At 34.1% G+C, this 144,179-nt stretch overlaps 2 pseudogenes; one reads left to right on the top strand and one right to left on the bottom strand.

Moving 5' to 3' along the window:
• Positions 1-10,212: 10,212 nt before the first annotated feature.
• On the top strand, positions 10,213-26,104 carry LOC100732750 (cytospin-B-like; annotated as a pseudogene).
• Positions 26,105-37,012: 10,908 nt separating this feature from the next.
• Positions 37,013-101,181, bottom strand: LOC100733034 (ATP synthase mitochondrial F1 complex assembly factor 1-like; annotated as a pseudogene).
• Positions 101,182-144,179: the final 42,998 nt, after the last annotated feature.

The following is a 144,179-nucleotide window of genomic DNA, read 5'->3' as shown; positions in this document are numbered from 1 at the left end:
TCAATCCCCTTACTTCCTTCCTTATTTATAAAAGTTTTTTTGAAATTTATAAATTCAAAAATTTCTTTAAAAAGCATTAAACTCAGGTTAATCTCTATTTTCCTTTGGGTCAGTGCACTTTAGTGATAAGATAGTATCATACAGGGAAACTGTAGACTCTGACTTTCTATTTCCATGTAACTCATATGAGAAGGCAGTACAAAATAATTCTCCAGAAAGAGAAAATAAAAGATCAAAACGGGTTATTATGCTACTAAAAATTACATAAAATATTCACTGCATGATCCATCAACAATAATAACAAAAATGATCAATAAAGTAGTTGCTTCTGAAAATACATAGAAGAATCCTAGACTTTAACTTTGGTTTACCTTCCTACACCTGTTCATTTTATCTGTTTCTTCTCTGTTCTGTTTTGAGGATTTTGACAGAGGTACTTAGTGTATTTATGATCATCAGCGCATAACATTCTCAGAGCAGATACTAACCAATATATTGCTAGCGCATGATTGACACTTACGGGGTGGGGTGGTACTAGGGATTGAGTCCTGCACTTTGCGCATGATAGACAAACACTGACTAACTATATCTCTTAACCTTATTTAATTTTAATTTACATTAAGTAATGTTTCAGATGTTATAAATATAGGCTTATAAAACAGAAAGAAGTGAAAAGATTAAATATTCATATATATATACATACTAGATAATTATACTACCTTTTTCTTTTAATTCATAGAAAAAAAACAGTTTTGCTTTCACTGATCATTTTTTCATGCCTTAATCATATAATCTGAGTGACTACTTTGAAGGTGAGTATACACAATCTATTGATCAGTAATCTACCATGGTTTCAAATTTTGTATCATCATTTTTGTTCTTTTTTAATTTTAAAATAAAAAAGGAAATGGGGAAAATTGTTCTAGTTGTGCAGAATAATGGCATACATTTTCCAGCTCAAGAATTCACAATTTGAAACAAATTGGTTATCAACACTTGCCAGTACTGAATTCAACAAGCTAACATCATAAGCAGAGCAGCCCAGGGCAGTCTACTCCTGTTTACAAGGGTCTTTGGATATTTTTGTTGAAACAACTATTTTTACAGCCTTATTGTTGCAAAAAAAAAAAAAAAAAAAAAAAAAAAAAACAATGAGATGAAGTGACAGTCACTGAGATCAAGGAAGTGACAGCACACTTTTCTCCTCTCTTAAACTGCATGAGACAGAAAGACTTTATAGTGTGCCAGTTCATCTTGTTTTAAAATTCTGAGATGTATTATGTTAATTTTGAGTAAATCTTTACTTGAAAGAAGTAGATGTGCACTAGGGGAGGGAAAGCATTTGTGTTTCCACTTGAAACCACGAAGCATCAGGAGGACAAGTTTAATGGCATTGAACACACAGCATATGGTAGGAATCTATGACTACTATTTTTAAAAAAGTAAACCAAAGGTGAGGAAGACCCAGGTTTATGATCTCAACCGTTTTTCAGAGAGCAGTCCTCTTCTTCCTACCAATTTTTGTAGGCAAAAATATACAAGGGGAACAAAACACTGGTAACCACATTTTGAGTAACAGACGGAAAAGAGCATCTTCCATTTGTGCTTTCTCTTTTGGGTGTATTTGGTGAAATAATTTACCTAGCTAAAGAGAGTGCACATTCCTTTACTGGTCATGTAAGTAAAAATGTTCTTAATATCCATTCATTACTTGCTCCAATGGCAGCACTGTCATCATTATATCTCTGTACCTGGTAAAGAATATTTAACTTTTATTCATGTTCAACTAATGTTATTGTGTTTTCAGCTACTGGAAACATTGCACTGTATTTTATTATCAGATTAAGCACCAGCTGGTCATCACCAGCTGCAACATCTCTCAGTGAGTGAATGGTAGGATGCATGAGTTCAGCTTTGTCCATTGCCATGGTCTGCTCTCTCTCAAGCCCTAATTTTCTGTTACTGATATCTAATGTGAAAGAAAATGTCCTTCAAATTTACCTTAAAGGGAAGCTTTATGATATATTTGCAATGTTTTCTGTATTCAAAGGAAATCAGTGTGGACATTCCTCAAAAAAACTAAGATTAAAGGTCTTTTTAATGCAGCTATTCCCCTTCTGGGTATTTCTCCAGAAGAATTAAAAACACCACACTGCAGTGACATATGTACACCCATGTTTATAGCAGTACAATTTGTAACAACTAAATCCTGGAGACAACCCAAATGCCCATCAACTGAGGAATGGATAAAAAGATGTGGTATATGACTCAGCTATAAAAAGAGATAATCTTGAGGCTTTTATAGATAAATGGATGCCACTTGAGACCATAATGGTAGTGAAATAAATCAGACTCATGTGTAAACATTGTAGTGTCTCCCTAGTGTTAGAAACTGAAACAGTAAATAATATACAAAATATACAATAGATATTGTGAAAGGGAAAGAAACTGCTCAGTAGGAAAGAACAACTGGGATGGGGAAAGGAGAAAAAATCAAAGGGAAACATATATTCATGTAAGATAGTTAAGATAATGATACTACTAATTTTTACTAATTCATTGAAAAGAAATCTTTGTGCTTATACTGTTTGATCATGCCTGTATCTTGTAATCTGAGAAACAACTTTGAAGATAGCAATATATTAACAATTGTTAATCTCCTATTATCTTGCTTTGAAATTATAATTTTTTTTTAGTTTAAAATATAAAAAAGCTCTCGTAAAAGCAAACAATCAAAAAGTTGCTAACCATTACATTAATCCTCAAACTCAAACGTCATGTCTCTGAGTTGTCAGTCTCAGTTTGCAGGATATGGTAAGAAAAGTGTGAAAAATCATTACAGGCAACTGAATGTGCTTTAAAGGAAGTTATATTCTATAACAAAAGGAGCATAAATTGAAATTGATTTGATTAGAAGAACTTAATACCCGCAGACTAATGATAGTATTTCTTTAGGGACTTTGCTGCACTACAGTTTTGCTTCACTAAATCGAAAAACACTATCAAAATGGTAGTAAATTCTGAAATGTGTTACTGAGAAAACTCAAAAAGCCATGTAGAGGCCAGGAGCTCATGTATATCAACAGAAACAAATTAGACACAAAGTTGAAAAATCAGCTTTCTCTACAGGAAACTTTGAAAGCACATCAACAGTTCATCATTTTTCAATACTCTATTTTAATGACTCAGAAGATGACTCCACTGATGTTTAGCTGCTGAAGGAGGTAAATTTAATGATGCTAAATATTTCAGAGTTCAAGAATATTTGGACTGTGGACTACTCTGCAATAATTGGAATTTACTCCAAATGAGTTTTTAGATGCCTATTTTCTAAATGAGTGCTTAAAACAGCCTGGTAAATATTCCCACTGGAATGCTTTTAGAAACTGGTCAAATGACCAGTCATATATTACTGCCTGAGAAGATCAGTGGTAATGATCCCTAAGTGGAAAGCTTGTAAATGTGTATAAGGTGGGGTAGGAAGTGTATGCATATATGTGCAAATATTAAACTAAATTCAATGATTAAGTCAAGAAGAAGGTATTATCCTACTTGCAATTTTCTGGTATTAATGGATACAAATGTCAAAATCACTGACTGAACAAAGGAGAAGGAGTAGGCGAGTTTCTGTCCCAGAGATAGATTCCTGTAAGCCAGATATCAGAGGAAATATGAATGTGTAAAGGTTACTGTGCATGAGATGAAGGCTAAAATTAGTAGACCTCATCAAAACAGGAGAATATGGAATTATGCATTTAGATAATGACGTGACAGTAAAAATAAGTCTTGAGTCAAAACATAAGGAATATATGCCATTATTTTAGATGAAGAAATGAAAAATTAAGTTTTTACCTCCTTAAACACAAAAATCTCAGTTATTTTCAATTTTTTGTAGACTAGTTTTTGCAAGGTCTTTTGCTAGAAATTCATTGTTAACTGTGATTTAATATACTTTCTTGCATAAAAATGCATGCAAGACATCATTCTCACCTCTCTTGTTTTATGTATGCCTCCTAATTTCACTTATCTATAAATTTACAATTCTATTAATATGTTAACTGTGATAGCTGTATTTTTTACTGCTATATAAAAGCCGTTTTGTTGCACCTTATCCTGGAACTTTTTAAGAATTTTTTTGTGATTCCTCATTGGTACATTTAAACATTTCATAAAAATTTCTATTTTCCTGCTATGTACAGATTATCAAAAGTTGTAGATTTCACCTATACCCACAAAGCAATGTTTTAGGGCCAGTTTATGCCTCCTATTCCATTTGATAGTAAAGTTCCAGAAAAATAGTTCTGAAAAATAGTCCCCCCATTATCTTAAACTCTAGTTCAACTGTCCTCATTCCTTGGCTGCTTATCAATCTATTTTAGAATAAGGATAATTGTGGCCCAAGACAACAATATCTCTCCAGAGAAAATCCCAACACCAACTTATGAAATGCACTATACCCAACAGCTCCAAACAAAGCAATGAGTTCAGAATACAATAATGCAATGTAGTTTCATTCTAATTCCTTTTTAGGTTAGACCACAGATCAAAGAAAGCAGTATCTCTGTCTTTCCAGCTATTCCCAACATCCTCCATTACTTTTTGCAATTTCTTCTTCAGTTTTAAATGGAGTCACTATTGGTATTTTCTTCACTGACTCCTTCCTTTATCTTCTCTCCTGAGCATAATTTTAAAATAATAGTTAAGAGCACATGCAGCTGTATAAATATGCAAAAGACATGTTCATATAGTTTTATATTTAAAATTATTGATAGAAAAAATTGCAAAAATTTCTTTCTCAAACTAATAGCAAGGAATTTTGAAATGTGGTTTTCACTAAAAGTTAAATTTTAATTTAATTTTAAAATCATTCATTTTCAGCCCATAAATTCATAAGTTTCATCAGTAACAATGAGTGATACTTCTTTTTAAGTTTTATTTCTAAAGTGTAACTTTGATATTTGTAATTTTGGAAACTTTCTGATGTGACCCAGTTTACCAAGTAATATATGAGACTTGCTATGGTGCTAGAGGTCATACACTGCACAAGCGGACAATTCTAAAGTGTTGGGGAAGAATGAAGGAAAAAAATCCCAACATATTTGTACATGAATTGTAAACTATGTTCTGAGTACAGATTAGATATAAAATGTCATATTTTAGTTAGGTACAAATAGAGTCTCTGTTGAATTATTTAGTTGATAGCAAGTGATTCAATGTGAAACAAATTCTTTGGTTACCTTAAGCCCTCAATCAAAAAATGCCATACAATTACACTTAAGTTCTGATGGAGAAAATACCCAGCAATGATCACGTTAGACTTTATTCAACAATGTTTGCTTCACACTAAACAAGACCGGCGTTTGAAAAATGATTGTTGCTTTTTTTTTTTTTTAGAACTCTTATCAACATTTTGGGCACAAAAGACTGAGAGTTATTTAAAGCAGTTTTTAGCTAGCGTTATGTGGCGAAAAAGTAGTATGAAGTGTAGAAATATTTCATGTTATGTACAGATGAATACTATTTTTTCATTAAAACATACAAAATAATTCTTCATCATCTATATAGACAGCAAGGGGAAGAAATTCATATTACCTCAGTAGTTGTGTCTAGGCTTTAATCTCTATGTATCTAACTAAACTCTATCAACCGTTTATTTTCATGATCATACATATTGATAATTCAGATTTTGCTGAATTTTGTAAGTCATCAAGTAAGGTGGGTAACACAAAATTGTTAGATAAGAAGTTCAATGTGCAAGTAGTCTAAGACACAGGAAAATTTGTATGAGATTTTCATAATGCAAAGCACTATATAGTAGAAAAACCAGCCTATTGTTAGTAAAGAAAGCCTATATTTGAAAACTCTTGGTAACAAGACTCAGGTTGGCATGGGAACTGTGAAAATGTTAAGGAACACAAAAAACACAAAAAAACTAAGGTGTATTTCAAAGGAACGTAACAGAAATATAGCTCAGGAGATAGTGAAGCTTAGAAAGAACAAAAACAAATATGATAAGCTCATGGAAAAAACCGAAGGATTTACAAAGGAGAATCTTGAAATACCACAATGCAAACTACACATGTAAATGAAAAGAATGATCAAGGCACTTCCAAAAACTAAATTACTTTAATATATTTTTAGGGGTTTAGGATGAGTCAGATATCTTATGCTTATGAAGCATTACAAGATTAAGAAGAACTAGAGAACTTACATGTTTTATTTAATAGCTGGTTTGATACTACAAAGAATGTCTGATTCAAGAAATCCTTGAGCACTTAGAGGGTGGCAATAATAAAAATACAGAAGGATTTTTTTTTAAATCAGTGGAATAAGCACTAAAGGTTTGACTGGAAACATTTTAATAAGTCTTAATGTAACAGCTATCATAAGTGAGAAAGGTTTATGAACACTATTACAAAACCATAGAGGCCATGAATGTGTGGAATTAGAGCTGTGTGAAAAGTCCTAGTGAACATATGTGTAAATAAATGGTAACTAAGTAGTACAAAGAAGTTGGGTGTTGAGATGAAAACAGTAACTTCTGCTTCAAATCATTGTCAATAGAGGGATGACTTCGGGATTTTTTTTTTTTTTTTTTTTTTTTTTGTGAACAAATAGATGGTTTAGTGGGATTCAGATTGACCCATTTAGTATTTCTTCTGAAAAATCCCTAGGCAGAGTGTGAGGACTCGATCAAGGAAATAGTGGCTTGATCCTCAAGATTCTATTTGTATGTGCAAAAAAAGTGTTATATCTAGAGAAAAAATGAATAACATTTATACCCTGAGAATGAGAGATACAAGGTAAAAGAGAGTAACATGACATTGTGCAGATTCTAACATCAAAGTAGATTTTACTCAGCTCCACCACTCAAAAGAGGGCTTATTGCTACCAGTAATTCCATGGAAGAAGGCAGGTTTATAGTGTAGCAACAGTGTAATATAGATGAGACAGAGTAGAATGATGAATAAGAAAATAAAAACAAATGCCATTGTCCAGGATGCAGAGGCCAGCTTTAACTCAAACAGGCTCTTTTGCAATAGGAGTATGGTACTGATGCATGCTTATCCTGGGACTGAAAATACTTAAAACGAAAGCTTTGAAGGAAATTAAACATTTTTTGCAGCAGGAGACCAGGTGGAGTTATTTGAATATTCTAATTAGTATGGTGTTTCTCTGCATTTCAGTTGTTTTATTCAGTATTTATTCACTTTATATATTGAAAATACATTACCTTATTACAAGACATTCTATGAAATATGTCACTTGGTGATGCTATGGCTTGCATCACTGAATGCTTTTCTTTAGTGTATTCATTTCTTTCCTCAATATTGACTTATATTGGCATTTCAAATTGTATTTCTCTTGACTTTGTAATTCTAGGTACATTCTGGCCATTTAGTTTCAAAAACATTATATTAAAAAGCAACTCATATACATAAAGTGGTGATGTTTAGGGTTTTTTGGTAAGGTTCTGCATCTTCTGCCTAAATAAGGAGAAATGTTAATGATTTCTTTCATCCACCAATGGTTCCAATCACTTGTGTAAAGGGCAAGAATAAAGAGTATAGATTTTTAGTCTTTTTTCTTGCTTTTTAAAAGATTTTATTTAAAGAAAGACTAAGAAAAACAGAAAATAGGTATAAATAATACATGTGCTCAGAGAGAAAAATAAACAGTCAGAATTCACTAGTTGATGTTTACATATTGTTGTTTTATAAATAGTTGTTCAAGGTACAAGAGTGGAATATGTAAAGTGGGAATTCAAACAGTGAGACTGCAAACAGTTATGTTCAATTGTCCAACAAAAACTTAGTAACATGGTTGTCAATCCTATACACTTAAACATAAATGCAGTTATCCATATTCTCATTTATTTTTAAATTAAACAAACTAAAGCAGGTTAAATGATTCTGAACAAAGAACAATACCACTGCTGGGATTTACATCATGACACTCTGTGATCAGCACTGGGTACTGTAGTGCCTTTTTAAAAATTTTCAATTTAAAGAAAGACTAAACAAAACAGAAAATGAGTAGAAATAATACATACTTTCAAAGAAAAAAATAAACAGTAAGAAATCACTAGTTGATGATTACAGATTGTCTTCTTACAAGTAGTTATTCAAGATACTAAAATGGAGCATATAGAGTGGGGATTCAAACAGTGAGATTGCAACCAGTTCTGCTCAACTATCCAACAAAAGCTTAGAAATATGGTTATCAATCCTATGCACTTAAACATGCATGCAGTTATCCAAATCTAAAATTATGTTGAGATTAAAGAAACCAAGAAGGCTAATATCACTATGAACAAAGAATAATACTATTGCTGGATTTCACATTATGGTACTCCAGGATCAGCACTGGGTATTTTAGTGTCTCTTTTTCTCAAAGTATCTGTTCATTTTATCATGTGTCATAAAATCAGTTCTCATAAACTGTTTATAGATTCTACACATGCATGAGTCTTAACACATATTTCTATCCTTTCTATATTAGAAGGAGAAACAAAACATAGCAAGGTAAAACAAAACATATTCCTATAAACACATGAAATGAAATAAATATATAAGACTGTTGTACAAAGAGTTCTACCATGGTTCCTGATTTGTCTCTTGTTATCTCCAATAGAATTAGCTATATCATCAGACATAGTATAATTGAATATATCAGTACCTAACAGTATTAGTAAAAACACAACTTTGTATATAGATAGTATAAAACTTCAAAACTAGCAGTTATCAAATCAGAATGTGTGTTGTAGATTCTTGTCATCTTCAGTGTAGTTGCCGATACTCTCAGACTTGATACTATCAATCATATCTTTTTTATTTTTGAATAAAACCTTCTCTGCCTCACTTCTGTTATGCTCTTGTTTGCCATCAGTTGTTTGCCTAATCTTCTTCATTCTGTTTTCTGCTCCATTCATTGAGGCCTCTCTGCCACTGTTCCTGGAATCCCAGTACTTTTCTCTCTCTGTAGAATATCCTGCAATATTCTCTGTAGCCTTGGATTGGTGGTTGCAAATTTCCCAAGTTCCTCTTTGTCTTGAAACCTTCTTGTTTCTCCATTAATTTCTAGAGACAGTTTATCTGGGTACATCAATCTGGGCTGGAGGTTATTTTCTTTTGGGGCTTGGAATATTTTGCTCCAGGCTCTTCTTGACTTTGACTTGATGGTTTGCATCAAAAAGTCTGCCATTATTCTGGTGGGCATTCCTCTATAGGTTATCTGTTTCTTGTCTCTACTAGCTTTTAATATTTTGTTCTTATATTGAATTTCTGGGATCTTGATTATTATATGCTTGGGTGTAGCTCTGTTGTGGTTGTAGCTGGCTGGAGTTCTTTATGCCTCAAATATCAGAATATCATTTCCTTTTCCTATGTTTGGGAAGTTTTCCTTAATTATTTCTGTGAATATCCTTTGTAGTTCCTTTGTTTTTATCCCTGCTTCTTCATTCACATTCTTTAATCTCAAGTTATAGATCCTTTTGACATCTTCTAGCCTTTTATTATTACTGCTTATTTCCTTGTTATTTTTAAAAAGTTTTCCCTTTCATACTTCCACATTGCAAAATTGTCCTCCAGTTTGGATAATCTATCCTTAGTTTCTTTCAAGATGATTTGCCATCTTTCCATAAAGTTTTTAATTTCCTGGTGATCTCTTTGAATCTGCTTCATATATTCTATATTTTTTTATATTCTTCATCAAATGGTTCTCTCCTTTGTTTGAGTTCCTCCCTTCTTCCATCTGTATCTGCTTGAGGGGTGCTTAGTATTTCTTTAATTAATTTCTTATATCTTGCTTTAGTTAGCTAAATATTTGAATTTTGAACTAGTCTATGAGGTCCCGAATACATTTCTTTATTTCCACTGGCACTGTGTCTGATATTGCATGTTTGCTGTTCCTGTTCTCCTTTGTATTTACCTGTCCTTGGTCAATGTTCTCAGGGTTATGACCTGGGGACTTTTTGTTGTTGTTCCTCTTCCCATCTTTTTTGCTTCTTCAAGGAGGCCCCAGTTTCTTTCTTTGTTGGTTACAATTCTTCTGAAACACGCTGGCTTTATGAGCCTTCCCACTGCAGTGTGCTAGTGAGTTGCAGATAGGTACCACATATACAGGCTTCTCCCCTCCGAATCAGTCAAGCACTATGGCCTGCACTGTATTACTTTGCATCACCCTCCCCCTCTAGGTGGCAGCAGCTGGACCATGGCTGTGGTGATGGTGACAGGGGTGGACTTTGAACCACCTCTTTTCTGGTTCGGGGTGGCCATGGCATGGGCAGGGGTGGGGGGCAGCGGGTGGGTGTCCAGTCCCTCCCAGGCCCATGGCTACAAGTCTCATGGGTGGTCCTGAGGTGCTGCAGGCAGTGGCTGGAGTGAGGTAGCCTGGGGATCAAGTTGCTGTGATGTGCACTGCATTTCTTTGCAACACCTGCCCTCAAGGTCAATCAAGCTTCTGTGGCCTGCACTCTCAGTCAAACTTCTGAGATTTCACTGGGTTAGAGTGGTTAATGTGCCCCACAACTGTAGGGACTTGATTTCAAATAACCTTCTTGGGCCTCAGCCAGGTCATGTGACTCAGGCCTAGCTCACTCCACCAATCCCATTCAGGAAGGGAGCAATTTACTGAAGTTGCTTCGGCCCCTTATACTTTCCAGGTCTGCCCGATCCCAGAATGCTGTCTGCTAGAGCCCCCCCTATTTGTGGAATGGCTCCACTCCTGACACTACACAGGTCAGTGTAGGCACCCCACCAACTCAGTTCTTCCTTTGGCTTGGTGGCCCCAAATTCAATGTCGAAGCAGCAGGACCTCAGACAACTTGGCAAGTCACAGCGGGACCTTGGCAAGCTGCAGCGGGACCTCAGCATCGGGACCTCGGCATCAGGACCTCAGATGGTCAGCAAGACACCTTAATTTCTTCTTGGGACAAAAGAATTCATCTCCCTCTGTTTGGGGTTCCCCATTCTGTATTATGTTGAATTCTAAGTTGACTATCTTACAAAACCTCTGTAACCAATTGTTATCTATCTGCCATCTTGCTCCTCCTCCCTTTCATGCTTTTTGTATCTATGGTATGTGTTTACACATCTGTAATAACAAGTTTTGGCATCATGCTTCTGAAATAGTTTCTTTGGTGCAAGGCTAGAGAAGGTAAAATCCAACAATAAAACCGTGTCCACAGATGAGCTGTGGGGCTAGGGTGGAATAACTCAAGGAAAGAAGACAGCACAGATGATGCATTCAGCAACACTTCTGAGCAGGGCCTCACAAAGGAAAGTAGGTTGCTCCCTTTGGAGGATGAAGTGAGTCTACAAGCTTGGGTGCAGTAGTGACTTTCAGTGGCGAGGGGAAAAAGAAACAGTGTTCCAAAAGGGTGACTATAAAGATACCAAAATAGTGGCACATCTGTCACTGCAATAAAAATGTATCAACATTCCTGTCTTCTCATTTTTCTTCCCCAACACACTGCAAAATAGGAAGTAAGAGTTTAACAGGAAATTTAACTGTCCAAATGTGTATAAATCACAAACAAATGTTATTCATCTCTCTCTCTCTCTCTCTTTTGCTCTGTGTGTGTGTCATATGTGTGCATGTCACAAGCTACACACATACAGACACAAATATAGGAAATGTGATTTTCTAAGAAAATATTTTCTGTGTTTAACATGTTCATGTTGGTAAGTGATGATACCATAAATATGAATCATAAATATGAAACATAAAGAAGAAAATGTCTCTTACAGACAAAGAGAAAAGATGATTATAACGGTAACTGCACCACCCATCAGGGATGGATATATTTGAAAAGAAACATAGTATTATGAAAGAGAAAGATGAAAAATTCTGAGAATAGAGCTTGCAAATTAATGACAATTATAAACATTCAAACTAAGTCAAATTCCTTAAAACTATCTTTTATTCTATTACTTCTATTGGAAAAGACAAGACAGAAATAATAGGTAATAAATAATGGCAAATATGAGCCCTGAATTAAAGGAGACACAGCTTATATTCCTCAAGATATTTTAAAAGAAAAATCCCCTAAAATAATAGTAATAAGTACAAGGTTGGAAAAAACTGAATAATACAGCTTAGCTAGAGATAGAATCATGAGTAGAGGCCAAGGATTTGTTATGGACATCAATTTTCCACATCATTTTTCAGTAGCATGAGATTCATAATTCAATGCAACAAAAACTTATTAAGCACTTTTATGAACTCATTACCATATTAATTACTATGAAGAATTATATGAAAAAGACAAGATTTAAATCAGCTAGAAAGAGAAATAAATAAAATAGAGTTTAAGCAAACCGTGAGCATAAACAATGTTTTTATGGTTGATCAGAGAAGATTTTACAGCTGCATACATTGTCTCCACTGACATGAGGAGTAATCTCAACCCACTTCTCTCTTACCTTACTTTATTCCATCTATTCTTGCAATAAGAAACCTCTGAAATAAAGTATCCAAAACTCTAAAAAGCAAAAGATGAAACTGACAATAAGGTGTCACATCTTGAAAAAGTAGGACATATTAGGCCATACAAAAGTTATTTTCCAAGAACTGTACTGGTAAGGAGTGAGCAATGGTATCTTAAAAATACACAGTATTTACCAAATGCACAATTACATTACACATTAACATTTTTAATTAAAAAATGATGTAGTCACCTCAAGATGTTTACTTTAAAAAAAAAGCCAAACAAAAAAGGCAGAAATAATACAGAATCTCAAAAAAAAGAAAACAGTAAGAAATTACTTTGATAAATTACATATTGATATCTTAGAAGTAATTGTTCAAGTTATAAAATCAAAACTTAAAAAGGGGACAGAGAATCAAATAATGGCAGTACAAACTATTCTGCTTGATAAGTTAACAGAAACAAAGTATGATCCCAAGTTTTTCACCGATCCAACACAAATAATTCCTAAATCTGGAGGAATTGCTAAGTACATACGGCTGTAGGAGGGTTATTTTCTCCCTTACCAAAAAAATATATTAGAAGTGGAGTGTAGGGGCAAACACCTGTCATCCTGGTACATGAGAGGCTGAGTCAAGAGGATTGCTGCAAGTTGGAAACTATCCTTGGCTACATAGTGAGCTCAAGGCCAGAATGAACCGCATATCAAAAATTTATATCAAAAATGCATTAGAGATTTTCATTTAGATTTAAATTTAGAAATTGAAAACCAAGTTACAAAGAGAATTTCCATGTTCATTACAACATTATTCAGATTAGCCAGAATATACATACAATACAGATATGATATCTTTTACTAAATAAATACATGAACATAAATGCCATTATATATGTAACACATTATTTTGTCTTTAGAAATGGAAGACTCCTGTGTTCGTGACAGCATCAGAGAAGCTAGAAGACATTATACCTGGTGATGCAACTGAATCAGAGAAAGAGAACTACTTCAGAGTCTTTCATTTAGATTTCAGTTAGACATTTAGATTAAACAATTAAGTTTACTTTCTAGGTCAAGATATTTCTGAGTTCACTAATAAAGCCCCTATAGTTGTCCATAAAAAAGTTTATTCCTCCAAATTTTATGAGAGCATAGAAACTTGTTTGCGTATTTTTATTTCTGACAGATAAATTTTACTTTTCAAACACAGTTTACTGAGTTATTTTTAATATATAACCATCATGTATATTTAAGGTGAAAGTCATTAACATATATTAGCCACTATACACACAAACACACACACATATATAAATATATACAAGATATCACCATTGTATAAATATTTATGTTCATGTTTGTGTATGTATGATAAAATTTAACTATACTCTTAGAAATCTCCAAGTATGCAATACAACATTTTAACTATGGTTGCTGTATAAAATGATAGATCTTCAGAGCGTGTTCATCTTGCATAACTGAAATATTGAAATCTGCCCAACATTACCTTTACCCCTTCTCCTCTCAGCTCCTGAAAATGCTCATTATTTTATTTATTATTTTGACTGTTTTTTATTCCACATATTAACAAGACTCTGAAGTATTTCCTTTTCTCTGATTCAGTTGTGTCACTAGGTATAATGTTTTCTAGCTTCTCTGATGCTGTCATGAACACAGGATTCCTCCGTTTCTAAAGACAAAATAATGTGTTACATATATAATGGCATTTATGTTTACATATTTATCTATTAAAAGATACTTGTATTGTATGTATATTCTGGCTAAACTGAATAATGTTGTAATTAACATGGAAATTCTCTTTGTAACTTGGTTTTCAATTTCTTTATCTAGGCACATAAATTTGCAATGACTGAATCATGTGACAGTTCTAGGCTTAATATTATTTGATGAAACTCCCTGTTGTTCTCACAATATCTGCACCAATTTATATCCTTATAATACATGTACAAGAGCTGTTATTTCCCTGTATCCTTTTCAACACATATACTTGTCTTTTGTTAGTGGTTATTCTAACAAGTACAAAGTTGTATCACATGGTTTTTCTACATATTTTAATAACTAGAAATTTTAAGGAATTTGTCATATTCTCATTGGACATGTAGATTAATATTCTGAGAAATATTAGTTATACTTTAATCAATTAATTTTAATTTTTGGTATTAAATTGCATAGTTGTTCTTTAGTATTCATATGTAATTTGCAAATAAAATTCTCTAACTTTGTAGATACACTTTGCAGTTTATTTATTGTATTCTTAGATATGATGAAGTTTTTAGCTTGAAATAATCCTCCTTGGAAAATTTATTGCACTGTGTTCCCACATCAAGAAAACTGAACGAAAACAAATAAATAACCTTATGCTACACCTCAAACAACTAGAAAAAGAAGAGGAAGTCAAGCCCAACGTCAAAAGAAGAGAGGAAATTGTAAAAATCAGAGCAGAAATCAACACAATAGAGACTAAGAAAACAATCCAAAGAATTAACGAATCAAAAAATTTGGTTCTTTCAAAGAATAAATTAAATCGATAAGCACCTTGCCAACCTCATTTAAAAAAAGGGAAGAAAAAACTCACATTCATGCAATAGGAAACAAAAAAAGTGAAATCATTACAGACCCTATAGAAATACAGAAGATCAGCAACACCTATTTCGAAAGCCTCTACTCTCAAAGGATTGATAACACTGAAAAAACAGACAGATTCTTAGAAACATATGAAATACCAAAGTTAGATCAAGAGGATGTAAACCTGCTGAATAACCCAATCTTTATCAATGAAATTGAAAATGTAATTAAGTCCTTACCTACAAAAAGCAGCCCAGGCCCAGATGGATTCACTGCAGAATCCTACAAGAAATACAAAGAAGACCTAACGCCGACAATCCTCAAACTATTCAATGAAATTGAAAGGGAAGTACTCCTTCCTAAGTCGTTCCTGGAGGCAAATATTACCCTAGTACCAAAACCTGAGAAAGACACAACTAAAAAAGAGAACTATAGACCAATCTCCTTAATGAACACAGATGCAAAAATCCTCAATAAAATATCGGCAAATAGGATGCAGCAAATCATCAAGACGATTATACACCAAGACCAAGTGGGATTCATCCCAGGCATGCAGGGATGGCTCAATGTATGTAAATCAATAAATGTAATCCACCATATCAATAAAACCAAAAGTAAGAATCACATGATCATCTCTGTAGATGCAGAAAAAGCCTTCAATAAGGTCAAACATTCATTCATGATAAGAACTTTACAGAAAATTGAAATAGATGGTCTTTACCTCAATATAATAAAGGCCATCTACGACTAACCAAAAGCCAGTATCATACTAAATGACCAGAAATTGAAAGCCTTTACTGTAAAATCAGGCACAAGAAAAGGTTGTTTTTATCACCACTCCTATTTAATATAGTACTGGAAATACTAGCCAGAGCAATTAGACAAGAGAGGGAAATAAAATGGGTAAAGATAAGAAAAGAAGCAGTTAAATTATTATTGTTTGCAGATGACATGATACTCTACATAGAAGACCCCTGAACTCCATTGAAAGACTCTTAGATATAATAAATAAATTCAGTAATGTAGCTGGATACAAAATCAATACTCAGAAATCAATAGCATTCCTATACACTAACAAGGAAATCACAGAGAGAGAAATAAGAGAATCCACACACTTCACACTAGCAAGCAAAAAAGAAAATGAAATATTTAGGAATTACTCTTATGAAAGAAGTGACAGACCTATACAGGCAAAATTATAATACACTGAAATAAGAAATTGAAGATGACATCAGAAAATGGAAAGACATCCCTTGCTCATGGATAGGAAGAAAAAACATTGTGAAAATGGCCATTTTCCCAAAACTGTTATACAGATTCAGTGCAATCCCAACAAAAATACCATCAGCATACCTTATATATCTAAAGAAATCCCTCCTAAAATTCATCTGGAACCAGAAGAGACCTAGAATAGCAAAGGCAATTCTAAGCAGAAAGGGCAAGGCAGGAGGCATTACAATCCCTGACTTGAAGTTATACTACACAGCAACAGTAGTAAAATCAACATGGTACTGGAATCAAAACACAGCCAAAGATCAATGGTATAGATAAGATACAACCACAACTAAAAACACACTCAACCACCTTATCTTTGATAAAGGAGCCAAGCAGTTTCACTGGAAGAATGACAGACAGTCTCTTTAATAAATTGTGTTGGAAAAACTGGCTCTCCATTTGCCAAAAACTAAAGCTAGACCCATGCCTATCAACATGTACTAAATTAAAATCTAGATGGATCAAATATCTGAATATTAAAACAGAAACACTAAATCTATTGGGAGACAATTTGGGTAGAAACCTTGAAGACATAGGGGTAGGTAGAGAATTCATGAACAGAACTCAAACTGTACGGGAAATACTTCTCAGAAACAATAATTGGGACCACCTCTTATTAAAATGTTTCTGCATGTCAAAAAAAATCTCCAGCATAGTGAAAAGAAAACCCCAAAATAGGGAAAAATCTTAGTGAACTCCCCCCCTGACAAGGGACTCTTGTCTAAAACATATAAAGAATTAAAAAAAAAAAAAAAACCTCAGACCCCCAAAATTCAAAGATCCAGTCTAAAAGTGGGCATCTGAGATAATACACACTTCTCAGATGAAATACGAATGGCAAATAAATACATGAAAGAATGTTCATCATCATTGGTCATTAGGGAAATGCAAATTAAAACCACACTGAGATTCTATTTCACTCCTGAAAGAATGGCCAGGATCAAGAAAACCAACAACAACAAATGCTGGAGTGTCTTTGGGGAAAAAGGAACTCTCCTGCACTGTTTCTGGGAGTGTAGAGTGGTACACCTTTGTGGAGGTCAGTCTGGAGATTTCTCACAACCTGGGATTGGAAGTCCCATTTGTTCCAGCTATTTCACTTCTAGACATATTCCCAGAAGAACTGAAAGCATCATATCACAATGATATATGCGCACCTATGTTTATAGCAGCACAATTTTTAATTGCCAGATCTTGGAAACAATCCAAGTGTCCATTAACTGAGGAATGGATAAAAAAGTTGTGGCATTTCTATACAATGGAGTACTACTCAGCTATAAAGAAGGATCACATTGAGATATTTATCAATAAATGGGCGTAGCTTGAAACCATACTCATAAGTGAAGTAAATCAAACTCGCATGTGTGAATACTGAATAGTTTCCCTAGTGTAGAAAATGACTCAAATATATAAAAGTATGTGGTAATCATGATTCCCCATTATGTGGCCTTGAAGCCTTATAAAGTTTTCACTTACTAATTTGAATGGCTTCATTATGGGCTGCTTGATATTATTGCCTGTGATGAAATGAACAGCTCTTTTGAAGAAAACAAGACATCATAATAGCTAGTGCTGATTATATACTGTCTTGTTTTGAAGCCCCACCAAACTATGACTCTTTTGTCTCCATTGGTTTTATCATGTTCTATCTTGCTGGATATTATTATATGTGATAGTATAAACAAAAATGGTTATAGGCAAAGAGATAATATAAAAACCATTGTTCGTTTTGTGTTAGCTGGTTCTAAATACCCTACAATGCTTTCATCCACTTGAATGGTTTTACATTGTCTTGATATAGTTGATGCTATAGTATACGAAGTTATATTCAAATATTTCAAGGAAAAGGACACTATGGTAACTACTATTAAGTTGGGTTATTTGGTGGTGAAGCACTAGGTTGCTGAAACTGTCATGCTTTGACCTGTATTGTTATGTTGTTATGTCCTCTTTATCTCAATCTCTCCCTTATTCATTGAAAAATTATTTAGTTATTTTTTATTACTTTTTTAATTAAGGGAAACATGCAAAAAATTATCAGGATATATTATAGTAACTTTTTTGATTTCCTATTAAGTTGATTTAAGTCCTATAACACTCTCACTGTCTTGTTTTGACTGATTAGATTCTGTTCCTTTCTGTATGATAGTATCAAGGTTGAGGATATAGGCAACTACTTTGAAGGCAATAAGATTCACTATGGTGCCCACTCTGGTTTGACTATTATCCTCTTTTGACATCATATAATGTTTACCATATTTAGGTTTTATTGGTCTTGTTCTCTACTGTTTTGTTCAATTTATAGGATCTAATGAGATAGACAGTTTTTCTTAAGGTAGCAAGAGGCATTAAGGTCACCATTGTTTATAAACTTGTACTCTCTCTATCCTTGGTTTTGACTGACAGCTTTTATTTGTCATATTTGATTTTATTCTCTTCCAAAGGAAAAAAAAGTAATGAGAACTATGGGAGTAATAAATCCCAAAATGTGTAAATTTTGTTGTAATAAAAAGAAGAAAAAAAGTGCTCTAAAGGATAAAACTGCAAGTGTGTTTAGGTGTGTTAAATAGATGATCGTATTAATATTTTTGATTGGATCATTGAACACAACTCTTTGAAGTCTCACTGTTTGAATGTCCACTTTGTAGGCTTTGATCCTGTGAGTTGAACAACTATCTCTAAGATGATAATGTGTAATCTATTAACTGGTGATTTCTTTCTTTCTTTCTTTCTTTCTTTCTTTCTTTCTTTCTTTCTTTCTTCCTTTTTTTTGTAGTTCTGTATTACTTGTACCCTTACACTGTTTTGTTTTGTTTCTTTTTCTCTTTTTACTTTTAAATAAAATTTTTAAAATGAAATAATTCTCCTTATTTTGCTTGTGTTGTTTATAATTTATTACCATATACAAAAGGTATTATGAAAGCAAATGTCAACAAGGGTTTCCCTATGTTTCCTTTTAGGAAATTTTTAGTTTCATATTTTATGTTTTTAATTGATTTTATATTTATAGTGTGAGACAGAGGCACACTTTCAAAAAAACCCATTGTTTTTTACTTGCAAATATTTATATTTCTTAAAACTACTTCTCAAAAAGACAATCTTCTGCCTACTTTCTGCTCTTAGTCCCCTTTCAAAAGTTGATTGTACAACTGTGTGTTTATTTTGGTGTCTCTATTCTGGTCTACGAATCTAATGTTTTTACACCAGAATAGTTTTTTTCACCACTCATTTGCTTTTATTTTGGTCTTTTTCCTTTTTATCGGTACCGGGGATTGAACTCACGACTGCCTGCTTGCAAGGCAGGTGCTTATGCCGCTGAGTTAAATCCCCAGCCCCCACTGATTTTTATTTTGAAAACAGGGCCTTTATTGCTTCCAGTTTTCTCCTCCTTCATCACCAACCTTGGCTGCTGGGGGTATTTTCTGGTTCTATGTAATTTTACGGTTTTCTTACATTTATTTGAAAACTACGATTGAGTTATGGATAGGAATGGTACCGAATATGCAGATTGCATTGGATAATACAGACATTTTAACAATACTTAAATGAGGTCTATTATTCTTCCTAATATGTAATGAAGTTGTTTGTTAGTATTTTATAGAGGATTTTGGCATGTGTGTGTGTGTGTGTGTGTGTGTGTGTGTGTCAATGATTATCATTCAGTATTTTGTTGTTTGTTTGTTTTTGTCTGTGTAGCTTTGGAATGAAAATGGTGTTGCAAAAATAAAGTGAATTTAGATGTATCATTTCTTGCTATTAGTTTCACAATCAATGCTTGTTAGAATTCACCAGTGGAGCTATCTGCTCCTGTACTTTCCTTGTTGTGGTATTGCTGATATTAAGTCCATCTTGTTCTGTTGTATTATTCTATTCAGACTTTATATTTAAATTTAGTAGGTTTTATAATTGTAAGAGTTTATTTGGTTCTGGTTTTACCAATGTGAACTAATATAACTAATCATGACACTGTTTCATGTAGTTTTATTTATGTGTATTCATCTCAACTAGGCATTAGTTTTAAGTGTTGGCTAGAAAGAGTTATTTTAGTTACTAAAATCAACAATCACACATTAAAATCAACTTCAACAAGAATTTATTATTTAATGCGTGTATAGTCTTTAGCTTCATTGATTAAAAATATCTATTCATTCCAAAGAAGAAAAAACTAATTTCCAAGTATAAACCTCAAAATGCAGAGATCATTTGAGAAAGGACATAAAAATTGACTCTTGGGGAGAAAGTGTAACTCAAAGAAAGGAAGAATTTATATGTGCATTAGTGCTATGGTGTTACCAGGATCTGCTGGAAAAAATGTTCTGACATTTTCCCTGTAATGATTAGTTTGTCATCTTCCTAGAAGTAGGATGGAATTTCCTAAACTGCACATATATTCTACCTGCTTAAGGATCTATAGTTTAAGTTAGAATTAAAACTGCTGTTACATAACATAGACCCAATTATATTTTAATTTTCCACTTCTAAGCTAAAAAAAGATGTCACCGCTAATTGCTTTTTAAATTTATGTGTAAAATATAGGAAGGGCTCAAAAAGAAATGTCAGTATTTAGTTTTCAATGTAAATCAAATAATTTGTAATCATATATACCATATTCATGATCATGCATGCCTATCTCATGTTATTTTTAAATTAATGATCTATGAAATAAATTGCTATTTTTTGGAAGAAATTAATGTCATATTCTTCTCAAAAGTTAAGAGGAAACACATTGTATTTGTTAGATTTCTCTAGAATAGCAGAATTGATAGAATACATACTATTTTCTATAGTTAGGCCAACAGACTCAGAGTTGGAAGTGTTCACAATAACTGTAGATGTGCTGGAAAACACAGAATGCTTTAGCCGTGCAGTCCAAGAAGCTGGAAGTCATGAAGGAGAAGGAATAAAGGACACAGCACCAGTTCGAGACCAAAGACCTGGAAACTTCCCAGAAAATCACTGGTATGATATTGTGTGCTAAAGTTGAAGAACCTGGAGTTGAATGTCCACATGGGGGGATAGCCTGTTTAATTAATTTTTATCCTTCTAGTTAGGAGAGAAATCAGCTATGGTGTTATTTAATATCAGTTGAATATAGTTAATTATGGCTCGGTGGAGAAAGGAGTTCATAAATACCTCTTAATTTTAGTTGTTAAACAGGAGATCAGTGACAATACAGTATAATATAGGCAGTAAGCTTAACACAGAACATCACTGGTGGTTTATAGCAAAAGGAATTTATAAATACCTCTTAATTTTAGTTGTTAAGCAGGAGATCAGTAGCAATACAGTATAATATAGACAGTAAGCTCAATGCAGAACACCACTGGTGGCTCACAGCAAAAGGAATCCACAAATACCTCCCAATTTTTGTTAAACAGGAGATCTGAGACAACACAGTACAACATTAGGCAGTGAGCCCAACACAGAACATCACAGTCGGTCCACAGCAAAAGAAATTCACAAACACCTCCCAACCCTAGCTACCAAACAGGAGATTACTGAAGGCTTTAATTGATAAACAGGACTGGTAAAATTACCAGGTGGCCACTGTCCCATTTATCAGCCAATGTCTTGTCTACTGCTGGCTTATTTAACCTTGATTAAATGATTTGAGAATGTAAAAAAAAAAAAAAAAATAAATAAAAAAAAAAATAAAAAAATAAAAATAGCATCTCTGAGCAGCCACTGAGCTGCTGTTTCTGTGTTTGTGTTCCTGCACCCGGTGGAGCAAGCCCAGCGTGGGGGCAGAGGCAGGTGAGCGCCAGGATGTAGCATGCAGGGCAGGCTGGGACTGCCCCCAGAAATGCACACAAGGCAGAAGTAGTGTCTGTGGGCAGGGGTGGCGGCGCCTGGGGGGGTGGGGCTGGGACGTGGAGTTGGGACGCAGTGTGAAGCTGGGACTGCTCCTGGAGGCACGGCCAGTATCTGGACTGACTCGGAGCTGAGCTGCCACATGAAGCTGGAACTTCTTTTGGGCGGACAGATTAGGACGCAGCATTAGAGCCGACCCCCATGGACCTGGAGCAGCACATGAGAGCCAAGATATTGCTTAGAGTTGGGGTGCAGCGTGAAAGCTTAAAGCAGCTTAAAGCTTAAAGCAGCCCCGCATGTATCTCTCAACACTGTTTGGACTCACCTCTCTTGCTGGTGGAGAATGGGTTGGCACACAGCAGGGGGTGGAGGGAGGGGAGCAGAGAGGAAAGGAGATGCTGAGAAAGCTTTGAAAGGCTGCCAGGAAAGATGCTATTATCTCTTTAAGTGTGGGGAGGAGGAGGGATCCTGGAAGAGCAGGAAAGGATGCACATTCCCAAAACAAAGGCTTAAAGATAGAGAGTTTTGTAAACTTGTCCTCAGTGTGATAAGCTATAAATAGGTATGGTTTTTTGAGGTGGCAGGAAGTGGTCCCCAAGATAAAATCTGGTGTGCGGTCTAGCCCATGGAATTATAGCCAGATGAGGCAACGGACTGTGGTCTACTAAATTTAAAGTCATCACCTTTTACTCTAGACCGATTGGTATTTTATGGTTCCAAAAGCTCATAATAATTGGTCGTCACCAATATACTAGTGGATTTCTCCTGAGTTTAGTAACAACTTTGCCCATGAGAACTTAAAAAGCTCTGAAGGACATGAGAGTCTCTCAGTGTGGACGCAGGTAGGCCCAGAAAGACTCTGCCTTGGGCTATCTAAGGATCTGAGAGTGTCATGGAACTCACAGAAAGGGGAAGAAAACCTGCCTGGGGCCTGGACCAGTGGCAATCTCTGGGGGTTGCTCACCTGTGGTAAATTGGGTCGCTGTTGTTTGCAAACTGGCAGCAACAAGTTTACAGCTCCCGAGCATAGAAGTGAAGAATCAATTGAAGATGCAGTCCAGTCCTGGTCCTGAACAGCAGGGGACTCAAAGTGGGAAATCCCCAGGAATCTCTGGTTTGCCGTTCCCGGTCAGGGAACCATATGATAGAACTGTGGGGCTCTGGTGGCAGCTGAAAAGATAAGAAGTATGAAATATAAATCACCTTTATTCTGAGAATGCAGGGAGAGACACCTCCAGTCCCTGGGGTGTAGCATCTCCCTCCAGGGTCAGTGATCTCTCTGTGGAACATGTGGAGTGGAGGCATGCAAGTAGCCTAGGTTTGGGTGGAACCTAAGGGCATTAGTGACCCACAGGTAACCCACTGGTATTCTTTTGGCACCATAGGTAAATTCCTAGGGGTGGGGGAGATGGAGCTCTTTGGTTCCGCCTGAGGCTTTACTGGCTACAGTGTCCTGTCTGGGCCAAAACTTTTTAATAACTTATATATAAAGGAAAGAAATCACAGTTTGGATGATCCATCCATAGTCCCATTTATAGCTACTGCAGCAAAATAATAATAATAATAATAATAATAATAATAATAATAATAATAATTTCTCCACTCATCGGAAGTTTTAAAGAATAACTAGCCACGAATGTGTCATATAACAAAACTATATGAGAGGATTTAATGAAGTTAGTATTTTATACATTTGATCTCTGTTTTGGGGAAATCAGTGAAAATATACTTCCTACCACAGGCAGCCTATGGTTGTCTACATTTCAACCTATCACATGGAGAATATTAACGTTTATGTCAACACGAAATAAGATAAAATTTTTAAAGGGAAAGTTAAAGACTTTACAATCTTACATGAGGGGTGAGGGGATGGGACGAGGGTGGTACCCACAGATTGAGGCATCCCAAGACTTTCCTCTGACTGAAATGACCCTGATTTCAGCTACTGCCCACCAGTGTAGATACAGGTGTTGCATGGTAGACACCTGATCTGATGCCAGCAGCCACTGGCTACGGTAGTTGACCAAGCATGAGCAGTCACTAGGGATAGCCAGAGCTTTCCAGGCCAATGGTTGATCAAATCCAAGGCACAGGTATTCTGACTCCTTGGGAACTGTCAGAACTGTCTCAAGGGAGTGGTCTGTGTCACAAGGTCCCACTAGTCCAAGAAATTTGGACTCCAGTTCAACTTCTTCCTGCATTCACACCTCTACCAAATACCTAAGAATCCCTTCTGCAAAACTCAAGAAAGAGAATGAAAAGGAAGAGAAGGCTATGCTCAAGTCTCAAGCTTGGGAACTTCTGGCAGAAGCCAGTGCCAAAAATATCATCAGACCTCAAAGTGAACTAAGAAATACAAAGAAGGAAGAAACTGTGGGATAGACACTGATGCTTCAGATCTCAGTACAGATAAAGCATCAGCTCTGCCAGGGGATACAGAACCTTTGATAATAGCCCTTGAGAAGAACAAAGCCTTTCTGAAAGAGCTTACTAACCTAGAAGACAACAAGGGTTTGAAGGAAAAGCTAATTTACCCTGAGCAGTCACCAAATTCAAAAACAGCAGCAAGTTACACTGGTGACAACAGCTGCCCCACATCCATAATTCAAGAGTCAAGCTTTGGAAACCCAGATAGAAATGAATTGCAAAGTAAAATTGATGGGTATAAGAAAAACATACATGGAAATACATTCCAGGTTAGACATTGGGTCTTCCATCAGTGATGTTTCAAAGCTTCTTTGTCACCAGAACCTCAGATTTGGAGAACATTACCATAAATATCCCATTTTACCCCCTGTACTTCACTATCAACCTTTTAAAGAATTTTTTGACCACTGGGAATTCTCTGAAAAATACAAGAAAGCTGTCCTTAGCTCCCCTTACAGAGAAGATACAGGAGATGAAAGGGAATCACCATAGTACTGCAAAGGAGCTGCACATCACTGTACAACGCTATAGGAACTTAGAGCTCAGAAAAAGAAGCTAGGAGAGGAGTACACTACTTTAGAGATGTCATTGCACCATCATTGAGAGAAGGCAGTGCAGCCAAGTCAAGAAAAGGAAAAAGAGATATACTCTTATTAAGAGTGAGTAAAGAATGATAAGCCCAGCACCTGAGAAAATTCTCCAGCTAGAGCAGAAGTACACAAATATTTTTGAGAAGAACCACTTTGAAAGACAGAAGCTGCTTAACATTCAATAGCAGTCACTCTGTAGCTTATGGAAGGCTGAGAAAGAAAACCAAGGAGATTTGCACATGATCAAGCACCTGAAAGAAGAAAATGAAAAATTGAATGATTTCTAGAACTGGAACAGTGTAACAATATTGTGATGACCAAAACTTTGGGAGAATGTGGAGTTACCCCAGAAGGCTTAAGGATAGAGAATTGCTCCTTGAAGGCTTATCTTGAAGATAAGAAGCAGAAAGCCATGCATAGCAGTAATACCATGGGCCAGTCAGTAGAGAACTGTGAACTTTAGAAAATATTGAAAGTAACTGGAACTGAGAAAAATCAGCTGGAACTGTCTTGCACCGAGTTCAGGCAAGAATTGCTAAAAGCAAATGATAACATTAAAAGTGTTTCAAGCCTGGTAGCTAAGACAGAAAAAAGATTATTTTTATGTGAAGGAGATTTGTGGCCATCAAGCACATCTGCTGGGGAAAACCAGCATGAAACTCCAAGAGACAGCATCAGAGAGTGATGCAGAGATAAAAACATGAAAAAATCATATTCGAATCGACAGATCCAGTAGGACAGCACTGGGTTGTCAAGTTACACCACAATCGGTACATTAGTGAGCTAGAGACCAATGTGATCAAGCTGCAAGAAGAGGAGTCAGAACTGGAAAGCCAGCCAGGGACCCTGATTTAGCAGATGAAGAAAGACTGGAGGCAGTTCCAGGCAGAGCTTCAGACTTCGTTGATGGTGGCCAATGGCATCAAATGTGAGGCCCAACTAGAGCTATGCACTCTGAAGAGGAGGCTTCTGGAGAAGGAAGAAGAAGAAAAAGAGGAGGAAGGAGACGAGGAGGAGGAGGAAGAGGATAAGAAGGAGATGGAGAGCGACAGATTGCAGAAGGAACTAGGGAAATGCAGGTCCATGGTAGCTGCATAGTCCCTGTCAGCTAACAGAGCTTTTGGTGGGAGAAACATAGCCCAGATCTTGCTATGATTGGAAACTACAGACATTTCTATAAGGAAGAAGTCTGTAGAGGACAACTTACTATTTTACATAAAAGAGCCCTGTTGCCTCCTGTACCATTTACTGTTCCAAATAGCAGGCCATCTTAATGAAGTCTCTACTTTGTTATTCATTTTCAGAATCAACCCCTGCATGATCAAAGATGAACCACCTGCCATTTTGTTCTTGTTTTATCCTTAAGAAGATTCAACAATCTCTGTTTTTGAATAACAAATGAATTTCTGGAATGATAAAATATAAGTCATGTGAAAAAATAGCTCAGATCTTCTTAAAGAACAGTGGCTTAGCACGTTTTCAGTGGTGGTGCATGAAGAAGTTATGCTTTTCTCTGTTTATTTTCCTATTGCTGTTTTGAATATAGGATCTGATAATGTTGGAAATGACACTACTTAAGGCAAAACGAGGTTTCCTCTGCATAACACCTTTTCCTGAATAATGTAGAAAGTTCTTTTCCTTAAACTGAGTCTTGATTGAGCCTACCCAAGCTAAGATCTCACTTTGTTACCTCATTTGCAAACTGCCACTAAGCTTTGTTTTGGATCCTAGAATCTTTGTTGGGCTAAAAATGAGTAACACTTTGTTTGAGAATTAAAAAAAAAATGTAGTTAGCCACGTAAGTATGCAATATGACATTGCTAAATGAAACCGAGCTGAAAACTAACAAAGGGCAACTTACCACAAATCCTCATGAATAAAATTTACCTGGTATTTAAAGATTTTGATGCACAAGGGTACAATTCCAGGTGATACAAAATTCATGTCTTTACAATATGGGTATACATATGTTTGTAAAGATTCATATCCAATTCAGTAGTCTCTATCAGTGAAAAAACTACATTTCTCATATGAAGATCATTTTACTATATATATATACATATACATATATAGTGTGTGTGTGTGTGTATATATACATATAGTGTGGGAGTGTTAGCCACCTAATAAAAAGGAAAATTGGAATTAAGAAATTAAGAATGCTCTTGAAACTCAGCAAGACATCAAATTGGAGCACACAGACTCTCCATAAATATTTAGCTTGGCATGAGAAAGAAGAGGCATTGATACCTTCTTTATAAAGATTATTAGATTTTCACTCTAATTATCATTATTTTCTAGGAGATCCTTGTATTGGGTTGAAAATTCTTAGAATAACTTAAAATGCAATTGCTTTGTGTTTTCCAACCTAGACAATAAGAAAAATGCAGCCTCAATATAAAATGCATAGCTGTGTTAACCCTCATATTTTGTTCTGAATTTGCTTTGGGTATTTTTAAATACATTTTATATGTAAACATTTATGAAGTGGTAAAAATATATTATTATCCTAAAAATCTAATGTGAGATATTTTAATTGAATCATTTGGACAAACTACTGGCAATTTAGACAAATAGCATGGATAGACAGATGGACTTGATGTTGTCTTATTTATTCCACATTTCTCATTTATACTATAATAACAAATTTAACTTTAAGGAATACATAGCTAAAAATAACTGATTTTTCCCCCAAATTTAGATCATTTCATCCCAGGTAGGCATCAGCTACATACTTTTGAGATGATGCACTGCTAGAAGGGTAAGCAAGGACTTAATGTAACTCCAATCTCTCAGGGTAAACTCTAAAGTTTCTCAACAAGTTAAACTGCTTTGTTGGGGCCATCCAGGCATAACCAATGGGATAAACTAACTCACATAATATATATCAGACCGAAGAGTGACTTTTCCTCTAACTTCCCCAAACAAGTCTCTATAAACTTCCCAAGAAAAAGAAGAATACTCATTTTTATAACTTGTGTTTAGATGTCACCCCTAAAGCCTCATGCACGTTTATGTATTTTTTTGAGGTAGCTAAATCTAGAGTTTGTGACTGATTCGTAATTTAATGCTGGGATTAAGGGTACTGGGATTAAGGGTAATTGATTGCTGGATCAGTTCACTGATGGATTAGTACTACCCTAATCCCAGCACTCTGAGTAAGATAAAAGGAGTGGAAAGAAGTTTGCCCCCCCCCCCACTTTGCTGCTTTTGCTCTCTTTCATGGCCCTAGCCAACATGAAAGATTGCTTCTCTCATATGTGCCAACATGCCTTGGATCCAGCAGATTATGGACTGAAACCTCTACAACTGTAAGCTAAATAAGCCTTTCCTACTTTAATTTTGAGTGTCAGGTGTTTTGTCACAGCAACAAGAAAAAAGTAACTAAGACATTCATATAGACTTTTTATCATGTCAAGGAAAGACACTTGTCATTAACTGACCACATAGTACAGTTGCTCCAGCAATTCTAGGACAGTGAGAATTGATGCAGATGAATGCTGAAATTGACCAAGACAAACTATGTACTTTCTTCTCAAACCTATGAATAACTAAAAATCCCTTTTGTATTTCTATTTTGAACTAGGTTTTCATTGCATGAAATATCTTAATCTACTATACAGTTGCAGTTGGATTCTGTGATATAATATTATCTCTGTGATTAATAATGACTCAGTCATTCATTTAAGCAAATGAAAAATTTAAATGATTTAAATATTGAGTATAGCAGGCTGTATGTATCTCACATCATGGTGTATTTGATCTCTTCCTAGAGGAAACTCAAGTGTAAACAGCAAGGATATACTTGCTACTACTTATATTTAGATGTAGTTTTCAAAAGTTATCACCCAGGAAAAAAATTTGATTGAGTTAAAAAGTGATTTGAATTTCCCTATCAAAATCACTATACAATCTATCTCATCTCCCCTGTCCTTACCAGATAGAATATCCCTATCTTGTCTTTGCACATTGCCAAATAAATTATTCACAGAACTTCAATTTATGTCTGAATTCTTTCAGGAGACTTTTCTTTCAATGCATCTCTTCCTTTCTTGATCTACTCCTCATAATATTTTCATTTTAAAAGCTATATGGTTATGATTGTGAGTTGCTACAACACACCATTTTTCATTAGGCCATTGTATCTGTATCCATTTTCATCTTTTCCATAATACTAAATGCAGTATTTTTTTTTCATGTAATAATTTTCCACACAACACAAAAGATGTGTGGGCTCTAGATAACTAGAGGTTCATGATTTAAGTTCACAAGAATGATTACTTTATTGTCAATTACACATCAACTCTGTAAGTATAGCTTTGTGTCCAAAATAGCTTTATGAAAAATGTATTCTTTTTTTAGAAAATAAGATTATCACATATAAATATGTCATCAAGTCATGTTGTCATATATCTTATAAGTAATTTACCAATAATTTAAAGGATACAGTTAATATTGAAGCATCAACGAGTCAGGAGGGTTCTGGAGCTGCTAAGGTGGGTCCTTGCTTTCTCTGGCATCCCACAAAAGGTCTCTGTCTGAAATGTGGATACATTACTGCTTACCAGAGAGCTGATCACAGTCACCAAATATCTTCATTCCACATTCAGAGTTTTATTTAATATGGGAAACAAACATAACATCAGAGATTACCCCATATATTTACAGTAAGCAATGACAAACTTTCTAATTATCCTGTCAAATATAGCTTTCATAAATACGAACTTTTATGCACAAAGTCTGTCTTTATCATGTTTGAAATGAGGTTTAATCAGTTTGCCTTAATTTTTTTCATCTGAGACATTCCCACAGCACATAAGTAAGAGAGAACATAGATTACAAGCCTATTAATAACCGTTTCTCACACAAAAATACATTTTCTTCTCTAGAACAATGTATTTTAACTTATTTCCTAAAGTTTTTTAAAAAACTGGACTTTGTGGAAGTATGTGTAATAGCTGCTGAAATGTTGAGTGTGTTTTTATGATACTGTTAATTGAGTTTTAGTATCAGTGAAATATAGATGATTCATTTATTCTAAATATGTCAGAAATCTAGTCTTCAAGATAGCATAGGTTGAGGTTTTTGATATTTTGGAATATAGAGACTATTTAGATTTATGCATAATTGATAGTTATGCATAGGGTTTATTATTTCCCATTTAATTTACCCTGATAAATCATTTTTTCAAAATTTAAGAAAATAGGAGTTTTGTTAAAGTAACATGGTATATAATGTATTTTTCAAGTCACGTTACTGTTACTGCACATATTGTTACTGCACACCCTAAATCCGTAGGATCTCCAAACAGCTTCAATACTCAATATATCATTGCTAAATACCACATCTGATGTCTGTGACTAGGCAGAAATCAAAAGGATTAAGAAAAAACTCAATAAATGAGTTTATTCAACATCTCCTCTTATTCCAATATTATTTAAACTTGACTTCTGACCTATGATTGAACATATTTTTATTTTCAGATTTTTTCTTTTGATTTCACAACTTTTCTATTTTATCTCTCTAACACATGAAAATTTGACTTTCACAAAATATAAGTAAGAGGAGTTATAGCTGACATTTAAAAATATTTTAAAGTTGGTAGAACAATGTGAACTGAAAGCAGTAGAAATGAGGCTTTGAAAAATCAAGATTAAAGGGTGTTGTATCACTATGAAATCCCAGAAAAGGGATATATAGTAAAGGGGTATACAGTAAAGAGGGATGGAGTTTGTTCAAGAAAAATTTATCAAGGAAATTTTATTCCCAGTCAATGCACGTATTTCAGGCTTTCGGTTGTGAAGTAAAGTACAAATGATAGAATTGGTTAAAAAATTAAAGTGAACCCAACAAACTACCGTACTAAAGTGAAACCAATAAGGTATATTTTACACAAATGATATAAAGGTTTTGATTAAATATCAACTTTCTGCTATCACTGTACAAAAGAGTCTTGGATGATGGAGAAAACATTGATGGTGGGATACTGAGTTCCTAGGTTAAAGCATCAAGTGACTTCACGGTACATGAATCCGACAAAAACCTGATAAATAAAAATTCTAATAATATTTGTGAGAGAATGTAATTACATTTCATAGTGATCAAAAAGTAAGTGAAGTTGTATTTATAATTAAATGATCTCCATTTAAATAGAAAAAAAATGGTACTTTTCCCTACAAAGTTGACCATCTTGATAGGATGAATAGAAATGTTTAAAGGATTGTGATGTGCTCAAATATGTTTATTAATATTTGAAACACTGCAATTATCAAGAAGAAAACATTTTTTTCTCCAAAAGGCTAAATAGAACTAAATGTTGAAATATGCAAGTAATTAGATTTCTTTCAAAGAAAAAATTTAAGCAATTATAGGTGCCCTAAACAGAAATGAGGTATTTCAAGCAGAATTCTTTTGTATTTTTGCGATATCTCAAAACAAAAAATCAAAACAAATTTTGTTTATTGTTGTCAACTTTTAGATCATCAAATAATGTGTCCAAGAGTGTAGCCTCTGCAACTGATGACTGCACACAATCCACATCTCAAAATTCGAAGGTCCATGACCCCTTTAGTCATATGCATTCAGGGAGTTTTGTTCCATGCAAATTATGATGTCTTCAAAGTAATTATTATTTTTCCACTTTTTTTACTATTAAAAATCAATTTGTGTCAAGTTTCAATGGTTTGTGCAATCAGATGTGTATTTTTAAAGCAGATTTATTTATTTATTTATCTATTTATTTTAAATTTAGTTTATTTTTTGTACTGGGAATTGAACTCAGCCCCCCCCCCCCAACACACACACTTGCTACACAGATGCTGTGCCACTGAGCTAAATATTTGACCACAAAACAGATTCATTTACTATAGGTGTGGTAAAATAGTCAATGAAATTAAAGATGTAAATTACAATTTTTTAATCAAAGTACTTCCATAACTTTATTCCTGAATATCAAAATATTATTTTTTCAAATGATATCACAGTTTTATTTTTCATATTTATTTTAAAAGAAGGGTAAAACTAAACATAACAAAACAGAAGAAAGCAGATTAGAAGCAAAACAAAGTAAGTTACACAGATTTCAAAACAAGACAACAGGAGATTTACAGTGGCTACCATAATGTCTGTTGTTTTCTTCTAAATGATTGTCTAAATCTTCACACACAATGACTTTATTGAAAACAAGATAGTATAAAGCTAATCAGAGTGGAGTAATGTATTTCTTCATCTGAGAACTATGTATTAACCTCAGATGCCCATTTTTGAATTGGGTCTTTGAATTTTGGGGGTCTAATGTTTTTTAATTCTTTATATGTTCTAGACAGAAGCCATTTGTCTCAGGGACAGTTGACTAATATTTTTTCAAAATTCATTGGTTCCCTTTTTACTCTGTTGTATATCCTAATCTAATCCATTGATCTTCATATCTGCTTTTATTCCAGTACCATGTTGATTTTACAACAATAGCTTTGTAGTACTTCAAGTCAGGAGTTGCAATGCCTTCTGTCTTGCCTTTGTTGCTCAGAATTGCCTTTGCTAATCTAGATCTCTTCGGGTTCCAGATGAATTTTAAGAATGATCTTTCTAGATCTGTGAGCTATGTTAGTGATATTTTGATTGGAATGGCATTAAATATCTATAACAGTTTTGGGACAATGGCAATTTTCACAATATTTGTTCTTCCTATCCATAAATAGAGAATGTCTTTCCATCTTCTGAGATCCTATTCAATTTATCTTTTCAGATATTATAATTTTCCCTGAATAGATATTTTACTTCTTTCATTACATTTATTCTTAAGTATTTCATTTTTTTGGATGCTATTGTGAAGAGTGTGGCTTCCCTTTTTTCTCGCTCAGTGAGTTGGTTCTTTGTGTATAGGAAATATATTGATTTTTGAGTGTTCACTTTGTATCCAGCTACATTTCTGGATTTCTTTGTTATACCTAGCAATCTTTCAATGAGTTTTAGTGGTCTTCTATGTAGAGTATCATGTCATCTGAAAATAACAATTATTTAACTTTTATATTCCTATCTTTCTCCTTTTAGTTCTCTCTCTTGTCTATTTGATCTGGCTATTATTCATAGCACTATTTTGAATAGGAGTGGTGGATAATGGACATCCTTGTCTTGTTCCTGATTTTAGAGTAAAGGCTTTCTGTTTTTGGCCATTTAATATGATGCTGGCTGTTGATTTGTCATAGATGGCTTTTATCATTTTGAGGTAAAGACTATCTATTCCAATTTTCTGTAAGCTTCATACCATGAACAATTGTTGGACTTTAACAAAAGCTTTTTATGCATCAATAGAAATGATCATGTGATTTTTATTTTTGGTTCTATTGATATGGTATGTTTATTGATTTATGTATGTTAAACCATCCCTGCATTCCTGGGATGAATTCCACTTTATCATGGTGTACAATCTTGATGATTTGTTGCATTCTGTTTGCCAATATCGTATTGAGAATTTTTGCATCTATGTTCATTAGGGAGATTGGCCTGTAGTTCTCTCTTTTTTTTTTTTTTTTTTTTTTTGTTGGATCTTTCTCTTGTTTTGGTATTAGAGCAATGTTTGCTTCCATGAATGAGTTAGGGAGAATTGCTTCCCTTTCAATTTCATTGAAGAGTATGAGGAGTGTTGGCATTAAATCTTCTATGAAGTTCTTGTAAAGTTCTGTCATGAGTCCATCTGGACCTGGGCTTTTCTTTGTTGATAAGGTTTTAATTACATTTTCAATTTCATGAATTGAAATTGTGTTACTCAGCAATTTTACATCTCCTTGACCCAGCTTTGGTAATTCATATGTTTCCAGGAATATATCCATTTCTTCTGTGTTATCAAGCCTATGAGAGGAGAGGTTTTCAAAATATGTATTGATGATCTTCTGTATTTCCACAGGTTCTGTATTGGTTTCATCCTTTTCATTCCTTATTGCATGAGATTGAGGTTTTTTTCTCCCTTTTAAAAATAAGGTTGGCTAGAGGCCTGTCGATTTTATTTAGTCTTTCAAGGAACAAACTCTCCTATTTATTGATGCTTTGTTTTGTTTTCTTATCTCTATTATTTTGATTTCTGTTCTGCTCTTTACAACTTCTTCCCTTTTTTTGGTTTGGTCTTGACTTGCTCTGTGTTTTCTACATGTTTGAGGTGTAGCATCAGGTTGTTTATTTGTGTTTATTCTGTTTTCCTTATTTGGGAATTCACCACAATGAATTTTCCTCTGAGGACTGTTTTCATTGCTTCCCACAGGTTCTATTCAGTTTTTTTTTTATATTTTCATTTTCTTGTAGATATTGTTTAATTTCTTCTTTAATTTCCTCTGTGACCTAATGATTGCTCAGGATTGTATTATTCAATTTCCATGTGTTTGTGGGGTTTTTTGCACTTTCTTCTGTCATTAATTTCTAGTTTCAAGGCAATATGATCTGATAAAATGCATGGGATAATTTCAATTCTTTTGACTTTACTTAAGGATGTTCTGTGGGCTAGTATATGGGTTATTTTAGAGAAAGTCCTGTGTGATGCTGAAAAGAATATATATTCTGATATTTCTGGGTGAAACACTCTGTATATGATCACCCATTCCATTTGTTCACAAGTGTGATTCAGTTTTATTATTATATTTCTGATTTTCTGTCTAGTTGATCTTTCTCTTTGTGTCAATAGAGTATTAAGTTCTCCTGTTACAATTATGTTATTTCTTATTTGATTTTTAAATTTCTGTTCATATTTGTTTTGCATAGCTGAGTGCTCCTAAATTTGGTGCATAGATATTTAAGATTATTTCTTCCTCTTGAATTTTGCCCCTAACTAATATGTAGTGACCTTTTTTATCTCTTTTGATTATTCTTGGTTTAAAGTTCACATTGTCTGTAAATAGAATAGCTACCCCTACTTTTTATGGCTTTCAGTTCCATGGAGTATTGTTTTCCATCCTTTGACTTTCAGTCTATGAGTTTCTTTTTGGGTTAGGTTAGTTTCTTGCATATGGCTTATAGTTAGATGTTGTTTCTTCATCCATTTTGCCAGTCTGTTTCTTTTGATTGGGGAATTAAGGCCATTTACATTAATGGTTATAACTGAACTATATCAATTTATTTTGACATGTTGTTTTTCTGTCTTTGATTCTTTATCTTTCTACTCTGTGTAATTGTTTGCCTTGCTTAGTGGTTTTTTCCTATGTGTATCTAGAATGACTTTCAGTACTCTTCGCAGGGTGCTTTGGTGGTCATGAAGTTTTTCAGCTGTTCTTTGTCATAAAACTATTTTATTTCTCCATCGGTTTTGAAGGACAGTTTTTCACGGTACATCAGTCTGGAATGGATGTCATTTTCCTTTAAGATCTTCATTCCATGTTTTCTTTACTTCATTGCTTTTTATTGAGAAGTCTGCTGTAATTCTGATAGGCTTTCCTTTATAGGTGATCTGTCTCTTTTCTCTAATAGCTTTTAATATTTTGTTCCTATGTTGAATGTTTGGCATATTGATTATTATGTCTGAATGTAGATTTATTTTGGTTATTGCTGCTTGGAATTCTATATATTTTCTTAATCTGTATGTTGGTTTCTATTCTCATGTTTGGGAAATTTTCAACTATTATTTCAGTAAATAGCCTCTTGATATCATTTGTGTTGTCTCCTTCTTTTTCATTTATTCCCATCAATCTTACATTGTTTTTTTTGCATCATCTTGCAGTTGTTGAATTGTTATTTGCTGATTCCTTGTTATTTTTAAAAGATCTTCTCTTTCCCTTTCACTAGCTGAAATTTTGTCTTTGAGATCTGAAAGTCTGTCTTCACTTTCACTGAGATGTTTTTTTTTTCCAGCTTTCAATAGAATTTTTGATTTTCTGCATAGTGCTTTGAATGTTTCATGCATTCTGTTTGTTTCATATATTGTTCATTCAAGGATTCCATATTTTTGCCTTGTTCCTCTAATTTTTAAACTATATGTTCTTTAGATGTGTTCAGCATTTCATTCATTACCTTTATCATTTCTTGCTTTACCTGAGAGATTATTTCTGATAGGAGTTCTTTTATAGCTTTGCCAAGTTTTTTTTTTTTTGTTGTTGTTTGTTTGTTTGTTTTTTAACTTCAATACTATCATGTCAGGTTCCAAGTGTATGACTTATGCTTTGATATATGTACATGTCCTAGGCTTGCTTGGGGTGGGCTGGAGGTTTGAGATTGCATTTTGCTCTTTCAATTTGTCATTTTCCTATAATTCCTTAGGGAAGCCAAATGCAAAATTCTCTGATATATGACTACATATATCCCTAGTGCAGGGTGTTTCCCCTGTTGAGTCAAGTTCCTTAGACAGAAGTTACCAGGTGGCTCCATCCACTTGAGGTCACTGGACTGTGCCTTACTAGTCGTGGAACGAAGTGCATATGCTTCCACATGGGCTTGAGAGCACTGCGCATACTTTTGGCTTGTGAGACTGAAGGTGTACAGCTGGGGTCAGCTGGGGAGTTGCTAGGTGTGGCACAGATAGGCCCAGAGTGATCTCCTTCTGCGTCCTCCAGTAATGTAGAAAGCAGGGCCAGAAGTATCAGTCTTGGAATGAAGCACCAAAGCTGCCATGGACTGCAGAGTGTTGCAGGCAGAATGAGGGCCAAAGTTTTATTAAAGGTAGGAAAAGATACAGATTCTGCAGAGCAAGTTTGGACCACTTGGAAATAGGAAAAATGTCCACACCTTATAACAAGAGGGTGGGCCACCACGCAAGAGAGAATAGTGACCCCAAACAGCAAACATTAAAGCTCATATCCAGGATCACTCCTTGCCATATGCACACTGGACAACTCATTAGAGATTGCTCACTGTAAATACTGGGGTCCCAGAGTTCTACAATATCCAGGGCTGAGGTGACCATGTGAAGAGCAAATCTTTATGGTGCTAAGACTCATCCTGGTTCTAGGTATGTTTCAGTTCTGCTGCAGATCCACTGTGCTCCACTTCAGCAATGGCAGACATATATTTGAGTTAAATTGGTCTGAACTTAAACTTGCCCTTTAACCCGCAGGTGTCTTTACCATCAGAGAAGAGCTGAACTTGATTGATGATGCACTGTATTTCAGCAATATTCAGAAATGTGGAATCCACTTCTGCTGTCATCAGTACTATGCCTTGTTCTTCCTTAAATTCAGGGTAGTGACACAAAATCAACTAGCAGGTTGTAGGGTCCCCTTAGGTCTGAATAGTTATACAAGCAATGACATGGAGTTCACTATCTGCCCATTGTCCAATAAAAACTCATAACCTTCCCTTTGTGGCAGTACTCCCAGAAATGTTGGAGAGGACTGAGCCAAGTGCCAGACCAAATCAAAGTTTTCTGTATGAATGGAATGCATAGACTGAATCTTTGCTGCAAAACCTGCAAATCTATTTTAGTTCTTCTCAGTTCTGGCTTGTACCATCTCAGTGTTAAAGACAGAACCAAGTGTCCTGTCTTTAGTGAATTCTTTGCTCAGTGGCCATTTCTCCAAGGCATCTGTTTTCTGCTCCACACTTTTTATGAACTCAACTTGCCTACAGTGCCTACTTCACAAAGTCCCTGGTTTACTCCAGGAAGGGCTCCAAGGCCATAGTCTCAGATCTACACACTCACTGCATCTGATCCAGGAGCTGCCTTGTAGGTGTTGGCTTGGAGCTTGGCTCCAGCCACTGCAGTCGGCACCCTCAGAGACTTGACCTGAGCCTCAACGTGCAGGCACAACCCCCCCCCCCCCCAGTCCCCACTGTGCTATGCATCCTCTGGGCTTCTCTAGAGGCACCACCACCTGCAACCACCATTGCAGCCCACTCCTTAATTATAAAAATATATAAATAGGACTGAGAATGTAGTTGATCTCTCTCCTTTTATTTAGCTTTCTGTAGTTTAGGTTTCATTTAAACACAATCAATTTCAGTGCAAAATTTTTAAGTGGAAACTTCTCAAAATAACAATTCCTAAGCACTGACTCCTTAGCTATTGTGATGTGATAGGGATGTGATGCGATGAAATCTTGCACTACCATGCTATGTCCCAAATATCTTTTTAGTATGAGCTGCCTACCCATTAGTCACCCAGTAAACTATTATGAGATTGACAGCTTTGATATAGCCTAGCCTGGGTACAATCCTTGTTTTCCTTTATAACTGCCCCAAGGCCCAACAGTACAGCTGCTAGCAATTCAGATACACCAAAGAGAAGCTTTAAAGTGCTTCCTTTCAGTTAAAGGATGAAAGCTCTCAATTTAAGGAAAGAAAAAAGATCATATGTGAGATATCCAAGATCCACTATAAAAATGCATCCTCATGAAATTTCAAAAAAAGAACTTTTTCTCTCCCTTCCCTCTCTCATCTCTAGTGCTTTTTAATAAATGGAGACGAGAACAAGAATTGGAGGGCATAAGAAGTGATGGAAGAAAGGAACAGAAAAAAGGAACTAGGATATATTAAGTACAGGTAGAAACTTCTCACGATTAATGAAATCATTATGTACTGCAAACGCATATTAATAAAAATTAAAGAGAAATGTTTGCTACTTTGCTTATCATATTTCAAGCTCCAAAAATCATAGTCACCATGTGTAATAAATTCTTCATTAAAATGGAAAAAAGATTACATTTTAGAAGACATGTGCACAAACTATTTTGGTTGGTGGAAGTGGGTGATACTAGAAAGCACTGAATCTGTACACAGGCTTCAGGAAGTGACACCAAGTCCTTCACCATAAATAAAGTTAAACAAATTCCTGAATTGTTTGAAACATATATAAGTCAGTGGAAATAATCTGAAGAAGCACTGCCACATTTCTGGCCTGGTTAGTAAACATAATTGAGGAGAAAGAATTACATCAAAAGCAGATCTTTAGCTGTGATGAAACTGGGATGCTATGGTTGGAGTTGCCAAATCGAGCCTACATTTATAAAAGTGCAAAAGAAACATGATAACGTAAAACATAGAAACATTTTCTAATTGCAGTGTTCTTTTGAAATGTTTCAGTAAGGAGACTTTCAAAGACTGATGATCCCTAATCATCTATATCATTGTGTCTCTACGACCTGGGATCATCTTAAATGTTTCAGCAATTTGACTAAGAAACCTTGTAAATATCCTGTGAGTATATCACTCTATATATTTTAAGAGAAGGATATTTTGGGAGGGAGAGAGACAAAATAAAAGACCATATGGTTGTATTTGTTTGATGGCTAATTTGTTATAAAAATCAAATTAACACTAACTTGCTAATAAAAGTAGGTTCTGTTGACTTCCTAAACTACCCAGATATAATATTTAATGTTTCTTAAGCATGTTTGGGGTCTAGAAATATTAATACAATAAAGATTTCAAGTTAAATTTATAATATAAAATGTGGGGAAAATATAATAAAGTTACCTAATTTAACAAAATTATACACTCAAAAATTTAAAGGAGCTTTTATTTTATTTTTAAAAATTTATTTAAAGAAAAAAACAAAATGGTAAAAGGGTACAAGTAACACAGAATTTCAAAAAAAAACAGTAAGAAATCACTAGTTATGAGATTACATATTGTCATCTTAGAAATAGTTGTTCAAGTTACAAAATTAAAGCATACAAAATGGACATTCAAACAGTGAGACTGCAAACAGTTGTGTTCAGTGATCCAACAAAAACTTAGTAATATGGTCATCTATCTTACACACCTAGACACACTCACAGTTGTATCCTTGAGAACACTTTCTTTTCCTCTCTTTTTACAACAACATTTACACATTTTGGGTTTTATTACTCCCAAAGTTCTTGCTACTCTTTTTTTTTTTTTTTTTGGAAGAAAATAAAACCAAATGTGAAAAAACAAAGTAGTAAGTCAAAACAAAGGATGGACATAGTACATGATGTAAAAACTGAATACAAGGTAATCAACAATGGTTACCATAATGCCTCTTGCCACCTTAAAAAGAATTGCTTATATCACCAGGTATAATAAAATTGAACAAAACAGTACAGAACAAAGCCAACAAAGCATAAACATTGGAGACATTACAGGACTTCTAAAGAAGATAATAGTCAAACCAGAATGGGCATCCTAGTGAATCTTATTGCCTTCAAAGAAGTTGATTATACCCTCAAGCTTGATACTATCAAACAGAACAGAATAGAGTAAAATCAGTCAAAAGAAGATGGTGAGAGCAATACAGGGCTTCAAATCGAGTTAATAGGAAATCGAAAAATTATTTTAATATATCCTGTTAATTTTTAAAATTTTTCCCTTAATTAAAAATTAATAAATAAATATTTTAAAAAAGAGGAGATTGAGGTAAAAGAGGACATAACAACGTAACAATACAGGTCAGAACAGAACAATTTAAGCAACATAGTGTTTCACCACAAGATAAACCGACTTAATAATAGTTACCATAGTGTCTCTTTCCTTGAAATATTTGAGTATAACTTGGTATACTGCAGCATCAAACATATCAAGACAACGTGAAATCATTCAAGAGGATGAAAATATTACAGGGTATTTAGAACCAGCTAACAGAAAATGAACAATGGTTTCGATATTATCTCTTTGCCTATGAAAATTTTGTTTATACTATCACATATAATAAAATCCAATAAGATAAAACATGATAAAAGAAAAGGGGACAGAAGAACAATAGTTTGGTGGGGCTTCAAAACAAAATATTAAGAACTAGCTATTATGATGTCTTGTTTTCTTTAAAATAGCTGATCATATCATAATAGAAAATAATATTAAACAGCCCAGAATAAAACCGTTCCAATTAATGAGTGAAAACTTTATAAGGCTTCAAAGCCATATAATGGGGAACCACGATTACCACATAATTTTATGTAGTTGTATCATTTCTTACACTAGGGAAACTATTTAGTATTCATACAAGTGAGTTTGATTTATTTCACTTATGAGTATGGTCTCAGGTTGTGCTGATTTATTTTTAAATATCTCAATGTGATCCTTCTTTATAGCTGAGTAGTACTCCATTGTATAAAAATACCACAACTCTTTTTATCCATTCCTCAGTTGATGGACACTTGGGTTGTTTCCAAGACCTGGTGATTACAAATTGTGTTGCTATAAACATAGGTGCGCATATATCACTGTGGTATGATGCTTTCAGTTCTTCTGGGAATATGCCTAGAAGTGGAATAGCTGGAATGAATGGGACTTCCAATCCCAGGTTTTTGAGAAATCTCCAGACTGAGCTCCACAATGGTTGCACCAGTCTACACTCCCACCAACAGTGCAGGAGAGTTCCTTTTTCCCCACAGCCTCCCCAGTATTTGTTGTTGGTGTTTTTCTTGATCTTAGCCATTCTTTTAGGAGTGAGATGGAATCTCAGTGTGGTTTTAATTTGCATTTCTCTAATGACCAATGATCATGAACATTTTTTCGTATATTTATTTGCCATTTGTATTTCTTCATCTGAGAAGTGTGTATTCATCTCAGATGCCCATTTTTGGATTGGATCTTTCAATTTTGGAGGTCTGAGTTTTTTTAATTCTTCATATGTTTTAGACAGAAGTTCTTTGTCTGAGGTAGGGTTCACTAAGATTTTGCCCAGTTTGGAGGTTTTCTTTTCACTATGCTAGAGATTTCTTTTGACATGCAGAATCTTTTTTAATAACAGGTGATCCCAGTTATTGATTCTGGGAAGTATAGCCTGTGCAGCTTGAGTCCTATTCATGAATTCTCTACCTACCCCTATATCTTCAAGGCTTTTACCCAATTTGTCTTCTAAAAATTTAGTATTTCTGCTTTAATATTCAGATTTTTGAACCACTTAGATTTTAATTTAGGACATGGTGATAAACATGTGTCTAGCTTTAGTTTTCGGCATATGGACAGCCAGTTTTTCCAACACCTGTTATTAAAGAGACTCTCATTCTTCCAGTGAACCTGTTTGGCCCCTTTATCAAAGAAAAGGTGGTTGAGTGTGTTTCTAGTTGTGGTTGCATCTTCTAATCCATTCTGTTAATCTTTGGCTTTGTTTTGATTCCAGTACCATCCAGTATGGTTGCTTTGTAGTATAACTTCAAGTCAGGGATTGTGATGCCTCCTGCCTTGCCTTTGTTGCGTAGACCTGTCTTTGCTCTTCTAGGTCTCCTATCACTCCAGATGAATTTTAGGAGTGATTTCTTGAGATCTATGAGGTATGTTGATGTTATTTTTATTGGGATTGCATTGAATCTGTATAACAGTTTTGAAAGAATGGCCATTTTCACAATATTGATTCTTCCTATCCGTGAGCAAATGATGTCTTTCCACTTTTTGAGATTGTCTTCAATTTCTTTTTTCAGTGTATTATAATCTTCCCTGTATAGGTCTTTCACTTCTTTTGTGAGGGTAATTCCTAAATATATCACTTTTTTGGTTGCTAATGTGAAGGGTGTGGCTTCTCTTATTTTTCTGTCAGTAATTTTTAGTTAGTAATCTGTCAGTAATTGTTAGTGTATAGGAATGCTATTGATTTTTGAGTATTTATCTTGTATCCAACTACATCACTGAATTTATTTATTATATCTAAGAGTCTTTCAATGGAGTTTTGGGGGTCATCTATGTAGAGTATCATGTCATCTGCAAACAATGATAATTTAAATTCTTTGTTTCTTATCTTTAGCCCTTTTATTTCTCTCTTGTCTAGTTGCTCTGGCTAATATTTCCAGTACTATATTAAATAAGAGTTGTGATAAGGGACATCCTTGTCTTGTGCCTGATTTTAAAGTAAAGGTCTTCAATTTTGGGCCACTTAGTATGATACTGGCTGTTGGTTTGTTGTAGATGGCCTTTATTATATTGAGGTAAAGAACATCTATTCTAATTTTCTGTAAAGTTCTCATCATAAGTGAATGTTGACCTTAACAAAAGCTTTTTCTGCATCTATAGAAAGGACCATGTGATTCTTACATTTGGATTTATTGATATGGTGGATCACATTTATTGATTTATATATGTTGAACCACTCCTACATGTCTGGGATGAATCCCACTTGATCATGGTGTATAATCTTCTTGATGATTTGCTGCCTTGTATTTCCCAATATTTTATTGAGGATATTTGCATCTGTTTTCATTAGGGAGATTGGTCTATAGTTCTCTTTTTAGTTGGGTGTTTCTCAGATTTTAGTACTAGGGTAATAATTGCTTCCAGGAATGACTTAGAAAGGATTGCTTCCCTTTCAATTTCATTGAAGAGTTTGAGGAGTGTTAGCAATAGGTCTCCTTTGTATTTCTTGTAGAATTCTGTAGTGAATCCATCTTGGTCTGGGCTCTTCTTTGTAGGTAAGTAATTAATGAAAATTTCAATTTCATTAATATAAATTGGGTTATTTAGCAATTTTACATCTTCTTGACCTAGCTTTGGTACTTCATATGTTTCCAGGAATCCGTCTATTTCTTCTGTATTATCAAACTTTTGAGAGTAGAGGTTTTCAAAATAGGAGCTGATGATTTTCTATATTTCTATAGAGTGTAGTGATTTTTCCATTTTATTTCTTATTGCATGAATTTGAGATTTTTCATGCCTTTTAAAATAAGGTTGGCTAGGGGCTTATCAATTTTATTTATTCTTTCAAAGAACTAACTCTTTGATTCATTGATTCTTTGGATTGTTTTCTTAGTCTGTATTGCATTGATGTCTGCTCTGATTTTAATATTTTTCCTCTCTTCTTTTGACTTTGGGCCTGACTTACTCTTTCTTTTTCTAGATATTTGAGGTTATTTATTTGTATTCATTCTGTTTTCCTGATGTGAGAACTCAGCACAATAAATTTTCCTCTGAGGACAGTTTTCATTGCATTCCACAGATTCCAGCAAGTTGTATTTGCATTTTCGTTTTTTTTTTTTTTTTTTTTTTTTTTTTTTGTAGGTATCGTTGAATTTCTTCTTATTTTCCCCTGTGTCCCACTGATTACTTTAGAGTGTGTTATTCAGTTTCCTTGTGTTTGTGGGATTTTTGCAGTATCTTTTATCATTATTTTCTGATTTCATAGCGCTATGATCCAATAGCATGCAAGGGATAATCTCAACTCTTTTGTATTTATTTCAATATATTCTGTGAGCTAATATATGGCCTCTTTTAGATAATGATGCATGTACTGCTGAGAAGAATGTGTACTCTGACATTGCTGGATGGAACACTCTGTATACATCTATCAAGTCCATTTGTTTACAGGTGTGATTCAGTTGTTATTTCTTTGCTTATTTTCTGTCTGGTTGATCTGTCCCTCAGTGTCAATGGTGTGTTAAGATCTCCTGTTATAATTGTGTTACTGGTAATTTGGTTTTTCATTTTGTTAATACTTGCTTTATATAACTGTGTGATCTGGAATTTAGTGCATATGTATTTAAGATAGTTATCTCTTCCTCTTGAAGTTTTCCCCTAACAAGTATGTAGTGACTTTCTTTATATCTTCTGATCATTACTGTTTTAAAGTTCACATTGTCTGCAAACAGAACGGCTACTCCTGCTTTTTTTTTTTTATTCCTGGTTCATGAAGTATTGTTTCCCATCCTTTGACTTTCAGTCTGTGAGTATCCTTTTGGGTAAGATGGGTTTCTTGTAGACAGCATGTGTTTGGATTTGTTTTTTGATCCATTCTGCCAGTGTGTTTCTTTTAATTGGTGTATTGAGACCATTTACATTAATGGTTATAACTGTTATATGTTAGTTTATTATTGATGTTATCTTTCTGCTGTTGCATCTTTATCTTTCTGTTCTGTTTAATTGTCTGCTTTGCTTAGTGGTTCTTTCATAAGTGTATCTAAACTGTCTTTCAATATTCTTTGCAGGATTGCCTTGGTGATCATGAAGTTCTTTAGCTGTTCTTTGTCATGGAGCTATCTTATTTCTCCCTTGATTTTGAAGGAAAATTTTTCAGGGTACAGCAGTCTAGGTTGGAAATCATTTTCCTTTAGGATCTGAAATACTTCACTCCATGCTCTTCTTGACTTTATTGTTTGTGCTGAGAAGTCTGCTGTGATTCTGACAGGTTTTCCTTTATTTGCGATCTGTCTTTTCTCTCTGACAGTTTTAATATTCTACTCTTATGTTGGATTTCTGGGATGGTGATTATTATATGTCTGGATGTAGTTTTATTTTGGTTATGACTATTTGGATTTCTGTATGCTTCACTGATCCTGAGGTCAGTTTCCAATCTCATGTTTGAAACTTTCAGCTATTACTTCTCTAAATATCATCTTGAAATCCTTTATGTCATCCCCTTCTTTTTCATTTTTCCCTATCAACCTTATGTTTTTTTTTTTGCATCATCTTGCAGTTGTTCAATTTTTATTTCCTGATTTCTTGTTATTTTTAAGAGATCTTTCCTTTCCTGTTCACTAGCTGCAGTCTTGTCTTCAAGGTTTGAAATTCTATCTTCACTTTCATTGAGGCAGTTTTTACAGCTTTCAATGGAATTTGCAATTTCCTGTATATCTCTGTGCATCTGCTTTATGTATTCTGTTTGTTTCTTGTATTGTTCATCCAGGAATTCTTTGTTTTGTTTAGTTCCTCTAAATTTTTAACTGTGTCTTCTTTAGATATGTTCAGCATCACCTTCATTTCTTTTATTATTTCTTCTTTTACCTGACAGTTAATTTCTAGTTTGAATTTCTTTAAACCTTCCTGGAGTTGCTTCTTTATTTCAGTTGCTATTATGTCTGATATTTCAGATGTATGGCATATATTTTCTTCTATGTTAAGCACTACTAAGGTTTCTTTGGAAGGGCTGGAGGTTCGAGATTTTAATTTGGTCTTTCCTTTTGTCATTTTCCTATATTTCTGTGTTTCAAGAGTTATTTCAAGGCTTCTGCAGGGTCTGTTGGAAATCCTCTTCTATACTCTCAGCTCCTGGGACTCTGGCCACCCAGCTCCCCGGACTGAGAGAGGGTCACTCGGGGTGGGGCAGGCCAGCCCAAGGCCAGCTCCTGGAATGATGACACCTCTTGCCCAGAACTCCAGAGTCCTCCAAGCACAGCCGGGAACAGGGAGGCCATTGCAGGCCCAGCTAGGACCCCCATGCTGGTCCACTGCAGCCAGAAGCTGCAAAATTCCCTGTCCAGAACTGATTGAGGGTCCCAAACTAGCTGGACTCTGGGGGAAGGTATGAGGAGCACTTACACCAGGTCTCTTAGGCTCTGAAACTGATGATACCTGCTTGCCTGCTCAGAACTCGGGAGTCTGCCAAGCACAGCTGGAAGCAGGGAGGCTGCCTCAGGCCTGCTCAGGAACCACTGCGCTGGTCCAGTACACTGGGAAGCCACAAAGTTCACTGTGTGGGGCTGAGCGAGGGTCCCAAACTAGTTGGACTCATAATGGAGCTTTTAAAAAGTAAAATAAATAACTTTAAGCTTTTATTTATTCAATATGCTATACATTAAAATAGTAGTCCTCTACCTTTTTAGTAGTCTTATAGAAATGCAGGTATATATGCAAATACACATGTTTACATAATTTATAATTTTATATCTCCTTTATATTTGAAATCAATTTAATGTCCTTTACATTATAAAATATAATAATGTATAGATATTTAGGAATCTTCATGTTATCAGTTCACAGTATTTCTCTGGACTACTAATGAATTTATATTTATAGAATGATTCATATTTTTCTTTTAAACTTTTGATAAACCCGAACAATACACAGATACTAGTGTGTGTTTAAGAAATACATAAATCAATTAATTGCTATCAGTTAATCACAGATGTGCCTAAATGTAGATTTTTCCAAGCTCCATTAACTTGATCTGACCCAGGAATTATTTTCAGATAATATTATGACTTTCCCCACATATTTTAAAAGTAAAGAAATACAACCAGTTTAAACCAGACAGTAAGTGCTCATGATCACTCTGAATTCAGAATCCTTTTGTTGGAATATCCCGCACCTGCCTGGATCCCTCAGTCTCATTACTGTGAGGTCTTTGGAGGATTTCATCACGTTATAACGCTAACGTCCCACTTCTCTGGATGGCCTGTGTTTGGCACATCTGTGTGCATGTGAAACATTATGGGGAGGGAGGCCAAATGAAAATTGTCATAATGCACCTGTCCATTAGTGAGTTTTCACACCCGGCAGAAACTTTCTGGCACCATCTGGTTATAATCTTATGCTCTGAAGCATGAGAATTGATGGACCTTTTAATTTTTATCTCAGCTAGTGTAATTGCAGATGCTATTCTTATTCAAAATGGACTGCGTTTTGCCCACAGCCAAAAGCATCCAGCCCCCATTGACTTTAATGTGAGACAAGTGTAAGAAACTGAAAAAAGAATTCAGCCTGATACTTCTAATTGCTTTATGAATCTTAATAAGCCTGTGTGACTTAATGATATTCCATTGTGGAGAGTTTCACAGGTTATTTGTTCATTTGCCATAGGAAATTTTTTCTTGAACCCTTTCAGAAAGAGCTGTGTTGTCATTACAAAGTAGATTATTTGCTTTCTGTAGCCAAAAAGCATGGCATTGAATCATGTATGCTATGCAAACAAAGCGAAAATGAAAAGACCGAAAATACTAGCACCAACAATCCAGCACACACAGAAAGTGCATGCCCCCAAAGGACGAAGTCTCCAGATGATTTATGCAGTGCCTTTTTACACAAAGACAAGTACAATTTGTACAGAATATAAAGAATCATAGCTAATTAGACTGGCTTTATTTGGGTTTGTGCTAAATCCAATGCTTTATAGAACCATCAGTGCTGAGATGGAAAAAGAGAATCAATTTGTAAACTATACAGAGAAATCAAGTACAGAAAACTAAGAGAGGGAAACAGAAGCCATATCCCCAATATTAAATAAATAGCACAAGGTAAAAATAAAGCAAGCATTGTTAAGGGGAGGGGAGAACAGACAATTTGCTTTACATATTAAAGATAACTCATCTCTTTGCAGTTATACTTTAAATTTTGGTAACTGTACATTAGGCCTGTGATCCTGCCTATTTTATGAAACAAAAATAAAGGGCCTTTTCCAGGTGTGGGACCATATCCCCTTTATATCAATGGGTAACTGATATTGGGACTAAAAGGATTGCATGGTAATAACATTCAGTCATGATGTGAGAGAATACAGGCTAAGGACACCTGATCTTGTGCATTTCCTCTGGGCAGTGGAAATATGATTGCCCAAATGTGAGCTAATGTTAAACTGTTTGCACACACACGCAAGGACTTACACCTAAGTGACCTATTGCCACAGTAACAGCAGGCAGACTTACTAGGTCTTGTGATTAGAATGTATCACTTTTCTCCTTTGTGAGTAATCAACATTTGTGTACCAGTATAGTTTCTAGGCAAAAGACTTTTTTTTTCTTTTTTTGTTCTATGCTATAACTAATTAGTCAGAGACTTCTGTTAAACAGCATGCTACTGTTGGTCTGTGTTTTAATTCTAAAAACACTATTTTTGTGCCATACCTGATTGAAACTCTTTAAAGGCTGTATATCAGGCAGAAAGAAAAAAGAAGAAAGGGGACTGAAAAATAAGTTCTTGTACTCCATTATATTAAAGAGTCACAAGGAATAACTTTATATTATTTGACTTGTTGGATGTCTATATTAACCTGAACTGCGCATTTTCAATTACATTTTATTTCTCACAACTCACAAATGGTCTTAATATATGTTAACTTACTATACAAGAGGATATTTAAAGGTTTTTACTGGTCCTGTAAATTTGATGAACACAGCTTATATAGGTCTAATCATCATAATTTGGTCAGTTTAAACTGTAAAGTGTAGTTAATTCTTAAAGTCAAACTTTGAAGTATCTAAAAACAAAACAAGTTTTCTTACAAAAGTGATAATAAGCTTGACACTTAAAATCAATGCATTAAACACTGTATGCATTTTACACATATAATATGCACACATACTGTTTGCTATATAATACCTTGATTTTAATATATGAAAGAAATATTTCTTAAATAACTTGCCCAGTAATAAGAATCTTTCAAAACTAGAACTGCAAATTACCACCCAAAATTTCTGCAAATTTGATGATAGATGAGTTCACCTTTTTGTTATGGCAGCTTCAAAAGCTTTTTACATATGCCAAAGTTTGCCAAAAGAGAGCTAATATAAAATACCACATATATGCAATTTAAATATGCCAACTTACACCAATAAAACTGGAACTCTTTAGTAAAAAAAATGCCTATGGGTAAAATAGAACTTAATTATACCCCGTAATTTCTATTTTAAGATCTTATACAATTATTTTTGTGATTGTCCTAAATTACAGATTAATTCATGTGTAATAAATATCTTTGGTATTCTTTGCTTTCTTACAAGGAGCAAAATATATCATTACATTTATCTAGATATTCTTATTTCTTACATAATATGAAATACATTCATTGGCATAATTTTTAGATATCACATCAAAGAATAACAAATGTTTCCTCACTAAAACTCTTATAAATACTGTTATTTTATTTTTAGCTATTTTACTATTTCATTGCCATCATAAAAGCAGTAAAAGTGTGTATTACATTAATTGATTATTTATTGAGTGAGATAGCAGTTAGGTCAGAGTTAAGAAATTAAGATTTTTAAAATATAATAAGGTGGTCTGGAATGAATACTAACCATTTCAGTAGATCACCCTTTCTAAAGCTGCAAAACTTCTACTTTCATAGTCAATACTGATACTACATTCATTTTTCTGTTTAGATCCACAAACAACTTTACACAAAAGCCTTAAGGTTGGGCACTAAATCATTGTCTATGACACATGCATTTCTAGCATGGAATATTAACATTATTCTTATGCTTATATAGTTTATAACTATATCTACCTCTATTGAAAAACAGAGAGCTTATTCTACTTTTTAAAAAAATGTATTCTTCAAAGAAGCAGAGAAGGCTGTCCTCATAAAAATTTGCATTTTACTTTCCAGTAAATTTGAGGCAAACAAAGTTTTTCAATTGAATCTCAAGTCTGTAAGGTTGAAGAGTTTGTGAGAACTATGAAGAAGAGAGTAAACACATTATTTGTTTTTATGTAAATCATTTAAAAAAAAATTCTGCATTACCCACACAGAGAACTTCTAGATGGCAGCTGAGAGGTGAGAATTTTTTGACCTGACTTTGTATTGGAAATTAAACACTAATGAGATTCTATCCTGCATTATTAGTGTATATGCATGGGGGATGGGAACTCGATACTGCTCCAGTGGTATCTTTTGAGCCAGTAGCTTATTGAAGCAGTATGACTTCCATTTGCCTCCAGCTATTTAATAAAAAGGTAAAGCTAATCTCTTCTTTATCTCCCAGCTTGCACTGTTATTTGCCAACTTTATAATAAACTATGATTTATCTCAGGAGGTTATGAAATTGGTGTGAAGAGAATACTGTATTTCAGGCTTAACTTTGATTATTAGTCATTGAACTTGCTTCCTGGAATCACTTTTGGATTTACTTCAAAACAATGCCATATCACACCTTGCCTAAGGTTTTAAAGTTATAGCTTTCAAACAGTGCTGTATCATACCTTCACTATAGTTTTAAAGTTAAGGAAACTTATTTTCATCAACAATCAGCATCGTAGTGTTCACCTTCTCTCCAATTTTTTGCATTTGACTTTTAAAAATTACCTAGCCTCAAATATTTGTCTGACTGTGTATCCTCTTCAAGGACACTGCTCCTAGGAACATGTTATAGGAACATGTTATAGCATCATTGCCTCTTTCTGCTGCGTTGTAACCTCATTCTATCTCAAGTAAGGGGGCATCCTTAGGAGAGTGGTATTTGATGGTGTTTCAATTCTTTTTGGAAAGAAGAAAGTTATCTCACACATAACCTACAGTTTCTCCCAAGGAAAGAAAGAACCCTTTGAAATATGTTCATTTGAGACCATTCGAATACGTACAGAAAAATCATATATGTGTTAGCATTATCTTAAAGTATGAATAAAGAAATTCATGCCGATTGCCTATTGCAGCCTACTACATGCTCATTAAATGTGCATTAATTCTGTCTTCCAATCACCCAGCAAATCCACAAATATTTATTGATATGATTATTATTTTTTTACTGTCTGACATTCTGATTATATCTGCACTCCTACTGTCAATCTGGGTCTCCTCCTCTCTTTTCACATTATCGCCTTACAAATTAGCACCTTTGTTCTTTCTGTCTTTCTGATAGGGACTCATAATCTTCCCCAGAACTTTACTGGTAGTCACAGCTCAGCAGTTATTAAAAGTATAATATATATATATATATATATATATATATATATATATTGATTATTTGCAATTTCAATTGGGTTTCAAAGTATGTCACTTATTTTCCCTATAGAGTTTGAATCTCTTTCTACAGATTTAGCAACATCTACATAAAACCTTTTTAAATGACAATCTCATTGTTGGAACTTAGCACAATGTTCCCTATGTAAGAGTAGATGTGATATCTCAGAAGTAAATGAATAAAATAAGGGATCTAGTTAATTACTCTAAAGGTTTTTCTACTTTGACAACATCCACTTTCATCTCTCTTCAATGTAGATGGCATAAAAATTTATCTTCATGTACTTTACTTTTATTATTGGTTTTATACTGGAAAACTTCCCAGAAAACCCAAAGAATAGTGTGGTAATTCACTGAAACATAACAAAAGAGATGCATTTATTGTCATAATGTAATTACTTATCACTTATTGATAGGATGAGCCTGAACCTAAAATGATGGTTTTCCTTTTTGTAAAGGGAAAATATTTATTTTCAATAAATACAATGTTTCTGATAGGGTTTTCAATGTGAGGAAAGAGAAAATATATAAAGAAACAGTAGCCTTATTCCAAGGATGTAGAGAAGAGTCCAAGACCAAAGATTGCTGAGCCTCTTCTGACTGGGACATGGGGTACAAGGTACATATTTAACCTCTGACCGGGGGTTGCACTTAGAGTGGGCACTGGTCACGCAAGCAGCTGATTGGGAATTTCTTCACACCACTGCTAAAGGAAAAGGAAGTTGTCATAGGGGAAGGAGGAAGTGACTTCAAGGTAAATAGCACTTGGTTCTGCCTCCCACTGCCATAGTATGAAATCCTTTCATTGGCAAAATCCTTTCATTCGTATCTTTTTATTGTTAGGAAATGGGCAAAGTCTCTCTCTCCTGCATAAAACTTAGAGCTACTGCCAATACACCGAAGACAGAGTTTATGATGCTGGTTTGTCTAGATGTCCCTGCAAAGCCTTGTGCAATTACAGGCATGTTACTTACCCACTGGCCTAGTGACAAACACCTGTAATCCTAGCTCTCTGGGAATCAGAGGCAGGAGGATTACAAATCTGAGCCCAACATAGGCAATTTAGCAATTTAGGAAGACACCATATTGGGGTTTAGGAAGGCTAACAGGATGATGGTTGATGACCATTAGAAGCAGGTGCCAGGTGTTCTAGCCAGGACAACTTCTTCACTGGGGAAGGCCCGCATGATAGACGAACACAGAGAGAGAAGGTGCTATGAGGAGGCAGGCCACTATCATATTTAAGGACTCAAGTAAGGTAGAAAGAAAGGTGCCTTTGATTTAAATATGTCATTGCATCGAAACCCCAGTGAGGTAAAATCATTACTACAGTAAGGTAGAATTCTAAAAAATAAGTGTGGATTTAGGAGCGGTGAAGTAATGACAGGTATTTTTTTATCATAAGGGGTAAAAATTAAAAGTGTAGATAAGTAGGATTTGTCTCTGGTGAGCTGGAAAGAATAAGAAGGGTGGGGATGGCCATGGCTGCATCACTATAAGGGAGATAAGAGCTTAGGCCTTCAGGGTTCTCACGTTTGACTAAACAGCTGAGTGTAGAGAGAACTAAGAAAGTTGTCACATAGAACAACAGTAGACAATCTTATGCATGATGTGGGAGTCTTTAGGAAAGACTGTTTTGAGCCCCACTGTAAAAAAGATAATTAATAGAATGTAAGGAATTAGGAACCAAATTGGATAACAAAACATAACTTAGCCTGAGAGTTGTGGCTGTGAGGTCTTGGTAAGACAGAGATGGGTGGGCAATAGAAGATGGGATGACACTCAGGATGGTTAGATTTAGGGTTGGGAGGGCATCGTTTAGCTTGAGTGATGTGAAACCAGGATGGCAGTCCAGCAACTTTGACCACTGTCAGGGTTACCAAGAAGACTAGGAAAGGGCTGCTCCAGTTGGTTGTAGTCCTGTGGATCTAGAATATTTGAGATACATTAGATTTCCTGGGGATATGGAGGATCTGGTTGGGTCCCTTCAGAGGCCTGGGGAAGGCAGAGATCTGAATGTTGTTGTAACAAGTGTTGGAGGAAGGAGAGGACTTGGATGTAGTCAGCAAGAGAAGAGAGACTTTGGGAAGCAGGAAGATTGTGGAGTAAGAATGGCCTACAGTACATAAGTTCAAAAGGACTTAAAAATGTAGGAGCCTGGGGAATGCCCTGAGCTTGGCTAAGGCTAGGAGCAGAAGTTGAGGCCAAGGTTCATGTAGTTCTAAAATGATTTTTGTAAGGTGCATTTTTATGAGGCCATTTGCCTTTTCTACTTTTCCTGAGGATTGTGGATGATACAGAATGTGTAGGTGCCATGTGATGTGAATGCTTGAGGATACTTTGGAGTGATGTGAGAAATAAAGGTTTAGGTGGAGCCCTTAGGAGAGCCTTTTTCAGTTTATGAAAGGAGGCATGTACGGGCATAGTAGGGTCTCCGGTTTCTGATAAGAGCCTTTAGAGGGGCTTCACTAGAACTGCAAAGTTAGAAATCCAGAAAGGAAAGAAATTAGCTAAACCTAGGAAAGACGTAACCTGTTGTTTAGTTTTGGGCACCTGGAGATCTCAAAGAATTGCCTTATCATCTGTAGTGATGGAAGGAGTGGTGGGGTGAGAGACAGACCTAGATATCTCACTTTTGGGAAGCTATTTCGGTTTTAGCAGGAGAGACTCCGTACTCATGACTGGCAAGAAAATTAAAGAGACTATCTTAATGCTGAATGGCTAATGCATGGGATGGAGAACATAAGAGAAAGTCATCTATGTATTGAAGGAGAGTGCTAGGTTTGAGATCAAGTTCTGCAAGGTCAGCAACAAGAGCTTGTCTAAAGAAGTAAGGACTACCCCTGAACCCTTGGGGGGAGCACTGTCCATGTAAGTTGCTGAGACCTGAGTGTTTCTGGATCACTTCATGTAAATGAAAAGAAATCCTGACAATCAGGGTGTAACGGGATGGTAAAAAAGGCATCTTTAGGATCTAAAACTATAAGATGAGTGGTGGAGGGAGGAATATGAAAGAGCATGGTAAAAGGGTTTGGCACCACTGAATGGATTGGGGTAACAGCACTACTGATTACCCTAAGTTCCTGCACTAGGTGATAAAACCCAACAGGCTTGAGTACCAGGAGAATAGGAGTATTATGGGGTGAATGTGTAGGTTTAATAAAACTATTGTCTAAAAGGTGCTTGATCAGGAGTTTAAGCCCTTGTAAATGTTTGGGAGCTATGGTATATTGGGGAATACAAGAAAATATGAATGATCCCTGAGGCAAATTAAAATAAGAATGGCATGGTAGTGGGTGGGTGGGATTGGAAGTATCTCAAACTATGGGATTGTCCAGAGAAGAAGGAAGGGGAGGGAATGACTTTGTGCTGCACTGTGAGGATGTTTGGAGGACTAGAGCTGTGGGGAGGGAGAAAGTAAAGGAGAAGTTAAGCTTTTAAAGGAGAGCTCTACCTAAAAGGGGTGTGGGACATGCTGGAATTACTAGGAAACCATGGATAAAGAAAAGAGTCTGGAACCTGCATGGGGTAAGTCCTATCTGCAAAGGCTATGTAGGCTGGCCGTCAACATCCACCACAGAGACTGAGGACTTAAAATAGTGGCCTGAAAATTCAGGAGGAACACTATACATGACTTCTACCTCCACAAGCATAGAGAATGTTTTACTTGAGACCTGCAGTGGGACTTAGGGCTCTGAGAAGGGTACCTTAATGGAGGGCTGCAGGCCCTGAGCCCCATCAATCTTCAGCAGCAAGTCTGAATAGATCAGTCAGTGATAAATCTAGCAGTGATGGAATCTCCTGTGAGGGCAAGGAATTAGAGGATAGCTTACCCACTTACTGGCAGTTAGGATAGTCGCTCTTCCAATCACTCTTCCATTCTCCCCTTGAGACCCCAAAGGAATGCCAGGATTGGGGCACTCTCTTGCCCAATGTCCTTCTTGGTTGCACTTGATGCATGGTCTGGGAATGGCTTGAGCAGCTCCACCTTGTTTTGGCTTTCCTTTCTTAAAAACCCCAAGTATCACTGCTAAGAGGTCAAACTGATATTTAGCAAATTTCTTTTTTTGTGCCTCTTTCTCCTCTTTTTGATGTTTTTCTCTGTTGTTGAAAATGGAAAGCTATATGAAGAAGGTCTCCTTGTGGGGTTTGAAGGCCATGTTCAGCCTTTTGTAACTTTGCACAATTATCAGGAACAAAGACTAAGAAATAAAATAAGACAATAACAATCACCCCTTCATGAGAGTCTGGGTTTACATTGCTAAACTTAATTAAGGTTTCCCTAAACTGATTAAGGAACTGATGGATTTTCATTAACCTCTTGGGACCTGTTCTAAAAGTTTGTTATAGTTAGTATGTTTGTGAGAAAATTTATTGATACCCATAATTAGACATTCAATCATCTTATGTATTTTATAAAAACCTTCTCCATTTTGGTAATTCCAGTTAGGATCCTGTCTGGCACTGCAGTAGGCCCACGGTCATTTTCAGCGGTTTTGCCTTGTGTCTGTGATTGCTTCTTCTCAAGCTGCTTACCACAGCTGGGCTCACTCTTGTGAGCTGAAGGTGGAGTTCAGAATTGCATAAATATCCTTGAAATGTAAATCATAATAATTAGTTATAAATTCAGATTCTCTAATATAGCTCTGTGGGTCAACAGAGAAGTGGCCTAATTTATGGATAATCTGAGATAAGTCAGAAAGGGAGAAAGGTATATGTATATTAACTAGTCCTTAGGGCCAGCCTATTCTTGAAGTGGGAGCAGAGATCAAGGCTGAGAAGGCTGTGGAGTAAAGCCACAGAGCAGTCAACTGTCCTGCAGGTTGTGTGGGCAATTACTCAATGATTGGCTATAAAAAGGCCACCTGTCACCATGTGACAAGGAAATGCAGGCTGTTGGCAGGTCACTGAGGAGCCACAAGGGGGCAGCCATTGACCCATCGCAAGATGGCGACACCATGTCACATGGCATAGGGCTTCATGATGGCGGCTGTCCTCCATGTGAGCTGCAGCAACATGACTGCTGGCAACAATGTGGCCTGCTAGAAGGTTAGAGTGCCCGAGACCACATATGGTGAGCTGGTAGAGAAAATGGCAATGCAGGGGAAGAGGACAAAGAACCCTCAGACAGAACAGGTGCCTCAGGTTGGGGAGTTGTGAAGTTGGAGACTGGGGAGAGACACTAAGGGAAGGATTAGAGGACACTGTGGGTGAGGGAGGACGAGAGGATGGCACAGGGGACAAAGAAACCTTGGCTGAGAAGGCTGTGAGGTTTGATTTCAGGGATAGGCAGGAGGGGGAGTAAAGACAGGGGCACATCATCTAATGGGTCTTGAGGGGACGAGAGGAGAGTTTCTGGTACATAAGAGTTAGCTAAAAAGATTTGAGCTGCTGCACATGATTTAAAGAGAGAAGAGCATGTCCTTAGAGTAAGGAAGGCCTGTACATACAGAATTTCTGCCAACTTGTCACCAGCATAATCAAAGTTAATTCTTATAGTTCTTTAGGCCAAAGGTACTGAGGATACAAACCAGGCACCCAGAGGTGTGTTTTTTGAGGAACAGGAAACAGTATTCCCCATGACCAAATTAGAAGTGAGCCAAAAGGACAATTTTGCCTCAAACTGTGAGAGCTCTAGCTCTCCCCTAAAGAATTTGAAAATTGTCCCAGATCACACTTAACTAAAGAGACTGTCATCTATTTTGGAAGCATGACTAAAATGGCTCCAACCTGAACCCATTGGCCATTATCAAAAGGCACCAGTTTGGGATCCCAGAGGACCAGAATAACAGCTCTGCCTTGGCCTGTCCAAGGAATGTGAGAACTATTACTTTAGTCCAGGGGAAGAATGGGTAATGCAGCATGGGCCTGGCCCATGGTAACAGAAACCCTAGATGGAAATTGTCTCACCTGTGGTAAATGAGATAGGATGGTGTTGTTTGCAAGCTGGTGACAACAAGCTGAGCAGCTCCCACATGTTAAGAAATGAGGAATTAACCCAAGATATGGTCTAGTTCATGAATTATCAAGGGAACTCTAACTGGGAGTACCCCAGGAGTCACTCACACTGCCTTCCCAGTCAGGAAACCAAATGATAGGGTTTTCAGTGCAAGAAAGGAGAAAAAATATAAAGAAACAGTAGCCTTTATTCCAAGGACATAGAGAGGAGAAGAGTCCAATGACCAAAGATGGTCAGGCCTCTTCTAATCGGGATGTGGGGTATGGGATATACAGGTAATCTCTGGTGGCCAGGGTTTGTGCTTAGGGCAGGCATTGGTGGTGAGTGAGCAGCTGATTGGGACTTTCTTCATGCCACTGGTAAAGTAAAAAGAAGTCGTCATAGGGAAAGGAAGAAGTGACCTCAAGTTAAAAATCCCTTGGTTTTGCCTCCCACTGCTGTAATAGCATATCTAGGGCAAAAATCCTTTCAGTTTAGAAGCTGGTGGTAGATATTAATATATTGACTGCAGTAAACTGCATTTTCCAGCATATTTCTATGAGAACACAAGTTCACCAGTAAGAGTCTCCAAGCTTCTGTCTTTTGCCCTTTCTAATTTTTGTAACATTCTAACCCTCTAGGGGGAAAAATTATAGAGAGAGTCAAGTTTTCCCTGAATTCTGATATTTTCCATGGCAGAAAAGACCTATAGTTCACTGTAATCTGCAAATTGGATGGTAGTACTGAATTGATGACTAAGTGGATTTTTCCCTATGTAAGAATTCTGTTTACACTATGTGAGTATAAAAAACTGTAACTTCAAATGACACAGAGACAGGCTTCAGATCAGCAATATTGTGAGATAAAAGCTAATGTAGAAACTCTTAAAGAATTTTCTTTTACCATAAAGCATTCTTCAAACGTCTACAGAAACTAGAGCAAATAAGCAATAAATACTCTTTATGAATTTAACTGGAAAATGCTTTAGTAAAGAATGCAAACAAAAAAGGTGTTTAAAGAAAATAATGAAAATTATAGTCTGTGAATAACAGTGGTCTCAAGTGAGGTTGTCATACAGATGTGACCCTCGGTATAAATAGTCTGAATTGGCAACATTTGGGCAATAGTTGACATGTACTTTGGGGCACTGAGATAATATATTTTGATATTCTTTCTTTTTAAAGAATGCAAAGAATTAACAACGTTTACCAACTTTAAGTGTCATGTACCTCTATGAAAGAGATTCTGAATAAATAAGCTAATACAGACATATTTTAGGATTGACAGATTTTAGATAATGAAACACACTGCATTTAAAGTGCTAAATGAAAATCTGGAATATGCTAGACAATTTAAAATCATAAAATATGAGGCAACTGATTTGTAAAAAGATGGTGCAGAGGACTTCCTGAGAACATGGCGGACAGACAGCAGCAGCTACTGAAGGCTCTCTAAAGGCTCGGCTCAGAGGCCAGGAATGATGCGGACTAAGGAGATACGAACCAGTAGAGATATGCTCTGCTGACTCAGGAACGAACTGGGCTGATAGAATCTAACTTAGAATACAGTCCTGGCGCTAAAATAGGAACAGAAAAATCTTGGTGTGGAGGCTCGACCCCGCATCATTGGAAACCGCGGTTTGGATTTCCCGCTGCCTGGCAGCTGGCTGCCTCCACAGCGGCTCGGCAAGGAGAGACGCGCCGAGCTCTGGGAACGGGAGTCTGCGAACGGAGTCGGAAACAGGACGGACAAGGAGGAAAACTGACTGGTGGCAAGGTGAGCGAGAAACTGACTCCCTACCACAGTTTGACTCCAGCGGAGGTTTTTCTGGGCTCGGGCAGTCCTGTAAGAGCAGGGCGCGGTGACAACTCCAGCCGCACATTCCCCTCTTGGACGGGATTGGTGAAAGGTGCCTGGCCTGAGTGATGCTGCTGGCGGACTCCCTAGGCTGGCCTAACCCAGATCCCAGAGCCTGACGGTGGCCTGGAGAAGCGACCGACTCCCGTGTAGGCTGCCTCCTCCGCAACTCCCTGGGGCGCAGCGGTGGGCGGGAACAACTAGCCAGCGCAATTTGATCAGGCTGTGGCTGACAGGCGGGGAAGCCGGGCCTCCTATGTAAGATTGCATTTTATAAGGAACAGAAAATATGGGGAAGGGAAGCAACAAAAAAGGCTCCTCGGCCCCCAATCCTGAGAAACAGGCAATAGTGGACACCGCACCAATATACATTAAGCGCCATCTAGAGAGCCTCATAGACCAATTCAGGAATGAAGTTATCAATGACCTGAAGCTAGAAGTATGCAGAGTAGTTAGAGAAATGCTAAGCACCACCCAGGAAAAAGCAGATGGTAGAATGGAAGAACAGAAAAAGGGGGGAGAATTGCTTGATGGAGAAAACAGAGAAAGCATTGAGTATGTGAAGCAGGTTCAAAGAGACTATCAAGAAATTAAGAAGTCTATCCAAGACTGGCATAAAAGCTTGAAAGAAACTAAGGACAGACTATCTGAATTGGAGGGCAGACTTGAAACATGGGAGAATGAAATGAAAAACTTCTTAAAAATAACAAAGAAACACACAGCAATAATACAAAGACAAGAAGATGATAAGAGGAGCCATAACTTAAGGATTAAGAACATAAAAGAAGAAGTAGGGACACAAACAAGTGAACTACAAAAGCTACTCACAGAAATAATCCAGGAGAATTTTCCTAATTTAGCAAAAGGTAAAGATACTCAGATGTATGAGGCATACAGGACCCCAGCTACCTACAACCCTAACAGAGAAACACCCAGGCATATCATAATAAAAATTCCAGAAATTCAATACAAGAACAGAATATTAAAAGCTGTAAGAGACAAGAAACAGATCACTTACAAGGGAATACCCATCAGAATTACAGCAGATTTCTCTTCACAAACCATCAAATCACGAAGAGCATGGGGAGAAATAATTCAAGCATTGAAAGATAATAATCTCCAGCCAAGATTGAGATATCCTGCACAACTGTCCCTGGAAATTGATGGAAAAACGAGGTGCTTCCAGGATAAAGAGGAACTGGGGGAATTTGCAACCACCAATTCAACCCTACAGAAAATATTGCAGGATATTCTAAAAAACAAAAAAATACAAAGAACCCAGAAATAGTGGCGGGGAGGCCACAACAAATGGAGCAGAGAACAAAATGAAGAAGACAAACTGACAGCTACTGACAGAAAAAGAGCTCAACAGAAATGAGACAGAGAAGATTGGATGATAGGAACAGCTTTTTTTGGAGAAAATGACATCTTAATAGGTAATGCTGATTTAGTACCATCTTGTTTTGAAGTCTCATCTAGCTTTTGTTCTTCTGTCTCCAATGGTCTAAACAGGTTGTATCTTATTGGATTTTGTTATGTACGATACTATAAGCAAAAACCTTTTAAAGACAAGGAGATTATACAGAAACCATTGTTCATTTTCTGTTAGTCGATTCTAAATACTCTGTAATGCTGTCATTCTCTTGAATGGTTTTACATTGTTTTGATATACTTAATGCTACAGTATATGAAGTTGTACTCAAGGACTTCAGGGAGGGAGTCAATATGGTAACTATTTTTGGGTCAGGATTATCTGGTGGTGAAACACTATTCTGCTTAAATGGTTATGTTTTGATCTGCCCTGTTTCGCTGTTATGCCCTCTTTTTTCTCAATCTCCACTCCATTATTTACTTTTTTATTTTTATCCATTTAATTAAAGGGAAAAATATAGCAGGATATAATATAGTAACCCACTTTGACTTTCTATTATCTCGACTTGAAGCCCTGTATTACTCTCACCATCTTGTTTTTGACTGAGGTTCCTCTATTCTGTTTTGCTGGATAGTATCAGGTTCGAAAGTTTAGGCATCAGCTGAGAAGATAATGAGATTCATTATAACGCCCATTCTCGTTGACTTTTATCTACTTTTGAAGACCTACAATATCTCCAATGTTTTGGTTTTGTCGGTTTTATTCTTTACGGTTTTGTTCAATTGTATAACAATTAATGATATAGGCAATTCTATTAGAAATAGCGGGAGGCATTATGGTAACCATTGTTGATCACCTTGTATTATGTTTTTATATTATCTATTATGTCCACCCTTTTGACTTGACCGATTCTGTTCTGTTATGTCACATTTGGTTTTACTGTCTTCCAAAAAAGCAATAAGAACCGTGGGAGCAATGAAACCCAAAATGTGTAATAGTCATTGTACAAAAGAGAGGAAAAGAAAGTGCTCTAAACTATATAACTGCATGTATATATAAATGTATAAGATAGAAAATGATATCACAGAGTTTTATTGGATCATTGAACAGAACTGTTTGCAGTATCATTGTTGGAATGTCCACTCTACAAGCTTTAATTTTGTGACTTGAACAATTATTTCTAAGATGGCAATATGTAATCCATTAACTAGTGATTTCCTACTGCGCATTTTTTTCTCCTGTAAATCTGTATAACTTGTACCCCTTCACTGTTTTTTTTTTCTTTCTTTTCTTTTCTCCTTAAATAAAATAAAAAAAAGAAAAGAAAATTAATCAGAATAAAAAAAAAAGATGGTGCAGGTATTCTAGAAGTTCAACATATGTTAGGCAAAAGTAAAACCTTAAAAGTCATGTTTGGAAGTTGACTGGAAAGCATTGAAAACAGAACAAAAAACTAATGAGGTATACTATTTTATGTGATCTACAACACAGAAGAAAGGAAAAATATGGAAAGAAGATATAGATAACATAAAACACAAGAGGATTACAGAGAGTGGATCCCAGCTATGTTGGCATCTTAGAGAAAAAATTTAGGGCTGGACAATTTTTGTGGAGGTAACACCCGATAAACTATGAGTACATTAATCTTAAATTAACCTTTCATACACTCTTAAAAAATCTAATACCATTTTTTACTGTTTTTGAAGTTTTGTTCCTTTATAACACTCTATACTTACTAACACAGTGCTTATTTCAATATTTAATAATAATCTATTTACTTGTTCTCTTCTCTGCTTACATTTCCAAAACGGTAAAAATACAACCCTGATTTTTATACCTTAATTGTTAGTACCAGGCTAAATGATGCATTTTTCTAGGTAATGAGGCTTAATTATAAGACATCTCTTACATGTATTTAATCTAATGTAGTGTGACAGATAATAAACATGGAAGTGTAAGAAGATTTCAACACATATTGAGATTCCTGAATAAAATTAAGGAAAATGAAGTGATACTGTAGGCAATCAATATCATAACTAGAAATCCATTTAAAAAGTCCAAAATATGGTAACAGAGAGAAATAAAAAAGTGCTCTCTTTATTATTTCCACCACAAATCATTCCAATAATAGGCCATCAATCTAATTAAATGTTTGTAAGTGTATATATGTGTGTAAGTGTATATGTGTGTGTGTGTTATATTTCTTATGCAAATTATATAAGAATTATAGACAGTGGCAAAATATTATACTAGACTGACACAACCACCATGGAAATCAGTGTAGAGATTCTTCAATATATATGCTAGCTAACTATACTACTAATCTCTGTTAGTTCATCAAAAAGTGGTTTGCACTTTCATTGTTGGATCATTTTTTCATGCCTAAATCTTGTAATCTGAGCAACTATTGTGAAGTTAACCATATGCAATATACTAACAATTGTTAATCTCCTATTATGTTGGTTTTAAAGTCTATATCATTGTTTTTGTTTTCTTCATTTTAAAATTAAAAATCTATTACACTAATTTATACAAATGTGGCAAATAGTCAATATATTATTTACTCATGTTAAATCTTTTTATCCTTTTGAGAATGTTACTATGTAGTTGTTGATACAAGATTTAAATGACGAGATGTTTGTTGCAACATGAGCAGTAAAGACACACAGACGGGTATTCCCCTGAATGTGAGAGAATCACCTGCCTTTCTCATCTAGTCTTATGGGAGTAACTATTGTTATTTACTTTAAAGTGAGTTTTCCCGAACTTTAGAGAAATGTGGGTAAAAATACTACATTTGTGATAACATTCACAAAATTGGAAGACACTGTCATACTACCTTTATTTAGATTATATGAACACTAGGCTCTAATTTCTGAAATGAATGACAGGATTATATTTTTTTCTCTTTCATTAATGTTAATCTGAAAGAGAAGACTACCAAATTTGCTTCAATAATGGTGCTTTCACTGTGAAAATCCGTGAAAATTCTTCAGAAAACTAAAATTAAAGGTCCAATTTACTGTAGTTATTTTTCTTTTGAATATTTCCCCCCGAAAAATTAAAAAGCATCAAAACACAGACATATATGCTTAAATGTTTATAGCAGCACAATTTGTAATAGTTAAATCTTGTAGGCAACACAATTGCCCAGGAACGGAGGAATGGATTTTAAAAATGTGGAATTTTTATGCCATAGAATACTACTCACTTCTAAAGAAGGTTAAACTGGAGAGTTTTATAAGTAAATGGATATAACTTGAGACCATACTTACAAGAGAAATAAATCAGACTTGTATGCATAAACACATTGTCTAACTAGTGTGAGAAGCTGACACAATAAATAAGATCCAAAATGTTCCAAAGATACTATTAAATGGGAAGAAACCATTCAAAAGGAAAGAGAAACTGGCATGGGGGAAAGGAGAAAAGAAAGAAAGGGGGTTAAAGAAAAAAATATAAATGCATTAAGATAGTTATAGTTATAGTATTACTTTCTATGAATTCATTGAAAAGAAAAATACGTGCTGATATTATTGATTAATTTTTCATGCCTGAATCTTGTGACATGAGCAATTACTTTGAAGATAACAATATAAAATGTATTAACCATTGTTATTTTCCTACGATCTTGTTTTGAAATTTTACATCATGTTTATTGTTTTTTCTCTTTTAAAAAAATCCTGCTGAATTCCTATTAAAAAGTCCAGAGCTCTTAATTTTTCTTGTCTAAATGTTTTAGTGCTAGCACAGAGCACATTCACCTCTGGTAGTGCAGAGCTCTTACAAACACTTGGATAAAATATGAATGGTTGGCATAAAGGAGGTTTGATAGTACATACAAACTATGACTTTAAAGTGGTCTTCAGGTTTTTAACAACCTGTGTTGTTGTTGTCTTCTATTATAAAGTATTATATTTAAAACAAGTTGTCTTCTATTATAAAGTATAAATGAGATTGATTTACTCGAATAAAGTCTTGGTATGCTATTGGAAACGTTGGTATTGTAAAACTTTGTAGAAAACTATAATGCACTGCTGAAACATTTTTCATGTTTTGGGAAAAAATTATATGGCTTTCTATATACTCCTTATGTAATTGTGTTACCATTAAGCCAGTAGAACGAATATTGTCTACAATTTTTGTATTTCAAATACACTTTAGCTGGACTGTGTTTGAAAAGAGGACATCTATTTGAAAAGCAAATGTAATATGCCTTAAACCGAGCCATTTGCATTGCTGGAGTATTAAAATGCAGCTCTGTGCCAACATCTTTGACAGAAAACTTGAGCACAGTAGAGCTAGTAAGGCTATCTACACAAAGACTTTAAAGTGCTCTCTGCACATTTTTTATTAAGTAGAAAAAGGAGACACCTTGAATAAAGGTAAAAATAATTGAAGATGAGAAAATGATATTGCTAAGAATGAAATAAGCAGAAAGTAAAATAAATGCATACAAGTTCACAGAACATTTTTTAAATTGGAGCAGAAGCAGTCTTTGATGTTGGCTTGGAGACTTTTCAGACTTTCAAAATACAAATTAATTCATTTCAGAAATGTTACAAATCACTGTATAAATTGGAGGGTTTGAAACTTGATCTCTGTCCTTGGGAAGGACTGACTCTAAAGCTTGAGGAGGATATATAAAATATGAACGTGGAGCATTTTGTATAATTGAAAGTAAAGTGCTGATAATATGAAAAGAGAGGACATCAAAAGGACACAGGAACAAACAGAGAAAGCCTACAAAGATCAAATGCTGAACACATTTAGCAAAAAAGACAAATAACATTGTATTGTATTGAGCCCTTAATATAGAGTAACTGTCTATGAGTTACTGAATTGAAGTTTCACTGATATCCAAAAAAGGGAGAGTGGGGAATAAACTTGTGTGCAGGAATTCAGATGATTATGCAGGTATTGTTCTCTCACAGGAGCAGGACAAAGGAATCGCTCTGAAAACATGGGCTGCCATGGAAGCTTCCATTGAAAGATTACATCAGGGAAAGGGAAACAGAAATTTTACACGAGTGAAAACTTAGAGTCACTGCTTCCTCCATGTAGCCAATATCAACACCAAGAGTAATAAACCTGATTGGTAGCTTTCAAATGGTCTATTGAGTGTGGGACTTTTCTTCTTTGGTATTCTTTCCAAAGTCTCATAAACTCTAAACATCCATCAGAAAATATCAGACAAGTTCCACAACAACATCCTTTGAAATGTCTGGCCAGTATTCCTCAACATGCTCAGTGTTATGGAAACTGGCAAGTTTGAGACGCACAACCTGTAGACACCCAAGAAGCGTGACAAGTAAATGGAACATGTTATAAGGAAATGACCCAGAAACAGGAAAACTGTATTCCACAGGGAAGTCTGTTATGTAACATATAAAGATCATAATGTATAAATATGAGTTCAGTAAGCTTGAAAATGTCTCACAGTAATGTGCTAGTAGTGAGGAGACCTAAGTGTTTCACACGTCTTCAGAGAGAAATTATGGGTTAACTGCAAATTTTGTTTGAAACTAGGCTATTTTAAAACAAGTCACTTAGAGATATGCAGAAGTACTTTAACCTTAGAATTGCCACCTATTTATTTTTAGAGAAAACAACTGTCATTTTTCCCAAAGAAAATGTCCAAATTTTTCAGTGTTCTAAAGCATGGCTTTTTCTGCTTTAAAAATAGTATTAAAAGTCAGAATAATACATATCTCCTTAAAGCATATGAAAATTAGGTTTTCTAAAACTATATTTAGATGGAAATCAAGAATAGCTATTTTAGCTCTTCTGTGTGCTTAGAATGCACCTTCCTCTCGTATAATAAGATATAAATGATAAAAGTGCATCTATAGCATAAAATATGTGATTGGCAGATTGTAAAATGATGAAACTAAATATCATAGCCATCCTCACATATTTTATCTGTGTTATAGCTATACAGCATTTCTTGTCAGCAACTTTCTAGTTTATAATACACAAGTAGTAACCACAATAGCCTTGATATGTTATGAATTCCATATATTTTGTATTGTTTGAACAAAATACCCCATAGTGACCATCATGCTACTATGAGCTCAACTATTCTTTAGTAACCATATGTATGTCATGCAGTATTTCACTTTCTTTGCTTGACTTATTTCACTAACTACTAAATCTTCAGATTAATTCTAAAAGAACAAGAGTGCTGGAGCTGTGATCTCCACCAGTGAGATGTGTTCTCTCCACAACCTGCAGCCAAGTGCAAGAGCACCTATGCCTTTCAAAGTCTCTTAACTGATCGGTCAGCATCGCAGTTCCTCAGATCCAGGCACTCTAACCACTGGCTTTTTCTAAATATCCCTTGTCTGTTGCCTTTTGTTACCTGGAAAATACTAATATAACATACAACATGTTATTGCACTGATCTTTTTCATGACTTCTTAAACTCTTATACAACTTTGAAATCCTAGATCTTGTCAAGAATATAGATAATGTAATAGTGAACATATATGAAAAGTACATAAAAGCAGTCACTATTCTTAAAGACAGAGGTTGTTTTCTCTTGTCACTTTTTCCTTTTCTTGTTATGCTTTCTTTTTGTCACATTTTAGCTAGAATGCTCTGGATTAAAAAATGTAAACTAATGCAGTCAGACATCTTACTATGTGGAGAAATTAAACACTGGGACATAAATTACTCTGTCAAACATCGCTCAATGAATTAAAAATAGAAGGGGTTTTACAAGTCACTTATGAGGAAGACATGTTTCATTGAGTCAAATATCGTTTTTAGATCAGAGAATCAATTTGACATACGGAAGACTTGTGGTGAGGAAGTGGGTTAGTTTCTCTTTCTCATTCAAAATATACTATAGCACCATTTCTCTTTCATGCTGTGCTTCTTGATTCCAAAGAGTAACATGTAGATAAACAAAGAAATAAGTTTTATCATTTCTTAACCTATTTCTATGCTTATTCAATTAGGTTGGAAAGCATTTCTTTAAATATTAATAATATACCCTATATTGTTAATTATCTCTTCATATTTCTGCTTGTTTTGATTTTCAATTCTTGTAAGTGTGAATTCTATGTCTCCAGATAAAACTTCTGCACATTAATAGAGGTGTTTAAAAACTAAAACAGAATTATGTCGACCTAATTTGTAGAAAGGAATAGGACACCCAATGAGGCCATTTTACATTACTGAAATAACATCTTAATAAATTATTTATACTTTTACTTATTATATTCAATATTATATTTACTTATTATTTCTCAGCCACACCATGAAATTACTCATGTATTAACAAAGGACAAAATAGCCATATGAAAAAGTGTATGTGATTTATATATATAATTCTATGTATTAAATGTATACATTCATATTCATAGAATACCCATAAATGTAAATATATCATACATACAAAAATGAGATAAAAGTGGATTTCAAATTCTCATATGTGAAGTTTTTTTAAAAATTTTTTTGTTTCTACTTCCCAACTTTATACTAGGACTTGTATTTGAAGAAAACTCATAAATGTCATATTACATTTGGTTTCAGTAAGTTTACATTAGCTATTTACAAAATTGACCTCCTGTTTGAGACCAAAGCCAAATTTGGAGCTGACTTGGGTTTTTCCACAGTGGTGATACCAGTTGCCTGGGGAATAAACAGTCATTCTGAAACGTATTCACTCAACAGAAAATTATTCTGTTTGAGAATTAAAATACATAATATGTGCTGAGCAAATTATTTGGCATCTGATAAACAAAATGAGAGTAAATGACAGTAACTGCTAGGATTCAAATTTTACTTAATATTCAGCTAATGTTCTCCTAGCTTTCCAAATTATCTGAGAATCTCTGGAAATCTAGAATTAGAATCAAAGTAATGTGAAAGAATCACACACACATAATTTAGCATGGACTTATCATATATGCTAACATTTTTAATATTCAAAATTTTAAATGCCAAAATTCAATGGTGATTCAATACAGGTATATCAAAAATAATGTTTATAAATAGCCAATATACTTATTTGTTAGGTAGCTATTTGACATATGTACGGAAATAAATAACCAAACTTGTTAGTCAGACTTTAAGAATTCAGAGAAAATCACACTTTTGTCTTATTAGTTTAGTCTGAGGATGATCAATTTCATATTATTAGATTCAGAAAAATCAGATGTCTAACATAAGGACATTGATTTTATACTGTTTTTAAGGAGTCTTCAGGAGCAGCTTTAAAAAAAGCCTTATTAACCTCGTCTTTCTTCAATATTAAGAATCTTTCATTGAGACAGAGGATGGAATTTTAGACCTCATCTATTGTGTGCTACCATTCTTATTGTAAAGAACTCATTTGAAATTGATAGTTGAATGATTCTATCTCTATTAACATCAGTAATTTCCTAGAGCTCTGAATACAAAAAATACATATACACAAGGAAAAAAAGACAAAATACGTATGTCCTCTTGCCATTCTGTATGTGTGTATGTGTAGACTTCCCTTTCTTCAAAATTACTTTTTTTCTTATTCTGAGTATTTATGGACAGTAAAATTATTATTTCATTAATTGTTGCACTAAGGTTTGCAGTTAATTTATTAATTTCCTTTCACTGAACACATCTTCTCAGTTACCAAATGTGGTAAACCTATTTCCAAATGCAAATTAAATTTGTCTTTTGTTTTCCATGCTACTGTAATTATAGTTTTCTACTCTTCTATTGCATTGCAAGCAATCATTCTTATAACTTCTTTCAGATTCATTTTATATTTTCATAATACACTTTTCAGACATACTTTACAGAAGGTTGTAAAATACTAATCATTTATTATTAACCTAATAATTTATTATATATTAAGAAATTTATCATTCATTCATATACTGAATGTACAAATCCATCCTTGTACTGAAGTACAGACCTCTGACCAAAATGAACGTCATATTTAAAAATTCCATTATTTCTGCTCTTCACTCCTTCAAGGGAGATAGGTTAATTTATTTGGGAATTCCTTGGGATCATATATCCTTAACAAGAACATCTTCTGATCTCCTTCCCATCAAATTTCACTTATAAAAATCGCTATGTGGTCCTAGGCTCACAGAGAGGCAATCTTAGGGAAATATTTCCCTGCATGCTTAAATTTTGTAGTTATTTAATATTCTTGTTTTTAATATTAAATTTTAAGTGTACATGTCTCCTTACTTGATCTGTATTTAGGATGATTTAAGCACTATGTGTTAATTAAGACCAAAGGGTAATCCTTCAATCAGCTTCAGATAAATGATTAAAGTCTGAGAACAAACAAATTTGCTTGGATTTATTAATAGACTTATTTTCAGGGAGCCAAGAGAGTGAAATGCTTGTTAGTTTATGCTGTTTTTCCTCCTTTGTCTAGCATTTGTCAGCCTTCTTTCTTCTGATGGAAATAGCAGCAACACGAAAAACTACTGAATAACTGCTGCCTTCATGAAAAGAAAAATCACGTATTGACTAACCTTTTATATTCAAAGTTGATATGAATCACAGAATTGAAATAAAACCTTGTTTCAGTTATTGTCAGCGATAAAATATCTCACACGAACTTTTCATTCGAAAGGTTTCAGATTGAAACAGGACATGGGAATCCATATTTTTAGTATAACAAGTAAACAAAATAATTTAAAATACCTATATAAATAAATTTTAAGTGAAACACAATTGTTTCAAAATGGAATATGATCAAAAATTCAAAAGGTGGAAAAGAATAAAATGCAAACTGCATATTCTTTTTAGTATATTTCATCATTTTTGTTATTTCTTTAAATTTGAGATCATATTGTTATTCTGAGGTAATAACACTTGTTATAATTAAATTATGTTTTGTAAGCTTAATCACATCATAGTAACTATGGAATAAATATCTATAAAGAACAAGGTAAAAATTAAAGATAATCAAAATACACTGCTGGAGTAAATCACCTAACCACATAGGAAGATCACAAAAGAATGTCAAGAAAAAGAAAAAAAGTAACAACAACTAAACAAAGGAGTCCCAAAGTAGCTACAGAAAAATCTTAAATATAAACAATTACCTTAATATAAATACATTAAATTCTCCAATTAGAAATATAATAAAATTTAATGGGTAAAAGTGCTGAGAGCCAGCTATATGTGGTTTACAAGAAACTGATTTATACCAAAGAATACTATAAATTGAAAATAAGAGTTGAAATATGACGTTCCATGTAATGGCAATCCAAAAGAAAGCAGGAGTACCCAGGCATGTATCAGCTAAAACAGATTTTAAATCAAAATCAGTAAAAAGAGACAAAAGTGTCATCATATAGTAACAAAGATGTCAACTGAACAAGAGAAAATAAAAATTTTAACATATATACTCAATTTCAAAATACTTAAATTTGTAATATTAATAAACTGAACAGAAGAGAAAGATTCTAACACAATAATAGGATTACATTCATCCCACTTTTAGCAGTGGGCAAATCATTCAGACTGAAAATCAACAAATAGCAATGTTAAATTGCATGCCAGTAGTCCTAAGGGGCATAACAGACATTTACAGAGCATTCCATACAAAAATGGATGCATGCACATTCTTGTTATTAGTTCATGAAACATAATCTAGGACTCCATTTCATAGACTACAAATAGATTGCAACATTTTTTTTAAATAGAATGCAAAGAAAGTAGAAATCAAGAGTAAGTCTAGGAAATTATACAAATACATTAAACAACTTACTCTAGAACCACCAACAGATAAGCAAAGAAATAATTTCTCTTTTGGTAAATCAAAAGTGATTTATTCATTTCAGAGATAGAATTTTCTCCAAAACACATCATATTTTTAGGTCATAAGGCATCCCTCAAAAATACAAAATAATTAAAAGAACTGATCCATCTCATTAAAGTTATAGTGATTGAAATTAGAATCAACAACAAAAATTATAAAAACTATACAAACACATGGAAACAATACACTATTGAAAGATCAATAGGTTACAGAAGAAATCAAGGAAAAATATAACATTTCTTATAATCAAATGAATAACAAGGGAAATACAACACTTCAGAATATGTGAAACACAATAAAAGCATTTCTAAAGGGGAAGTTTATAGCTGTTAGTGATTACATTAAAATATAATCTCAAATAACCCAATGATGCATCTCAAGATCCTTAAAAAAGAAAGTTAGCACAAACTCAAAGCTGGTAGAAAAAAATAAATTATAAAATTTAGAGGAAAAATTAATGCAATTGAGGATTAAGCAATAAAAAATAATTTCTTTGAAAGCATGAATATTATTGATAAATTTTAACTAAATTTGCAAAAAGTATTAACATCAAAAATATTAAAAAATTAAAAAGTGAAAGTTCAACAAAATATTATAACCCACTAAACTCTGGAGGACTATTAGATATTATTTTGAAGATTTATATTCTAATAAATCAGAAGGTCTGAAGAAACATATCCATTCCTAGATATATGATTGACCAAAATTGAACTAAGAAGATTTAAAAATCTTAAGCAGATCAATACAAGGTAATCAAATGGATGCAGCAACGAAAACTCTGAAAAATAAGAACACCGAGGACCACGTGGTTTTACTAATGAATTTTACCACAGCTTTAGAGAAGATTTAACACCAATACTCCTCAAAATTTTCTATGCATTTAAAGAGAAATGAATGCTTACAGACATATTTCAAGAAACCAGCATGACTCCAATACTATAACCAGAGAAGAACTAAAGAACAACAGGATTACTGGTTCACATCCTTCATGGACACATATACAAAAGTCTAAAATAAAATATTTAAAAACAGATGCTACAGATCATTAAAATGAACTCAAAATTTAACATGTCTGGGGTGAGAATACAGGGGAAAGGAACCCCTCTGTATTTCAGGTGGAAACGTTAAGCAGTATAACTACTATGGGAATCAGTATGGAGAATACTAGAAAAATTAGAAATAGAAATGTCATTTAACCAAGAAATATCTCTCATGTATATATTCTGGAATGAAAGGTAACCATCCTCCAGAGATTGCTGCACACGCGTCCATAGCAGTACATCCACAGTAGCTAAGTCCTAGAAATAGCATAGCTGTCTGTCAGTAGCTGAATGGGTAAAGTAAATGTGGCATATTTACAAAGTGGAATACTGTTCATCCTTACAGAGGAGTGAAAGCACATCATTTGTAGGATAATGGATAAAATTTAAGACCAAATATTAAGCAAAATAAACCAAACACAGAAAGTTAAATATCTCATGGTTTCTTTTATAGGTACTACTTAAAATATCAATCAATCAATCAATCAATCAATGAACAAGATAGAGGAGACTTGACAGGAAACAAGAAGGCAGGCTTTTGGTTATGTGGAAGGAGTTTAGAGCAAGAGTTGAAGTAAGGCGAGATGGATGAAGGATCTGAAACTGATGAAGGTATGTTAGGTGCAAAGACCAGTTCCCCAGAATGAACACCAGCTTTTATTGCAAACCTAAACTAACAATGTGAAAATAGAAAGAACAAAAACAGTGTTAAAAATTTGAAAGACATAAAAATCAAGGCACATCTTATCAAAATCTACAAGATATTTAAAAACAGTTCTAAGAGGGGAGTTTATACCAATTAATGTTCAAATAAAAAAGCAGAAAGACACTGAGCATGCTGGTGCACACCTGGAATAACAGTGCACAGGTAGTTGAGGCAAGAGTATCATGAAGAGTTTGAGTCTAAACTGCACAGCGAGGCAACAGCACAAAAACTAAAAGAAGTAGAAAGGAGTCAAATAAAGAACTATCACTAAATGCATAGTGGGAATAAGACAAAAATAAAAACAGTAAAAGGGAAGAAAAACAATCAAAGAATGATTCACTAACATAAAATATTAATAACACAATGAGCTGGTTCTTCAAACAGACACTTAACAATAGCCAAACCCTTGGCTAGATAAGGTTAGCTAAGAAAAGAGGGGAATCGGGGTAGAATAGGGGACTATTACAACTGAAACAGAAATGTAAAATGTGATTAAAACTTATTAGAAGAGGGACTGGAGGTATAATTCAGCAGCACAGACACCTGCCTGACAAGTGTGAGGTTGTGAGTTCGATTCTTGGTATCAAAATAAATAAATAAGTAAGTAAATGCATACATACAATTATTAGGAGTAATTAATGTGCCAACAAAGTTAACAACCTACAAAAAGTTAATAAATCCTGAATGTGTACATCTCACCAATTGAATCATGAAGGAATAAAAAAATGTAAATGAATAACAAAAATATTGAACCTATAATAAAAACTGCCTCATCACAGTGATTCTTGGGCTACCCTCACACTGGGTTCCATCATACACTTAAGGAGCTAAAGGTAATTATGAGACACACACATCAGTGGGATACAGTAACTAGCAAGCCTAGTAATAAACTTGTGTATCCACAACCAATTAGTTTTTGGCAAACGTGCTAGGAACACACGATGGAGAACAGACAATTTCATAAATAGTGCTGGGAAGATTAGATATCCATAAGCAGAATAATGAAGGTAGGCCCCTGTCCCTTGCCTGTTATAAAAGCCTATTCAAAATGGAAAAAAATATTTAAAGATAAAGTCAAATCCCATAAAACTACTAGAGGAAAAAGTAAGAGAAATGCTTAAGGACATTGGGATGGACAGGAAATTTCTTGAAAAGAACCTAAATGCGCAGTGAATGTACAAAGCTAGATAAATGGAATTATATCAAGTTAAAAATAACTTATGTACAGCAACATAATTAAAACAAATAAGAGACAATCTATAAATAGAATAAGAGAAAATATATGCAAACTAGATATTTGTCAGAGCCTAACCATCCAGAGTACATACAAAGCATTGCGAAATTCAGTAACAAAATAATAGTTTGATTTTGAAAATAGATAGTAGACCTAAACAAATATTTCACAAATAAACATTTTTGAATAAAGATATACAAATGTTCATTGGAAGGATATGAAATAATATGCAGCAACCTTAATCATCAGGAAAATGTAAAGGAAATCTACAATGAGATTTTGTCTCATTTCAGGAATCACAATTATTATCATGAGGTGTACAATGTGTATTAATGTACAGTCATCTTATTCCAAAATGTGACAACTCTATTCTCTAGTCCAAATAAGAATACCTTAGACTATATTTATTTTAAAGATAAATGTTAATGTACACATATTTACACAAATTTGGGGAATTATTTTTGGTTGTTTGTATATGTGTGCAAATGTGTGTTTATGGACCCTAATACACCATAAATTCTCTTCTGGTTAGGTAACCTTAGTATAAATGACAAGAGATGCATGATACATTAGCATACACATTTATACATTGTAGGACATTGTGCTTTTTTTCCCCCAAATTTTCCCTCCTGCTAAACTGTATCACTTTACACTAAGTTCTGAGACATCACATAGTATGTACTGATATCAATGATCAACTTCTTTTATTTTGTTGTTTGTTAAAAAACACATCCTTCACTTTCTTCTCTGGAGAAATAGAATTAGAGGAGATAGATTTCAGCTTCTTTAATTCTCAGCAACTTGAATTCATCCCAGAAGGGTAACCTAAACAAGACAGTAACCCTATTATATCAGCTAGCTATCAGGTTAGAAACCAGAATAGCAGGGGTATTTTCTTAAGCTTCTTATTGGAAAATGAATCAGGTCATTGAAGTCAATGTTATCTCTCTGTGTATTTACAACATCAATTTGATAAGTGCTTCTTCAAGTGCTGGCGGATTAGGCTCAGCAAGAGTTGTTCAATCTGCAAGCACTATAGTTGCAGATATAAGAAATCCAGTTACATAGAAATTCCCCTCCTGCTCCTGTGGTGCTGGGCCGATAATAAGGGGCTGATTGGAAAAATGAGCTGAGACTTTTCAAAGGGCATGGAGTTGGTGGGAAAACAGTCCTCCTCTATAAAATAAGATGGTTGATTTTTAACAATCAGGAAATTCTACAGAAAGAAAATTTGTTTTGATCATATATTCCTTCTGCCAAAATGTTAGTGGTTTTTATGTAATATGTCAAATGCTCTTTCTCATAGTATCAGATTTTGTTGCAATAAAAGTGGATATTTTGCAGCTATTTTAAGTGTGTCTCTAACACCTATGTAAGGGGAAATAAATACTCTCTAAACCCTAACATGTTGACAGACTTAATAGGAAAATAATTGGGAACACAGGAGCTAGCTATCCTTCCCTTTTAGTGTTAATTTCAGTGTAACAGTTTCTTCTAGTTTCTTGTCTTACTCCTATCATGTATTATTTATTAAGCAAACTTCACCTAATGATGAAGTATTATTCTTTCATATCTTGGAATTTTCCTTTACCCTTTTCTTAAGCCATCACTTTGTAACCCATATACCTCCATGTATATCAAACTAAAACAAGAAACTAAGTTGATACTTCTATTTAATTTCCCTGATGTTTACAAAACATGACTCCTTTCCAAAAGTGTGTCTCTGTCCTTCCTCTGTGCTCCCAGTCAATACACTTATTACTAAGGATCCTAAGTGCTAGAGAATTGTCTTCTTATCACATTTCTATCTCTTCTAAAGAAGAGCTTTCTGAAATTACTACTCTGCCAAACAGAATTAACCACTGAATAAACTCAACTTTTGCCCCAGGCAGAATACATTGGAGGGGAAGTAGTTTTAACTGTGGCTCCATGACACATAGTTGGATTAAATATTTATCCAGCTTCTATCAGAGGTTTAACTGTGGTCAGCATCTTGTCACCATTCTGAAGTTTTCTAATACCAGGAAAGTAATACCATGCTGACCATGACTGTGGTCATGACCATGAAGACTGTTGTTATGGTTTGATAACTAGTGGTCAACTTAACGCCAGCTGGATTACATCAGTATGCATTGAGAGAAGATGCTCCACCTGAGGAGGGTTGCCAGGATAAATAGGTGGAGATGAAGAGAGGTTTGAGAGGGATTGAGGGGGATTGAGGCGTTATGGAGGCATTGTTAATTCTCCTACAAGTTACTGTCTGAGCTGTTGGTTCTCCTGGAGAAGCTTTGGTCTTCACATCTAGCATTGCTTCCTGGCTCCGGAGGGGAAGACATGTGCTGCCTGGTCTCCAGGGTGAACTCCTCACGCTGCTTCCTGGCACGTTCCCGACTGTGCTTGTCGTCGGAGGAGCTCGGGGCCTCCGTGTCGCTGAGGACAGCTGTGGTTCCTTTCAGGACAGCCCCGTTCTTTGGTGTGAGTGTGACTTCTCAGCTCCAATGTGGAACCCTCATCCCACTAGCACAGCTCCTTCATCCTGCTGGCATGGACTTTCTGGCTTCCACTGCTGACCCTTGGGTCTTCCTGGCATGAATCCGTAAAAGAGACTGGCGTGAGTCCTTGTGGGCCCTGGACTTCCAGTTGGACTCGTGGAGGCATTGTCCTGAGCTCTGGGTTTTTATCTGGACTCATGTGGGACATTGCCGTGGGGTTTAGGCTCTTGACTTAAATAATCTATGTCTTTGGTGTTGCGGATAGATTTCCTGCATTCTCCTGTGGTAACTTTCAGTGACCATTATAAAAATATTATAAACTCCATGTCCTGACCTGAGTTGTTCTCTGTGTACAACCCCTGACTACAACAACTGTGATCTATTCATCAAGCCACTCCCTGGCAAAACATGTAGGTATGAACCCAGAGTCCCTTGAAGTATCTGCCTCTGCAACCATGGAGGAGAGGTTTGCAGAGCGTTTTGAAACAGGGACACAGTGTTCCATGGGTCCAGATCTGGACACAGACAATGCTCCCAAGTAGCATCAATTTTATAGGCTGATTCAAGCCACCTGGGAAGAGTCTAAAACATTTCTAGTGATCTGTATTGTGTAATTTAGGCGATATCTCCACTAGTTCTACAGGTATAGATAACAGAGTGGTTCTTAGGAAATTTTGTAAAAGTCACTCAGTAGGGTAAAACTTCCTTAGATGTAGGACAAAGGCAGGAGAAAATCAGCAAAAGAGATCAAATTAACCTTTTTGCTCTATAATTTTACTTCTTTTATTCTTCCATGATCTATTTGTATGTATACATGTATGTATATAAATATTTAGTTATATGTAAACATTTAAAACACACATATATTAACACAACCATACAGTTATGTATTTAAATTACCTATAAAGGTACAAAGAAATTAAAGTAGCCTAACGCTAATTCTCAGATAATTCTAAAGTAAAATGAGTATAACATTTGCAATTAATGCGTCACATTTCAATTAACAAAGATTGTTCTCTGTAGTGTTGGTATGCTGAGTTCGGTACCTAGTGAACCATTTAATTCCTTCACTGGTAATAAACACAGAGATCAATAAGTATGCAAAATATGCAAAATATCTTAATTGTTGTTTTTAGCCCAATGATAATTAGCTCCTCTACTACAGAAAGATTAAAATACTGTACAGTTTAACTTTGGTTTACAGTTTAATCATTTCCCAAATTCATTTTTTGTATTGAAAGTACTTTTTTCCATTTTTCAGTGTGTTTCTGCCACTGAACTTTAAGTAAATTAAAATTGTTATATGAGGTTTTAAATAAAATTCTTACTAAAATGGTAGCATTATATAGAGAGCTCATAATATATTTATATTCATTTAAGCTCACAATTATAATAAATACAACACTTACATGTGCACTGAGTGAAAGAATGTATGTGGATGGTTATTACCTACATATCCACCCTCTATGTACCATCAAATCTCTGCCTATAAAGTGATAATGGCCTTGGGCATCCCCAATTATTCTTTCTTAAACTGAAACGAGAGTACTTTTTAGAATCCATTTTGAGGATTATGGGCAAAGAAACAACATTTTTCTAAAGCAGCTCATTAAAAATACACTGACTATGAAATAAATACCACAAACTCAATTACAGTATAAAACCTCAGTCAAGAATGAGCAAAAGACCCAAATAGACATTTTTTGAAGAAAGATATACAAATTCCTAGCAGTTCCAAGAAAAAAAATTATTCAAGGGCAATAATCATCATGGAAATGGAAATTGAAACCATAAGAATCCCTGTGAAAGTGTGGCTTTGCCACAGGAAGCACGGCTCCTATCAAGATGATTTAAGAGGAAAAGTATCAAAAGATGTTGACAAAAGGGAATTTTTATATATTGCTGTGGGAATATAAGTTAATGTTACCATAAAGTAGAACAGTATGGAGATCATTGTACATTAACATTACCACAGAATCAAGCAACCCGACTACAAGCACACACCTAAAGAGAGAGCAGAGTATTAAACATCAGCACTCCTATGGTCACTGCAGCACTGTTTACCATAATCAAGAAATGGAAGCAACCTAAGTGTTTATCAACTGAATAAAGAAAACAATGACCATAATACACAGTGGCATAGAACTGAGGCATAAAAGAAAGAAATCTTGTCATTTGCAGCCATATGGACAGAACTGGAGATCTTTATGCAAAAAAAGGATAAAACAGACAGAGAAAGGCAAATACTGCATGATTTCGCTTTTATGTGAAGTCTATTAAAATTGAACTCACAAAAGCTGAAAGCAGAATGGTGCTTACCAAAGTCTGAGGACGTCAGGGAGGAAAGAGGAATGGAGAAAAGTTAATCTATGATACAGAGGTATAGTTAGAAACGAGTTGCAATGTGCTATTGCACAGCAAATTGACTAGAGATACAATGTTCTGTACCTTTAAACTCAGGACAGTATTTGGGAAGTTTTGGCTTAAAAAGTCTATCTTGAAAAAATAGATATGTTTAACTTTATTGATTCATTAAAACATCATCTGTAACTTCATTAATTTCAACAACTTTTAACTTCTGGTATATCAGTTAATATAAATTTAATTAAAATAAAAATGATAAAAGTAAAGCATTGGTTACTTGTAAAAACAAAGTCACAGTTAAAGCATATGTTGATTTGTTTTCTTATCCACTTTGTCTCACTTTTTTCCCTTTTCAAAATTATTCTAACTCATTTTAAAACTACTACTCTTATCTTCTGAATTAATTCATTGACTTGAATGAGAAAATAAAAATGTCTCACTATTTATATGAGGACTTGCATATAAAGAATTTAACCATTCACTGCTATGATTTGAAAGTATTCTCTTTTTGAATCTAGAATTTTGTCTTTATCAAACACTGATGTTTAAAAAATATTGTTTATGATATTAATATACTAGTACATTATTAGTGAAGCATAGTGATGTTTTTATTGTGTGATAATATTTAAAATAATCTCAGTTTGTCGACTATAGACCAATAATGTCATTGCTACTAGCCCTGAGCTTGTCATATTTAAGGTGTTATTAAAAATCATACTTATATTTTGTGATACTACATATTTATTTTCCTAAAAACACAATTATTTGTAGTTTGAAAGTTTCCAATCACTTGCCATCATGTATAGAACAAACATAAAACTCCTTCTCAGGAATATAAAAGTCTCCTATAATCTTCTACATTTATTCTATCTTTATTTGCTTTTTGTTTGGCTTGAATTACTTTCCTCTTATATGTACCATAATTCTCACTTTAATGATTTTTCTGTAATATCACCTAGGTGAGTCACTCTAAGCTCTCTTACCATTTTACTATTATTTCTCTAATAACACTATCAAATGTTAAGTTTGGAAAGAGTTTTTCCTAACTGGTATGAGATCTTGAAATTTCATCATCCTTCTGGATTGCCCTCGTATTAGTAATATTATTCATCTGATATTCTTCAAAGATATGCATTTTAGGTTTTCACATAAATCTCTTTTTTGACACCAGGCATGCTATGCCATATTGTATACTTATTTTATATTTTATCCCAAAATTATGTTTTCTATTTATCCATTGTGCTTATCAAATACTAAGAAGGCATTACAACTGAAATAAATATTTGTCTGAATTAAGCTCTTTAGCATTCCACTGTTATGAAACTCATTATTTAGTTTTTATACCACTTCTAGAATTAAAATAGATAGATATACATATTTTTTTGTATCTTTTTCCCCCCAATATCAGGGATCAAACTCATGATTGCATGCTTGCAGGGGAGGTGCTTAGGTTATTGAGCCAAATCTCCAGCCCCGGATAGACATACTTAAAGAACTGTGGAGAATGAAGAAGTGATCTTTGTATACAATAATTTAATACTTGTAAGCTCTGGTTTGCCTCGGTTTCACACAGGCTGGTGCAAGACTGATATCCATGAACAATATGTAGCATTTAATCTGCAAGACTTTGCAAGAAACCTGGGTAGCATCAGCACACACAATAAGCTGTCACAGAACAACCTTCACGTATACACCTTACTAAATAATAGAACAAAAACCCACAATATCTTCTCAGCTCTATCCTTCTTGACTAAATAAAAATGATTTAAAGAACTTTCTTAAATAATAAAAATGAAACAGGGGCTAGATGATGTCTAGTACTGTGCTTTATAATTCAGTGATTATCTTAATAATTCATTGTTAAGAATAAAAAGTGCATTTAACTATGCAGTGAGAGGAATCCCGATTGACCTATTACCCATTTCTGAAGTTGCTTTGTCTTCTAGCTGTGTTATTTCTATGTCTTACATTTACAATGAGGAAACTGCTAAAGACCACTTTCAAAAATGCAAAAACTGCACATCTTGAAAGGAGCTTCATCTCAGGCAACTTATCCTTGGGACCAGGTCCTTGATTCCCAGTAGAGAGGTTGTCCCTTCTTCATATCACTCTTAGTAATCTTTAGTTTGATTTAAAGGGTTGTATCTACCGTCATTTATGGCTAACAATAGTAGAAGCAAAACGGTGGTAGCTCAGGTAAAACAGTAATGAAAGAACTGAAAATTGTGATCATCACCCTGTAAAATTTAAAATGAACTTGTATTGGTTCTACTACCTCTTGCAATATAGTATCATATAATACTTGTCCTAAAATGTTATTTTTTTAAGCGTGGAAGAACGCTTATACAAACCACTCAAAAAATAAAGTAGTGAGTAATGGAAATATTGTATAGCAATAAGGAATCTTGTTAAATCATTTCTTTTTTTACCAAATACTTGACTTTAAATAAATAAGACTAACTTGGCTATAGTTGTGAAGAGGATCTGAAGGTTTCATTTTGGCCACAATTTAAAATTTAAAAAATCATCCAAAAACTATAAGCTTCATTAAAGTTATGCAACAGCATGATCACACTTTTCAGAAAAAAATAATTGACCTCAATTTTTACTTTTGTAAAACTTGTACTTGAATCCTATTTGATAATGTTTAGCAATACACTAAAAAACATTTTTTTCTGGTGTATGAATACAGTGATGGTTATTTTAAATAATTTTAAAAAGTAACAAAACAGGATCAGTTAAAGTCATTCCATGTACAGAAGGCAGCGAGTAGTTTCTGTATATAATATCAAGCTGCCATGGACATTTGTTGCATGCAGCCCCTTGGATTCAAATTTGAGGGTTTGAGGAATCAAACCCAGTACCTTGTGCTTGCCCAGCAGATGCTTATCCATTAGGCTACATCCCGACCCTAAGAGGAATTATTTTGTACCACTGAAATCTGCCAAAACTTTCAACAATTCATAAGTGAACTGCTTGCTTGGATTTTAAATATTTTAAACAAATGTTGGAATGTAATTTGTCATGGATCACATGCAGAAGGAAATTCTTGGTTGAATGGAAGACAGAAACTTGAAGTACAACTTAATTCAAGATATTATATGAGAATTTTATTAGCTTGTTTGTTTCAATTGTAGTTTAGTTGTTTCAATCAAATGAAATTTTTATTTTCTTACTGTATTGATAATGAATTAGCTATCATTTGTGAGTCAGAGAAATGATTGACATCTAAATGCATATACTTGGATTACCACTACTGAATATCAACAATAGGTTAACATTACAAATATTCTTTAACCAGCACTTTTTCATCTAGCACAAATTTGTTATAAGTAACATCTATTACACTATTATATATTGTCTCTCCATAAAATGAGACTTGAGTGGAGATTCTCAACACACATTTTATGTATTTTAAGGTACACTATTGTCATGGCTTATGTCAGTGGACCCCAAGCCTCACGCAATTGTGGACTTGATCAAATCTAGCATTTGTGATTGTTTCATTGTACGGCACTTGCATTGGTGGTGTGAGTGCTACACCTGTCTAGGGGTGGAGCCAGTATACACTGTATTGGCAGGAAGAAGATCTCTCTCTCTCTCTCTCTCTCTCTCTCTCTCTCTCTCTCTCTCGCCCATTAGTGTCTTCCTGTTTGCAGCAACCAGAATGGCTGCCCCAACATGCCACACTGCCTTGGAGCCAACAGCATATGAACTGAACTCTGCAAACTTGTAAGAAATAAACCTTTCCTTCTGTCATGTTGAACATCAGATATTTTGTCTCAGGAATGAGAGTGAAAAGTAACTAAAACAACTATCAACCCCTCTTTTTTTGCAAGATCTTAAATATTTTCTTTAAAAATGTCAGGTTAAGGATTTTGTTCTTGCAGTCAGTATGTTTTGCAACATAGAAATATATATTTATTACTGTCCTTTTAATTTATAAAATACTGAGTTTAAGTTTGATTTTCTCTCTACTCCAATTGCCTTTCTTTACACCTCCTTCCTTGATACCCTTATTCCATTCCTCTTGTCTTATTGGGTCCTGACCTAGATTCTCAATCTCCCAAATGAGTGGATGGCGAAGGCTTAAATAAAATGAGACAAGCTGTATGATTTTAGGGCTCCAGGAATGTCAAAACTCTTTACCTGAATGCAAAACTCTGAGGGCTAAGACAAAGACTTCTCTGGACCACCCATTTTTATTAGGTCCAAACAAAGGGCAAGGAGCAGGCAATGAATAGGACCTTGGGAGTCACTTCAAGGATGTCTTCAAGTAAATACTATGTCAATTTAGGAGAAATGCCTTAGGAAGACATGGTAGGAGGGAGACTGTTAGGAGTAATTCCTGCAGCCTCAGTCTCTATCTTTTTAATTGAAGTTTGAACCAGATGCCTTCAGTTGTTTCTTTATCTTGTCCTTTGAGGTATCTCTGGCCTCTTAGGCCACTGTAGGCCTCAACCAGGATCAGTGATTCACAGAGGTTCACTTACTGTGAATCAGTTCCCATCACCAGGCAAGGGGCCTAGGCCTAGCACAGACTCAAAGGTAAACAGATAGCCAATTAGTTAATTTTAAATCCTGTTCAGAGCCACTTCATAGTTGTCTCCAAGACTGTCTGATTATAGTCCTCTTTCTAGACACCTGTGTCTTTTCAAAACACATTTGGCTACAGTATCTGTTTGCTACATATATCATAGACTTTACCTCTGTGATTCTATCTGTGCTTTTATTTATTCATAGTCTTAATACTGTCTCTCTCATAAACCTTAAAATCAAAGAAAATTGACCTGTTTACTTCTTCCCTGGGCATTTCCTAATCACTCCCTTTCTTCAGAAATTACTCTCCATTTTTGGTTACACAGAGGAATGTCAGAAATTGAATTCCATATTCATGCATACAAATTCAACAGTCCATCTGGAGCCACTGTGCTTGTCTCAGAGAAAAATGTCTAAGTAGAACGATTGCTCTTTATTAAGGACTATTGCTCATCTCATTTTTGGTTATCCCTTTTCCTTCCCAAATCCTTCAAAATGTCTTTTGGAAAGAGGAAGAGAGGTGGGTGGTGGTTGAGATTATACTGAAATTATTTCTTTCCTTTAAATCACTAAATCTGATGTTGCAATTTCCACCATCTTGGGTTTTTACTTAACATGCTCATCAGTAAATTTTCTAGCATTGCCATTTTAAAATCCAATCTATATTGTTATAAAACTTTTTTCACTGGTCTTATGAGTGGAAATATTTAATAACACTATAAAATCAAAATTAAGTAGCTTCATTTCTTAACAAATGCATGCTCTTACATATTTTATGAGATTCTTAATTTATTTTCAGACTTTATAAGATAAATTTGTACCAGTCAGTACCCCAGGGAAAAGATGTGTCACAATCATGTTAACTAATTAAAAAGCTCACTTAAAATATTATTATCAGCAGCACGTGGTGGCATATGCCTGTAATCTCAGCACTTGAGGGGCTGAAGCAGGAGAATTGCTATGAGTTTAAAAGGAAAGAAGTAATGTTCACAAACCAAAGATGGTACAAGGAATGATAAAAATATGGTGAATGTTTTAATATAAAATTTATTTGAAATAGAGACATTGTTGTTTATATTCCTCAAAATAAACCCTTTCTGTTCAAACACACTTATTCTATTTTCTGGCCACTTTCTGAAGCAGTTCTGAAAGTCCTCTTTTGTGAATGTCTTTACAAGTTGTGATTAAAAAATATAGTGAATGCTGCTGTCCAGTGTTATTCAATGCATAATGTAAATGCATAATGTCAAATAATATTGTGATGTTTCCACATCTACCTTTTCATCAGATTGGACAACACGTGACTCCTGGCTCTTCCCTAAAGTAAAAGAGATGTAAAAGATAAAACTTTTGCATTGATACAGGGCATTGAGACATCTATGACAGTGCAACTAAAAATGCTTACAAAGAACGACTTTCAGAACTGCTTTAGAAACAGCAGGAGTGATGGGACTGGTAAACAGGAAGTGAATGGGGAGTATTATGAAGTGGATTCATGGAAATACATCCTTTATAGGAATGTTTTTATTTAAACAAAAACTTTACTGTTGGATCACATATTACAGCTTTTATAAGATAGGATGCCTGGCCAGAACTGGTGTCTATAGTAGATACATAAATTATCAAAGAAAGAACCAGGAGCACCAAATAATCCAGGCTTTCTCCTTTGCTATAGCCCAATCTTAGGCAAGGGCCAGATGTTGTCAAAATACAATGGGAAAAAAGAGAGAGAGAGAGAGAGAGAGAGAGAGAGAGAGAGAGAGAGAAGCTCTCAGTAAACACAGCAAGGTAGAGAAAGCCAATTGATACCACAGGACAGATAGAAAATAAACAACCATAATAGAAATATTTTCCTTTTTTGGATGGAATGTAGGGAGTGTTTGAAATTCCTGAAAAAAAATCTATGATGTGGATGACATTAGTACATACACATTTTACCATGATACTGAATGTGGCTTACAATTGGTTAAAATAGATTTTAGATTATAGTCAAGAATAAAAAAAAAAGAATATAAATGCCTTGACTCTTGCGATTCTCTTGACTCATGCATGTAGTTACACATTTAAATTGGAGTGCTTGCCTTATCAGATTATTCTGGATATTGACTTAAGACTTTAATATCTAGAACCTACAATTTTCCTTTACTGATCCTTCTTTTCTTGTCATTTACCAAGTTAGGTTTAGGATATTCCGTTTGAATTTTACAGTTCTGTTTACAGAGTTAGTTCTTCCTAATTTGCCAAGATCTGTGTGTGTCAGGTGTTGCTTTGCTCTTAGTTTGTCTGCTGCTCTATTTTTGTCAAGTATAGTATTTACTGCTTCCTGAATCTGATGTTCTCATTTACATCTGAAACCTTAGAATTACAGATTACTAAGTCAACCATCACAGGCCCACTCATCATTAGTCTCAAATTCTTCCAGAAATTTCTTTCCAGAAGACAATAAAAATTTAAATATAGCATCAGTGTGAAACTGCTTAACTGTATTTTAAAAAGAAAATGTTTAAACAGGAATAGGTTATCTATAACTTAAATTGTAATTTCTTCTTATTGATATAATATCCCAGTATTAACAACTTCAAGCTCATATTTTATTGTGATTCATGACTGTTTTCTTAGTAATACCATTCTCCTCTTCTCCTTGGCTTAAGTCTTGTTATGATTTGTTAAATATAGTCAGATTTCTGGAAAATTTAGTCTAAATATTTTTTTTAATCTTATTTAAGGAGAAAAAGAAAAAAAGCAGAGAAAGGGTACAAGTTATACAGATTTACAGAAAAAAAATGAACAGTAGGAAATCACTAGTTAATGGATTACATATTGTCATCTTAGAAATAATTGTTCAAGTTACAAAATTAAAGCTTATAAGTGGACATTCCAACAGTGAGACTGCAAACAGTTCTGTTCAATGATCCAACAAAACTCAGTAATATCATTATCTATCTTATACACTTAAATATACATGCAGTTATATCCTTTAGAGCACTTTCTTTTCCTCTCTTTTGTACAATGACAATTACACATTTTGGGTTTTGTTGCTCCCACAGTTCTTATTAGCTTAGTGGCATAAGAGTCTGCCTTGCAATTGAGTGGTCGTGAGTTCAATCCCCCCCCACACACACACACAAAATTGAGAACAATAAATACTTCAAGTAATTTAGATTGGAGAACCAAGATCATTTTAAATAATTAGGTAAATAATTACTTCTGTATTTTACTCTTTGTGGTAGTATTTCTACATGACTTTCCAAGGAGATTTAGGTAAAATGTTCCATTTACATGTGAAAAATAAAGCAAAAATCCATGAATAAATTGAGAAGTCAAAGTTACTTGGTCAAGAAGGGTTTATATACTTTGTGTTACTGCATCTTTGATGTAATTTTTAGGTCGGGGTAGATTTTTTTTCAAGCTCTTTTAGATTCCTCACAGATGAGTGATCTGTCTTCTCTGACAGGAAAGCTAATAAATGATGGGAAATGAAACACATCTGAACATCTAGTCCAAAAAAAGAGTTTTAGTTGATATATTTTCCCTTTTAATGTTTAAACAGTTTCTCTAGGCAAGCACTTCATATTTGTACAGAAAACTGCACTAGCATGGTGCTTAAGAGTCCTCATGTAGAAGTTTCCTACTTTCCTAAGTGTTCTGAGCTCTCAAATTAGTAACCTGTTTGCAGGGCCTCTCACACTGGTTTTTCATGCCCAATGCCTAGATTTTTCCAAATTTTGAACTACCTCTTCTCAATTTAATACCGTATTCCCTCTGAGATTTATTAACTACTCTAAAAATGGAAACTATCCCTGTTGTGATATAAATGCATGTTAATTTATTCACAATTATTTATGTCTCTTGAGGTATTTAAATTTTCATGAAGAACTCCTTGGAGGGGGACAGACATTAAAAATCATGTGTAATTGCATCTGTTTTCACGAAGATTATATTCAAACTGGAATAACTTGTAGAGTAAGTCATAATATATTTCAGCTAAACTATTTTATTTATGCTAGAAAATATTGAGAAATTTGAAAAAAATGGTGAGAGCAAAACTCACAAGGACAGGGAAGTAAAACTGTGAGGGACATTTTCTGTGTATGAAACAAAAGTATCACTGGCAGGAATACAAACAACAGATTCATCTGATAAACACAGAACTAACTCTCAGACTGGGAAACACATATTGTAGAAAATAGGAAATTAAGTTGATAGCTGCCAGTTAAAATATATCTTCCCTATTTTGAATGCCACAAAATTCTTCTCTGCTTTATCTGGAAATAGGTCATCATCTCAGGTTGTTTGTCAAGAGGACACTGTGGGAAAGATTGCAGCTACACTAAAGGTACAACAAACAGTGTGATGGATGTCATTAAAGAAAGTACCCATAACTAGAGCACACACATAGGATAGTGGGTATAAGAGTGAAAGAAATACAGAAAAATTTCCGTGTATGAGCCAATAAAATGTATTATTTCTTTACATGTAGAGTCTAAAAAATAGGTTTAAATTTAATTTTTAAATAAAAAACTGAGAAATTTGGAAAGCATAGGTTGCTGTCCACCCCTGTTATTTCTTTTTTGTTTGTTGGAATGGGGCAAAAGGAGCAACAACACATCCGTTAAGACAGTCGGGTACAGTGATTTACAAAATTTCTAGCACATTGCAGTTGTAAAACTATCATGTACAGACACTTATGAAAATGTGTGAAAGAAGGAAACAATTTATGATATTATATGGACAAACAGGGCTGAAGAAACATGGAATAGGAGGAAGTCAATCACATAAACTTAAGTAGAAATATTATCTAAGTTAAATAATCTGCAAGTTCAGAGGAGGTCTTTGGCATAGCAGACCCGGTAGATATGTCTGGTTATATGGAAGTTCTGTTGTCACTCAAAAGATGTGTAGAAAATAGTTTTATAACCATATTTTCACTTCAAGTAAAGCTAAACGTATTACTTTCTCTGATAAAGTGATTACAATAAATGTTTCCAATCTCTCTCTTTTTTTCAATTTTATTTTAAAAAGCAAAACAGAAGAAAATGATTAAAATGATACAGAATTTTAAAAAAGGAAAAAAGTAGGGAATTAACACTAGACCATATATTGCACATTCAAATAAGCTGCTTATGACTGAATGACTGTTCCTTGCTGCTTGTGTTTTTCTTTACTGTATTGTACGTATTAACTTTAACAGGATAAAAATTATTTTCAAATACTAAAAAAAATGTTCTGAATGTAACATTAAAAAAAAACTGGAAAATGTATTGGACAATCTCAATAAATGGAAAGCCCGACCACTCCTCAAATATATCAAAAACAAGAAAATGGTTATAAACTGTCAAAATCAAGAAAAGCCTAAAGAGACATAACTAAATATAATGCCATATACTGAATCATAAAAAAAAAGAAACTTAATTTTTAGAAGAAAAAATAAGCATTAGATAACAATTAGGAAATGTAAATGAAACATAAAAATTAATAGTACAATATTATTTAATTGTGCCAAGTGTATCACAGAATTGAAAGTTTCATTACTTTCCTTACTTTCTACAACTCTAAAAACCTTCTGTCATAGTATTTTGACAAAGTATTTGCTGAGCCATATAAATTTACATATGTATACATACATTAGATTTATGATTATACAACTAATGTCTCTTAGTTCATCAAAAAGAGCAGTTTGTGCTGTCACTATTTGATTGCTTTTGTATCTAGATTTTATAACCTGAACAACTAGTTCTGAGATAACAACGTGCAATATATTGACTAGTGTTAATTCCCTACTTTTGTGTGTGTGTGACTCAGTTTGGACAGTATGTTTTCTGTTTTCCACGTCATAAGCATCACACAGACCACATCATAAATATTCCACAATTCAAAATCTCAAAGCTGCAAGAATATTTTTGATAACCAAGATGTACCACACCAAATCAATCTATTTGAAAAAAACTTGTACTCTTGCAGTTTGGGGGAACAAAAATTTCACTGAAGGCAAAAGAGACAAGAGGCCTCTGGATAGACCTCTTGGCAAAGTTACAATTACAGTACTGCATTTCTTTAACGTTCAGTTCAAAATGAGACATAAAGCAACAGAGCGTACCAAGCCATGTATATGAGAGATCTCCACTGTTAAGATACTTGTAAGAAGGTGTTTTAGCACTGAATTATTATTAACCTATCCCTATAGTATAACTAGAAGATGGAAACATGTTGATTCCTCTTAACAAAATGTAAATCCAAACACTCTATACATATCTCTCCTAAGTTTATTTCTGTCCCTCTGCTGCGAACTACTGATCAATAAACAAGACCTGTTACACACTGCCTAAAGGTGTGGTAATGATTTCAATTCCAAGATGCATCTTTTCCATTAATTTTAACAAAAAAAAAATACTTAAATGAGGAGAAAAACCATGGAACAAAATTGTTACTTTATCTCATCATAAAAAAGATATATCAATATGGTCTCATTATTGATGTTATGCTTTGTTGCCTTTTATGGTAATGTTTTCAGATTCCTTCATTATATTTTATTTTCTTACTCTAACTTTTTAAATATTTGCTAGTAACTCAGCAATTACAGTTCAGAATTATTATTTCCCAAGATTGGTACAATTACAGCAATTATTAAGGAAAAATTTATTTTGGGAGAAGAATTTTAAAATTTGAATGTATTTGGTGTTATTTTTTTGATTTTGGTGTTATTTTTTGATTTTAAAAATCTGAAATTTTAAGACTGTTTTTATCTGGCTATATAAATTAAAATATCTGATGCTCCTTTTGGTCCAAGACATCGAACACTACATAGAAATGAATCACACTGATTGCATTACACAATAAAAACATAAAACTTAACTAGGAAATTAATAAGAAAATGCAGCTTGGTTTTCATGTTATAAGTACATAAAAATGAATGAAATTAAATTAACAAATTACCTTAGAAAGCATGAAAAAGCACAAAGATAAACATAAGAAAAAAATGAAAGCATGAAAAGAGCTGAAACAAGGAATTAACAAAATGAAAACAATGGAACTATAAACATATGTATATATTTCAAGCTTGAGTGAAAAAGTCAATCTTCAAAACCACGCACATTACTAAAGGGACAAAACGTATATAACAACCCAGAAGATACACATATCCACGGAATACCGAATACCTGCACTTGTAAACTGTAAAATTTTAAATCCCATTTTAATTTTGTAGTTATGAGATATAAAATTCCTCACAGATGCACATAATCTTTTGTTCACTCTATTTTTAAATGCAAGTAACCTACTTACAGTTCAGATCGTGAGAGAGGAAATCTATCTTTAGTTCTAGAAACACTATTAAAACTTTAGCACATTCATCTCTTTTCGGAAACCTATGTTTACGAACTTAAAAAATGTTTGATGGCCAGATAAGATGATATTAGAGCCCAAGGGTTTGATTACAGTTTGTGCAAATGTGTGAGGCATTATTTAAAATACATACACGCACATGCATTTAGACATGGCTATGGTATTATAAATACAATTTTGTAGCCAATACTTTAAAAATCCATCATTATTTTGAGCTTTCATATCATGTAATTTGCCTCTTTTATAGGCCTACTTATGTTTTATTAATATGTTCTCATAAGGAAAGAGTGAAAAAAACAGAATAAATTGATTTAAAAGTATCAATTTAGTAAAGTATTGATGCCCCCAAATAGACTATTATATAAAGAATTGAATATATATTTTTCTTTTCATTTCCTTTCTCCTCATCCCTCTTAGTTCTCATTACACTTGAAAATTTTCTTCCTCTTTAACAATCTATTTTATATTTTGGTCCTTATTTACACATTCAGTTTCTCATAGTGAAACCATGTGATATTTGGACATGTATGTCTGATTTATTTCTCTTTCTATTATAATCTCAATCTGCACCCATTAACCTAGAAATGTCTCAAGTTTATCTTTCTTTGTGGCTGGATAACAACCCATTGTCTAAAACACACACACAGACACACACCTTTTTTATTGATTCATTGGTTGATGGGCATTTGGATTGTTTTCAAGGTTTAACTGTTATAAACCGTGCCAATAAAATATGGTTGTGCATATGCTTCTATGATATGGTGCTTTTAATTCTACTGGGAAGATACCAAAAAGGAGACTAGCTCAAAAGGAACCCTAGGTTTAGGTTTTTGAGAAATTATCACATTAATTTCCATAGAGACTGCACCATCTACACTCACACCACCAGTGGAAAAGTGTTCTTTTTTCCCAACACATCCCCACCAGCGTTTGTTATTGGTTGATTTCTTGATAATAACCATTGATTTTTGAGTGAGATGGAATCTCAGTGTTGTTTTAATGTGGATCCCGTGGATGACCAGTGATGTTGAACATTTATCATGTATTTATTTGCCACTTGTAATTCTTCATCTGAGAAGTTTCCATCCAATTCAGATCACCATTTTAAATTGTGTCTATAAATTTGAGAGGTCTGATTTTTCTAGTTCTTTATGTGTAATAGATATTAATCCTTTTTGGAATAGCTCACAATGTTTTTCCCATTCTACAGTTTGTCTCTTCACTCTGTTGCTGATTTATTTTGTTGGGCAAAAGCTTTTCAATAAGATGAGATCCCAGTTGTTGACTGTTTCATATTTCATGGGTGATTAGGTTTTGTTCATAGTGTCTTTGCATATGGAAACATTTTCAAAAGTCCTAACCTATTCTATCTTTCAGAAAATTTAGTGTTTTTGTTTACTATTTAAACTTTTGATCCGTTTCAATTTTAGTTTAGTGCATGGTGAAAGATATACGTCGAGTTTCTGTTATGGTTTGAAAACTGGTGGTCAACTTAACGCCAGCTGGATTACATCAACATGCATTGAGAGAAGATGCTCCACCTGAGGAGAGTTGCCAGGATAAATAGGTGGAGAAGAAGAGAGGTGTGGAGAGGGATTGAGGTGTTATGGAGGCATTGTTGGTTCTCCTATGAGTTGCTGTCTGAGCTGTTGGTTCTCCTGGAGAAGCTTTGGTCCTCACATCGAGCATTGCTTCCTGGCTCCGGAGGGCTTCCTGGTTTCCAGGGTGAACTCATCATGCTGCTTCTTGGCACGTACTCGACTGTGCTTGTTGTCCGAGGAGCTCGGGGTCTCCGTGTCGCTGTGGACAGCTGTAGTTCCTTTCAGGACAGCCCCTCTCTTTGTTGTGAGTGTGACTTCTCGGCTCCAGTGTAGAACCCTTATCCCACTAGCACAGCTCCTTCATCCTGCTGGCATAGACTTTCTGGCTTCCACCGCTGACCCTTGAGTCTTCCTGGCATGAATCCATAAAAGAGACTGGCGTGAGTCCTTCTTGTGGGCTCTGGATTTCCAGTTGGACTCATGGAGGCGTTGTCCTCAGCTCTGGGTTTTTATCTGGACTCATGTGGGACATTGCCATGGGGTTTAGACTCTTGACTAATTAATCTATGTCATTGGTGTTGTGGATAGATTTCCTGCATTCTACTGTGTTAACTTCCAGTGACCATTATAAAAATATTATAGACTCCATGTCCTGATCTGAATTGTTCTCTGTGTACAATCCCTGACTACAACAGTTTCTAACCTTCGGGTGATGGAAAGCCATTTAATCCAGCACTAGTTATTAAAGAGGATATCTTTCTTGCGGTGAAGGTATTGGTCATCTTTGTGAAAGGTAAAGTAGCTGAATGTTTTTGGAGTTGTTTCTAAATCTTTCTATCTGTTCCACTTATCCTTAGGGTTGTTTGTTGACCTGCTGTTGTTTTCTTTTTTAGTGCCATGTTGTTTTAATCATGGAAGCTTTATAGTTCAATTTTAAGTCAAGTATTCTGATGCCCTCTGTCTTACATTTGTTAGCCAGAATTTCTACTGTAGATCTCTTCTGGTTTTAACTGAATTGTTTTCTCTAATTCTGTGATTATACATTAGTATTTTGATTGAGATTGCACTTAATATGAATAACAATTTTGTATGTATGGTTATTTTCACTATATTGGTTCTTCCTACCCAAGAATAAAGGATATCTTTCCCCTTCCTAATATCCTTTTGTATCTCTTTTATCAGAGTGTTACAGTTTTCAATGTGAAGATCTTCTATTTTATTAGATTGATTCAAATGTATTTTTTCCATATTATTTGGAAAGGTGTAGTTTCTCTAATTTATCTATCTGTGAGTTTATATACAGTAATGCTGCTGATTTTCAGCTTTCTATCCTGCTGTTCTACTGAATTTGGTTATTAAATCCAGAAATCTTTTGATGGAGTTTTTGAAATCTTCATAGAGAATATCATATCATTTTCAAATAATGATAATTTAATGTCTTTCTTTCCTATTTTTATTCCTTTTATTTCTTTTTCTTGTCTAATTGCTCTTGCTAATGTTTCCATAACTATTGAATATGAGTGGCAATAGCGGGCATTCTTGTTTTGTTTTAGATTTTAGAGTGAAACCTCAGATTTTACCACTTAGTATAATGTTGGAGGTTTATTTGTTATAGATAGCTTTGATCAGATTATGTACAGATATCTAATGGATGATTGGATAAACTTTGGTATATTGTAAAGGCTTCAGAAGTTCCATATATAAATACGTAGAGCGTGTTTTGATTTATATTAAAGCTTGAAGTAAAATATTCTATGATATACAAAAAGCTGTAATCTATTAGAAGCTAGTTTGTCAAGTCAACATTTCAAGATAAAATAATCTTAATACTCACAAAATGACAAGGTGAATGCAACACTAATCCAAGGCAAATTAATGTAAGGTGTAAATTGATTTTTTAATTAAAGCTTTAGCATATAAACTTTCATCATAATTAAGCATAATGCTTCATGAATAAATCACATTGGTGTCAGGTATCCATGATTAACAGGTAAACTGAAATATTCTCTAGTAAGTTGAATAAATAATTCTTATTTTATCACTCAACATAAAAAACCTTGCACAAGATAAAAGTTAGTTTATAAATTTTAAAACAAACCATGTGTGCATACAAATGCATGTGAGAGTACAAAACAAGCTGATGTCCCCATATTTAACACCAATGTAATTTTAAATATGAAATGATCTAAGAAAAAGTACTTTCAATATGTACTTTGAAAGTAGTGACTATTTGTAACATGTAATTACTTGCTTAAATGAATTATGACTATACAAATGATAGAAACATAGCAATAAGTTATTACAATACAATTCAGAGTAGAAATGAAAAAGACCACTATACTCTTGTGTATTCATGTATTTTTCCATATTGAGGAAATATAAAAATTTTAAGAAAATGAAATACAGTATTTCTCCAAGAATTTAAAACTACTTAAATCAACAGCAGCATATTATGGTAAAGTGGAAATATTCCAGTATAATAATGATGCAAATATAGACTGATAAGAATTTATGAGAAGTAATTACATCATAACTATTAAATTATAATTTTACTCAATAAGTCATGGTGTTAATAATGCAAAATTTAAATATAAATATTTATTTACATGTTTGTTATATCACTGATTTTATAGTTAAATATTGGAAATGTCAAATCATACTATATGAAAATGCTCAGATATATTTCAAGGTTTAGTATGAAACCATCAAATTTAATGAAGTATTATGATTTTTATACACATTACATTTAAAATGTAATTTCCCAAAGTGAACATTTAATTTCAGAATTTCATTACTGATACCTACTAAAATTTTCAGAATCTCCAAGGTCACCTTCAATATGAATAATTCACTAAAATCTCCAAAAGAAATCATTAGAAGCTGCTATACTCCTTGTTGTGATTTATTACAGCTAAAGTAGACAGATTAAAATTGTTCAAGGGAAGAGATGCATGAGGCAGAATCCAGAAAATTCTTTATGTATGAATTTTCTTGTGTTAGTTACATGAAGACGCTACTCTTCCTCGGAGTGCTGCCTATAAAAACAATGAATACTATGAATCAAAAAACTCACTTGTATTCCCACCCAAGATGAAAATGACTCGTGTCCACAGAGAGCCATTAGTTAAGAGCTCTGTAGAGTATCTCTGACTGCTGATCAACAACTACTACCCCTTTTGGCCTGAAGAAACTAGATTGGTCGTCATCCATTTCTCCCTCACAACAGTTCAGGATACTTCTAAAGAGGGGAAAATGTTACAGGCAGCTGAGCTACTTAGAAATATTATAGGCATTCAGACAGGTCTAGGACTTTGAAGAAGCTGAACAGAGAACCAGATGTCTGGTGGTCTTGGAGGAGGCACATACCTCTTGCTGTAGGTGAGATCTCAAAGCAGAAGGCGAAACAAATGCAGCCACATCCTTAAGTATAATCCTCAGGGTCCTTTGAGAAGTCAGGAGTCACCATCCCAACCCACTACAGGAAGAGTCACTGATCCATAAAGAATGTCCATTTACTATCTGGCTCATTTCCCCATTTGTTCTTGATTTGGTCAATTTTATCTGAACAATTAAACTTATTAGTTGACCACAGCTCTATCCCATCTCATGACCATCTGCCTTGAGATTTCCCAGTTTTTCTCATTTTAGACCCACTTCACCTCATGATTTTACTCTATAAAAATTCCAAGAAAATAAAGAATCTTTTGCAACCCCTTTGGGTCTTTGGGGACCCTTTCTGTGTCTCTCTCACACAGAAACTTTTTTTCTCTCAGTAAATATTTCTGCTATTAAAAAATTGAAAACAAAAGACTCACTTGAATCTTGAAGCTGCCTAAAGATTTTATGAATGTTTGGTAACATAAATATTTCTAGAGAGCAAAGTGGCCCACCACAGTCTGCAGTCCTCCTCAGGATGCATAGCTTTGGAGGTCAAGGTGATCCTTGTGGCACAGAGCCCTTAAGTTAAATGTTGTCTTTAGGCTCTATGATCTGATGCAAAATAGTAAAGTGAACAAAGACACAGTCATTGGGCAGCTAATTTCAAACATATAGAGGTTATTGCACAGGAGTTTGGAACAATAGCCAGATCTCACTTTGACCGAGATTAAAGTATACACACATGTATACAAAGATGTTTGTATTTGTATCTGTGTCTGTGTGTATATGCAGACGTGCATGTGTAAGCAGATGATTTATATTTAGCTTTGTGATTCTAAAATAATTGGAGATGATACACAAAAATTGATACTAATTTATGAAGAAATGAAAGAGATTTTGATGGTAGAGAATATTTACTCCTTTATTATTTCAGTGTTCTTCTGTTTACAAGAATGCACTCATTATTATTATTTTTTTTTTTTTATCGGTACCGGGGATCGAACTCATGACCTCCTGCTTGCAACGCAGTTGCTTATGCCGCTGAGCTAAATCCCCAGCCCCAAGAATGCACTCATTAAGTATATTTTAATTATATATTTAAAGAAAATATCAATAGTATGAAAAGTTTCTTGTTATGACAAGCCAAGACTGAAAAACCAGGCCAAGATTATTAATCTTCACAGTTTTCAAAACGTTATGAAAAATACAATGAATGTTATATCAATTATTTGATTCAAATCTGTTTTTCAGTAAATGAAGGAATAAGGAAAGCTATAATTCTGACTCTAAAATCATTATAAGTACCAAGGTTTAGCAGTCTACCAGAAAATAGAGTAAAAAGAAATGAAAGTATGGAAACAATGATATAAGAATTTGTCAATGTCCATTATAAAAAAAAAGAAGACACTTTTCTGAGGTTAGGTTTTCTACCAGTAGTGAGTTTAAAATTTAATATGACTGTAAGAATTGATATGTAATAAAATAGAGAATAATGGAAACAAAATTATTTATCAAAAATTAAATAATTCTAGGTTGTAGATAATGGCCAAGTATATAAAAATAATCTAATAAACTAGCTTTAATTATTTTCAATCATTTAATTACTTTCTTCTGAATTTCATTTAGAAATGTTCCCGGCAGAATTAGTGTTAATTAACTATAGAACATTGTGTGGTTAAGAAGTCTCATTTTTACATAATTTATAATAATAAAAATAATAAAAATAAAATAATAAATGAAAATTTTATCTTTAATATTCTCAAAAATTTTCATCTTGCCATCAAAACATACTTTTTATAATAATAAGAAAAAAATAGGTTTCAATTTATTTCATTTAGCTAAGTTTGGAGAAAGTAATCTGTAAGAGAATTGCTAATATAGTCTTGGCAATTACTTCTACCAAGAATTCAGAAAGATTTGGGAAAAATATTAAAATTGTGTGAGTGTGCAGAGCATGGAAGAAGTCAAATATTAAAAAGTATTTGCTCATTATTTAGAACAAAAATAATTTTATAATGTAATTGAATTATTTCTTTATTTTCTTTTTATCATTAATAATTAATATATTTCTAATTATAATTCTGGTAAAATAAATATCAAAATGTAAAAGAGCAATCTTTACGGAATCAAATCTTTTTTTCAATAAAGAACAGTAATTTTGTTATATAATTCTGAACATTTTTCAAAAAATTTAATTATCTCCTAATTATCATTTACTTATTTATTCAGCCATAGAGCAATTATTTTAAGACATAATTTCAAAAGAAATAAGAAATATTATTTGTGAAGTTAACTTCTATTATATTTTCCCGTAAAATTTTTTATCTTATTTTCTTAGAAAATATAACTGAACAAAATTTCTAATCATTGCATAATGAAAATTTAAAATAAATATACATTTATTTGACTTTCTTTCTGCTGGAAAGCTTTTTCAGATGTCAAAATATCTCAAAAGTTTTTCTTCCAATCCATCCCAAATTTTCTAAGGATAGGTGCTATTCAACACTTCAATGAGTTTGAGAAAAACTCTGGTTTGTTCCCTAGGCTAACTGTTCTCTACACTTGGACTTAGTACAATTTCTCCCTGTTCAGAGGAAAGCAATAGGACACACGGCAAATCTCTTTGGTGAGAATATAAAGACTGCAAATAAAAACTATGCAATAAAACTATTAAGAAGTTCTGTTAGACTAGATGAAATTTAAATGAGATGAAGGATCAAATTAAATTTATGTGGATGTTCAAAGCTTTGACTTGTCAGAACCACAATGGGAAAGAATCATCTAATTTTGCATAAAAATGTGAGATGTAGTGAATATATAAAAGTAATAAAACTTCCTTTGCTTTGTATATTTACTACTATAACAACAGTGGGAGAAAGAAACACACACACAGAGAGAGAGTGAGAGAGAGAGAGAGAGAGAGAGAGAGAGAGAGAGAGAGACAACCTATAGAACATGGGTTGGATATAGTTCTATAAATTTATTGTATTATTCATGTTAAATCATAAATTTATTATATTATTCATGTTAATTTATTTATATTGCTTTAACAAAATACAATAAACAGAGAGGTTTAATCAACTAAATTTTATTTCTCACAGTTCTAGAAACTGGAAAGTTCTAAATCAAGTTTGCTACACATTCAGGATCTAGTGACATCTGCATCCTCAAAGGTTGTGACTTTCTGCACTACCATGCTAACAGGATTTGGGAATGAAAGTAGAACCACTTTTATAATAGCACGTCACCATGAAGAATATGATCACAGCACACTACAAATGTACCAATGAAAATTCACGAAGTCTGTATCCTCATGATCTAGTCATCTCAGAAAGGTCTCACCTCTTCATTAACTTGGAGACTTCAACATAGTAATGGGAAGCACAAATATTTAATCTATAGCATTTTTGTTAAAAAACATATAAAACATGCAAAAGAATATATAAATTATATCATTGTGCATCTGGCTGATCATAGTACAGAAATGAATAGATAAAATGATCTAATTTATAAAATTAATTGCAAAAGCCATTTTATTTTTGTAACTGGAAAGGACCTAGGTCTAAATCTCTACCAATCAAACAATAAAACACCACTGTAAATGTACTACAATGGCTAAATTAACTTTTTATAAAGCAGTGCCAAATAAAATGTTAATGAAGATGTAAAGGAAAATATATTCTCAACACTTGCAAATGAAGGTACAAAATATTCCAATCACTTTGAAGATTGGGAACTTTTAATCAGACTAACAACAATCTTTCACGCGATCCTGCAATCACATTGTGGGTACTTATCCAAGTGACTTGACAGTTATGTCCACATAAACTTTGCATATGAATATTTATAGCACTTTTAATTGTAATTGCTAAAAATAAAAACTAGAGACAGCCAAGATATACTTCTGTAGGCAAGAAAGATAAACTGGTACACTTGAACAATGAAATTCATTCAGCAATAAAAAGAAATGAACCATTAAGCCATAAAAATGCATTGATGAAATTTAAATGCATATTGCTGAGTGAAAAAACACAATCTAATATGGTTATATTTCATATGATTTCAATTATATGATTTTTGTGGGAAAGAAAATATCTACAGGCAAATTATATGTGGTTCAGGTGGATGACTTTTGATGGAAATTTTCATCATTCTTATTTACCCACTGAATTGTTTTCTAAACTTCACTCTGGATTTCTCATAAAATTAAGCAAGAGCAATAAAAATGTTTATTTTTCAATAACTGACAAAGAGTGAACATATGGAACTCTTATTGCATGGCTATTATTGCTATCCATTCATAGTACAAGTAATATTTCAGTAATAAGCTTCCAGATAAAGGCAAGGGAAAAGCTTACTAAGCTTGTTTTCTGTCATTTTAGCTGATTTTCAATGTTTATGTATGCTAATAAATTACAAATATGTGTACCAGCGCAACACTATTTGAAAGAAAGTGTTGTCAAAAATACTCATGCTTTAATCTAGGGAGGGTTAATACTCAAGCAGATCTCAGAGGTACAGAATAAAAGGATCTGCAGAACTTTCAAGTTCTGGCAAATAAGTGAATTTAAGTACATGGCAAATAGCTATGATGTTAAATAAAATAATATTTTCAAATAAAATACACTGTGCTGGAAAATAATGGTAAGTAGAGTAAACTTTGAAATACAAAGTTATTTCATAATAAATATAGATAGAATCAAGATTAGGGAAACGTGAATAAAGCATGCCTAAATACCTCAGTAGGAAGATGACAGTTGGGAAGATGAGCAATTTCCTACTAAAACACAGCTGTGGCTATTTAGGAGTCTAAGACACTTTTTTTTATTGCTTCTGTTGTTATTCTACCTATTATGAAATAAATTAGAGAAACTCAATAATTGCAGTTATTAAACAATTAATTATTTACATTTTATGAGAAATATTCCATTACATAGAGTGAAGTAAACTTTTAATTTCACATTATTTTCATAAAACTTTGGAATGCAAGCACTTACTTAATTTCACATTTAGCCTTCTGTAGGTGGCATTGTATGAAAAAGGAGCTCCTCCCTACACGTCACACCTTAAAGGTTCAAGTCTTGAGGTGCCTTCCCAGTTGTCACATACCTGCTGCCTCCATACAGAATGTGTATCTCTGCCCCAACTGCATAGTCCTCAAATTCCAGGGCTTCAACTACTTTCACAAAGGAATAACCTCCACAACCCCTCCAGTGCAAGAGGATCTGCACATGCACTCTCATTTATCCGAGGACTTTGCCCCATAGACAAGATCCTAGAGTCTGAGCCTTGGTAATGTTTCTGCTCTCCTTAACAGAATGCACACAAAGGACATGTGGCAGGACAAATGTCCTGGACATGTCAGTAAGAACCAGGAGGGCTCTGAACTATGGTGCCTTCATTGAGAAGAAACCATTTCTCAGTAGAGACTCTGAGTAGGCAGCTCCTCCCTTGCTTGCTTTCCCTCTATCAGGTGGTCTATAAGAAGATTTGGGGACAGAGGATGGACCACATGAGTCTTGTCTGGTGTCCAGCTGCTCTCATACACTGCACACACCTGTGGACACTCTTGTGTTGGCTTTTCCTCAGCAGAGCCTGACTGATTCCAGATGGAGCTCAGAACACGGGAAACCTCATTGTAACACTGACAGTAAAAGCCATGCACATGAGACTTTATCTTAAAATGTGTATTCTATTGACAGCTGAATGACAGACCATGTGTGTTACATACTGACCAAAAAGAAAAACCGTCTATATTTTGTCCAGGTCCTGAGACTTTATGGGAGGCTGAGTCTAAGAATAGCAGATTAATGTGCTAGAAGAAATTTTAAAGCAACCCAGCATTCAGGCTGTGGGATAAATACTGTTGGCTGCTTTTGGCTCAATGTAGCATGGAAACTAGGAATAAAAACAAACAAGTACTTGAAAAATGCAAATTTTGACCCAAAATAAAAGCATGTATAAAGTTGAAGCTAAAGGAGAAATGGGTGTGGAGGTGACTAGCACACAAATAAGCAGGGCAGGATAATATACACCTAAAATCTTAGCACTTTGAATGGTTGTAACAAGAAGAATCTAAATTGGAACTCAGGCTGGGCAATTCAAGGGCTTAGCAAGAACTTGTTTTAAAATTTAAGAAGAGTGAGAAAGTAGCTTATTTTAAAGGACCAAAGTTTAATTCCCAATATTGCTGTAAATAAATAAATAAACAAAAAGACAAATAAAAGTCAAAACCATGTGCTTTGAACACAGAGAAGATGAAAGGTGCCTCATGGTGTCTCAAGAATGAGCAAGCTTCCAATCACCACCTCAACTCCATAAAAACGTGTCCTGTTCTTTTCAACTCTTCCTTCCTATTGGAATGGGAATATTTACAATCTACTATCATATATTGGTGATATCCAACTTGCTCATTGAATTTTACATAGATTTTCAGCTATAAGTTTTCCTTGAATATCAGGAGACTTGAACTTCTGAGCAAATTGGAACTGTTAAACTTTGGGAAAGTAATTAATGTTTTTGAAGTTGGTATACTTTCATCAGGTGAGGAAGAATTATTGTGTTGTTATTGTCTGTATTTATAGATGAAGAATGGTTTAAGGAGATGTGTTTGAATGGCAGTTTGATAAGAAATTCAATGGGAACATTAAATTAAATTTTTAATTTGAGTGAATTATAGAATCTTGGAGTAGAATCTTGAGTAGAATGTTGAGTAAAATTACAGAATCTTGGAGATCCAAGTGGATCCTGGTAGTGCTAGAGTTATCATTGATTTAGTCCTCCAATATACACAGAAAAATGCGTGGTTGCAAGATATGGTAGACATTACTGTTACTTGGGGCAGGGTACATATCGTGTCTCTCTCTGAGGGGATCCTACTGTCCCACAAAACCAGGAGAAAAGGGTGGTATCTATTTTGCTCTTTACATTCCTGGGACATGGGAACTAGGTTCAGACAAAGCCATTATTTGGTCAAAAAACTGACAAAACCCCTAACTACTCTTCAAAAGAGATGTTTATGCATTTCAAAGACATGACAAGAGGCTTGTAAATGTTGAGTTTCCTAAGATAAATTTTCTAAGGAAATAAAATTGGAGAGAAATTTGTGCATTATTTTTATGCAGAGGATTAAAGTTCTCTTTTTTTAATTTTCATTTATTTTACATGCCTCAAACTTTAGGAAGCCATGAAAGAAATCATAAAGCAAACCATAGACACAATATATTTATAATAAAAGCCTAGGATGAAGTATGAAATTAAAAACTTTCATACTATACAACTGTATAAAAAGAATACACATATTGCACAAATATGCAATTTATAAATATGAATTATTTAAGAAAAATATGAAAAAATATTCAAAAGAAAAAAGCCCGGGAGCTGGAAAAATGGCAGATCAATAAGCAGCAAAGTAAAAAGTCTCTCTGAAACAACCCAGGTGCTGGAATAGTGCACTCAGGAGAAGACCAGATGGAAGGAGATGGATCCTCTTTACACAGGAAGAAACTAAAGTGAAAAAAAAATGAAAGAAAAGAAAAACTTGGGCAGAAGGTGGTAGCCAATTGCACTCTCACCAGACCCGGTCCGACTGCATTCAAAACACCATTAGAATCCGAAGATGTATGGTCACAGTGAAGTTGGGAATTGACAAGCCAAAGAGCCTCGGTGGGAGGATGCAGTCATGGAAGAGAGCAGTGGAACAGAGAACTGCTCAGTCTTGCAGTGAGTGTGGAGGTCTCAGTTCTCTTGCAGGAGTGGGCAATTGGCCTGTTTCCATTTTGGAGTCAGGCAGGAAAAGCCTGGAACCAGAACTGCAGCCAATTTCATTCAGCCACTCCTAACACAGAGCACATTGGTGAGAATTGCTTGAATTGAGGCCTGTCCATATGTGCAATCCAATATTTAAGGCTGAGGTTTCCCCAAAGCTATCCCTAACCGGCCTCAACCACACAGCATACTGCTAAGGTGGTAAAGACTCCTAGTAATTGACCAGCTCAAAAGGGAAGGGTTAGCCTGCTCTACCCCCTCTTATACTCCAGTGTCACCAGAAGATTGGTGAAAGCAACAATTCCTAGCCACTATGATTCAGAGTAATTATAACCAGTAGAGGAAGTGTCAGGAACCTCACTACCCACTTGTCTGGAAAAAAACAGAGGCAGACAAGAGGAAGAAACAAAAGGCATTCTCCAACCTCCAACCCAAGGAGTACTGGTCAGGAGATGTAAACCCAAAAGAGATCTGGAGTTGCACACCTGCATTTTCTGAAGTAATAGCATCTGACATAAAGAAACAGCTTCACGAAATTATAAAAGAACTTAAAGCAGAAATATTAATACAAGTAAAGGAAGATGTAAGAAAAATAATAAAATAAATGCTAAGGACCTCTCAAGAAGATGCAGATGGAAGAACAGACGACAAAGGAGGGAAACCTTTGAATGAAGAACATCCAAAATTTTAGAACACATGAAACAGATTCAAAGAGATTATCAGGAAATAAAAAACTCCATTGAAAGCTGGTAAAACTGCTTGAAATAAACTAAAGATAGACTGTCAAGCCTTGAAGACAGATTTGCAACTTGCAATTACAAAAGGAAAGATCTCTTAAAAATAACAAGGAACCAGAAGTAACAATACAAAGGCTAGAAGATGACAAGAGGATCTATAACTTAAGAATAAAAAAGATGAGTGAAAAAGCAGGGGTAAACACAAGTGAAATACAAAGGTTATTTACAGAAATAATTAAAGGAAACTTCCCAAGTATAGGAAAAAGAAATAATATTCAGATATATGAAGCTTATAGAATTCCAGCCAGCGGTAACCAAGATAGATCTCTACCCAGACATATAATAATCAAGAATCCAGAAATTCAACACAAGAACAGAATTCTAAAAGCTGTCAGAGTGATGAAACAGATCATCTATAAAGGAAAATCCATCAGAATCATGACATACTTCTTGACACAAGCCATCAAATCAAGAAGAGCTTTGAGTGAAGTATTCCAAGCCCTGAAAGGAAATAACCTCCAACCCAGATTGATGTACCCTGTAAAACTATCTTTCATAATTAATGGAAAAACAAAATGCTTCCATGACAAAGAGGAACTGTGGGAGTTTGTTACCACCAATTCAACTCTACAAAAAATACTGAAGGGCATTCGAAAGAGAGAGAGAGAAAAAAGACCATGGTTTTAGGAACAATGGCAGAGGGGGCTCATTAAATGGGGCAGACATTGGAATGAAGGGGAAAAGTTGACAACCAATGGCAGAAAAATAGCAGGGCAGAGATGAGTCAGAGAAGGTTGGCCATAATCACTACATGGATGGTCTTGATACACTGAAAAAAGAAATGCAGGCAAAGTGGATCAGGAAATAGGGTCCATCAAGATGCTCTATTTAGGAAACATAATTAACCTGAAAGAGGGTTTGTGGACTGAAAATCAAAGATGAGAAAATAATGCCCTATGTGACGTAGAACCAGAAAAAAAGTGGGGGTAACTTGCCAATCAGCTGCAGATTTGTTGGAAAGACATAACACTTTTATACAATGGAAAGCTGCACAGTTATAAGGAAGGAAAACCTTGAGGCTCTTGTTAGTAAATGGAGACAACTTGAGATCATGCTCAGGGGTAAAAAGTTTCAGAATCACTTAAGGAAATAGTGTGCTGTCTCCCTAACCTAAAATCTAAAGGAGTTAGTGGGATACAAAACGTACAGTGCATCCTGTGAAAGTGAAGGGAAGAATTGTCTAAAAAGGGAAGGTAGAAGACATTGTTAATCTTGTATCATTATTTGAAACCCATATTGTTTGCATGGCTCTGTTTAGTTTGGTTATATTCTGTTCCAGTATGTCTGCTTGTACTAGATTTGATGGCATGAACGGCCATTCCAAATATAGCAGGGTATACTATGGTAACCATTTTTGATTTCTTGTTAACTTAATTTGAAGCCTTGTAATGTTTTTACTGTATTATATTGATTGATTTTATTTGAATCTGTTTTTGAGTGCTGTCTTTTCTATATCGATTTTATTTGAATCTGTTATGTTTGATGTTATCATCTCTGAGATATAGGCAAATACCCATTCTGGTTTAACTATTATCATCTTTTGAAGTCCTATGATGTCTCCAATGCTTTGTTTTTATTGATTTTTGTTTTGTACTATGTTCAATTTTATTGTGCCTGATGATATGGGCAATTCTACTGAAGATAACAAGAGACGTTATGGTAACCATTGTTGATACCTTGTATTTTGGTTTTAAGTCATGTACTATGTCCATCTTTTGTTTTGACTGACCTCATTTTGTTTTCTCTCATTTGGTTTTATCACCTCCAATGTAATAAAAAAAAAAAACAGAAAAAAGAAAAAAGAGCACACCACACTGCCATTTAGTTAGAATTGCTAACTCTCAAAGGAAAATTTACAGATATATTGATCACTAATAAAATTGGTTACAAGCAGATAAATAAGATCAATGATTAAACAAAAAACAAGTAACAGACTTCTAGTATAAGTCTTATGGCTAGGAACATCAAGGACAAATTTATTTGCATATAGGTAGATAATCTGAAGCAAATGGAGACAAAATTTTTATGAGGGACTTGGAAATTATGTATGTACAAATTACCTCCTACCTGTCTTTGCTTTTTCCTGTTTATTTGATAGCATGGAAATAATACAAAGAATTTAATGGCCAGGAAAATTAAACCAACCAAGTGATTTAATTTAGAGTGAATAGAATATATATACATCCAGACCAAGGTCATTTATGAACCTAGCAAACCCACTTAATGATATTAGATACTACATCAAATGAAAGGTTATTTGAGTAGTTTCAGCCAGAACATTTTTTTTGTGTGTGACATTTCTGCATTTAGGGTTTCATGTAAAATCCGGTAAAGACAAGCCTTCTTATCAGCACAGAAAGAAAATGCTCAGATTTATCTTTTGAGGATCACATTAGTAAGAGGTACCCTGTTCTTCTGAACATACCCCTTTCTACCCTTCCACAACGGCCCTCAATTCCCTGCAACGATCTATGTTGGCAGACCATTTCTAGCAGTTCTAAGATTTTCAGAAAATTTATATTTTTAAAATATATAAGAAGAAGGTGGAGTAGTAGTGAACAGAACAACAAACATATTTTGTATTTTTCTATGTTGACTACAATGTTGCTTAAATTTAAGATCCTTCATAGTAAATCCTTGCTATTTATTTTCCAACACAGAATTTAGAGCAATTTTTGAGGTACTACAGATTTTTACATTATTCAATAAATGTGGTTTCTTTTTGGAAAATGAAAAAAAAAAAAAAGAAAGAAAGAAAGAAAAGAAAAAATCCCTCAGCCAAGACCAGAAGTGATAGCTTCTAGCCTACTGATTCTTAAATCCTGTTCAGCCAAAAGCAAGGATATATGTACATTTTTCCTAGGTAAATAGAAATTTTAAACTAGATTCTTTTTTAAAAATAAGGTATTATTTCTAATATCCTTACCTAAATAGCAAAGCACTGGTACTAAAGGAGAATTTACTGTTGAAAGGCTTCTAGTAATTGCCTCTGAAAGTAGGCTCAGTCTTTAAAATGCCAGACAATAACCTTAAAATGTTAAGGGTATATACTTAAAGTTTTCTCAAATAACTAACCGCTGTAGGATAGAAGCGAGGGGAATAAAATAGTCCTAATAATACAGATACATATTGCATTGTCTATGCCTATGTGTTTTAAAGGAAACTAAATGCAATGTAATGGTAGTCATAATAATATAGAAAACGCTACTTGACTTAATGAAATGATATGGTTAGAGAATAAACATGTTTGGATTTTGTGGAAGGAAAACACTTATAAAGGTGATAGAAAGCAATAGCTTTGTTTGGAATAAATTCAGATCAAAGCTTCACAGCAGTAAGAAATTTTGTTTCTTGTTAACCATATTTTCAAAGTAGCACAGCTAGTAAGTAGGACATATGAAGAAATTATTAGAAGAAAATAAATATCAGTTAAGTTGAAGAAAGTTTACTTAAGCAAGTAAAAGATTTTAGAATGAGCCAGCAAGTCATTTTCAAGGTGGTTCAGAATGCTAGTTACAATGATGTGCTATTTTTTATAACCACAAGGACAGAACATGACTCATAGAATTGACCTGTAGGGTCCAATTTTGCCTTTGTTTTATTTGGACCTATTTGGCAGTCATCAGCTTCACTTTCACTGAAGGGTCAGATATTGGGTTGGGCTAAGGCTCAGATGCCTAGTATAGGATAACAGCCTGAGTTTAGTTTAACTGACTTATATACCAAACTAGATTGTAGTTCATTATATAAAAGGCTGCTCTGGGCCAAAGTTTATCATTCTAATACAGAAGTTAATTTTAGCTACATTTATTTCAGCTTAACAATATAAAGAGGACAACATAAATGAGAACCAAATTATTAATGCAGAGCTTGCTAGAGCAAGGAGGTTGACTCTTATCACTTTCATTTGATAAAGACAAGGCAGGCAAAGAAATTGGAATGTTATATAGTGGATAAAAGGAAAGACTGATGTTTTCAGATTGGAGGCACTGGTTTTTGAGGCTCGGGTATCCTACAGTGAATGGTTTGAGGAGCATATTTAGATTTTTCTTGTTGTTCTTAAATTAGAATCAGTGACACCAGTTATAGAAGATTCTAGGAATTAGTCATGTCCTGGTTACTTGAGACAGTGAGGATCAACCTGAAAAACCCTGTGATAGGAAAAAAAAGATTTAAAAACCTGGCAGTTGAGATATAAACAAGTGCAGAAATACAAAGCATCCAGCACAGTTCTATAGATGCAGTAGTAGTCAATGAATATTTTCTTCTTTTTTCTCCTTAAATGTCTTATTAATAAACTAATTTTCTCTTAGCTCTTTATTATTCGTCAAATTTGAATTTGAATCTTGGTCACACTGTGTCAGTAATTGAACTGAATGAACCACATTCAGTTCTCTACAACCACATTCTGAGTTCATAGACTCGATCTAAAGTGCTAGACAGCTATATCAAAATCATACATGCTTCCTGGACAGTTAGAATCTAGGGTACACAATCCTACACCATGAAGTATAATGAACTGTGAGTTTCAGATATTGCTGGGAATTACTTTATGTGTTTTATATTAACACTTCCAAGACTAACAAATACCACAGACTTTTGCTTCATCCTTGCAAAATACATAATCATGAATCCTGGATGAGAAAACCATATGTGTGTGTCAGAGAAATGATGATGTCTAAAAACCAAAGTTGGTATGAATGGCATGAAGATAAACCACCTGTTTCTTCACCTATATGGCTTTGGCTGTAAATTTTTTCTGCTTCTATATTTCCTCTGCTTTATGTGATGAGGATATATTCTTTTATGTCATAGTAACTTGATGGTTGGGTTAACACAATAACTGTGTCGGTAAAGATGGTTGATTCCCTTAGTAGGTATTCATAGACATCACTGCAAATTACTGAACCCTCAGCTGCTTTGTATTTGAATGTGTACCCCTTTTTAAATTAATGATCAGTAACTGGCAGAAGTCATGCACATTTGCTTTTGACCTACTTCCAACAGACTTAAGCCTCTTTAGTTTGGTTCCTTTAGTGATAAAGACATCAAATGAGAAATATGATTGAAAAACAATTAAACAAAAACAAAAAGTTATGTGGCTACTGTACCTCAAGATCAAATGATTTGTAATATAAAATAAATAGGGCCACTATGTGAATCATTATTTTTCAAGATGGCAGGACAGTGTGCAGAACATTATGTTTCTCTAAGGAAAAGCCAATGTGTGCTGTCAAATTCACTTCAGGGCTCTTCTTATTGGTGTTGTAGGAATAGCACAAAGAATAACTGATCTCCTGGATTTTCCGTTTATGTATCACATGTCTTGAAGGGAGGTTGACATAGCTTTTTTGTTTTGTTTTCTTTTGTTTTCCTACAGCTCATATTTCCTCATGTCCCTGTTTTGTTTTGAATATTCCAAATTACTTTTTTCATTACTTTTGTTAAAGATTTTAATAGGATGTACTTAGAAATTAATTGTTAACATTTCTGAATAGTAACTTTAATACTCAGATCAAATTTTCTATCTCTACAAAGTCTTCTCTATACTACAGCTACCAGTTGGGTAAACACCTGTTCATGGCTCACACACTTACGTCTGAGTATTTTTTTTTTAAATTGTGCTCTTCTTTGATACTAGTTTATTTGCTTCCATACCCACTAAATGATAAAAATCCAGAGAACACTAACTGTGTGCCATATAAAACTTGGTAAATCCAAGCATTACCTAAGAATTTGGCATTATATGTACACCTTCAAGTTTCTTACTATCTTTAGAAACAAAGTACTATATGCCCGTAACTTCAGCAAATAGAATTACAAATTCTTGCCAAGTTCACATATGGCTCTTAAAGATTAGGAATGTAGCCATGGAAAGGGTTAGGCTTAGGAAAAACATGACAGCAATATTAAGAAACTTGCTGAAAAGTTGAGATATAAACAAGGTAAGACATACATTTCTGGCCAATAATTTTATCTATGCAAACAGAACTTATTTTCATAACTGTCTGAAAGTCTAGTTTGTCTTCTTGTGTCTTATTCTTCATACGTAATTTAAGCATTCATTAAGGGACACTTAAAATTATTTTAGAATCTTCCAATTACCAGTCATTCTTGAGAAAAATTACTATAATAAATGAGAAGGGAGGGTAGGGAAATGTGTGTCTATGTATGTGTAAAACATAGTGTGCTTTATGGGAGATATAAATATAAATATATATGGTCACATATATTATGGATCATATGTATAATATACATTATGATTATATTATTATATATTATATGTTATATATTATTTACATTATGTGATATACCATATATTACACATTATATATTGTATGACCCATATTATATTATGGGTCATGCATATATATATATATATATATATATATATATGGAGAGAGAAAGAGAGAGAGAGAGAGAGAGAGAGAGAGAGAGAGAGAGAGAGAGAGAGAATATATATAGAATACAAACGCACACATACATTTTGTATTTTTGGTGAAAGGTCATATTCTTACTATTTCCAGATTCTGAAATCATAAGAGTAAGCATGTCTTTGCATGTGGAAACCTATTTAAAGAAATGTGTCTTGTTACCAAGATGACAAGGGATAGACTGTTATAGTTGATACACTGTGTCAACTTGAGAAATCTGGAAGCTTACCTGAGTAACTCAGCAGCTCTGCATCCTGGGTTGTAGCGCACAATCTATTATTGTTCAGGGATGTTGTTCATTGTGTCAATTTGAGAAGGTTAGAAGTTTATGTGATTCAGCAGGGGGTCAGGGTACTTACTTTGTAAACATCTTCAGCCTCTGTAAGAAGAGGGCACATAAATGTTATGAGTGATACACCCACCCAAAGAGCCTAACCGACATACAATATAAGGGAGGAAAAAGAGGTCTGCACTTGCCCTTCTCCTGTTCTTGCTGCTTTTGCTGTTTTTTGCCAGTTTGCAATGTGGCCCTGGCGCCATGCCACCCTGATTTGGTGTCAGTTGATTATGGACTGAAACCTCCACAACCTGTGAGCTAACTTTTCCTTCCTTAATTTTTAGTGTCAAGTAATATGTCCCAGAAATGAGAGAAAAGTAACCAAGACACTATCTTTTTGGCCAGTTATCGGGTTTTGTTTTTTATTGCCAATGTTTTTGTTGACATCTTACTGTTGGCACTTACGGTAATGTTGGCTTATTTCCTTAGATTTGCATTGTATTCATTTCTGTTCTTTCTATCCTGTTTCAGTTTTTCAAAACTGCCAGAACACAAAGAAAGATTTCAAGTATATTTATCAAAAATCTCATCTACCATCAGTTTCTGCTTCTGGGATCATAGTATTGCCAATTCTATGTTTTAAAACACTTCTCTAATATTATGTAATCCCACTAAGAATATTGAACAGGCTTCTTCATCCACATCAAATGAAATAAGAATTTTTGTCCTGGTTTCTAAACCATTTCAACATATACTTTGCATACTACTGCCTATCAAGTAATAGGATAATCATTTTGTTAGGAAATGCTAGTTTAATATATTATATAAGCTTGGAACATTTATCCTTCTCTCAAACTATCTTAGTTCTTGTATTTCTTAAATTAGTTATCAGTATCTATCCAGTATCCAAAGTTATCTTTAATGCATTGTTAGCATAGTAGCAGACTGCAAAATTTATTAACAAATATGCGCACTTTCATTTCTTCGAATGCCTGGGACAAGTATATTTCCTGTTCCTGTTGCAAGAATATGACAGACTTTGTCAGTACAAAACCAGGAGATATTAAAGGGTGCTGTTTCCTAGTAGAGGCTCACTCCAATTTTAAGCTCTGTCTTTTCCCATTGAAAGGGCATGTCCTATACGGAAACTTCTTTTTTCAAACTAAATAAGAACACATTTGTGATTTTAGGGAAAAAACATCTAAATAGCTAGTAATCCAGTACCAAAGAGAAGTCTTCATGATTATAAAAGATATCTGCAAAAGCTCTCACTATCTGTCCTATTTGACACAAGTTTAGCAGAAGGTCTTGAATCTTCCTTAAGCCTTTGACCACACAAGTATACGGGATGGCTGTGTGTCTCAATGAAGCCACATTTATAGAGAATAATAGCTCTCTTTGTTCAACAATGAGCTACCTTCTAAAGCTCTGTGTGTTCTTCCTTCCCACAGAAAATTTATGAATTGTATCTTACAAAGAAAATGATTTTGGGAAACACAATCCTTGGTTTCCTCTCTCGTGAAGAGGAAAATCTATAAATGAGTGTTAACTGTATATAGGTGACAACAGATTCTGTTAGGGCACACATTTGTAATAAACTGCTATATGTTAACAAATATGTAAATACTTGGGTGAAGCTTATATAAGAAGCCATAGATTCACTTAAACTTGCAGGAAACCAACATAAGACTTCAGAAAAATATCTATACTTTCTGACAGTTTATTCATATAGAAATTAAAACAATTGAATGAGACATTTAATGATTTATTTACTGTGAGACTCAATATCCTTTCTATCATTGACTCTTTAGTTCATATGTGTGTGTGTATATTTGATACCTATTACATGTTTTCAGTAACCACAGTTTTCTCATATGTGATTTCTTATAGTTGAGTTTATAAATGTTGTCTCCATTTGTACAATATCTTGTAGATCCTAGAATGTAGGAGGAAAAGAATGAAATTGTCACGTGTCCGTCTTTGTTTACCTTCATCAATATTTTGCCATTTCCAATGCCCTGTGTTAGTCTTTCACTCTTCAGTTGTTTCTTCCTAAGTATTTTATTAATTTTAGAGATATTGTAAATGAGATTGCTCTCTTAATTTCCTCTTCAGATAGTTCTCAAAATGTTTTTTAAAGAAAATGTTTAAAATAATATGATATTATAAAAGATATAATGTGTATATTATAAAAGATATAAAATGGAAATGATTCAAAAAATACAGTTATATTCAAAATGAATTCCACTGCCTATCTGAAAACTGTTAAAAGTCTGGCTTTGTAATTTTGAGTCTTTTTTCCTTTTGCTATTTTCCTAAACCTGTGAAATATATTTGAATGATAAGGCAAAAAATGCATAATCATTACTTAACTATCAGTTACATTTTATCTAATACTTAATTTTGGAACTATTTCAGGTGATTTCACCATTATAAGTATCATTTATGTTTGGTAGAGAATGTCTCTGGTACAAAATAGCCAACGTCTCTTCTGAATATGCTTGTCTGGTTACATATGTTTCTTGGCTCCTCCAATCTTTCTTTAATATGATTGTATCCTGGAAGTATGATTACCTCAATATATTACACTACGTTTCAGAGTGTTATAATTTTACTGTCTTCCATAAATAATTTACTTATTCTAAATTTAATTTTCCTATTTTTGAAAATGTTAGGAAATTGTCATGACAATTTTCGAAGCTCTACAATTTCAGTGCCATGCTATTTTTAGAAATGTTATGGTACTTACTTGTTACAATTAAGAATGCAAGGCAGGCCTGGTGGCACAAGCCTGCATTCCCTGAATTTTAAGAGGCTGAGTCTGGAGTATTGCAAGTTCCACCATAGCTTTAAAAATTAAAAGCACTTGGAATGAATCTCTATTGGAAGGCCCTGAGTTTAATGCTCAGTACTTGTAAGAAAAGAAAAAGAGTAAAAAAAATAAAATTAAGGATAAATTGTGAGGATTGTCTGGCATTCTTTCATGGTTATTTCTTTATCTACTTTTCTTATGACTCCAATGTGACCATTTTCCCTATGATAGATCTTAATCCATAATTTTTATTCTTTTTAAAAGGTATTACATTGACCTAAAAGATATTTCCTCTTCAGATGTAGGTATCTTCACAATATCAGAGGGGAACAGAATAAGAACATTTGTTCCTCCTTTTGTGTTGTTGACTTTAATCGAAACTGGCTTCCTCTGACAGTTCTGTTATCACACAGATAAAATGTCTTTTAAAAATAATGACAAGAAAGCTAAGTTCTGTGAAATTTCCTCAGGCTGTGCATTTAACCTACTTAATAGCAGCAGTTTATTTTGATGGTTTCTTTAAACACTCATGTATATCTCAAATAATCTCAGTTTTTAGGTGTCCAAATCATTAAATTCTGATTCCTTCTCTTGAAAGTATGTGTGCGTCTGTCCATCTGTATCTATCTATGTAACTATTTGTCTATCTATCTATCTATCTATCTATCTATCTATCTATCTATCTATCTGTTATCTTTTAATCTTTGCAAACCCAAGGCTTCATGTTTCTAAAATAAGCATTCTACCACTGAGATGCACCACAGCCCCAGTAAATATTTTAAAATACAATCAATGTATCAAGTAGATCCTTCATATTGAATGAATGCATATTTATAAAGCATTGCATTGGCCTATGCGAGAAATAACATTCTGACTTCAATTATTTTATAAGATATTATGAGAAAACAACTAATAATACACTCTCCTTAGAATTTGGAGTGGTTATTTCTAGGAGCAAGGCTTTTGCTGGATCTTAGAGAATAGGATCCTTTTGACAGAGGACTTGAAATTAGTGAGACTAATGTGTGTTGGGTGGGAAAATGGAAAGATTCTATCAGAAAAAATTATTTAAGCAAATCTAGTTGTAGAAAAATATATGAGAAATTCAGAGAATGTAAATAACCTTTTCCTGACAAAATAAAACCCAGCAAAATAACTCTTTAACATAGATTCAGTTGAAATCACAACCCAATGGGCATATCTAAGTTATTTATCAATTGACAAATTGATTTAACAATAATTTTAAAAGATGTATGTTCTTGTGCAGATGTGCTTAATATAAAGTGACAATATTTATACAGATTTAGGAATTATCTCATGCATTTCTTAGACAGACTATTTATTTATTTATTTATTATTTAAAGAGAGAAGAAAAAAAGAAAGGACATAAAAAACAATGCAGTAAAAGGGTACAAATAATACAGTATTTCTAGAAAAAAAAATATATATACAGTACGAAATCACCAGTTAACAGGCTACACATTATCTTCCCAGAAACAGTTGTCCAAATCACTAAATTAAAGCATATAAAGTGAACATTCATACAGTGGAATTGGAGACATTTCCGTTCAATGATCCAACAAAAGTTCAGTTATATGGTTTTCTGTCCTACACTCTTGAACATACCTGTGGTTATATCCCTTAGCCTACCTTACTTTCCTGTCTTTTTTACAGTAACAATTAGACTTTTAAAGTTTTATTACTCTCGCGATTCTTATTACTTTTTTGAAGAGAATAAAAACAAATGTCACTAAGCAAAACAGAGTCAGTTAGAACAAAAGGTGCGCATAGCACGTGATGTAAAAATAGAATACCAGGTGATCAAAAGCGGTTACCCATTGTGCCTCTTGCTATTTTCAAATTGAGTTGTCTATATCATCAGGTATAATAGAATTGATCAAAACAATATGGAACAAAACCAAAAAAATCTACACTGAGGACCTTACAGGACTTAAAAAAAAAAAAAAAAAAGAAAAAAGAAAAAAGGATGATAGTCAATCCATATTGGGCATCATAGTATATCTTATTGCCTTCAAAGTGATTGCCTATACCCTCAAATTTGATACTATCAAACAAAATAGAATATATAATAATCAGACAGAACAAGATGGGGAGAGCAATACTGGGGTTCAAGTCAGGTTAATAGGATAACAAAAAAGTTACTATAATATGTCCCATTATTTTTTAATTTAGTTTTCCCTTAATTAAAAAATGAGAGAAAATAGATTAATTTAAAAATAGGGGGAAGATTGAGATAAGAGAGGATATTGTAATAGAACAATGCAGGGCAGAACCAAGCAATTCAAACATCATTGTGTTTCACCACCAGATAATCTAACATAATAGTAGTCACCATAGTGCCTGTTTCCTTAAATTATTTGAGTGTAACTTCACTAGACGGACAATTTAAAACTACATTATTGGAGTACATTCATTTAAGGGCAGACAACAAGAGATCGTCCTTGAATCTATCAACTATACCATTATTCCACCACTATTGCCTTTAGTAAGCTCCTTCAGCAATCCTACTGACTGTAGGATTGTAGTAATTGGCATTTTTTAGGAAGAGATAGTTCTATCCTGCTGACCCGGCTCTGATTAGAGGAATAGACAAGTAGCCATACCACTGCTTCTACTCGGAAAGATCAGATAAATATGTAGCGGATATGTAAAAGTGAGTACATTATTGCATGCATTTACACTTAACAATCTTCATCTCTAAAAATTGAAAAGACTGTGGGAAAAAAAGTGCATGCCTGCTTTAATTTCCAGTGATTTCCTTGGAGCAAGTACAAACTGGCACTATTTGATTAAAATGTGGTCAGTTTTTCACTTTATCTGAGCCGGTCATGGGTTACTTAAGATGCACTGAGAGAGAGCACTGATACTGCACAGCCACATACCTTACCTAAGGTACATCCAAAGACTTTGGTAAACCAAGGTGACACATTCATTGCATAGGGGACCAGTGGAAACAGAAAGCAAGGCATCCATGCTAATTCATCTTCTTTAGGGATGCTCGAGCTGAGAGATCAGACAAACTTGTTTTCAATGAGCATAGCTTTCATACAAATTTCTCTAATTACTCTTTGTAATACTGCAAAGGTTGTAGGAATGGCCTTTATCGCACTGAAGAAGCTTCTCTCTATCTATTCATTGAATTTTTATCAGGAAGAGTTGCTGGATTTTCAGGGTTTTGGTATTTATCAAGGTGAATATATGTTGCTCTTTTTCTTTCTTCTTTGTCTTTAATGTTGGACATCAATTGCCATTTTTTATTTTGGTCTGGAATTTATTTAACGATAAATCATTAAAAAATTTGATCTGTTCAGATAATTATTTTATTTTTAATAGTATATTTTGTTGTTTTTTTTTGTTTTGTTTTATGTTTTGCTGCGGGGACTGAACTCACCACCTTGCATTTGCCAAGCAGGTACTTACATTGCTGAGCAAAACTCCAGGCCAATAATGCTAGTTTTGATTGTTTTAAAGTAATGATATATTTAGTAATCATATTTGATAATTGTTAAATATATCATTATAATCATTTTCTTTTCTATGAGTTCAACCATCATTATTCCTTCATTCCTAAATCTAACAATGGAAATTTCTCTTTAAAAATCTTTGTTAGCTATTCTATTTTTAATTTGATTCATTTTGTTGATTATTTCAAAGAGAAAGGAATTTTATTTATCCTAGAATTTTAATTCTCAATTTTATTTATTTCCATGGTTTCAAAAACAATTCATCTATGTGTTTTTGATTTGCCATTTTCCCCTAGTTTCTTAAAGCTTGTTACTGAACTGAAATGACTCTTAATTTTACTATCTGACTTATACCTAGGAGTTTCCAGTGTAAGCATTCTATTTCCGTGTAAGCATTGTCAATAATCCATTTGATTTTATTCATCTCAAAACATTTCCCAGCGTGACTTGGCCAACATTTTTATTTTGGCTTGTGTTGTTTAAATTCTCCCAACTTGTCCCTTTCTCAAATTTTCTTTTGTTTTTTCTTTTTAATTGCATTACTCAACTAAAGTATATACTCTGTGTGATTTCAAATTTAAAGTTATTGAGGTTCTTTTAATGCCAGCACATTGAGCTTTTTCTAAAGATGTTTCCAGTGGACTGAGCAATATGTATTTTGCTTATTAGATTTTAGATTGATTAAATCTGCCTGTAGGTTAATCAATTACTCTGTTAGAATGTTGGAGTTACTGTGCTATACACTTGAAAATGTATTTTAATTTCTTTCAGTTATTATTTTACAATTCTGCATTTTATCTGTCATTTTGTTAGCTTTTAGGTCATATAGTTTGGGACTCAGTTGCTATGTCCTATTCTAAATATATCTTCATTGATATAAAATGCTCTTCTTTTAATTTATTAATTTTTTAAGCTCTGGCTCCTATTAGAACTACTCTGGCTTTTTTGTCATTACTGCTTTCACTGTATTTCTTCATATTCTTTTACTTTTAAACTATTTGCAGCTTTGAATCTAATGTGTCTTTTTGTACTACCTATAATGGTATGTGTTTGTGCTTAGTGTATGTATCTAATCTCTGCCTTTTAATTGCAGAGATTAATTCATTTATGTTTACTAATTAAAGTAGGCTTTACATATACCATTTTGTTGCTTGATTTCTGTGAGTCATATATTTTTAGTTTCTTAATTCCAGTCTTTGGCTTTTGTTAGATATGTTCAACTATATATTTTTATTACCTCAACATTTATTTTATCACGTTTTGTAATTATCTCCTTAAGGATTTTCCTGGAATGATCATTAAGAGTTCATAACAGGTTTTTTATTGGCACAAATTTAATTAACAGTATAAAAAAGACTTTCTTGTGCATGGCTCCCATCTCTTTGTATCTCTATTTTCACAAATTGCATATTTATCATTGTATGTGTCATTGTCTAGATGTCTTCCCCAAACTTATTGAAGTCACAAATTCTGGGGAGATGGCTCAATCTGGAACGTGTAATTGATTTGTAGAGCAATGCTAGGAGTAAGGGTATAGGAATTAAGGATGAGTGATTATTGGATCAGTCCACTGATTGGATTGGTACCACCATAATCTCAGTTAACTAGATACAGTATAAGGGACAGAAAGAAACATATCTGTTTCTGTCTTGCTACTTTTGCTGTGTTCCACCACAATGAACAGTTGTCCCTCTATCTTGGGCTACCATGCCATGGAGCCAGCCAATTATGGACTGAAACCTCTACAAAATGTGAGCTAAATAAATCTTTCCTCCTTTAATTTTGGTTACCTGGTATTTTGTCTCAGCAATGAGAAAAGTAACCAATAAAATGTGTATATTGAACTAAATTTATAATTGTTTTATTATTCAATTGTCTCTACAATCGTATTAAGGACTAATTACAAACAAAACTAAACTTGCCTTTTACCTTTTCATATGACTACCTTTATATATTTTCTCATATATTACTTCATGTGATGATGAATTACTCTGTAATGTCCTTTTTGCCATCTTTTGCCATTCTTACAGGACATTTCTGCTAACAGTGAACTCAGTGTAGGTTATATGTACAAATTTTAATTTATCATTTATTATTGAAAAAGTGTTGTGTCAGATATAGAAGTTTTGGTTGCCTATTTATATCATTTTTCACTTGTTAAAAATTTTGGTCAAATTTACATTAATTTTCAGCTTTACTTAAGCAGGATATAGTATCAACATTTTCACACAAAAAGCATACTGGCATTAATCCTGATTAAAGAAAATGCTTCTGTCCAAATAGTAGAAAAATGAAAGTAACAAGGATAAACATTACAATTTGGGTAAAAAAAAAAAAAAAAGTGAGTTCTAGCAGTTTACTACTCTCTGAATGATCAGAGGCAAATTCTTTTCTTTTAGTCTATTTCTAATTTGTCAGAAGGTTTAAGGATGCCCATATTATTACTGAAGCACTCTGTGTCTTGATTATCATTTTCCTTGTGGCCATCTGAAACCACACTTGTATAGTCCTAGAAGAGACTGCGTTGAAGCATTCTCTTGGATCCCTGAGGAGCTGATCATGGCCCTGTAGAGCTCACTAGCATTTGCTCAGAATGGTAGCCTGGACCCAGGGCCTGCTGTTGTAACAGACTGGCGGCACAGCATTAACATCCCAGTGGACCAGACTTAGCAATGGGATCAGCAGTTGGCCGAGCGAGAGCCAGATGGCTGCACTCCAAATCTGCTTTTACTCTTCCTCCTCAGGTTGTTCTAAACCAGCAAGGCTTATGCATGGAAAAGCCCAGAACTCTTTGGATGCTTGCTCTTCCTGCAGTTTCCTAGGTAACCTCACTAGGTTGCCCTGCCCTCCACAGTGATGCCTATCCTGACCCTAACCCTAACCGTAACCCTAACGCGAAGTACCTGCTGCCACACTGGTCCTCACTGCTTGCCATTTCCCGAAACTAAATGTGGGCTCTGATTCTGCTTTCTACTTTGAGGTGCTTTTCTCCATATCCAGTCAATACCCTTTGAGTAGTCGCTGCTAATAGATGGAGACAGAACCTTTGCCTCAACGGAAAGGCTGTGCACCTTGGCAAGAAGAGGATTTCTAATGGTGATCATAGACCCCAGCAACTAAGGGATAGTCAGCCCTTCTTTGGAAAGAGGAGGCAAACTGTTTTTATCTTTTGCAAAGGAGAAGGTTAAAAAATTGAATTCACAGTTTGCATGATATGTATATGAAGTTGTTTTAAATCCATTACATGTCTTGATAAGAATCAGATACTTAACAAGAGCTTTCCTAGCTATAGTAAGGGTGATGACATACATTTGTGCTTTTTGTAATTTTTTTTTTTTTTTTTGGTACTGGGTATCAACATTTTTGCTTTTAACTTTGCTATGTCTGACTTAGAGGGGTGTGTGTGTGTGTGTGTGTGTGTGTGTGTGTGTGTGTAATTAATTTAACACACTGTGCCTGTAATTAATTTTAACACATTGTGCCAAATTGTTACTTCTGCACGTAGCCCTTATTTGCTCTTGACTAACACTGTAGTGTCTTGTGCTAACTGCAGTTTTATTAAATTTTGATTTAGCAGGTTGGGAAGCAAAGAGAAAACACTGACAGTCTCCCTTCTTCTTTTACCCCCCGTGGAGTAGGAAAGATTACAAAGTGGAGCAACAAGTGAGTCCTCCATTCCTTGAGGGCCACTTAGGGATTGGGTAGTTTCTTAGGAGAAATTGATTGTTCTTCTTATTAAATTTCCTTGTACTCAAATCACTATGTTCTTACTTTTTTATCCAAAATTCTCTATCTTTGCTTTTAACATTGTGATTATATGTCAGAGTGGCTTATTTTTTATTCTATTTCACTTAACATTTATCAAACTTTCTTGGAAGTATTAATTCAGATTTTCTTTAACTGCAGTGCTTTCATACCTCCAGTATCTAATTTTACAAGTAAATTCCTTTTTCCTTTCCTTCTATCCTTTCCTTGTAAGAATACTGATGTGTGTGGTAGGTGTCTTGCGGTCTTTAGGAGTTTCCTTTTGGTGTTCTTTTTTAATTTTTCTTTCTATTACTCATACTGAATAATTAACAAATATTCATTATTTTGTTTGCACAGATGTAATCTTGATTATCAGTCATGAAATTTTCATTTCCGTGATTGTACCTTTTGGTGTCAGAATTTCTGCTTGTTTCCTTTTATAATTCCTTTTCTTTACTGATCCAATCTATTTGAGGAGACAAAATTACCATGCTTCTTTCCTATTCTTTAGCCATGAGTTCCTTTAAATCTTGGGAAACATTTCAGATTACTGATATGAAGTATTAGAATAGTAAGTAAAAAATGTTTGCTTCCCCTGTGATAAGTTGTATTGATTGATTTTGTATCTGAGTATGTACCATGCATTTTATTTAATTTGATATAACCTAAACTTTTCTTTTTGCTGTCAATATGAGTACTTTAAATACTATAATGTTGCAACTGCAAATCAGGTTCTTTCTGGAACTAGTTGTTTTTGGTTCCATGTTATTATTTGTTTGTTTAGTGACTTATTTTGTAGATCTTTGATGACATGTTTAGTAAGTTATAATTTTTTTTATTATTGGTAGGGATTTATTTAAATTTTTGCAACTAAGTTATCAGAAGGACATACTTTTAACATTTGATCAGATGTTTTATGTATTGTATATGCCTTATCCTTCATTTTTAGTTTGTTCTGAGCTGCAAGATAAACCACCAATGACTGGAGGATTATCATGTCTTTTTTGTGCATGTAAAAAAGTCTTAAATGTGCATGTAAGCATTTAGATCTTAGAATTTATTGGGTTTTAGATTTCTCCCAGGAATATTCGTTCTTCAGCTTTTCCTTTCAAGCTTTTTTTTTTTGTTCAGAATGTTATTTGCTGAAGTTGACACCCATGGCATCACAGACAATAGTAAAGCTCTTCCTTGAAATCATTATCCTGGGAAAAAAATTAGTACCACAGAAAAACCTATTAATCAGGATTATAAACAGTAAGTTTTTTTTTCATTTGGTTCTCTCACCAGAAAGGTAAAGTAATGATAATTATTTAGAAGTGAGGTTTCAGAACTGTGTGAACTCAGTTCTACTGCTGCCCATTTATTTTCCATGGCTATTACTGAGCTCACAAGTTGAAACTAACATTAAGGTGAAGGTTAGCTTTGTTAGTCAGTTTTCAGTGGCAATAACAAATTTCTGGGATTAACGGTTCAGAAAGGTCCATTTTGGCTCACAGCTATGGAAATTCTTGAAGGCTTGGCCCTCAATGCTTTGATGTGTTGTGTAGCTACAAATTGGGACAGAAGTATTTTTTAGAAAGGTAATACCCACTTTGTTAACAATCAAAAAAAAGTAAGGAGCTAGTATCCCACTGCCCTCTTTAAGGGGATTCTGTTCCCCCACTCGGTAAACTGAAGATAGGCCTTGAGGATCTACGTTTCAAGTAGCTACCATCTTCCAATGGTATTACCCTGAGGCTTAAACACATTGGATTGGGGTCATTCAAGATTTAAAATGCATCACTGTTTAAACTAAGACAAAATCTATTGTTGAAATACAGTTGATTTTTAATTAATAAAACAACAGATTGATGAAAATCCTGACCAATTCCCAAAGTTTGAAAAAGTTGATTCTTATCATTTTTACAAGCCTATTAGTTTCATTAGTGGAGTGAATTGCTGTAGATCTTTTTTAATGATGTACCACTTACATATGTAAATATAAATTGCATATGAAACTGCTCAAATGGCATTTAGAGAGATTTATAACATGAGGAAAGAAACTGTAAATGCAACAGACATTTTATTTGATATAAACTGCTTTGAAACATCATTGAAATGAACTATTAGAATTTGGGGGTTATTTGGTTCATGTTTACAAATACGATATAAAGGAACATGTGATATAGTATTTGCTATCAAGACCTCATATCAAACACAAATTTCGGTTTAATTTATTTCTAAATAGTTAGCTAAATATATTATGAACACTATTAAAAAATCTCATTACTGTTATCAGATGACATATCCAGATTGAAATGCTATGATTATTTGGTAAAGAGCAAATGTGAAATATTAAAAAAGTAAATGTAAGAGATTTTATTATTAATTTTTTACATTTATGCTCCTTAAAGTCCTGTACTCATGGCTGGGGATATAGCTTAGTGGCACAGTGCCTGCCTGGCAAGCTTGAGGTCATGAGTTGGATCCACAGTACCAAAACAAAAAACAAACAACAACAAATTGTACTCATATAAGTAGAATTGTATAATATAAAAATATTTAGAATTTTAATAATAAAGTCATTAAAAGACTTTAATGTGTCCTATGACATGAATAAAGTGAACTAGGGGACTCAGAATTCAGATATATTCTCAAACTTACCATATTTCACTGCATTCCTTGTTATTTGCCTATTTCTTTCTGTTTCAAAGTACATTGATATGACATTAGCAGAAGTATAACTTAGTCAATATCACAAACTAAAATATAGCTATTCAAAATAGGACTCTAACCTTCCCTAATTCATTTTCTATATAGACTATTGCCTTCAACAATAGATCCAAGAATAATAAGAATAAGAAATATGAAGGAAATAGAGGATCTGAGAAATACGAGAATTATTGTACTATATTATAAAATACACAAACATATAAATACATTGTGTTATTTAAATTAAATGTAAGGGAGGTATAAATTTTTTGAGATATTAGTCTTGTGTCTTAATATAGTTTGTACATTCTCTCTTTAATATTTTCTTGTATTCATCCAGATTTGGTGTGGATGATGTTTACATTCATCTTAGGGAGGGAGCGATGCACTGAACATATCTGATTGTCACTGTCCCCTTTCTAGCCTCTCTCTGTCTCAAGGTCCTCTTTCCCTATTGTCATCATTTGTATTAGCATTATTTGAATTCATGTTTATTGCATGCATTGAGGGGCACTGAAGCAGGTAAGTGACACCTTTTAAAACTCTCTTCATCTCCTAACATCTCCCTGTCCACCCTCAGATTCCCACACCCCTTCATTTTCCCAAAAGATCTGTTTCTCTGTTTTCTTTATCTATCTTTAATTTTAGTCTTTATTTTACTTTGGATTATTCAAAGAAGAGAAACTATGCAATATCTGACCTATGGGTCGGTTTTATTTCATTCAACATTATGCTTTCCGTGTATTTCTTTGCCTGGAGACATCTTTATTGTATCCTTCTTTTTAACCAAACAGTATTCCATTATGTAAAGATACCACATTTTCTTTTTCCAATCATTTTACGATAGACATATAGGCTGCATCTCAGATTTAGGTATTACGAATAAACTAAACACATAATATTACAAAGTGCATCCATACCAATGGTTGTAGCAGTAGAATACATAACACCTATGTGCTTTTAAGCATGGTTGTGAAGCATAGGAGCTTGTCTTGGGTGAAACAATGCAGGGTAAACTAATACATTCTCTAAATATTTGAATTAATACTACTTGGTAAAAAAGGGATACATTAAGATATATGGAGGCAAACATATATACCTGTAAAGCATAATGTTTAGTGAAGTAAACCAGACCCATAGCTCAAATATTGTATAGTTTCTCGCATTTGAGTAATCCTGATTCCTTCACCTCCATTTTATTTGAAGATAATATAGTGATTTCCTATGAATTAAAATAAGGAAGATAGTTATAAAACATACATCATTAAGATAAGGAATTGTGTTGATAAACTTAAATATATTTTTCAATAATGCATCTAAATCACTGAAAATATATTCATACTAGTCACTAGTAATACTTCTTCATTAATATGTTAGAGTACATTATTCTATTTTCCATTGCTAAAGTCAGTATAGTCTTAAACTTTATCATCGCTTTCAGTCAGAATGATGAATATCTGGGCAGAGTAATACTATGGAATTTTAACTTCCATGATTTCCTGGCCACTATTGTCTTAGTTCAAATTAATGTTGTAATCTAAACGATTTATAAAATACAGACACTCTTTCCAAATAGTATACTTGGTTTTATTTTTGCTGTCTTCTTCATGTGATTTGTTCCCAAACACAAATGAAATCATGTCTCTTTTCTGTTTATAATTCTTCAGGGACTTCTTTTCATAATTTAAATATACATGTTCTGATCTCTGATACTTCTCAGATGTCTTATCAACATGTTCCTCCTATCTCTTTATGCAGATCTAATATGGAAATGTATAGTTTTGTGTTTGATGTTTACAGAGCTTGGATTCTAAGAACAAAAACTTGAGATCAAACCCCACTTTTTATACTGGGTATGAAGTATGTTATGTTGTTGAATCTCTTTATGCCTCAAATGTTTCATCTGTACAATAGGGTTGTTAGGAGTTTTGGTGGTATAGTATTAGGATGAATTATTAATTATTTAGATGGTGAATATAAGTCAGTTGGAAATATCACTAGTGTGTTTACATGTGAAATGTTTAAGCTTGTACATCTGTATAACTATTCCTTGACTACCACAAGCAATTTTGTTTTATTCAAGACAATGAACCTTTCCTAGACCATTCTTTATTGTATTTGTTCTACTCACCTCATTTATTTTATGTTTAAAAGATAACTTTCTCAGACAGAACAACACTGAGACATCTATCTGAAAGAGCATTGCTCTCTAATTTTCTTGATGGTTGTCAGCATTAGTCAGTGTGGTCTTCTATCATTTGTTTTCCAGTTTAGTGTTTTCTGTCCAGGCAACAAGAATTTAATTCTAATAGAGCTGGATTTTTACTTTGTTTGGTATTGCATATCCAATATTTCATATGTGGATTTGCAAATAGCAACTGTTCTCTAATTATCTGGAAATTTTTTTTCAGTTAATCAATAATATATATCTGACTATCTTAAAGAGTTATGTAGAAAAAAATAGAACAAGTTGCTTCTGTTAACAAAGATAAAATTTTGTAGGGGTGGAGTCACACACCTATAATACCAGCACACAGGAGGTTTAGGCAGGAGAATCACTGTGAGTTGGAAGCCAATCTGAGCTACAAAGTGAATTTAAGGCTACCTTCAACTGTATAGTGAAACTCTGTCTCAAAAAAGACAAAAAATAAATAAATAAAAAGATATAATTTAAATACACTACTATCAAATGAATGCTAACCCTAGGCTTAAAAATACTACAGCATAAAATGTCTTTATTGCAGCAGTCTACAGTAATTAAGCATGAAAATGTTTACTACAGTGTGCCGTGCTCACTTAATTAGTAAGAAAGTACCACAAAGCTCAATAAAACTCACTAGCATCAATCTTTATGAAGGTTTAGCTAAGATCTAAACTAGATAAAGAAGAAAACTAAGTAGAATTGACAAAGATGCTTTATGTGTATTTCTGAGCAAGCATTTTTCATAAGGAATAACATTATAATATTCTCATCAAATTCCTAAATAATCTCTATGCTTCTTTTTCAATTTTACTGTGCTTGTTCTGGACAAATCCAAAACTCATGGATGGAGACATAAATTTTGGCAAGGTTGAGAAAATTGTTATTTGTCGATTATTTCCACCAAAGAAAAACCTAAAGAATAAAAACAAACATTCTAAAACTAATTTTAGTACTAGAAGAAGAAAAAAGCCAGAAGCAAATATAAATCATTGCAAAAAAGGAAGTAAGACATATCTTGTATAGGTATGAATTTTTATGATAATGTTATCATTATGTGTATCTAAAATTTACCAATGAAATTAAAATTGAAGAGACCTCAAAATGTGATAGTATTCTTGCCTTCATCTACTTTTTTCTTTGCTTACACAAGAAGTTGAGTATGTCAACCACTGTATGAGTCAGCCAGCAACGTGTCTTCCCCTGTGGTAACCTAAGCCATTTTAATGCAGTATAGGCTCTGATAGTGTTAGATAGGCTATTGTTCAAAATCGATAGGAAAAATCGAACTTTCAGCTTCAGCCATATTTCTTTATCTTTCATGTAAGCCTTGTATGGAATCAGAGTTTGGCAGAACATCTGTTTCTCTGTCATTCACTGGGAAGCTAAAGGCTTTTCTGTAAATTTCCCTCATAAATGCTTTGCATCAACCATTGTTGCATTTCGTGGTTTGTAACCACAAATAGCTCTGGCTTGGGACAGGTTTAGGCAATCTATGGAGGAAACACCTTCCCATCATACGTCCAACTGCAGGTTCAGCCAAAACAAACATAATCATCATCAACTGGTTCACAGATATGCTCTAACAGCAAACAAAACTATAAACTGTTATTATTTTAGAAATACAACATTTACATGCACACAATAACCTCAAACACACCTTTTCCTTTGCAGTGTTCTGCTTTCTGTGTGTTGGAACTAGAGAGATGGAAAATTTATTTTTAGACTGTGTTCTGCTCAGTCCTACCAGAGATTAGAGGTCAGTCTTTGGCTTGCCAGCAGCATTAGAAGCGGTGGACTGGAGATGACTTAACCCAGTGAGGTGGCAGTGCTGGTCTTATTTGTGATAATAAAACACAGTGAATCCTAAGGATTTCTATAATACTGGGTTCCAGCAGGGCAACAGCCATAAATAGCTGCATTGGAGCTGACTATTCTGTCTTCTGTGATTCTTGGTTTCTAGAAGGTACTACTATGAGTTTCTCCAAGCAAAAACACTGTAATACATTATCTTATCAAATTGAACTGTTTAATGTTTTTTTTTTCCCCCTTTGGCTGGGCCTTTTCTGGCTTAGAACAAATAATGGGATTGCATCCGTGCAGAGTCCAAGAGAGCACATTCACAGATCTGGATGAGGCTGTGCTGCTACAAGAAGGGTATCATAATTAAAGAGAGCATTGAAAGTCTGTGTTCTCCTGATATAAGATAGGACAGATTGTACATATATAGCCTAAAACTCCCTCAAATTTCCTACTCTTGTCAGAAAACTATGAATAGTTGAGTCACTCACTGTCTTATTTGCTTTCTTTTCATTGAGAATCAAGATAGTATCAACCCAAATTAAAAGGGGAAATCTGTGTTTTGGCTCATGTTTTCAGTCCAGGGTCAGCTGTTTGCAATGAAAGAAACAGCATGGCAGAGGGGCATAGTGGAAAAAAAGTGCTCATGCATGGTGGACGTGAAAGACAGAGCCAAGGAAGGAGCCAGGAAGGGATACATAACCTTCAAGCTCACACCCACAGAGACTTGACTTTTCAAACCAGACCCTAACCCCCAATAGCAAGCCCGATATTATGCTTCTATTATCTATGTGATCAACTTTGGAGAGCCTCCCTGTGACCTCCTGAGGACTGAGGGGGACACCTGCAATAATCCCTTATACAGAGGCTATATTATCATGGAATGAAAGTATCTCATGTTTACCCTCCAATAAGTTTCTTCTCACCAGAAAACTTTCTTCGAAAGAAAGAAAGAGAAAAAGAAAGAAAGAAAGAAAGAAAGAAAGAATAAAACACCTATCCTTAGGAAAATGATTTGGAAATAAAGTAATGACTTTTATAACTTGATAAATACAAAGCATACCTCGGTTTAGAGGCTAACTCACCACCTCGTTCCTCTAATATCATCTCCTTCCCAGCTCCAGACCATTATTTACTGTGCAGTCGCTGATGCCTATGCCAAAGGAGTGTGTGTTACTCATTGCAACCCAGATGCTCTTTTGTACATCTTCCATGTGCTCCTTCCATCTTTTCACCTCTACACAACTACGCTAGATCCCTCTGATGAAATCTCTTATTGAGTCATGAGATTATGATGCAAAGCGCTGATTAATTTCACAGATGTGCTTCTTGTTGAAGTTTGGAGTTACCCTTACTTTACAGTAAGAAAAGCTTTGCCCTAACCTCCTTAAGTTACCATCAGTTACTGCCTACTCTTTGCAAATGGAATTTCAGATTCAGATGCAATACATTAATACTAGCAATACTCCTTAGGAAAATGAGCAGCATTAAAGTCTCTTCTGGAAACTCTTTAAACTGCAATAGCATCTCAGTGCTCTCCTTGGCTGTGTACCTATATTTTCTATTACACCCATCAGTTTTGCTTTGTAAATTGGAATCCATATCAGTTGAGAATTAGAGTAATTTTTATGGCTTATACCAGCTAATAATTGAATAATACATTTGGTTTGGCCTTTCTGATTTTCTAATCTGGAATGTAGGGCATGAGATCTAAATATTTATGTACTCACTTAACTATCTTGTTTATCCAACTAAGGGTAAAATATAATACAAAGTGATTAAAAATGTCTTTCATTTTATGGTTAATATTTAAATGTATCAGATGCTCTGAAAACACAGCCATTTCCTTACAGATAAATTATTTTCTCCCCAGGTATTCTGCTGATGACTAGCATCTTGTACTTAAACATTAAGGAAAACAGTGCATGAGAATCCACTGTATTCCATACCCTTGCTGCCTGGCGCCTTCAGGGATTCTGGTTCTCATAGGTATTAGTGCTATTCCCATCAACCCTACTGTGGTCGTTACTGACTCTTGGGGCATTTTATTTGGGTTGATACACGTTCACTTGGGAATCTAATTCCATTTTGGGCAAGTAGTTCTAGGTATCATGTCAGTATGTTTGGATGTTTTCCAACCCACTGTATGTTAGTTAAATCACTCTGCTCTAACATGAATTGTAGAGAGAGTGAGTACTTAAAAAGATGGAAACTTCAGGAACTGTGGCTGGAGAATTTGTATATATATATATGAGAAAAATTGATTAACAGACACAAATACTACATTTTTATAGTAATCTAATATTTATATATGATATATTTTTACAAGTTAACAGAGGTAGACAGTACCTTTAAATTTTATGATTTGACTATCATGGCAAAGGAAAATGAAAGTAAGTTTGGGATAATTTTTCAACTCACTAGTGGAAGTTGAAATAGCACAAATTGATGACATGGATTTGGGGGCAACGATGATATCAAACTTGTCCTCTGAAATGTGGACATGACCTATTAGGAGGCCCTGTGGTTTGAATGTATGCACCCATTCTTAATTCATATGTTGAAATTCAACATCAAAATCATGATGTGTATACAGGGGGAACCTTTGGGTGCTGATTTTCAGGCACTGTGAGGACTTTCCCATCCCTAATGGGATTTTTGTCCTTGTGAAAAAGGCATCAGAAAAGCCTTCTTCCTTCAATTTCTGCTACCATGTAAAAACAAAACAAAACAAAACAAAAAAACTCATATGAACACATAAATATTAATATGTGGTATGTACAAATACCATCTTCATACCAGAAATGTAACATTGTGTACTAAAACATGTGCTAATAAAAAAAAATCAAAAAGAAAAGAAAAAACAACAGTAACAATGTTACTCCCTGAAGACACTGTAACAAGAGGTCATCATGGAACCTGAACTCTCATACTGGACACTAATTCTTTTGGCACCATAGTTAATTTTGGCTATCTCAGCCTGTTAAACTGTGATAAATAAATTTCTTTATATATTGTCTGGTATTTATTTTTTTGTTTGTTTATTTTTGGAGACAAGGTTTAATGCATTCAGGTTGGCCTTGAACTCACTTTGTTGCCTAGGCTGGCCTCAAACTCACAGAGACACTCCTGTCTCTGCCTCCCAGGTGCTAGGGTTACAGGGATGAGCCACCATACCGGGCTTCTTTGATTTTTCAAATAAAAACACAAACTGACCGAGGAAGGAGGGCATTCATAATATTAATTCAAATATATTTTATGTCCTTCAGCCTAATCATTCCTTTCTTAGGAATTTGTCTTTTGAAATAAAATTACCATTGGGTAATAAAATATGTACTTTATTTTGTCTTTCAACTCATTTCATAATGGTTAAAAATAGGAGCAAATCATTATCTATCATTGAACAAAATGGTTAAAAATATTAAATCTTTTAAATTCTGATGTGGTGTCAGTCATTCAACACATGAAATATTTATATATTAGGAAACTTGAAAGGTTTTCTTAATTTTGAGCAAATACATACATACTAGTATAAATAAATACTAGTGAGCTACTTGTACTTAGTAAATCATTCCAAGATTTAGGGTCTTGAAAAGATAATAAGCATTTTGGTGAGACTTCTGCGATAAGCTATTGTTATGACACACTGAGTGTTAAAAGGATTACTCACTTGTACTTTCAAAGTATGCAATTCATTAATCTTACAAAAATTGTTGTTGCCTGAAGTTTCACCTCCCTCCAGGATGCTTTCATTCTAATACCTGAACTGTTAATATGCTATCCACATATGCCCAAAATGACTTTATGTATAATTAAAGATTTGAGATGTTATCCAGGCAAGAGGCAATGTAATCACCAGAGATCCTAAAAGTGGGAAATAGTAGTGTGATACACAGAAATAATCAAGGAGGGGTGAGAGAATCAAAGAATGTGGGTGATCTTCAGAAATCTACAAAGCGAAGATCCCTAGAAGCTTCAGGTGACAATTTATATTTTTCAAGTCACTACATTTTGGACATTTATTATAACATTAATAGTAGTGAATGAATATAAATAAACACATTTTAAAATTTTTGTTTTATCATCTTTATGATCATAATGTAAGCATTTATAGCAAAGTCACATATTTAAATGATTGTTTCCTTAAAGCGGCTTATCTAGTTTGATCTATCTATTGATCTGTCAATCTATCTTCCTCTTCTTATTATCCATATCTGATTATTACTGTTAGAACCTTGCAACATTATAAGAGTCTCTACTAAACTTCTTATAATAGTAAAGACTTTTCAAGCTCTCATTTTTCTTTCTAATGCATTTTTCCTCTCAGCATGTCACTGTTATCAAGTTACCTATCAATCTTCTTCATTCACATTACTACAAAATCCATTGGAATTTCTCTTTCCATTACATTGAGTGTTTTTCTGTTTGTTATTTTCATTATCAGAATTATCTGGAATATGTAACGTAAGGCTGAAAGAATTAAGTCTTAAGCGACCTTTTTCTTTGGGATAATCACCAATTTAATACTTTTAAAAATTGCTGAATATCTAAGTATTTTTTGTGGTTAGGTAATTATCAGTTAATTGTATTGGATGATTTTTGTTATGTCTGGCCACTTAGTAGAGGTCTCCTTTATCCAATTTCATGAGTGCACTAAATAAATGAAAATTAATATATTAATTTTCCAATTAAATAATTGGAAATGCATTTGTTACTTTGAATTACATTGATTTATAGAGTTTGTTACATTTTCTCTTATAGAATTCATAGAATCAATATTTTAAAATCAACAATAAGTTGGATGTTACTTTGAATATCAAATTATTGAGATATAGCTTGGAGCTTTTTAAATTTGGATTTTGAAATTATCTTCATCTAAAACATTAAATTATTAATTCTTCCAGCAATATAGTTTACTTTTAGTTAATAATTGCATTTTAGAATTAATTTCCATTGTCAGAAATGTGCATAGGAATCAACTATAAGCAGTAGCATCATTGCTGTAAAAATTTTAGTGACAAAAAGATAAAATGCAATTCATTTAAGTTTTTCAGTGTTCATTATTTGTTCATTTTAATTTTCAATTGTAAATTGTTTTGCACATATTTTTTGTTCTAATGGATGGTTTTACTGAACACTTATCATTTCTAACATATAAAAATTTCTTGGGAAACAGATAAAAATTATGTCCTTGTGATCAGATTTGACACTTTTAATTGAGCTCTGGATTTGAACTATGCTCTCCTTTGACTTTCTTGGTCAGTGAAAGGGGCTCTACTTCTAAGAATTTAACTTAGAGTTAACTGAATATGAACTCACTGGAATGTAGAAAAAGACATACTATGATCCAATTTCAATGATTTATTAATAGAAAATACCACTATAATAAAATCATATCCATATGACAGAGATTTGTTTTGGAAAGAATGTGAGACTGTAAATTCTGAAGATTAATTTCTTATTTCTATCAATAGTATTTCTTGTGATATCATTCCATGATAAAGGTTGAATCCTAACATTCTGAAATTTAGTTAATGCCACAGGATCACCAGGAATTTTTATTAATAGCATATTGTGTTTCCAAGGCATCCAAACCCAGCACATCCACCATCTTGATTGCTTTTTTTCTTTTACTCTCATATAGGGCCATTGACAAAGGACCCAAGTTCCCTTTAAGATGTTTCCTAAATTTTATTTCCTATCCACTTCTAATGTGTACATGCTACTTTACAGGCACATTTTGTCCTAGCTAAAATATTGGGAGGTGTTTAAACTGACTGTTTATACTTAATGTTATGGTTGATACATTGTGCCAACTTGAGAAGATCAAAGATGTAACTAATGGTTCAGCAGGAATCAGGATCCTTGCTTTGTAACATCCTCAGCCTATGCAAGAGGAGGGCACAGGGGGGTAGCCTGCATGCTGTCCTTTCCTGCCTTGAAGTGTTGCCCCTGCTCCATGCCACCTTTCTTTGCGGCCAGTTGATTATGGATTAAAACCTCCACAGACTGTGAGCTAAGTAAGCTTTTCCTTCCTTAGTTTTGATTGTCAGGTATTTTGTCTCAGTAAGGAGAGAAAAGTAACCAAGACAACATCCTTTTGGCCAATTATCAAGTTTTGCTTTTGTTGCCAGTGTTTCTGTTGGCATTACTTTTGGCACTTGCAGTAATGTTGGCTTATTTCCTTGCATAGTGTGAGGGCCACACCCACCCTAGAGAAAAAGACTGCATATAATAGAAGACAAATGAGGAAGGATTGATAGCTGGGTCTTTGGAGGAGCTCCAGTCTTTGCTTTCAGCTTGGATGCAGTCTTCTGGCTGCTGGCATAGACTGCTCAGCTTCAGCCTGTGACCTTCAACCTTCCTAAGTAGACTCCTTAACCTTTGGCATAGAATCTTCCACATTCAGTCACAGACCCTTTGACCTCCTGAAATGGAATTGTGCAGGTCACTGCAGAGAGCTCCAGCCTTTGGGCTGGATCCTCCAGCCTCCATCTTGCAGACACTCCCTCATCCTACTCTGTGGTTGACCATCATAAGCCAATCTTGTAATTCCTTATACATTTATATATCTCTTATGATACCTGTTTCTCTGGTAAACTCTGAGTGATACACTGAATATAGTTGTTTCCCTCTAAATTTCTTTTTTTTTCTATTTGATGAAATTGAAATTTCATATATCAAGGTGAACAGATTTTTGGTTTCTGACATTGAATAGTCAGGTTTTGTTGTGTTTTTTTTTTGTTTGTTTGTTTTTCTTTTTCATTTGCTTTCAGTAATATTTAACACAGTTGATCATTTATTGTTTCTTGAATCTATATCCCCATTTGACTTACAAGGAAAAAGTTTTTCTAAGACTTTACCTCTCCTCTACATTTCAGACAGCTATTTGTCAGTTTCATATATTACTTTGTTCCATGTCAGAACTCTACATATTTGAGTACAGTTGTGTTTCATATTGACATGTGTTGATGACTCCCAGTTTTATATCCCCATCTCAGCTCTCCTTCTGAGCCCTAGAACTACTCATGCAAATATTTCTCATGTCTTGCCACTCTGCTATTTAGTAGATAAATTGTACTTCATGTGTCACATTTCCATTCATTCAAATGCCTTGATCATTCTTTACTCCATCTTCTTAGTAAATCAAAACATCCTTCCAATTTATTTTTATATCATCTGTGAAATCATGATTTTACTTATTTTGTACTCTATGTATCAACTGTAGACTAATGAGTGCATCTGCAAATTCAAGATACATGCCTAATCTGATATTTTCATACTGAGACTCCAAAACCATAGATCAAGACACTATCTTATATAACTTCTTTTTTTTTTTTTACTTCGTCTTTGTTTCCTTACAAGTCATGATCTGAAACATAAGTTAGAACTTGAAATTTCTCATTCCAATATCCTGAAATGGTGACCTTTTAGTAAAAGAATAAAAAATAAAACAAAGTAAAGTATTATAATTTCCCCAATCTCTATTATGTCACTGTTTTACTCAACATTCTTCAGAGGAAAAGAACCAGTAGGGTGGCTGGGTGGTTCGATAGATGGTTGGGTGGATGGATATAGGAGAAGGGATTTATTTGTAGAGTTAGCTTACATGATTACTGAAGCTGAGTAGTTTTGCTTTGTGTCACTTGACCACTCCAACTGGAAGCTGACTGTGGCTCAAAGGAAGTTCAAAGACTTTAGAGCCAGGAAGCCTGTATTATAACTTGCAGAACTAGGTGAGAGGTCTAAGAACCTGGAAGAGTTCTTCTGTCCATCGTGGATTCTGAAGGCCAAGAAAAAGATAAGATGTGAGAATTTACCACCTTCTGTTTTTTTAGTTCATTCCAGAACCTCAACGGCCAGATGGAGCTGCTCATATTTAGTGAGGGCTGATCTGCCTTACTCCTCTGAGTCAAATGCCCACCCTTCCAGAAACACTCTTACAGACATGCATAGAAATAATGCTCTAACCACTTATTTCTCAATCCAGTCTGGTTGACACCTGATTTTAACCATCATGCTCTTTGGCTCATTCCCAGCCACTCACTATGGCTTCCCTCATTTTTGACTGTGTCCAAAACCCTGGTCTCCTTTTTATTTTTAATTAAATTTTACACCTTTTTCTTTTCTTTGAGATGTTCACTTATGGTCCTTTTACATGTTCTTTCCAAAGAAATGAGTATGATTGACCACATAATTTCACTATCTGTTCCAATGACACCTAATTTCATAAAATAATTCCCTTTGCACTCTGTTATGGTAAAATTCCTTTATTAACTTTATATGATCTATTATTCTCTAGTAAAATATATGCTAATTTTTATAATTTACTGATTATAATTCTATACCATAATAAATGCTTATAATAACAACTTTGATTTTTGTCACATTTTCCTGGACATTAGGGCATTCCTGTACTTGGTAGGTGTTCAATTTTTTATTTTCAATAAGTGAATGAAATGCACTGTTTTTTTAGTCCTTATAATTTCAGTTTGTCTGCCAGATTGCTGTGTGTGTGTGTGTGTGTGTGTGTGTGTGTGTACCAAAATTCAAACAAGAGACTTTGCACTTTGCACTTGCCAAGAAGTCACTGCACTCCTAAGCTAAATCCCCAGCTCTTATCTACAAGACTTTTGAAAATGCTTTTGTAACTATTTCTTACCAAGAATCTTCTTTAAAGTGCTGTCAACTAAAGATAATTAATCACATGATTTTGGTTAAAATGAGAGCAATCTGGGGCTGGGGATTTAGCTCAACGGCATAAGCGCCTGCCTTGCAAGCAGGCAGTCGTGAGTTCGATCCCTGGTACCAATAAAAATAAAAAAGACCAAAAAAAAAAAATAATAAAATAAAATAAAATAAAATGAGAGCAATCCATAAAATCTTACTAATTTTCATTGCCTTCCATAATTGTAAATCCACACAGACTCCACACTAATATTTTTATTTGTTCCACACAAACTAAAAAAGAAAACAGACACATGAAAGCTACTGAACAGTGACACTTCTATTTACTTACTCATCAGTTATTTTTAATCAAATTACAAAGCTATTGTAAGAGTCCAGATGAGTGACAGTGAGTTACATGAATCAGAGATGTTCAGTGAATACAGAGAACCAGCCACAGACTCAAGTAATTCTTTGTGAGTTGAATTAGATTTATTTGGTGCTTGTAATTCAACATTCCTTTCCTGCTGGCTGCTTTCATGGTTTGCTCTCAAGCCAAAAACCTTTATTGTATAAAAAGATCAAAGACATAGCAAACAACAAAAGCTTTGGAGAAATTTTTAAAATACACTTATTGAAGTATCTAAAGCATATACTTTTAGAATTAGTTCTAAATTCTGGTAACACAGAAAATATTTATAATTAAATAAGTAATTATTTAATTACTACAAGCCAAACATCAAGCTGGTCATCCTGGGCTCCTATCTAATTGATACCTATTCCTTGTATTCCTTGTAGATGTCTTTCACCATCTACAAGGTGGTGAAGTTTGGGCTTCAAAAACATTGCAATTCACTTTTTTGAAGTCTTGTACATGTTTTGTCTCTCTAAATGTGTATCGTGAGTATATATTTCCTTACATACTCATCTTCAGTGATGAGTATAATATTCTTTCTTGGAGGAAACAAAAGTTATGCTTTTAAGTTTACAATATTTTATATATTATTCCTAATTAAGTTAAGCTTTCTTGAATTTATTAAAATGTGTAAGTTACTGGAACAAATTTTATTCTATATTTTTAATATTTTCCCAGTGTATTAACTAGTTTGTAGTTATATAAGCAACAACAATGTTTCCCTATCACATTCAAAATGAGAGCCCCCAATGTCGTGGTGTTTTAATCCTGTTGCCTTTTGGTTTCCCCTAAAGACTTTTCATTAGAAGAGGTTGAGCTCTGCCTTACTTTACCTTACCTACTGTCTCCTGTTATTATACTTAATCTCCTTTGTCTTGGTGATATGCATGGTACAGGAGAAGTTCTCTGCAAACCAGTGATTAAGACTCAGTGTTTTCATGAAACTGAATCCCTGGGTTGTGACTGTCAAAGCTGCTTTTAGTTTCCTCCTCCCTTGTCCTCACCTCACATCAGTGCATGGGGAAGGCTGTCTCAGTCCAAAGTTGAATCATTTCCCATCTTACAGATATGTTAGATAATTACAAAACTCTTGAGAGTAGAGCAAAGCTCTGACAAAGTTCTAAATGGTTACTCTTCTCTCATCCTACAGAAATATAGTTTTATTTAACCTTTAGCCTGCAAAGATGGATTTGGTAGAGGTAAAGAATTCAAAATAATGGATATTGTTCTAAGTCCAGGTCCATAAGTATTTTCAGTATTTTAAGCAATTCGATGGCTTCCACCCAAGAAAATTCATCACTTGCTCTTTAAGTTTTTCTTCCAGTTTCTGATCCAATAATGGCTCTGCTCCCAATTTTTTTTTATCTTCAAGTTTCAGAGAAGCAGTTTACCTTGTAACTTCCCACACTATGTTTGCTCTAAAATGAGTTGATTCACTATTCTTTTTCCTTGTGATTCTTTGTATAATAAAACAGAAGCCTTAAACATTAATTTTTATTTCAAGAAACTGTTTTGCTTATTTAATAAACTTTTTATTTACCACTATGATTCTAGTTTTTTTTTGTTTTGGTGGTGCTGGTTGTCAAACCTAGGTTCTCATGCCTGCTACCCAGGCCTACTACTACTGATCAACATTCCTACACTCATGCCTCTGTATTTTTTTGTATGCACTTCTGTACGTCCTCCAGTTTGTGATATTAGCAGTATCTGGAATGCACTGAATACAGCTTTCTTGATGAGATTCTTTATACAATACTTGGGAGAAACAGAGCACCTTTTGGTAGTCCTGTGCTCTTAACCTCCACTTCCATCCTTCTCATCTCTATTTGCTACAAAGACAACTGCCACAAGCTCTCTTCTTTAGACTGTGAAGATGTAACTCAGGCATCTGTTTACTATATCTTTCCAAAGCCAGAGGTGCACTTTCCCAAGGGTCCCTTACATGTCCTCTTACTAGAATACAGGAGAGTGAAATGGCACAGGAGTTTCACAATATCCTTTAAAATGCAATCTTACCCTCCTCTTTTTTATCATTTAAAAACCATGTTGAATGTTTTTGTCAACTGTTTCACATCATATATAGAAAACATTGGGAAATAAAACTTTGCATTTTTAATAGTGCATAGATGTAATTGTGAGGCTTGTGTTGGCATCTTCATATAAAATCAAAACTTATTTTTATCATCCACGCCATTGTTCTTGTTCTCCTCTTCTCCTAATTTTCTTCCCCTTCCCTAATATCTCTTGTCTACTCACACTTTGTATTTTTATGTTTTTATACTCCATATGTGTCAGAATGATTTTTATAATAAATGTGACTGTAGGAAAAGCTCATTGTAGTAAGCATGTGCACTAAGATACAATTATTCTTCTGTTTTCTTTCTCTGTATTAATTTTACTTAAGTATACTCTAGTTGTGTCTTTCTTTGTTTAATACTCTTCCCAGAGTTTTCTCTTTTTCTTCTGCTGCTAGTAATATAATTTAAATTCTTATTTTTTTCAAGAATACTTGGGAAATTACTGAATTTTGTTAATGTTTTCTTATTGTTATCTGGCTATCAATTCCTCTAATTTTTCTTCTGTTTCTACTTTGCACTGCACTTTGATATTTCTACTCAATTTCTTAAAATGTTTATGTATTTTGATGCACTAAGATATATTACTTTTTCATGTTCATGTTCGCACTATCTCATGTAATTTTTTGTGAGATTTTTATAGTCTTCTTCCCTTTTGCCTCTTGTGGGTAACGTACATTTTTCCTTGGTTGTATTTTCATAACATGAGGTTTTCTGCTCTAAGAAAGGGTATGTTCTAAAGATGTCAAAGGCACAGATTTAAACTCACTTGACCCTCAATTGAATGGCTCAAGAAGACAGAGTAAAATATATTACAATGTATAATCAAATAATTTTCTGATGGAAATTGTGATGGAAACAAATCATTTCCACATTTAATCCATAGAAGTTATCATTCTTTGGGAAAAAAAAATGAAGCATAGCATAAACTTTCTAGCAGTAAAAAGGCAACAACAGGATTGAAAAGTTTGCCTGAAAACAGTAAGTAGGTGACACAACTTTGATAAATAATGAATACTAGTCTAAGAAATATTTAAAAAGAAACAGTGATCAAACTACATGCTCTGCAGTCAGAATGTGAGTTCAAAATTCATCTTCACATCAAAGTGTATGATGTTGGATAAATAATTAACTCTTATTGGAGTAAATTTTATTAAGCCCAGGCTAATATTAATATCAAGCAAATAAAGTCTCTGCAAGAAAAATTAATAAATCTTAACCTTTGCCTTATTAGCAAGTTTAAAAGTTTAGAAAACATTATATAAAAATTGACATTAGGGTATACATTGCTCAGAAAATGTGCTTGTATTGTAGTATTGAAAATCGTGTTTGAATATACTAAGACCACCTTTTTGTTACACTTCTCAGGTGCAATTAGAAAATTACATGCTGGGAAGTATTACAGTCACAGCTGGAAGTCTAAGATACCTGGAAACATAAATGCATTTGAGAATATTGCAATCTGTTTTGCTGCTATAGTTTTAAATATTGATGCTAGCAAAAAAAAAAATAAAGAAAATAAAAATAAACAAATATACCTGGCTGCTTCACACTCAACTTGAGTTGGAAATGTAATAGTTCATTAAATATCCTATATTTTTTTTTCTCTTCAGGATGGAATAATGAGTTAAGTAGATGCAGTGATTAGGGTAGATTTTTTTTTTTTTAAGTCGGTACCAGGGACTGAACTCATGACCACCTGCTTGCAAGGCATGTCCTTATGATGCCGCTGAGCTAAATCCCCAGCCCCTGGGTAGAGGTAAATAAGGATATCTGTCAGGCAACTGAGCAAGGTAAATGGATATTAAAAATAAAAGGTAGAACTGTTTCCCTATAAGTGTCTTTGTGTTTCTTAATTATGTACTTTACAGTATATATCCCAAGGGAAATTTTTGCTTAATAGAAAATAAATTGGCATTCACAAAGTAGGGGAATTAATGCTAGGTTGGGTAATTGGGCATTCTAGAGTGACAAACCTTTGTTTGAGATGTTGGGAAATTAAGGTATTAAGTTAGGTGAACTGGAGCCATGAGTGAACTACAAGTTTGTAGAAAAAGAAAACATATTAAATGGGACTGATGGGGCTGGGGATTAGCTCAGTGGCATAAGCACCTGCTTTGCAAGTTCATGGTTGTAAGTTCGATCATGTTAGCCCCCTCCCCCCCAAAAAGGACTGATATCATGGTTTACTTCCTACACTGTGAATGGAGTATTAATGTTTCCTTCCATCGTCCTGGTTGGATTAGTCATAAGCCATGGGCTTTGATTCCATATATGCAGTGCACAGGAAGGGTGAAATAGTAGAATCTTGTTAATGTTCAAAATGGTGAACTGGCCTTAAATTGATGGGTGTGAATATCAATTCCCATATAGGAATTCTTACCTGTGTCCAAGAAAACAAAATTACCTCTCACTAATGTTCAAAAACTGAAATATCAAACATTCATAATATATCATTCAATATGTCCTAAAAAAAGAATGATTTCATAATTTAGGAATTTAAGACTGTAAAATGCCAACTCCAAATGTGTATCTCACAGTTCAAAGTGATAACTCATGTAACTGTATGTATTTTAGGGAATGTTAGCCTAAATTTCATGTATTTTCTAAAGAACCAAATGAGCACTCCATTAAGAATTTTTTTTTTGTTTTCACTTATAATTAATTTAAATTTTTGTTCTCAATAAACAGCTTTTAAATTGTGGGATTACATAATCAATTAACGTCAAAGTTAATAATTGATTCACATTAAATTTCAATTACTAAATTACATTATATCTTTCAATTTCATGATGACAAAATATTACAAAAGATAATTTTATTTTGGTTTGAAATTAACATGCTTCCATTCAACTCAAAATTCAAAAAGAAAAAAAAATTATCAGGCTAGTTCTCATTATGATATTTTAAGCCAACTGAATTAAACTGGACAAAGTTCTCTATATTTTCTAGAATTCTTGAATTCTTTTTCTAGAATTCTTCTAGATTCTTGAGACTGAATCTATGTACCCTAAAAAAGAAGGTATATGGAAAATGTACTACAGATTTGTCGTAGACTTTCCATAAAATAAGAAGTATGATAGCATAGATGATACCAAAGGGTGAGCTCTATGTCAGTCACTGTTCTCTAAATGAGCAACAGATTTCAGGTATTTGGGAAGAGAGGAAGAACATATATTGACAGTAAGGTGATAAATTTTCATGCAAAATACCTATCAGACTGCCTAGCATTCCATGAAGTATGTGGAATTGAAGAATATCATTTTAATTGTGTGATTTTTAAACACATTTGCTTAGTGTATTTAGACAAATTATTTTAAATTGTCTTTATGAAGGATAATGAAAATGACTATGTGGAAATTTTACTAGCCACATTTTAAATAGCTTCTTGTAAAGCATTAAAACAATGCTAAGTACATACCTAAGTAAATTGCTCGCAGTTGGCTTTGGGAAACTTGAATCACATGGCATTTCTCAGTCTCCTATGTGGTGCGGCCTCTGTTCAGCACTGTCTTTTTGGAATGTCCTTCTGAGAGCTCAGAACTGAATTACCCTCTTTTCAGCATAGCAGTCACTCTGTTCTGTGTGACACTATAGTGTTGTGTGTTGACTTGTGTGTCTTCCTTGTTAGCTCATGAGACTCTTCAAAATAAATCTGTGGCCTTTACTGTTCATATGGCTTAGCTTTCCATCTCTGTTTCAGTATAGTTTAAACTGGAAACTGATTAGGTTCAAAACTGAAATCTATTACATATCCAAATTAAATCTATTTTGCTTATAACTCTTCCTATCTCTCCCTATGTACAATATTTATTTTTATCTTTAAGTTAAACACATTCTTTCATTCTGAACAATGAGATGGCATGTAATTTGCTGATTTCTTGGTAAACACAGGAGGCAAAGCTGTCGTTTCAAATATATCTGGAAACAATCAGCCATCTACAGAATTACTCTCAGAGGTAGTTACTTAGGTCTTCCTGGAGAGAATGAGGTGAAGAGCTTATGAAAAAGACCAAATACTTTCCAGAATGGTTTGCATTCATTATGTAGCTTTTTCTCATGTAGTGCAGCCCCAGTGACTCCCACTAATTTCAAGCCTGGAGCTGTTTTATCTGAGCTATGTAGAACCCTATTTGCAGCTCTCTTGTCTTTTTAATTACAAATAAAACTAAATCTTCTACTTTTAGCCACTTGAGTTTAAGTGATAAACTTTGGTAGTGAACAATCATCATTTATCATCCACAATGCACAGATATGATGCTATTTACAGGTAGTGAAAATTACACAAATAGTCTTAACTAGGTGAAAAATCAGACCTATGAGAAAAAAAAATGAGTCAAGTACAGCATGATAACATGAAAAAGAAAATAAACCTGGCTGTTTCCTAATTTCTAGATGAAAATAAAGGCAAGGACAAAGAATTTAACTGCATCAGTGTGAGATAAAAACCAATTCCAAGATTACTTGCTTCATACACATTAGATATGTCAGAGATAAATGAGATTGGACGCTTACCTAATTGAATTTATGACATAAAGCATAAGGTGAAAGAATTATAAAGTTCCAGAAAAACAGAGATAAGTGAACTGATGCTCATCCAATGAGATGAAAATCAGAAACAAAAAGGAAAAAAAAAAAAGCTTTGTAGGGTAGGTAGCATTTCAAGTGCTCCAGGGACAGTAAGTAGTGGCTACTAAATGATTGAGGAGAGAAAATAGTTCCTGAAACAGAGGGAAATGATTATCACTTCAAATTATATCAATACTTATAGAGACATTTTAGGTCTTGGTTTTCTTTTTTTTTTTTTTTTTTTTTTTGTCTTTTTTCCTTTCCCAGCCCCTTTGGTTTTCTTTTAAAATCAATGAGTCTTTTTTTTTTTTTTTTTTTTTTTGGAAGTCTAATATTTTTGAGTTCTTATATATTGTAGATATCAATGCTCTAAGGATTGTCTGAATTTTTCCCAGTCTGTATGTTGTATCTTCAGTCTTTAGATTGCTTCTTTATGGTGTGTAGAAAGTTTTAAACTTAAAATAATATTCATTTATACTTGATATTTCTTGTGAATTTGAGGTTT

This window comes from Cavia porcellus, unplaced genomic scaffold (assembly GCF_034190915.1).
Source record: "Cavia porcellus strain 051 isolate PalLab524CR breed Dunkin Hartley unplaced genomic scaffold, mCavPor4.1 scaffold_18, whole genome shotgun sequence".
In the NCBI taxonomy this organism is placed as follows: domain Eukaryota; kingdom Metazoa; phylum Chordata; class Mammalia; order Rodentia; family Caviidae; genus Cavia; species Cavia porcellus.
This window is presented reverse-complemented; position numbering and strand designations above follow the sequence as displayed.